This window comes from Ahaetulla prasina, chromosome 1, assembly GCF_028640845.1.
Source record: "Ahaetulla prasina isolate Xishuangbanna chromosome 1, ASM2864084v1, whole genome shotgun sequence".
Classification (NCBI taxonomy): Eukaryota; Metazoa; Chordata; class Lepidosauria; order Squamata; family Colubridae; genus Ahaetulla; species Ahaetulla prasina.
In genome coordinates, this window is record NC_080539.1 from 350469305 (window position 1) to 350591200 (window position 121896).

Below are 121896 nucleotides of genomic sequence, written 5' to 3' on the forward strand. Positions count from 1 at the left end.
CAGCTGCAGCTTTGGAGGCAGTTTCAGAAGCAGCTGTGACAGTTTGCAGAGGTGGGTTTCAGCAGGCTCTGACCAGTTCTGGAGAACCAGTAGCGGAAATTTTGAGTAGTTCGGAGAACCAGTAAATACCACCTCTGACTGGTCCCACCCCCATCTATTCTCTGCCTCTCGAGTCCCAGCTGATCGAAAGAAAATGGGGATTTTGCAGTAACCTTCCCCTGCCATGCCCACCATGCCTCGCCCACAGAACTGGTAGTAAAAATTCCCACCACTGAGTTTGGAAAAATATATGGCTGCTTGGTGTGTTCCTACGCATCACAAAGTCCTTCTTTCAAAGCCCATGAATAGACTTGTGAGTTACATTTTAGCTCATAAGGTCATAAGAATGTCTAACCCATTAGTGAAAGAGTCATAACTTATTAAAAGAAGAAGTATCTTGGGTGCAGAATGATCTACTTTTGGTTGTTGACATCTCCAGGTAGGAATGGCAAATGCTGTTAGCTGAACTGTTGAAAAGGTACATGGACAAGTACATAGACTCAATATTGAGGAGTTTCCTATACTCTTTCACAGAATAAATAGGGTCATAGAAAAAGGATTAGAAGTCCAATCAGAGGTGGGACTGGTGTGTGTGTGTGTGTGTACATATATTGTATGCAGGTACTGTATATGTGAGTATATATGTATATATACACCCACATACCTATGAAAGTGCCTTCTTTGTTACGACCTTGGTTAGTTATAGTTAATTTGTTGAAAAAGTTGGGAAGAAAATGTGGAAATTATTTCTATTTAAGCAGAAGTACAATCTAGAAGGGGAAAAACTGTGAAAGCTGAACTGCTATTTTTTTTAAATTTGTATTTATATCCCACCCTTCTCCGAAGACTCAGGGCGGCTTACACTGTGTTAAGCAATAGTCTTCATCCATTTGTATATTATATACAAAGTCAACTTATTGCCCCCAACAATCTGGGTCCTCATTTTACCTACCTTATAAAGGATGGAAGGCTGAGTCAACCTTGGGCCTGGTGGGATTCAGTCTGTTATCCAGATATATATATTCTTTTCTGCCATGGGTGGGCAATTCCAAGCTGGCCTCCTTCCATCTCTCTTTGTAGGTCTTATAATAATGATTTGGACCTTGAAAGAAAAAGATTGGTCGGTCTTCAGATAGGGCATCTGGGGGTAGAAGGACAAAAAAATAATAATCAATAAATGATGTTTACAATGCTTGTATAAAACATGTATATTAAGGGTGGGCTACGTTCACATGTTCAAGAGCACCGTTTTGACTTTTTGAATTCCTGTACAAATGCTCCTAATACAGGACTTTAAAGCTGCCACTTCCACTGTATGATATTTTCAAATTCTGAAAGTCATTTCTGCCACATGGGAAATGAGCTTTGTTTCAGCAAGAAGTTTAGATATCTAGAATCACATCTGTGCTATCCCACAGAGAAGGCACAGCTCTGAATTGGGACAATTTTCAACATAGAATAGAATAGAATATTTTATTGGCCAAGTGTGATTGGACACACAAGGAATTTGTCTTGGTGCATACGGTCTCAGAGTACATAAAAGAAAAGATACATTCATCAAGAATTCTAAGGTACAACACTTAATGATAGTCATAGGGTACAAATAAGCAATCAGGAAACAATATCAACATCAATATAAATTGTAAGGATACAAGCAACAAAGTTACAGTCATACAGTCATAAGTGGAAGGAGATGGGTGATAGGAACGATGACAAGATTAATAGTAGTGCAGACTTAATCAATAGTTTGACAGTGTTGAGGGAATTAGTTGTTTAGCAGAGTGATGGCATTCTGGAAGAAACTGTTCTTGTGTCTAGTTGTTCTGCTGTACAGTGCTCTATAGCGTCGTTTTGAGGGTAGGAGTTGAAACAGTTTATGTCCAGTATGTGAGGGGTCTGTAGATATTTTCACAGCCCTCTTTTTGACTTGTGCAGTATACAGGTCCTCAACGGAAGGCAGGTTGGTAGCAATTGTTTTCTCTGCAGTTCTAATTATTCTCTGAAGTCTACCTTAACCTCTACATCAAACTGGCTCTTAATATAATGCAAATATCTGCCTGCCTGCATGCATGTTCTCTCTCTCTCTCTCTCTCTCTCTCTCTCTCTCCCTCCCTCCCTCCTTCTCTCTCTCTCTCTCTGTCATCTATCATCTCTCTCTCTATATCCATCTATCTATATGTCATCTATCATCTATCTCTACCCCCCACCCTCTCTATTTCTTTTATCATCGATGTCTATTTAACCTTAAATACATATATATTTTGCTTGGAAAAATGACTTCTCAGAGAAAAGGATTCTGTCCTTTCTCCCTGACAAACTAGATGGTGTGTGTGAAGGATTTTTTCACCTATACATATTCTGCATTTTTAAGTCCTACCTCAAGTTAGAAATAATATGCACACACAGAGAAACATTCTAATTGCACCCGTGTTTCTCCACAGATATTTATTTATTTATTACATTGATTTGCTGTCCATCCCACTGTCACATATTCAATATGTCAGAATTCAATCCCCATTAAACGTAGCAAGGGGATATTACTCAAGCACCCCTGGCCAACTAATTTTCAGAAGATCTGAGTAGGATGTGCAACCTGGAGGTCACATGTGGTTTTAGTTCCTCATGTTACATCCAGACTCCAAATACTGGCCAAACAAAGGACTAGACTGGACCAGTTCCAAATTTCATCAAAATTAAATTGATCAAGTTCGGTTAATATTAATCCACCTGACCTTAATAATTTCTCCCTTCTGTGATATTAAATAATACAAATCAGGGGCAGCTGTTAACAAGTCCAAGCTGGCCCACATTCGTTTTAGTGGATTAAATTGTACATCCCTACTTTAGATGGTGGGCTGATAGCTGTTCCTAGGGGTAGCTATGTGTGCTTGTATGTATAGTTTGTGAAGCGTTAAAAGAAAATATTAAGCACTGGGGAGATATAAAAACACCAGCCACACAATGGCACACAGGACGAAAGACCTCACGTTCTTGGGTGTCTCTTCTCTGTCTGAGAGCCTGATGAGATTATAACATCAGCAAGCTGAGAATGCCATGACAGTTCCATTCGCTGTCCAGAGAACACAAATCCAGAGTCAATTAGGTCTTCCATTCTCTCACTGCCCACCTCCATGTTTCCCCTCCTCTTCCCACCCCCAATTAAATGAAAATCCCTGTAATCCAACAGAAAAAGGGTCATTACGCCATGGCGGGCAGCCACGGGAGGAGGGAGGAGGCATTGTGAATCCTCTCGGCTTTTGTCTCTCTCTGAAGGGCTATTAAGTGACCTGGGGTGGCTGTAGAGAGATACCTGCAAACAAAAGGATCAAGGAGAGGGAGCACAAAAGCAGTCGCCCCCCCCCCCCACCCAGCACATACACGGCTCCTGCAGGTGCAGGAGACATAGACCAGGTGGCTGAAAAGCTCCTTTTGTCTGAAGCTGTCAGGGAGGAGAAACCGATTCATCTCCTGCCCGATTCCTAGCCTCTCTTTCAGTTGTATCAAGACATCTCTCACTCTTCATCCCCCCCCATACCACCCACCCCCAAATGGCCCAATCAGGAAGTTGGCAATGGCACGCCTGTATACTAAGCTCCATTAATGTGGCCCAAGGTTTAAACACTTCACGTTGAAAGTGGATAATTGCTGTTGGTGAGGTTTAAAGGCTGACACAGGTGCCTTTGAGAAAAGGTCAGAAGTCAAGTGTCTTTCCCCCCACCCTCCACGGAGAGACTCTTTCTGGTTTGGTATCCTCCCACCCCCAGCCTTCATCCCCCTCCCACCTCCTCCTTTTTTAAAAAAAGAGAGCAGCTTTCTTTTTATCATCAAGAGGCCCCCGCGGGGCTTGTAAAAACTGTTATTCATTTGGACGTGCATGTTCTGAATAAAAGAGAAAACTGATACCACATGTACACCCGGTCCCTTGAAAGAACACCCCTTCTCCGGTGAACTTGCACCACAGTGGTACAGATTGTCACCCCAGAGCTCTGCAGGCCCTGCTAATTAAGTCATCCACTTTTCAGCCAAAGCAAAGATGGGAAGAGAGTTCATTTCAGGGTAAAAGGGCTCCCCAAAGCAGGGGGTGGAGAAGCAGCACTTTGAAAACCTCTGATGTTTTCTGGCAAGAATAGACCCAAACCAGCAGCTGGTCGATTAATGTTTGCAACAGGTTGCATCACCCGATGTCTGGTCTTTTATACCCCATGCTTAGATATCATGCCAAATTCGTTGAATTCTAGAATTCAGAGTTTGAAGGAGTTGCACAGGATATCAAGGGAAAGGATTTTGCTGGAGGCAAGAATCTACAACAAGGATATGTAAGCAGGTGCCTTCTAGACCTTTAGGAATACATTTCCCATGATCCTTTGCCTTTTTTTTTATCCGGACCCGATGGGCGATGCCAACAAAACAATTAGAGAGTTGTTTAGCCCTGTCTTAGTGTCTCTGGGAGATAGCTATCCAACCTGTTAACTGTTTCCAGCAAAGAACTTCCAAGATAGTCTGTTCTATTTTCAAGCAATTCAAAGAATAAGTTCTCAACAGTGTCCAGACTTAGATTTTAATCTTTCCCTGTGATGCAGTATGAAAGATGTTCTGTGTGACTGCCTTTAAGCTATCTGAAGTCTGATATAAAATCCTTCTCCTTAATCCTTGGCCAAATCCTTTTTACTTGGAATGCAGTCCCAGGCATGGGATAGAAACAGCATTAGTTGCTCTAATTCAGGGGTCTCCACCTTGGCAACTTGAAGACTTGTGGACTTCAACTCCCAAGTCTTCAAGTTGCCAAGGTTGGAGACCTCTGCTCTAGTTCACCATATCCCAACCCTGGGTAAATTACCCAACATTGGGTAAAAGTGGTTTTTCTTTAGGAAATGACATATGTATCCATTAATCAACACAATGGAGACATTTAAATTGACTTAAAGATTGCCATGTGTGCTAAAATATATTCAAACTCTCAAAGTATTCCTACTAAGGTGAGAATTACCAATGGAAATTTGTTAAAATGCTACAAAGATCATTCAATGATACTGGGTTTTTTAAAATAATTCAGGTAGTCCTCAAGTTATGACCAATCAATCAGTGACCGTTCAAAGTTACAATGATGCTGAAGGAAAGGACTTATAACTTGTCCTCAAAGTTCAATAAGACTTTCTGATAAGTGATTTTGGTAATGAAGGAAAAAGTTTGGCAAGCACTGCTAGTTAAGGTACCATTATCTGAATAAGGTCTGAAGGGAAGAGTTTGTCCCTCTCCATAGGGTTCTAGTGGAGCAATCATTGGTGTTCAATACTGTTTACCCTGGGATTCATCTGGACCACCTCTGGGATAGGGGACTTTAGCCCTTGAGTGGGTGGTTCTAATTGGTAGTTATAGAGGAAGGTCTATGGAGATTCTTCATAGAGAATCTCTATAGACTTCCATAGAATAGAATAGAATAGAATAGAATAGAATAGAATAGAATAGAATAGAATAGAATAGAATAGAATAGAATAGAATAGAATAGAATTTTGTATTGGCCAAGTGTGATTGGACACATAAGGAATTTGTCTTGATGCATACGCTCTCGGTGTACATAAAAGAAAAGATAGGTTCATAATGATAGGAAACAATCAATATCAATAGAGCTCCACAGACCTCCATATAAAGGAAGGGTAACTGAGTTCTCTTCCCGATACTATATAATATCTATTCTGTGAAAGGTCATCTGTCAATTCAGAATGAAGTATCATCAGTATGGCAACAATATTCAATTGTCTCACCCATCCCATGTCATGTTAGAGTTGCTTGAGCTAATGATGAGAGACTGTTAGAAAACAGATGGGAAAAACAAGTTCAGAATAAATCTGAGTAAGAGAGAGTTGCTGGAAAATCCATTTCTAGGACCTCAGCTTCAGCATTAGGTCTAGACTCAATTACACATCGCTAAAAGAAGCCCTCCTGCCCTCCTGCCTATTGCTAAAAGAAAAAGTGGAGGCAATGCACAGTTATGTTCCTTTACAGAACCAGGGGAATTTGGCAACAAATGACTTACCTTTATCTCTAAATGTCTGGATTACTGCAACTTGCTGTACTTGGAGCTGCTCTTGAAGACAATTCAGAAGCTGCCACTAACGCAGAATGTAGAGGTGAAGCTGTTTGATGGTTGAACCTGTTACTGCAGAATGTCATCTATTTGTAGTTTCTACACTGGTTCCAGTGGGCTTTTAAGCTTAATTCATGGCACTGCTTATTATTTATACATGGCATGCTGCCAGGTTACATTAGGGACTGACTTGTTCAAAATCATTTTTTCTCTCTTCCCACGATGGAGAAGCTTTGAGCTAGAGTAGATCTGCTCAAAGCTTCGCCATCATGGGAAGCAAGAAGCATGTGGGCTGGAAAGGAAAGAGTTCCCAATGATTGCTTCAACACTATGCAATATGCTGTTCCAGAGATACAGTTTGCACCTTCGCTCTTGGCATTTAGGAAAGCAGTCAACACTATTCATTAAAGCAGGTCTTTGATGTCAAGGCCCAGCTGAAAATATTAAGAAGCTTCTTGTTTATATTAACTAAAAGGGTGGAAATAGGTGTCTTGGAAGGGTTGTTTTTATATTTTATCTGCTATCCAGAATCCTGCGAGGTATAAAAAAATCTTGCTAATAAATACATTGATATTTGTTTATTGGCATGTTTTCCTCCATTTCCTTATAATACTTGTATTTCTGATTCTTCACCCTATTTTATAAAAGCCTGGTTTCCCCTAGCAGTCTATTTGCGAGGAGGATTAGATTTTTGTTGTAAAGGCATTGCTTTGGTTAACACTTTTTTGCCCTCAGAATTTTGGAGGCAATAGAAGAAGAAGGAACACTTTGATCCTGAAATGGACCCACTTCAAATGCTCTAGAACTAGATCGACAAACAATTTTAGGGTTGGTCCACATACAGAACATTTGGAAAGCCTGTTTCAAGATTGAAATCACATTTCCATGATAGAACATTATGCATCCTTCTAGAAAAAGGTGCCAGTTTTTTTAAAAAATCTAATAGTTTTTTTTAATGTATCGGCAAAGAATCCATGTTTTATATGAGATATTGAAAAGCTACTAGCACTTTTGAAGAACGTGCTACCTTGTAAACTTTGATCTCTATAACTAAAGGTTAATTGAAAACTATGAAAATTGCATGGACAAAAAATGGGAAGCCTTCTCAGATGTAGAGATTGTTCTTGCTTTCATTGGCTTGGCCATCCCTACTTCTACATGTACAACACATTTGTTTAGGACTTTGCATTTACCTCCTATTAACTTTGAAATATTAAGCTGGTACTCCTTAATGTAGAAAGCAGAACCTGTGCTTGACATACTTATTGTGGGAGACATTCCAAGCAACACTGCCAAAGTTAAGGGTGGCTAGTTGATTTTGTGTGGTGGAAATGTATAAGGAAGGTGATAGATTGCGAAACGTCAGCTTCTGAAGAGACTTTGACAAAAAAGATCCATGGACACCTCTTCCCTCATCACATGGATTTGTGGCTATTCCAGGAAGGATCATGAAGAAGTCTCTACTCTATAAAGACTTGAGAGCTACTCAGATGCTGAACTTCCTAAAAGTCTGGAGTGGGAAAGATAGAAGAGAGCCATTTTGCACATTTTAAAAGCTAAATGAAAGCTTTGCTCAATGGTCTTTACATATTTTTTTTCCCAGGGGAACTATAAATACCAGCTGGACTTTCAACTCACCATGATTCTATAGGTGTAAGGAATTGGGATTCACCTCTTCGCAGGATCCCTGCTGAAATTCTGTTTAATTGTTCCTGGGAAAATCTGAGCGTGGAATCAATTAGCTGTGGCTTCTTTTGCCTCCTAAGACTTCTCATTGATTAGATGTCACATTCCTCCTAGTATTTTCCTTAAAAGAGTTTGTCTCTTTGCTTGTTATTTACAGTGAAACAGGAACTTAAGTTCTGGAAGAGCAAAAGGTTGCCCTGGGGCTTCTCTACTTGCTGTTCGTCCTGCCCCATGACTGACCATGCAGGATCCTGAATAACTTGATGGGCCACAACTTGCCAGACATCTAAACTGCAGTCCTATGTTTGTGTGGTACTGAGTTTGTCTGACCCCTTAAATTAGCGCCACCTGGATGAACATCAAATGTAAGCATTTGGCAGCATGTCAGAGAAACTCTCCTGTTGTTTATGGTCCCTCTCTTCTAAATGGGAAGATAAAGTTTTCTGAGTGTAAAGTGTCAAGTTCTGCCTTTAAGAAAGAAAGAAAGAAAAAAAAGAAGGCTTTCTTTGACAGATAAGGCTCCCTCTCCAGGTTTCAAAAACATTTGACCATGTTTTCTGCCAGCACCTCATCTGTCTCATCCTTTTATCCATTATCTCACTTGTCTGCTTGCTCATCAGCTCTACTTGTTTGAACAGTCAGGCCTCCGAAAAGCTCTTTGGGTCAGAGATTCATGAGAGCTGCCGTGATAGAAAGTGGAAAACGTCTGCCACCTGAAACAGTCAATTAAAGTAGACAAATTGTACTGTGGTGATTATATGGTAGTTTCTATGATACAGAGTCCTGATATTTTGTGTCCTGGATCTTTAGGCCACACATAGTCCTCCTTAAACTCCCTAGGACTGTCCACAGGTTTCAACAAAATTATAATATTAAGTAGCATGGAAGAGGATAACTATTAAGCCCCAAGGGAGTTTTTATTTAATGAGTAGATGTATATTCCATGTTCTATTCAGAAGCTCAACAGAGTCTAGACCAGGGGTCTCCAACCTTGGCAACTTTAAGACTTGTGGACTTCAACTCCCTGAGTTCCTCAGCCAGCTGGCTGAGGAACTCTGGGAGTTGAAGTCCACAAGTCTTAAAGTTGCCAAGGTTGGAGACCCCTGGTCTAGACCAAAGGTCTCCAACTCCTGGGCCACAAACTAGTACCAGTCCATGACCAATTAGGAACTGGACTACACAGCTGGAGGTGAGTGGTGGGCAAGCAAAACTGAAGCTATTCCCTCTCTCCATCCCCGGTCCATGGAAAAATTATCTTCCACAAAACCGGTCCCTGATGCCCAAAAGATTGGGGATTGCTGGTGTATATTACTTAGTAATTCCTCTTCCCATTTTTCCCTACAAGAATCCTATCAAGTACAGTAGGTTGGACTGAGAAAGAATGATTTGCCCAACGTCATTCATTGTGCTTATGTGGTTGAAAGTGGAAGAGATACTGAGCCATCCTACTTCTTCTCCAACACCTTAACCACTGTATCGTACTGGTTGTCCCATTCCTTGGGAAATCATGTTAACTATATTTAATGAATTTAATTTTAATTTTTAACTTAATTGAAGTTGGGTTTGTTTGTTTTTTGTCCTGGATCAGGTTTGGAAAGATGATTCGGAATGCAAGCTTTATTTGAGTTAAAGGCCAAATGTGCATTAAAATGGCTTTGCACTTCTAGATGTAGATGTCTACGATGATTCTCAATTATCCAGATCATGGTTGTCCAAAAGGTGCTTTTTAAAAAGGCAACTGGACTTTCTTGGGTTTTTTTTTTCCTTGAAAACATTTCACTTCTCATCCAAGAAGCTTCTTCAGTTCACTTCGGAAGAAGCTTCTTGGATGAGAAGGGAAACGTTTTCAAGATAACAACCAAGAAAATCTAGTCACCTTTTGGAACCCCACCCCATATCCTGAAATCCTGTCTTCCCCTCTACTGAGGGAATTTCCAACATTAATTCTGCTTGTAGTGTTTGCTATCATTAGTAACTCCTTCACTATTCATAATTTCTCCCTATTCCATACTAATGTGTTGTTGTAAAGGATGTGCGCTGACGAGATTCCACGTAAGAAGGTATTTGGATGAAATAGGAATGGCCAAAGATTGTTTCAGCAGATACATTTCCGGGGGGGGGGGGGGGGAGGGGGTTTAACCTATTCTCCAAAGCACTGAACTGAAGGCAGGACAAGAAGCAATGGATGGAAACTAATCCAAGAGAGAAGCAACCTAGAAATAAGAAGAAATTGACGTAACAATTGATCAGTAAGCAAGATCACATCAAATACCTGTACAATTAACACAGGGGCCCCCCAAGGCTGTGTGCTCTCCCCACTTCTCTTCTCTCTGTATACCAATGACTGCATCTCCAATGATCCATCTGTTAAGCTACTGAAGTTCGCAGATGACACAACAGTGATTGGTCTCATTCGAGACAATGACGAATCCGCATATAGACAAGAGGTCGAACAACTAGCCTTGTGGTGCAACCAAAACAATCTGGAACTGAACACACTCAAAACCGTAGAAATGGTGGTAGACTTTAGGAGAAACCCTTCCATACTTCCACCTCTCACAATACTTGACAACACAGTATCAACAGTAGAAACCTTCAAATTTCTGGGTTCTATCATATCGCAAGATCTCAAATGGACAGCTAACATCAAAAACATCATTAAAAAAGGACAACAAAGAATGTTCTTTCTGCGCCAACTCAGTAAGCTCAAACTGCCCAAGGAGCTGCTGATCCAGTTCTACAGAGGAATTATTGAGTCTGTCATTTGCACCTCTATAACTGTCTGGTTCGGTTCTGCAACCCAACAAGAAAAACACAGACTTCAGAGGATAATTAGAACTGCAGAAAAAATAATTGCTACCAACCTGCCTTCCATTGAGGACCTGTATACTGCACGAATCAAGAAGAGGGCCATGAAAATATTTGCAGATCCCTCGCATCCTGGACATAAACTGTTTCAACTCCTACCCTCAAACGATGCTATAGAGCACTGCACACCAGAACAAGTAGACACAAGAACAGTTTTTTCCCGAAGGCCATCACTCTGCTAAACAAATAATTCCCTCAACACTGTCAGACTATTTACTCAATCTGCACTACTATTAATCATTTCATAGTTCCCATCACCAATCTCCTTCCACTTATGACTGTATGACTATAACTTGTTGCTGGCAATCCTTATGATTTATATTGATATATTGACCATCAATTGTGTTGTAAATGTTGTACCTTGATGAACGTATCTTTTCTTTTATGTACACTGAGAGCATATGCACCAAGACAAATTCCTTGTGTGTCCAATCACACTTGGCCAATAAAATTCTAAATTCTATTCTATCAGTGGAATGACTTACCTTCAGAAGTTGTGGGTGCTCCAACACTGGAGGTTTTTACAGAAAAGATTGGACAACCACTTGCCTGAAATGATATAGATTCTCCTGCTTGATAGGGGGTTGGACTAGAAGATCTCCATGGTATCTTCTGACTCTGTTATACTATTCTGATTTTTCCACAGTAGAAAAACATCACACCAAAAGAATCTTAAGGTACTCCCTTATATGCAAGTGCACAAAACATTTAGCAAAGCAAGGTTCTGTAATAAACCTATAGGGCATTCAATCTTAATTCTAAGGAGAGAAGAAAAGTAAAACAGTGATGGAATGATCAGCATTTGTCTTGGAGGCCCAGTTGCACCTGCAGAAATCAGCTTCTAGTGGCTTCTGGAAATAGTGAAAGGAAAGAAAAAGTCTGAAGTATGTTAAATCACGGGATCCATCATTCATTCCCTGGCATGGCTCTGGATCCTCTAAGCTTTTCTCCTCCTGTTGGAACCAATAGAATTTGAAAAAAAATTAGGTGGAGTTGAGGGTGGGAAAAATAAATTCCACTCCTTTCCAGCTCCTGCTTTGGCAGAATAAACTGGGTTGAACTTTGGACGTATTTATTGGATGCTACTATTGTTGTTCAACGTACTTCAGATTTGGCTACCCATACAGAGAAAAGAGTACAATAGAGTGTCGTGGTGTGGCATAGAACAGAACAGAACAGAATAAATATTTTATTTGGCCAAGTGTGATTAAACATAAGGAATTTGTCTTTGGTACATAAGCTCTCAGATGTGTATTAAATGAAAATTGTGCTCTTTAAAAAAAAATTTCCAACTAAAAGAAGCTTCTCTCTTTCTACTTTATCTTGAAATACTTGAGAATTTCTTGCTAATTTCTCTAATGGGATTTATTTTTTAATGTTGGGGGGGTGAAGGGTAGTACTGCTGATTTGATTGACTTCACCAACTCGCAACTGAGCACAAGAGCGTCAAGTTCAACTCAAAATTCTCCCCCAAATATCCTTTTTATTTATTTATTTATAAATTTATTTATTTATCATTAAATTTAGTAAAGTTTCAAAATATTAAATTAACATTTCTTTTTTAAAAGTTATCATTTCTGCTTTTGTACATAAAATACATAGCAATATAGTACAGTAATCCTCACATAATGACAATTGGAATAGGCAACTCCATCACTAAGTGACATGGTCATTAAGGGAAATATCACCTGACCTTGCCTGACTTACCTCAGTTCCACTGCAGTTATTTAGAAACCATGCACAATTGTTAAGCGCAATATCACATGATTGTGACTTGCAACAAGCTGCTGGCTTGTCCATTAACTTTGCTTGTTGGAAGTGTTGGAATACATGTTAGAATGCATTTTGTATTGCAACAACCACAGAATTATTCAGCCAGTAGATGCAAGGTTTAGTTTGCATCTATGGTTATAATCTATGGTTCCTTTTACGTTCTGAGGAGTTTCCTGTGACAGTTGAAACTGTTAAGCAGCAAGGCCCATGGTGACTATGTACACTGTACACTTTATGTGATCCTCTGCTACCAATCTGTATGGCTATATAATAATCTTCTGCTACCATTTCTATAAAATAAAACAGGATTTTTAACAAAGAGCCAGCTGTGAAGCTTGCAAACAGCAATCATGTGAAAGTGGGAAATTGTCACTTTCATAAATGTGTGCAGGTTATAAAATCCTCAAATGGTTATTACATGATAGCAAGAGACATAAATTTGAGCACTAATGGTAAAGCTACTTTTTTAATGCAATCGTAAGTTTGAATAGTTGCTAGATAGGGCAGTGGTTAACTGAGGATTACCTGTATAATATGTAATAAAACTAACTTTTAAAAAGAAACTTAACTGGTTACTAAGAGAAAAAAGAGTGTGGACAGAAAAGCAATTAAAGAAGAAACCATATAGTAAGAATCTCAGTGTATAGAAATGTTGACTAGATGACCATGGAAACACTGGCTTCCTCAGCTAAGAAATAGAGATGAGTTGGATACAACTGGATAGAGAAAACCTTCACATTTACTTTTTAGTAAGAATAAGCAGTAGGTATATTACAGATCAGCATTTAATAATGCAACCATGAAGATCGTGGAAAAGATATTAAATTTTATTATGTGCTGTATAGGATTATACAGACCACAGGACTCCCTGTAAAAGCAAACGATGGACTTTGAAAAAGCAGGGTAGGAAAACTATTCATGGTTTTAAACTTTGGTGTTGAAGAAGACTCCTGAAAATGTCGTGCAAAACCAACCAACCAAACCAATGGACCATTAAACAAATCTCATTCAAGGCACAAGTGACCAGGCTCAAATTTTTCTACTTTAGATACATCATGTTGAAAACCCAACTCTGGAAAAGGCTTATACATTGTAAGCCGCCCTGAGTCTTCGGAGAAGGGCGGGGTATAAATGTAAACAAAAAAAAAAAAAAGTAGGAAAGATGAAAGGTGGAAGGAAGGAAAAAGGATGACCAGCGGCAAGGTCAATGGATTCAGTTGCAACGGTGATGAGCATACCATTCAAGGATCTGAAAGGACAAAAAGTTAAGATTCATTGATTAACTGTTTTTATGTATAGACACCCTGCACATACATGCATGACCCAGGTGTATGACGCCCCCCCCCCCATATGTACGTCAGGGGTGGATTCCACTTACCTTTACTACTGGTTCGCAATGGGATTGCTCACGCACACACGCAGATCACCCATGATGACAGCATGGTGGGTGGGCGGAGCCTCCCACCAGATTTACTACTGGTTCCATAGAACCAGACCGAACCAGGAGCAACCCACCACTGATGCACGCGCAACTCCTGTGCATGCACACACAACACCCCGTGCATGCGTGGCAGAGACTTGAAAATGATCCGACCAGCGGGAGGTGCATGTGTGGTGGAGCTGAGCTGGGGCGACGGCTTGCATGCCTGCAGAGAGGGCTCTGTGTGCCACCTGTGGCACACTTGCCATAGGTTCACCATCACGGGTCTATGACAATTCACTGTGGCCAATTTGCCGCAGCCAACTCATCACAACTATCTTGTGGTGAGTTGTCTCACAGTGAGTTGGCTGCGGTAAGTTGTCCCATTTCACTTTCAGAATGCCGGGAGCTGGAAGAAGTTGGTTCCATGCCTACTTAAAAAATAATCAGTTACAGCAGTTCACATTGTGACAGGTGTTACACTCTTTCTTTTTAGCAAAAACCTGTCAGGCTCTTTGGATTGTCAAGCTCACTTTTTTGTTTGGCTTTCAGATTGGCTGGATAATTAGTCTGCTGTTTTATTCTAACTTTATTCTAGATGGATGGATTTTTTTAACAAAAAAGCTGTTTGTTTTAGTTTTTATTTATTGCCTTATGGAAAGACAGCTGGGAAATTATTATAAATTATTCTAATGCATAAATAAATTGCAATTTCCAGCATGCAATCATGCACAAAAATGGGAGAGTGGTTACTTCGCTTAAAACAGATTTCCTTCCCTCCTTCCATCATGTTCACATAGCAATAGAGGTCACGTGGCCATAAAGAATGAGTTCATTAAATGTAAACAAATGTAGACTTTTTTCATGAAACCATCTTGGATCCTTTGCTTCCTTTACTATAGGTATGATAAAATATTTGCTTTTCTCCAAACTTTTCCTGCTTTCCTTGCATAATAACTTCAGCAGCTGTTCAAGAATTTGATGCAAAACCTGGATGAATTCAAATGCAGATATTTGAGATGAAAGATGAGAAGTTAAGTTGTGTTAGAGAAATCAACTTATATTTGGGCTCAATTCTAGCATATCTTTCTCTGTCTTTCCAAGTTATTAAGTCCGCAAAAAAACAGCTTTTTTAATATGCAGATCAAAGCTGGATGGCATTTCCTACACCCTCAGGTTTCTCCTACCTTGTCTGTTTTATTTATATTCAGGCTATCCCATCTCCTTTTCCACCATCTCCTCCCAAAATTGGTTTAACAGAAATGACTGTTTCTTTTGGAGATGATGTAACCTGAATTTCTTGTGTCAAGCTAAAATTTTGGCTGGATTAATAGTAACAGACCACACACACACACACACACACACACACACACACACACTCAACATGCAGTGGACACAGGGGTGAAATCCAGCAGGTTCTGACAGATTCTGGAGAACTGGTAGCGGAAATTTTGAGCAGTTCGGAGAACCGGCAAATACCACCTCTGGCTGGCCCCAGAGTGGGGTGGGAATGGAGATTCTGCAATATCCTTTCCCCAGGAGTGGAGGTTTTGCAGTATTCTTTCCCTGCCATGTCTACCAAGCCGCGCCCACCAAGCCACGCCCACAGAATCGGTAGTAAAAAAAATTGAATTTCACCACTGAGTGGACAGGAAGAGGAAAGATACTAATGTGTCCTCCAACTTATACTCATAAACTTGGATTATGCCTTTTTCTATATAACGCAATATGGGGAAATGATTCAGGGAGAACTCCAAAGTTTAGAGTGGGAACACTTTATTCCTTCCCAGTTTCACCTCCCCAACTCTGGTCAGTTTATTGGTTCCAGAAAAAGGCCCTTTCAGCTCTAATAGCCTGGGTAGCATCTACTGGAAACTTCAGGTCCATGACTTGGCAATTACCTTCTCCCATTATCCTTATTTACCCAAGTGTAATTTCCATTGAATGCCTCAGTGGAAATTATTTCTGAGCACAAGACGTAGCAGTGCTCTTCAAAAGTCATAAAATAATCTGAATTCTGGTAATTGGGGCCCATTTGTACTTTCTCAGTGTTGGGGAAAAAACCCAACATCAACAACAACCACCAAAAGCAGAAGACTAGCAAATAGTGTAAGAAACGTTTTTAAAGAAATTTTGGAGGGCCCAGGAGAAACTGGAAGGTAAATACATTAGTATAATACTAGATTGTGGAAAGGAACAATCCAAAATATGGAAGACAGTTGTGAGAGGTAATTTAATTGATTGGTTAGGATTTGACAGATAAATGGTTAAAATCAGAGGTGAAGTCCAGCAGGTTCTGACAGGTTCTGGAGAACCGGTAATGGAAATTTTCAGTAGTTCAGAGCACCGGTAGTGGGAATTTTGAGTAGTTCACAGAACCGGCAATTACCACCTCTGGTTGGCCCCAGGAGTGGGGAGGGAATGGGGATTTTGCAGTATCCTTCCCCTGCCATGCCCACCAAGCCACGCCCACCAAGCACCAGAGGGCAGGACAAGAAACAATGATTGGAAACTAATCAAAGAGAGAAGCAACGTGGAATTAAGTAGAAACTTCCTAACAGTGAGGACAATTAACCAGTGGAACAGCTTGCCTACAGAAATTGTGGACGCTCCATCACTGGATGTTTTTAAGAAGAGTCTAGACAGTCACTTATCTGAAATAGTATAGGTTCTCCTGCTTGAAGCTGGGCTAGAAGCCCTCCAAGGTCCCTTCCCTTCCCTTCCCTTCCCTTCCATTCCATTCCAACCATTCCATTCCAACCACATCTATACAATGAAGTTCTCAAGGATTATTCAAAAGAGAGAGAAAATAAAATTAATGAAGATTTCTATATGGGATGGCTAGTCTTTCACTCATTAGCAGCAATATAGGACTGGGGAGTATGAAGACTGAAGTCCAACATAGTTGGAGTGCACCCACTTGGGAAAGTTTAAGATGTTAAAGAGGCTCAATTTTGGGCAGAAACCTGGAAAAATTGAGATTATTCAGAGGCATGATTTTGGGCTTTAATTTAGCTTCCATGAATAACAATGTAGAGATCTTAATCTGGATCCAGTGTTATTGCTAGTAATTATACAGATGGCCCATTTTACCATAAGCAGTATAGTCACACGGGTAACTGATATTGCAGCTATATATGGGTTTACCTTAGAGGCAGCCCTAAGATAGCTTCAGCTATTCACCTTTGTCCCAGGGTTCTCTCCAGAATCTGAAGTTTCACTTAAAGCAGTAGAGAAGCTGCAGAACTTTCTGGGCTCTCTCTCCAAAGAGTCAGAGTCCACCTGGGTATATTGTTACACATCTGCTTATCTATTTTGTTTGTCAGAACGGCATATTTTCCCTTGATCTGCCATGGGAAACTCATTTAGACTAAGCAGGAAGGAAGCTGCATTGCAGGCAAGTGATGAAGGACTTGGCCCAAGACCTCTTCCTACTCTTCCAGAGCTTTAACCAGAATTGCGCCACCGTTGTGAATAATGAAATCCTTTTAGTGGTGAGGTCACCAGCCGCATCCACTGGAGGGCTGGATTATCCATTGGTTACAATGAGCACACTGCCTAAGGTCAATGAAGCCCCCAAGAGTCTAATAAAAAGTTTTAGACGCACACCAATTTTTAAATTATAAATTACAGAGCCAGTACAGTCTCTCAAATGCAAATATTTATCTATGGATCTTTCCTGGAGGCTGATCTAAATGAATGACCTGAGGCCTGTAAATAATTTAATCTAGCCATCACCACATGAGTGTCAATCTTACTTCACATCCTTTCTCTGTGATATATTTTTCTGAGAGCAGACTTTACTTCCGATTTGGGGCATATAAGGCATATTTAATTGCTAAAGTGATACCTAATCTACAGCAGGATCTGAAGAAGTCTCTCCAGACAGATATAATCTTTTGTTTGTTTGCCAGGTAACTGGTAGACTAATACTCTTTCAGTCCAATGAAACATTCTTTCTCTTCCATGAAGTTACAAGTTGGGAGAAAATCAAAATGGACACCTTTTGGTGACTCAATCCCCCCCTCACAGCATTTGTGATAAACTATATGGCTTTGGGGGACTCAGTGCCTCAATGGCTAAGATGCTGAGTTTGTCAATTTGAAGGTCAGCAGTTCAGCAGTTCGAATCCCTAGCTCCGTGTAATGGAGTGAGCTCCTGTTACTTGCCCCAGTTTCTGCCAACCTAGTAGTTCAAAAGCTCAGAAAAAATGCAAGTAGAAAAATAGGGACCACTTTGGTGGGAAGGTAACAGCGCTCTGTGCGCCTTTAGTGTTTAGTCATGCCAGCCACATGACCACGGAGACGTCTTTGGACAGTGCTGGCTCTTCGGCTTTGAAACAGAGATGAGCACTGCCCCTAGAGCCGGAAATGACTAGCACACGTGTGGGGAAACCTTTACCTTTATATGGCTTAGAGATTGTTGAACTACAGCACCAATCAATTCCACTCAGGGCTAAATGGTAAAGGATACTGGAAATTGTGGTTTTGCAGCCAGGTGCCATCACACTACATTGAACTTTGACTCTCACCAATAGTAGTCAGCAGAGTCACTGGCAGAGAATTCTGAAAATGTACTCAAAATATCTGGAAGATACTACCAATTGCTCTTATGCATTACATTGCAAGACTTTTAAAGACATCATTTTTCTGCTTGATTTCCTGAAACAGGTTTCAGGTCATCATAGTCTAGGTCATCTGTTTTTCTCTCATTCGCACAGATGTTTGTTTCCTAATCAGTGGGTTCAAAACACAGCTGATGCCGGAAGCCATATTCTGAGCCATGTTCTTTTTTGAAAGATGCCTCATGTGGTCTGTGTATTTCTAGACTTTGGATTTTTCAAGTGTGACATCTTTTATCCAATTCTTTCCTCTGGCAGAGGGGAAAACATGTGGCTTCCAGATTCATTTTCCACCCGAGGACAAAGCTGTGTTTTAATGGTCTACTTCCAGTTAAAGCCTATACTTTAAACATTCCCCCCACCCCAGATGCTGTGGGATCTGACAGGAGAAATAAATTTAAACAGCAGAGGTAAGCATTGAAAGACCTTATAAATATGTTTGCTTCCTATCAAACGGTTGCAATGTTGGGTTAGGGAGATCCTTAGTGGAGTTGAATTGGGATCAAATTCAAATCTCACTCTGCTTACAAGGTGGCATCTATAGATAATGAGAGAGGTGACCTTTGGGACAAGGACTATTTTGTAAGCAGAGAGAGTTATATAAGAGGGAGGAAAAAGTAAAGCACAATCAGACTTGCAACATTTTACTATTATAGTCTATCTCAATAAAGATGGCACAGAGAGGAAGGTAGATGACCTTGAACGAAATATGCAAGAACCATTACCTTGGTCAAAGGGGCTGATGCCCTTTTAAGTCTAGAGAAATGAATTAACATTTGGAAAAGGCTGAGGCAGACACCACCTTGATTTACTGGAATATAAGAAGGGGGTGGAACACATTCAGACGGCAAGATTCTGTTGTCATAGCCAATCTCTAATTTTAGCCTTCCAATGATTCCTTGATCTGGTCTATCTATTGGGTTGAGAGCATAGTTCAATTCTTCCAGTGAAATCTGTGTCCTGCTCTGCCTATCCAAAAGGCCGACATCAATCAATCTGAACGTAGCCCTTCAACTGTGGAAACTTAGGCCACATCTGTACAGTTGCTTTTCTATGCTTCCTGCTTACCCCAAAGCTGTCAAGAAATTAGGCTGCCCCACTAGAATACCCTTATTATATACCTGGAACCACAACTTTAACATGTCCCATTTTAAAGCTCATGACTCATGGTTCCTTTTGCTGAAAGTTCACCATCATCTAACAGAAACCAATGCAGATAAAGTCTTCTCTGGTTGGCATTGCACAATGCTGTGATTACCCATTCCACTGGGGTTTTTTTCTTTTTTCTTTTCCATTGTATCACACACCTATTGAGCTTCAAAAAACAACCCTGGACTATATTGCCTACTGAGCAGAGCAAAGAAGTTTCTCATAGAATAATAGGACTAGAAGAGATGTTGGAGATCCCTCAGTTGAAGCCTCGATCTAGATGAGGAATCCTCTGATTATCCCAGGCAAACAGCTACCCAACCTTTGCTTGAAAATCTCCAGTGATGGAGCACAATCAGGACATTCCTCCTTAATTTGAGTTTGGGTTCTATCTGTCAAATCTCTCATTCTTGTCCTAACCTTGGATTCTTTGGAGGATCCACACCCCTGTGACAGCCCTTCAAGTATTAGAAGACTGCTACCATGTTTCTCTGGGCCTTTCCTTCTAGACCAGCGGTTCTCAACCTGTGGGTCGGGACCCCATTGGAGGTCGAATGACGATTTGCCAGGGGTCACCTAAGACCATCAGAAATATGGGAAGTATGAAGAATTGTGCTCCAATGGTTGACTTCACAAGCCAGCTGCAGGCTCTTCAAATCTCTAGCTGAATTCGGCTTCAGGCATGATCAATTAAAAAAGAGAGAAATCTTTGATCTGATGTCTCCCTCTCAAGCCAGCTGCAATCACTCCCAATCGCTAGCCTAATCTGGCTTCAGGAGTGATAAACTTAATAGGGGAGGAGTCTCCACTTTAATGCCTCCGTCCTCAAGGCAATTGCAAGCAGTTCAAATCGCTAGCCAATATGGCTTCAGGCGCGATAAATTCAAAACAAAAATAATTTTACGGTTGGGGGTCACCACGTCGTGGGGAATTGTATTAAAGGGGTCGCCACATCATGGGGAATTGTATTAAAGGGGTCGCAGCACTATAAAGGTTGAGAACCACTGTTCTAGACAGATGTTCTTCTGCATATTTGGCTGCCATCTAGAGACATCCACATTTGTGCAGACTCTGGTTATTGCTGCTGAACATCTGGAATTTCAGAAAGGGGTTTAGTTATGGGGTTTGGTATAGAATTTATTTTATTTTTATTTATTTAATTCATCAAGCATGTATTTTAGGACAGATACAAGTGTAAACATAATTATAAATGCATGTAAATGATATGAATAAAAGAAAACATTAGGACAGGGATGGTAGGCATGCTGGTGCGCTTATGCATGCCCCTTACAAACCTCTTAGGAATGGGGTGAGGTCTACAGTAGACAGTCTAAGGTTAAAGTTTTGGGGATTTGGGGAAGAAATCACAGAGAGAGGTAGTGCATTCCAGGCATTGACAACTCTGTTACTGAAGTTGTATTTTATGCAGTCTAGTTTGGATCGATTTACCATGAGTTTGTATTATTGTGTGCTCTTGTATTGTTTTGGTTGAAGCTGAAGTATTCATTGGCTGGTAGGACATTGTAGCAGACGACCGAAGACAGCGAAATTCTAAGTTGTCTAAGCCCAAAATTTCGAGTCTGGTGGCATAAGGCATTTTGTTACAAGCTGTAAACTACTCTAATATCAGGTCAGGAAACAGTAAGGAATGCTACTTTATTGTGGTAGGGAAAAATGTTGAAAGTCTGCCCAGTTTCTCTCTGCCAACCTATTCCCCATAGCAAACAGATTCATACCAGGCTTATTTTGTGCTTCTTTCTCACAAGTTCTCCTTTCCCAGGACACAATTATCTAATTGCATCATTTGTGTGTTGATATTGCAATGTTTACATTGTCATATTGGTACCATTGCAGCTTGCAATAGGATGTCTGAGCACCTATTAAACATTTTTTCATTTAAACTAGTCCAGATAAGCATTGCAGAACCATTTCTTTGAGAGTCTAAGAAAGCCATAAATATAGAAACAAGCAGAAAGCAGAGAATGAGAGGCTGAGATCAATCAATCAATCAATCAGAATAGAGCTGGAAGGGACCTTCGAGGTCTTCTAGTCCAAACCCCTGCTCAAGCGGCAAACCCTATATCATTTCAGACAAGTAACTGTCCCAGTGGTGGGATTCAAGTAATTTAACAACCGGTTCTCTGCCCTAATGATTTATTCCAACAACCAGTTTGTCAAACTGCTCAGAAAGTTAACAACCGGTTCTCTGCCCTAATGATTTATTCCAACAACCAGTTTGTCAAACTGCTCAGAAAGTTAACAACCGGTTCTCCCGAAGTGGTGCGAACTGGCTGAATCCCACCACTAAACTGTCCACTCTCTTCTTAAAATCAGATCAATTAATTCATCCATCAATTAATTATTTAATCAGATTAAGATCACATTGGGAAATAGCCCTCACTCAGTTGCATGGAGCAGTTAATCTAAACTTGGTGGAAAGAGAAAATCTAAATATGGGTGAAAGCAGATCTGTCACAAGAAAAGGGGAAAGACGCATGTGAGAGTCTTGTGTGTATATATAAGCATCTATGTTTGTGCACACTTACTCCATTGTATAAATACCTTAATACCCTTTGCAGTTCAGAGATTATGATAGTGATCAGCGTACATATAGAAACCAAGCCTGACATGATTGAGTACGGGTGATGTGAATTTGGTTATCTTTTCTAGCTAAGGCAGGGGTGAAATCTAAAAATCTACCGGTTCTGTGGGCGTGGCTTAATTTGTGGGCATGGCTTGGTGGTCAGGTGACTGAATGGGCATGGACAATAATAATAAATAATAAAAATAATAAAGTATACAAAACTTGGGAGCACACCGATCTATCTTCTTTAAAAATAGAGGCACTGGTCTACTAGCCACCTACAGCGCTGATCAGCTGTAGTGCAGCCCTTTGAAGCGCTGTGGAAGTCATTTAAGGCCGTTTGCAGCTATATCACCACCGACAGCTTCAGGGACAGAGAAGAGGAACAGTGAGGCGTGGGCGGTGGGGGTGCAGGGATTTTTGCTACCAGTTTTCTGAACTACCCGCCCCCATCGCTACCGGATCGCGCGATCCGGTCCGAACCAGGAGCATTTTACCTCTGATCTAAGGCTAAGAAATGGGAAATAGCACCTCAGCACACAAGTATGATGTGACACCTGACTTTCATCATAATGCCACCTGCTTTCCTGACTGTGACCAGAAGCAAGCAGTGTTAGGGTGGAAGCTTCCGGGTTTCAGAAGAAGAAGAAGATGGTTTATGAAATGAAGAATCAGTTATACTCCTAGAAACTTCACCCAGTGGAAGTTATATCTTATATCTGGTGCTCATACTGAGAAAAAAAAAGGCATATTTTACATTTGATACCCATACTGAGAGAGGACTACATATACAAGGCATATAGTCTAGAGTTTAATTGCCTTAATTTTAACATCTCTAAAAAGATGTACAATATTTATTTATACAATTATATAAATTAATTTATATTATTTATAATCATATCTACAATATTAAATATGAGGTTGATTTAAGTCTCTTTAAACAGAGTATGTCTATTAGCTCAGTATTTGTCTGTGAGAATAAGAGAGAGGCAGGGAATTAGTTTAAATTTTTAAAGCAAACACATTTTTAAAATCTGCAGGTGGCCATCTGAACAACTCTAAAAATGCCTGCTTAGACTAAGAATAGGGCCTCTGGTGGCTCAGACTGCTAAGATAGTCTGTTATTAACACAGCTGCTTGCAATTATTGCAGGTTCAAGTCCCACCAGGCCCAAGGTTGACTCAGCCTTCCATCCTTTATAAGGTAGGTAAAATGAGGACCCAGATTGTTGGGGGCAATAAGTTGACTTTGTATATAATATACAAATGGATGAAGACTATTGCTTGACATAGTGTAAGCCACCCTGAGTCTTCGGAGAAGGGCGGGATATAAATGCAAATAAATAAATAAATAAATAAATAAATAGGTGGCTTATTTACTCATTCCCCCAAACTAAAAAAGTGTACTTCCAGTAAAATAAAAATATAAAGGATGCATGTGTGCATACACACAGACACGCACGCACGCACACGCAGTCTTACCAGCGGTGGTTTTCACGTTATGTTGCTACCTTGCATTCACCCTGCGTGCACACGTTCGCTTCATATGTGGTGAGCCCAGTTTGCATGTGTGCCTGCCTTCTATGCATGCACCCGGTCTTCCGCGCATGCATCCAGCCTCAAAAACGTGCCTAAATAGGACGGCATAGAGCCGAGATGAGTGGGCGGACTGCGATTTCCACTACCGTTTCATGTGAACTGGTCAGAACCGGCTGAATACCACCTCTGAGTCTTACACTTACTATATAATTATTCATGAAAATTATCTCACCAAAGCTGAGAAGATAGCAGCAATCCACCTGGGCCAGGACAGCTTCCCCATGAAAGGGCCACTTAAAGCAGGGATCTCCAACCTTGGCAACTTTATCTAGAAGCAACCTAGAACTAAGGAGAAATTTCCTGACAGTTAGAACAATTAATCAGTGGAACGACTTGCCTGCAGAAGTTGTAAATGCTCCAACACTGGAAATTTTTAAGAAAATGTTGGATAGCCATTTGTCTGAAGGGTTGGTGTAGGGTTTCCTGCCTGGGCAGGGGGTTGGACTAGAAGACCTCCAAGGTCCCTTCCAACTCTGATATATTATTATTATTATTATTATTATTATGATTATGATTATTATTATTATTATTATTATTATTACTTGTGGACTTCAACTCCCAGAATTCCTCTTTGCTGGCTGAGGACACAAATGACACAGGAGCACAAGTCAAAGGTTCAGTAGGATTGTGACATGGCCCATAGGATTGCGGCAAAGCTTTCCTGTCTCCATTGGGACATAGCTTACCTGTCTCAGATAAAACCTAGGAGGGTTTATTTGGGACAGCACCAGACCTGTGAAATGGCCTCTCCGCCGGCCAACGATGTCTTCAACTCTGAATTTTTTTAGGTATCTTTCACAAACACTTAATTTTTTTAATTGAACATATGTTAACATCTACTAATATTTGATTTTTAAAAAAAACACATTTTATTTTTTTAAAAATTGCTAGATAACAAAGTCAATAAAAAGTGCAATGCGATTTTATAATTATTACAAACTGATTTGGAGCTTTTTAATGTGAGAAGTTTTAGTAGGCGTGGATATGAATATGTAAATATGCAGGCCTTCATCCAAATCCACAGCCCAAAGCAGCCTTTTAGACTCACTGTCAAATTTAAAGTAACTGTTGTAGTTTTCTCCTCACTTCACGCTTCACCCTTTTCTTACCTGTAATTGATGTCCAGTATTCTCAGGGACCATCTTTGCATTTCAGTAAAGTTCTCCTTTAAGAGAGGGTGATACTGTATAAGGCAGTACTAATACTTCACATCATCTTGGTTCTATCCCTCTGTTATTGCAACCTAGGACTGTATTGGTTTTTGTGGCTGCTGCACACTGCTGGCTCATATTTAAGTGATTGTCCACTAGGACTCTTAAGATCCCTGCTATTGAGCCAGGTTTCACCTCATCTGTACCTGTACATTTGGTTTCTTGCCTAAGTGTAAAAACTTACTTCTCTCTACATTGAATATCCTTTTTTTAAGATAAGGCCAGTGTTTAAGTATGTTGAGATCCATCTGGATCTTGAGCCTATCTTCTGTGATATTGGCTATTCCTGCCAGTTTAGTGTCACCTCCAAATTTGGTGAGCAAGTGGCAGTGATGGAAGGGAAGGTAGTCCTCCACTTACAACCATTTATTTAATGACCGAATATCATTAAATGAAGTTTACAATGGCATATAATGAATTTTGACAGGTCCTCATGCTTACAACCGGGGTGGGATTCAGCTGGTTCAGACTGGTTTGGGCAAATCGGATGCTAATTTTACATCTGGTTCACCGAACCGGTAGTTGCAAGGACTGGCTGGTCCCACCCATCCCACCTCGCCCCGCCCAGGAGTCTCCACACGGCCTGTTTTGGATGCTAGGTAAGTACAGGGCCCATGTGGAGGCTCTGGGAGGGTGAGAAACGGGCCTCCCAGAAGTTCCAGAAGTCCAGAAATGGGCCCGTTTCCAGCCTCGGGAGGGCCACCAGAGCCCAGGGGAGGCTGTTTTCGCCCTCCCAGAGGCTCGAGGAAAACTTCCAGAGCTTGTGGAGGGTGAATACGGCCCCCCCCTGCTGTGGTGCAGGAGGCCAAGTAGGCCATGCCCTCCATGGCCACACACCCCAGCAACCTGGCAGAGAACTGTTAAGTCTGGGCAATGATGAGACAGGAGACCACGTGAATGACAACAGCTCTTTGGTTTATTGTGAGAACCCAGCAAAAACACCAGGCAAACCTCTCTCTTTATATAGTATTTTGGCTGAGGCACCAGCCAATCAGGAACGTGTATTTTCCGCCCAAATTTCCCTCCAAATATTCAAATACATTACACTCCTCCCCTCCCAGAAAACACTTAGTCCCCTTTTTACATAATATTTGCATGTTATTTGCACACGTAGTCACGCAGGTAGACAGGGAGTCTCCTAACTCTTTCTGACCTGCGCAAATCATTCACTGGAGGGGAGTCGAGCTGGTCGGAGGGACTATCTGTTTCTCCCAGCTCCTCCCTTTGGCCCTCCGGCCCTGGATTATTGGCAGAGTCACACCTGCTGTTTTCTGGAGGAATCGTGTGGCGTCACTGGACTTCTTCATTCTCAGATAAGTCCTCCGATTGCCTCGGGTCTGAGCTAGCTGTTGGTTCAAATGTTTGGTAGTCAGGGTCTGGTTGTTTGGTTTCTAGATTTGTTTGCATTCTTTTTCGTAATTGATCTATATGGCGTTTCCAAACTCTGCCATCCCCCATGTCCACTAAGTATGATTTGGGGCCTGTCACCCCTACAATCTTACCCCTAACCATGAGGGACCCTCACTGTAGTTGTGTGCCCACACAAGGTCGCCTGAGACCATTTGTCTGGTTTTGTCCCTTGTGGCTTGGTACCCATCAGGAGAGTATGTCGGATTAAGTCTGTCTAAGGGGCACCGGAGCCTCCTACCCATTAATAGCTCCGCTGGGGTGCGGCCTGTGGCTACACAAGGTGTCCCATGTTGCGCTGCCAGGAAGGTGTCAGTTTTGGTTTGCCAATCCCCTGGGCTAATTCTTGACAGTGCCTCCTTGGCATTGCGTACAAAACGCTCTGCAAGGCCATTCGTAGCCGGGTGGAAAGGCACCGAGAGGGCATGGTGGATGCCCACTTCGGCCAAGTACCCCTCGAATTGAATGGCCGTGAATTGCGGTCCATTATCTGACACTAGGGTGTCTGGCAGCCCGTGTGTCACAAAGAGTCGCCGTAATACTCTAATTATGGCTTCTGCTGTTGTGATTTTCATTAAAATTATCTCCAACCACTTCGAGTAGGCATCTACAACAATCAAGAATGTTTGTCCGTGAAAAGGTCCTGCAAAATCTATGTGGATTCTTGAGCAAGGTCCCTGGGGCTTTTCCCACTCCCTTACTGGGGCTGTAGGGGGTAACGGTCTCGATTCCTGGCAGGCTTGGCATTTCCCTACCTGGTTGCTAATGTTTTTGTCCATCTGTGGCCACCAGACATAGCTCCTTGCTAGACTTTTCATTCTGACAATTCCGGGATGTCCCACATGTAACAATTCTAAAACATGCCCACGTAACTGCAACGGAATAACCACTCTATCCCCCCATAACAAACAACCCCCTTGTACAGACAGTTCCAAACACTTTTTTGTAAACTCTTTAAACTTTTCTCCCGGTGCAACGGGCCAAGCCCTCTGCACCCAGCCGATTACTGTACGGACAATAATATCTCTATAAGATGCCTTAGCCACTTCGGCAGAAGTTACAGGGCCAGAGTCCAGAGAGTCAATTAATAAAATTGGTATTCCCGGGGTTGGGTCTTCAATTGTATCTGGCAAAGGACATCTACTTAAAGCGTCCGCATGTCCCAAGTCTTTGCCCGGTCGGTGAGACAGCTGGTACGAGTATGCTGCCAGGAAGATAGTCCAACAGGTCAGTCTGGGAGACAATGCAACTGGTGTCGGACGGTCCCCCGCCAAGAGTCCCAATAGTGGTCTATGGTCCGTGATGATTTCAAACTGCCTCCCAAACAAATATTCGTGAAATTTTTTCACGCCCGAGACTATGGCTAATGCTTCCCTATCTAATTGACTATAATTTCTTTCTGTTGTTGATAACGTGCAGGAAAAATAAGCAATTGGGACTTCAGTTCCGTTCAGTAACTTGTGGCTGAGGACTGCCCCTACTCCATAGGATGACGCGTCGCATACCAATACTAGGGGCAAGGTTCCATTATACTGAATTAGAATGCTGTCGCTAGACAATAGCTTCTTAACCGCTTCAAATGCTTTTGCCTCATTCCTGCCCCAAGTCCACACAGAGTTTTTTGCTAGTAGCTTGTGAAGTGGTTCAACCACAGTTGCCTTATTTTTTTAAAAAACCACATAGAAGTTTAACAGTCCCAAAAATGCTTGTAACTCTGCTTTGTTTTTTGGGGGTGGAGCCTTCCTTATTACTCACACCTTGCTTTCAGTAGGATGGATGCCTTCCTTATCTATTCAATATCCCAAAAATTCTACAGATTCTATTCCAATTTGGCATTTGTTAAGTTTCACCTTAAGTCCTGCAGTTTTAAAAATTTCCAGAACCCTTCGCAATTTGTCTCTTAGTTCCCCTAAGTCTTTGGCTGATACCAATACATCGTCAAAATAGGGGACTACTCCAGGTAGACCTTGCAAGAGCTGCTCCATTAGGTTTTGAAATAAGCCAGGTGCTACACTAACTCTGAATTGTAGTCGGGTACATTTAAAAGCGCCTCTATGTGTGACAATTGTTTGTGCTTCGGCTGTTTCGCTGTCAACAGGTAGCTGTTGATAAGCCTGTGCTAAATCAAGTTTGGCAAAAACTCGTCCCAGTCCTAGCGAGTGCAGCAGATGTTGCACGATGGGGACTGGGTAAGCACTCTTTTGCAGTGCTTTGTTAAGCATAGCCTTATAATCAGCACAGATACGGACAGATCCGTCTGGCTTGACTGGGGTCACTATTGGTGTTTCCCACTTTGCGTGGTCAACGGGAACCAATATGCCCTGGTTTACTAGCTTGTCTAGCTCTTTATCAATTTTGGGCTTTAGGGCAAACGGGACCCTCCTCGCCTTCAGTCTGATCGGGGCTACCTGGGGGTCTAAATTAAACGAGATGGGAGACCCCACATACTTGCCCAGGCTGTCCTGGAAAACGTCCTCAAACTCTTGCAACAGCTCCTCCTTTAGGTCACCGATGACGCCGTGAACTCCGGTGAGGCCCATTCCCAGGGCCCGGAACCAATCGAGACCCAGTAAGCTGGGCAGGTTTCCATTGACTATGGTGATCGGTAGGGATTTGTTGAACCGTCCATATCTCACTCGAACCGTTGTGGTGCCTCGAACAGGGATCGGTTTCCCTGGTAGTCCTGTACTCTCAGTTTCTGTGGCTGCAGTTGGCGCTCTGCGACTTTTGGTAGATTTTTGGTAATCGTGTCCCAGGACATGATCGTAATTGACGATCCGGTGTCCACCTCCATTTTACACGATACTCCTTCTATGTAGGTTCTGGTAAATATCTTCTTCTCCAGTCGTGTTGATGCGTGGCCCACTCGTACAGTTGTGTGGTTTGACTTCGCGCCTTTTTTGAATTGCCCAATCACTGGCCATCTCACGGAACTGGAGCTTTGCTGATTGGCCAGTTTGAATTCAGTCCTGAATTTTTGGCGGCATGGTTGGGTGGCTCGGCAAACTTGAGCTAGGTGTCCTTTCTTTTCACACCTTCGGCAAATGGCATCTTTAAAACAGCAGTTCTGTCGTTTGTGTTTGCCCCTGCAACTCACGCATTCATCACGGTCGCTTCTCTCCGGTCTCCCGGTTTGGAATACTTCTTCCTCGTCTTCGCCTTCCCATTCTGTCTGGATCTCCTCGCTGTGGACTGGTGTCGCTTTCACTGCGGAGTTCAGCGTGTTCGGCTTTTGCAAAGTCTCCGCCACTTTGGTGGACATCTCGTGTGCCCTGGCCTCATCGAGGGCTATCGTGAGGGTCAGGTTGCTCTTTGAGAGTAGCTGCCTCTGCAGTCGTATGTCCCTGACCCCACAAATGAGTTGTTCGAGTAGGGTGTCCTCCAAGTCCCTGTACTCACAGTGGGTCGCCGCTTTCCTCAAGTCGGCCATATACACGCTGATCGATTCGCCCTCGCGTTGAACTCTTTCCCTCAGTTCAAACCTTTGCACGAACTTTGATGGTACCGGGGTGCAGTGCGCTCGGAGCGTTGTCTGGAGCACGGGCCACGGTACCGACTGGACCAGCATTGGTTCCGACAGCGATTCGGCGGTATCGAAGACTTCTGGTCCGCAGTGGCTCAGGAAGTATGCACGCTTTCGATTATCCGACACTCCTTGCAGTTCGTTTGCCTCGAGAAAACATTCGAAGCGAGCCATGTATGACCCCCATTTCTCTTTGGCTGGGTCGAATGGCGCTGGCGGGGTATAGCTAGACATCGCTACGTGGCCGCCCTCAACAACTGGCTGGGTTTGAAACTAAGTTTTGTTCCTTCAGCTCTTTCCAGGTCTCACTGTCCTCAATATCCCATCCTCGTCGCCAATGTTAAGTCTGGGCAATGATGAGACAGGAGACCACGTGAATGACAACAGCTCTTTGGTTTATTGTGAGAACCCAGCAAAAACACCAGGCAAACCTCTCTCTTTATATGGTATTTTGGCTGAGGCACCAGCCAATCAGGAACGTGTATTTTGCTGCCCAAATTTCCCTCCAAATATTCAAATACATTACAAGAACCAGTTGCTAAAATTTTTGAATCCCATCCTTGCTTACAAACATTGCATCATCATGCGATCAAATTCAGGCACTTGGCAACCAGCATGCATTCAACATGATTGTGGCATCTTGGGGGTCATACGATTACCATTTCCCGGAAAGCTTCTGAAAAGCAAAGTCAACAGGAGAAGTCAAATCTGCTTAACAATCATGGCAAAAAGGTTGCAAAATCAGGCATGGCTCACTTAACAACCTCAATATTTAGCAATGTTTGTTGCAGTCCCAATTGTAGTCATAAGTTGAGGACTACCTGTACAAGATAATGTTGGTAGAATCCAAGCTCACTACATATGCAAGAGATTCTACAATGTGATTGTCATTACTAAGGCTCTTGTTTTGATAGCCAAGGATTCAGGGTTCTAGTTAGAGAATAGAATTCAGGGTTCTAGTTAGAGAATAGATTCTAAAGAGGGTAGAATCAAGATCATGTGAAGTATTAGTACCACTTTATATTGCCCTGTCTTAAAGGAGAAATGCCTCCAAAATTTCCTCTAATTTCCAGGCTAGTAATTTTTCAATACTCATAGTCCATGCTTCTCCATACTGCAAAAATTAATCAACTATTGTGCACCATCCAACAAAAGTAAATATATCAGCAAATTAGCATGGCTGATATCATTATACTTCCTTAACTTTGGTCCTGAATTTAGCAGACTAGTTCATGATAACCAATGGATGAAGAAGATAAATGAGATTTGGGTGGGACTCACTTTAAAGGTTTGCCAGGGACAAACCTGTCTTGCAAGAGTACTTGATTTTGTTTTTCATTTAACAGGTATTTGCAGTTATTTTGTGTTATTCTTTGCAACTGTTTTTTTCTCAAAATTAAATTTTTGTACTACTTGATCATTTTTTCAAAGCAACTTTTCGGTGGAATATAAATCAAATAACTAGAGAAAGAAGGAAGACCATTTTTAAAATAAAAAATTCAAGCAAGACTTTGTTCTGGAAATAATAATTTGCTCCCAAAGAACTCAGAGGCCAGGAAAGGACCAGCAGTCATACAGCAAAATGTTTTTTTCTCTATGTAACTTTCAGGGAAATGCCAGTAGGTTGTCCTGCCTCTTGTGAGGAGAAGGTGCAGGTGGAAGAAAGACAGTCCATTTCTGTATGTATATATTTTTGGTAGCCAAAGACCCTCCAAGCTAGTATTTAGTTCAAAGACCACCACAGTAGACAGTGGTAGCCCCAGGTACCAGTCAGAGGAAACCCAGATGTTCCTGGCTGGAAAAAATAACTAATGGATCTGGCATCTGAACTCAGCAGCTGCCAATAGGCAACTTGTCCGCAGCTGCAGATGTTACTGTTGTAGCTGGCACGCTCTGGGGAAAGCAAGGAGTGTAGAACAAACCTGACACCCTAAGAGGATGTGTTTTCGGCTTAGCACAGCACATGTTTTATATGCCCTCCCAAATACTGGGGCTTCTTAGAAGAATCCCAGATGTTTCTCAGTCCCTTAAACAAGGGCTTGCTGAAAGAATTCGCTTTGTAGTGGGTTTAAAATCTGTGGCTCTTACCATGAAGCTCAGTTTACTTTACTTTCTACTTTCTGCTAATTCCTTTTGTCTTTCGGATTTGACTTCCAGGCCTGGATAGTAATGGCACATTTGCTGTGACAACTTAGTATTAATTCACCTGAGCATTGACATACTTCGTTCCCCTGCTGATATCCAAACCAGTTGGCATAATATTAAACCGACAGGCAGGCAAGAAGGAATATTAGCAATCTTGACAATTGCACAAAAGCGACAATAAACTAGGAAAGCCTAAAGCCAGCAAAGCGAAAAAGGACAATGGAAAAATATTAAAAGCTTGCTACATTTCATCATGCATATCATTTTTGATAATAAGGGGGGACTTGGGAAGGGAGGAAACAACTTAATAGCCAGCCATCAACACTCTAATTAACAATTAAAAGCCACATACAACCAGGCATCATATAAATGCAACACAGAACAGCTCAATGCACATTCTGGAGAAAGAAAAGTTTCCTGAGGATGGGCTCCAGCACAAGCCTGAAAGCTTGGAAGAATACGGCTTTGGTTCCTGTGACTGACAAGCCAGGTTGGATCCTGCAACCTTATCCTGGGACACATAGATTTGCCTTCATTTCAGGGAGGTCATAGTTCAAAATCCTCTGGATGGCACCAAAATAGGGAATACTCACTAGCCCAATCCTATGTATATTTTCTCTATAATGCGATTTCATCCTTGAACTTGCAGATCTTCAGCCTAGGAGCATCACAGCATTCATCTAAATTAATGTTTCTCAACTTTGGCAGTTTTAAGGTGTGGAGCTCCACTCACAAAATTCCCCAGTCAGCAGGAGTTCTGGGAGCTGAAGTCCACGCAACTTAAAATTGCCAAGATTGAGAAACACTGGTCTAAACCAGAGGTCTCTAACCTTGGCAACTTTAAGCCAGGAGGACTTCAACTCTCAGAATTTCCCAGCCAGCTTTGAAGTCCTCCTGGCTTAAAGTTGCCAAGGTTGGAGACCTCTGGTCTAAACGTTAGTGGAAGTGTCACCGAACTAGGCTGGGATCTAACTGAATGAGTTACCAGAGGAGCTATTTGAAACACAGCGTAAGCCAGATCAGTCTCCATGCGGGCAAGCCACATGTGGACTTGAGATGGGTAAGAGTTTCATCTGGTTCATTTTTTTAAAAAAAAGTACTTGCTCAAACTTACAAAATTCTTCCCAAACAGGGTAGGAAAAAGACAAGAGGGAAAAAAAGGCAAGGAGGAGGAGGGAGGAGAATAGAAACACATGCAAGAGAGAACAAAACTGACCGATGTGTCCATCCAGGCAAACTGTCAGAGTTCTTAACCTTTGCAAATGTAGGTGTGATTCCCAAAATATTTTGATGTGATTGCCCCCTCCCCCGTTGATTTACAGTTACTACTCCCTATCTGCATTCCAAGATCAAGCCCCATAACTTTTATCAGCTACACACAATTCACCAAAACACAGTATCACACATACACATTCACATATATTGCGGCATGCATCAATACATTCAAAGATCTTTTTTTTTCTTGGGTCATCCCAAAACCAAATCTAAATTGAGGGTTTAAATTAAATTAAATTAAAATCCAACACCTCCCCCTGCTGGGTTCTTTTAACCATGACAACTGTGAGACCTCTGAGCTCAATCTGTTCTGTAGATTCAGAAATTGAGGAACAAATGACCTCATTTATTTATTTATTTATTTATTTAATTATATTTTTATACAGCCCTATCTCCCAAGGGACTCAGGGCGGTTTACAGCCAAGTAAAACATAAATATAAATACAAGTTAAAACCCCAATTTAAAAAACTTATTAAATACGGCCGAATATTAAAACCACAATAAAATAGTAAAACCCCAATTAAAACCAAATTTAAAATTTAAAATTCTAGTCCAGTCCTGCGCAGATAAATAGATGTGTCTTAAGCTCGCGGCGAAAGATTCAAAGGTCAGGAAGTTGGCGAAGTCCTGGGGGAAGTTCGTTCCAGAGGGTGGGAGCCCCCACAGAAAAGGCCCTTCCCCTGGGCGTCGCCAGCCAGCACTGCCTGGCTGACGGCACCCTGAGGAGTCCCTCCCTGTGAGAGCGTACGGGTCGGTGGGAGGCAATCGGTGGCAGTAGACGGTCCTGTAAGTATCCCGGCCCAATGCCATGGAGCGCTTTGAAGATAGTTACCAAAACCTTGAAGCGCACCTGAAAGGCCACAGGTAGCCAGTGCAGTCTGCACAGGAGAGGTGTCACATGGGAGCCACGAGGGGCTCCCTCTATCACCCGCGCAGCCGCATTCTGGACCAACTGGAGCCTCCGGGTGCTCTTCAAGGGGAGCCCCATGTAGAGAGCATTGCAGTAATCCAGACGAGATGTCACGAGAGCATTAATGATGATCAGGAGAAAAAAAGGATTGTGTAAAAAGGATTGTGTAAAAAGCATCTCCAAAAGTGAGCTCCAGGTACTAGCTACACCAGCAGTTCCTTTGGGGAAAACATTAACTGTTTCGGTAAACCCAAATCTTGGTCATGTTCAGGATATATTTTCCCATGTTAGGACAGTTACATTTTCATCATCCCTTTTTCATCATATTTTCATCATCCAGGTTGCAGCTGGGAAATAGAAAGCCTTGGTAAAATGCCTGATCTAGGAAGTTCTGCTTTAAACGAAAGCAAAAGACACTTTGAGTTAAAGAGTGTAGGTTGACAGTGCAGCCTTTCCCCAACTGTGCTGTTACAAGACTTAAATTCATTGGCTTAATGGAAAAATCAAGGCAAAAATCTATCTGATGTTGGAAATCTTCTATTTTGTTTCCTGTGACATTTACATTTGTTTTTTTTTTCCCCCTACCACCTAGGAATGGATTTACTTAAAAATTATGGATGTGGAATTTTGACACATTTTCATATATGGAAACATTCATACACATGTTTGCCTGCCTTTATTTCTTACATAAATGTCTTCCTCGTGTAGGCCTTATTTCCAATGAATTTTTTCCCATAAACTTAAAATGACATTTCCCCTAAATTTAGGAATCTTTTTTATATTTGGTACTATATTGCAAAATATGGAAAAGTGTGAAGGTTGGAGAATTTGCATTCCATTGCAGGAAAGCTGCATTTAGTAGGGTTTCCATGAGGTGCAGACTATGCAGAAAGGCCTCGGAGGCTATCCAACACATAATGCATGGTGTAAGATGCAGTCAGGAACAGCATACACTGAATGGCACAAACAAGTAACTGGCATTGTGTATAGGAACATCTGTATGGTGTATGAACTAGATACTCCCAAGTCCAGCTGGGAGATCCCACAGAAAGTCATGGAGAATAAGCAATCTGAAATCCTGTGGGACTTCCAGATTCAGATAGACATACAGGTACAAGCCAACCAACCAGGCATCATCGTAGTAGACAAGGACTAGAATATAGCAGCAGTTATAGCTGTAGCAGTGCCAAGTGACAGCTACTTCAGGAAGAAGAAGCATGGGAAATTGGAGAAGTACCAGGGCCTGAAGGAAGAGCTGGAGAAGATGTAGAAAGTAAAGGCCAGAGTGGTCCCAGTGTGGTAAGAGTACTTGAGATTGTGACTCCTAAACTGGGAGAATGGCTCCAACAGTTCCTGAGAACAACATCAGAGCAATTTGTCCAGAAAAGTGCAGTGCTAGGAAGAGCAGGGATGTGGTGGCTCAGGGGCTAAGATGCTCAGCTTGTCGATCGAAAGGTCGGCCATTCAACGGTTCGAATCTCTAGTGCCGCGTAATGGGGTGAGTTTCCATTACTTGTTGCAGCTTCTGCCAACCTAGTAGGTTGAAAGCACATAAAAATGCAAATAGAAAAATAGGGACCACCTTTGGTGGGAAGGTAACAGCATTCTGTGCACCTTTGGCATTTAGTCATGCTGGCCACATGACCACGGAGACATCTTTAGACAGCGCTGGCTCTTCAACTTTGAAACGGAGATGAGCACCACTACCAACAGGCGGGAATGACTAGCACATATGTGCGAGGGGAACCTTTACCTTTAGAAAGAGCTAAGATAGCTGTACAGAAGTGTCAAACTCCTGGGCCTCTGGTAGAGGACTAGAGATGGAGGGACACATAGGGGCGAGAAGGTAATTTTATAAACTTAATGTCTTCCAACAATTCCAATCTTTTATATATATAAAAATTATTATTAATATGTATTTATATTACAAGCCAACTTCCTGACCATACAGGAAGTAGATTTTTTTTTATGTGTTAGGGATAACTGTGGATGAAACCATTTATTCACATGTTCTTTCTTCACAAGCACATGGCAAAGGCAAGCACACCTAAGTGATGTAAGGTTCACGGACCAACATGCTTTTTTCTAAAGGCAGAGAAGATGGCTGTGTCTAAACATGGAGCTCTAAATGATGACATCTGGAGAGCAGGCTAGTTCTCTGTTCAGAAGATCCACATCAAAGAATCTCAAATAACTTACAAATAACATCCCGGAGGGGACCCTGGCCTTGCAATTCACGTGCCAGGAGACTCGTGATTCAAATGAAAGATAATGCAGTCACCATCTGTCTGTGAGAATGACAAGAAGGGCCTTTGGAGAACATTAATAGAGAATGAATGAATGAACATAAATGCAAAATGAAGCATTTGTAGTGGATCAATATATCAGTCTGGGCAGTTACAATCCAAGTGGGGCTGTGCATGGATCAACTTCTGGAAGACTTTGTGTGGGATGGGTTAGGGGTGTGTATACACAGAGAGAGAGAGAGAGAGAGAGGCTTCAGTTCCCCTATTAGAGGTTACACAGTGATTAGTAGCCTCTTTCTGGCACTTAAAACTCACTATCATACCGCTTTCTGTCCCTACAGGCAAGATTGCATGCTTGACTTTCCATACTCTTGGATACAGATGGACAACCCATGAGCACGTGGGTTGCCAATCTTATTCCTGCAGCTTTCAGCATGCAGTTGGAATGCACCAGCAAATAGGCAGCTATTTCCAAAATAGAAAAGTTATACCAGTATCCATGGTACATTTGGAATCTTAATTCAGCTACTTTTGTAGGTATCATTTACACATAAATGATACCTGCAAAGGTAGGTATCTTTTGTACATGATGTAGTCTATTTGAACCTGCCTAAATGTTATAAATCCCAGTGACATTACTACCAAATATAGGTTAGCTATAGCATAATAATGTGTACTCTGCCATATCATCTCTGCCTTTGAGCCTTCAAAAAGTGATTACTAGTGTTTTATAACATTGAAATTAGCAGATTTGACAGTTTTTTTGTGGGGTAATTTATGCATGAGTGACCCTTACTGGGCACCACATAATACTATATCAGTACACCTGCATTCCAAATTCAATATATTGACTGTGTGGATTTTTTGATCCTCTACTTGAAATCTATTTTTCATTCATTATATAATCGGTGTGTGTGTGTGTGTGTGTCAGTGTCACAAGATGACAGACAGGAAGTGAATTATGATAATTTATGTAGGGAGTAATCTATGAATTAATAAATTTATATATCTTTAATATATCACAAGAATCGTTGTTTACACAATAATTCTGTACAGTATAACTTTCCTATCTTTGTGGCACTGTATATTAAAAGTTAAGGAGTTGAAACCAATGTTAGTCGTAATGGATGTGATAAAATCTGTAGACTTAAGTTCCTCTCCTTTCAATATTCAATGTTTCTACTCATCAGGCAACCAAATATAGAGCCATCACATACATATGAAATAGTTCTTAGACCATAATTCAGCTGTGTGAAATCTGGGCCATATGCCACAGGTTGGCATATGGGCCAATTTCTTTAATATCTTTGGGTGTAACCGAAACTCTCTGAAGACCTACTTTGCTTAGGTTTCAGGGCACTATGGCAGCTTGAGATGAAGGAACCTGAAAGAAGGAATAATTAAAAGGCTACATTTTACAAACAGGTTTATTAGAACCTGTCCTAACAATTCAGTGACATATTTTTCCACATTTATATAATTTGTACAAAAGAAACATTTTAATATCAAGGATTAATTCCTATGAATGAAATAGTCCAAGGACAATTTCACTCAATAAATGCTCATAAAATGAAATGGCATGATGTCACCAAACAATAAACAAGATGATGTCACAGGAGACCACACAATGACTTAGCAGTTAAGACTCTGAGCTTGTTGGTTGGAAAGGCAATGCCCCAGGTTTGAGACCCAAGTGTTGCAAGATGGGTGAGTGCTTGTCCTGGCCCTAGCTCCTGCTAACCTAGCAGTTTGAAAGCAAATGCAAGTAGATAAATAGATACCACTTTGGTGGGAATTTGACAGCGCTGCGCAATGTCATGCTGGCAACATGACCTTCAGTGTCTTCAGACAGCGCTTGCTCAATGGCCTTGAAACAGAGATGAGCACCTCCCTCTACAGTTGTCAACAACCATACAAGGAATTCCGATGCCACAGGAGGTCAATAAATAACATAATTTGGATCAGTGGTGGGTTTCAAATTTTTTTACTACTGATTCTGTGGCTGTGGCTTGGTGGGCGTGGCAGGGGAAGGATACTGTAAAATCTCCATTCCCACCTTACTCCAGGGGAAGGTTACTGCAAAATACCCCTTTCCTCCCAATCAGCTGGGATTTGGAAGGCAGAGAATAGATGGGGGTGGGGCCAGTCAGAATTTTTACTACCAGTTCTCTAAACTACTCAAAATTTCCGCTACCAGTTCTCCAGAACTGGTCAGAACCTGCTGAAACCCACCTCTGATTTAGGTCAACAATCAATTTAGGTATGGAATGCCTTCATTGAATGCAAAGGATGCAAAAGCGAAACTTATTTGTAAGAAATCTCAAAAAAATCATACACCCAAAGTGGGGAAGACTTTTAAGAGCCTTGCTAAAAATGCTCACAAAAATGATTAATTTTAGCTAAATAAATAAATAAATAATAAATAATAATATTAATAAAATAAATAAATAAATAATAAATAAATAAATAATATTCAATAGTAATACATTAAAAAATGTACATTAAACCTTCCCCTTCTTCAAAATCAGATGGTAGAGTGGCTTCTGTACTTTGTTAGCTCCTTCCCATCTGCTTTATTTCACTTTGTGTTTAAGCACACAAAGTACAACAACCCCCATATATGCCTCCTAAAATGTAGCACTGAGCTGATGTCTTCTTTTTTGCATCTCACTTCCAATTTTCATATTATTAAAGACATGTCATAACTTCAATGTGCATCACAAAGGGGAAGAAGAAAAAACCACTCGGGTTGAGTATAACTGAGAGAGCTGGAGAATTGAGGCAAAGGGAAGGACAAGGAGAAGATTTTGATTTCTTAATAAGCGTAATCCACAACTTTTGGTGTGTGGTAGAAATAACTTTATGACCATAGTACTAGGAATCTGGGGTGGGGAGAGGGACTTTTATAAGCTTTGGAGAACATGACTTCATTTTTTAGGATTCAGAGAGTATCAGAACATGGATGTTATTAAATTTACAATCCTTGGCTTCTAAAAGGTCTTATTATTTATTCATTGACCAGTGACCAGAAATGACAAAAATTTCATAGTGTTTAAATTAGATCATGTTGGCCTTTGCCAATTAAAACAGCAACGTGATGTTGAAATGTAATAATTTAATTTGAACAGTGATAGTGGAAGGCAGATGAAAAGACCCCTATAAAAATTCTTCAGTCAGAACTGGCGGGCACTTAAATCATTTGGCTGATCCATTTTCATCATCATCATCATCATTCTCAGCTCAAGCATTTGCCACCAGAGAAGAATCCAGAAGTTTTCTGTTTATTTAGGCAAGCATTCAAGATAATGATGATGAAGAAGATGATGATTGGAACTGCCTATATTCTCAAATGCTACCTTAATAATTCTTGGGTCCTTGGTTGGAACTTTACTGATCTTAGGCTCTGAATCTAATAATACTGGGTATCACAAGAACAACAACAAAATCTTGTATGCTTGAGCTGAGAATGGGTTCCAAGATCTAAAATTTAATTTGGGCTGTTTTACAATCTGAGTCAAACCTGTGAATGTTTGGATAAGTGAGAAACATGTATTTTGAAAAATGAAGTGGGTGATATGGAGAAAGACTACAGTAAAAATTCAAAGCAAACTTTGTTCAATCACAAGTATTGAAGGTGTAATTTTCCAATCGTGTGTATAATATACCTTGAGGGATTAGATGACATTCAATGCTTTCCAGGTTTCTATCTCTGATAGTGGTTAGTGAGATGCTTTTGTAGGAGTGGTCAAGCAGAATAAGATATTGTCATTGGAAGGAAAGTATACATATTGTTTGGTTTCTTGTTGTAAGCTGCCCAGAGTCATTTGGAGTCAGGCAGCCTATAAATAAAAATAAATAAAACAAGCAAACAAGCAAGCTACAGTCTAGCTCCAGGATAGCGTCCTCTCTAAAGGCACGGGAGCCATTGCCCCAGTTCATCCCTACTGCACATGTGCTTGCACCTCCCACAGGCCAGCTGGTCTTCGGGTCTCTGCCGTGCATGTGGTAGGGGCAGGGTGTGTGCAGGGGGAGCACACCACATGCATGGGGGGGAAGGGCACGTGTGGGGGACATGTGCACATGTGCAGGGGTGGGGTGCATGTACAGGATCCATGGCACACATTGCATTTTGGGGGTTTGGCCGCATGCATGCACATTAGCATGCAAGCGAGCTTTGGGCACTCGGTCCAGAAAAGGTTAGCCATCACTGGTCTAGCTCATGTGAAGGGCATCAGGTTAGGATCACTCTTCCTTGACACTGTCAACAATCCCAAACTGGCTGAAGTCTGCTCATTGGCCAGTGTAAGGAGCTTTAATAAAGGATGACACCATCACCCACATCACAATAAGACAACTGCTGGATTGTTTTTTTAAAAAAAACTTAAGCTGAAATCTTGGGTATATTTACTTTGGAGTAAGCCCCACTGAGCTCAGCAACATTTACTTTCAAGGAGCAATGCACAGGAGTGGTTTATTAAAGCTACTAGAGAGACAGTCCACTTCTAATTAATTTAACAGCACTTCAGACCAGTGAAATGAGCAGGTTTATTGGCAATGCTCATAATCGATCCACCTTTCGATTTAAAGATAAGGAAAGGTAAGTGGGACAAAGAAATGACAGGACTTTTTTAGTGGGAGACATAGAACAGGGGTCTTAAACTTTGGGAACTTTAAGACTTGTGGACTTCAACTCCCAGAATTTCTTAGCCAGCTTTGCTGGCTGAGGAATTCTGGGGGTTGAAGTCCACAAGTCTTAAAGTTGCCAAGGTTGAAGACCCCTGACATAGAATAAAACAAAACCTCATTTTTCCAGGACCACAGAAATTAGCTGTTAAATACTCAAGGATGAGGTATCTCCTTTCAGCTCATGTTGAAGAACCATATTAATATAAAACTATTATAGGACACTTCAGACAAATATGTTTTCCTTTAAAAATACTGTATTCAACTCCTTCCAAAATAAGGACTTTTAATTATTATAAAGGTGTCGCCCGGGAATCCTTCAATCCCCAGTCAGTACCTAACCTGGTATTGCAAATATTTTTAAGACATAAAAACTCAACGTTCTAAAGAAACGAAAGGAGAAAAGGAATAATTTTCAAAGACACTGTAAACAAGGGAGAAAATAACTGATGTTTTGCTGAATCAGATCAGATATCTATTGAGTTTATCTTAGGGGATTTGAATCGATGTGTGGTTAATGGAAAGTATGTGTCATATTGTGATGGAATATACAAAGTCTGCACCAAATCTGTTTGTTTTGCACACATACCCATGCCCCGTCTTGGGTGTAGGAGGCCTTCCTGCACTTACCTGGGAGCCAAAATGGGGTGAGTGGAGACTCCTGGAAGGGGCAGGGAGGGGCAGGGCAGAGCTAGGCAGCAATTTAACTAACAGTTCGCCTAAACTGGCCTGAACCGGCTTGAACCGGCTGAATCCCACCACTGATTTTATCATATAATAAAAAGGAAAGAAAACGCCAATCTAGCCTTACTGGGAACTAAGCAGAGAATCCTAAATAATTTATATTTGTAAGCTTCTTTGTGAACCCAACATTAAAACTAGAAGGTAAGAATTGCATTCTAAGGATAAGTCAGTATGTGCCTCCCCTCTGGTGGGTTGTGGGTAAAGAGTATGGTAGCTTCCAAATTCTAACTTTCTAACAGAAAACTAACTCATGTCTATGTCTTTCAGATACATATATTTTACGCGGGAGAAAACCCGAATAACCAAAGACCTACATACAAACACCCGCGAAAACCTCAGAAAACATATATAGGCATACATATATATATAAACATATAGGCATACATATATATATAAACATATAGGCATACATATATATATATATACACACACTCTTGAATTGCCATTCTTCTGTCTCCATATTTTGACAAGCCCTAAACTGGTCATTTACTTTTTTAAAAATGTAATTTACCTTGTATAATTTTAATACTTTTTTCTAAACTTCAGTCTATTTTAGAAGTGGGTTTCAGCAGGTTCTGACCAGTTCTGGAGAACTGGTAGTGGAAATTTTGAGTAGTTCAGAGAACCAGTAGTAAAAATTCTGACTAGCCCGATCCCCATCTATTCTCTGCCTTTCAAGTCCCAGCTGATTGGGAGGAAATGGGGATTTTACAGTATCCTTCCCCTGCCATGCCCACCAAGCCACACCCACCAAGCCATGCCACACTCACCAAGCCACACTCACAGAACCGGTAGTAAAAAATGTTGAAACCCACCACTGGCCTATTTGTGTGGAGATTACTCCATTCCAATCTCCCATCATACACCAATGTTGATTTAAGTTCACTAGTCTCTCCATAAGCCCCTTATAAACAATATTTTGTCTTCATTGGGGACATAAAATCCCAATAAATAGCCAATATAAGATGCTTAGACCCATGCAAATTAATTTCCACGCCAACAAATTTACCACCAATCAATAAAAGGTCTGGTTTTAGTTGATGGTTTATGAAATGGCAAAATGTTCACTGTGTGACATCACAGTGCAGGCTTACTTGAAATGTAAAAAATATTTCAAGGCAAGTACACAATGGGAGGAGTTTTCATGGCAATGTTACAACCAGTAATTGGGTTACAGATTACAGATTAACAGAGTTGGAAGGGGCCTTGTCAGCAAAGCTGGCTGAGGAACTCTGGGAGTTGAAGTCCACAAGTCTTAAAGTGGCCAAGGTTGGAGACCTCTGATCTAGTCCAACCCCTCTGCCCAAGCAGGAGACCCTACACCATTTCTGACAAATGGTAGTCCAATCTCTTCTTGAAAGTTTCAAGTGATGAAGCTCCCACAACTTCCGAAGGCAAAGCTGTTCCATTGGTTGATTGCTCTCACTGTCAGAAAATTTCTCTTTATTTCCAGGTTAAATCTCTCCTTGTTCAGTTTCCATCCATTATTCCTTGTCTGGCCTACAGGTGCTTTGGAAAATAGCTTGACCCCCTTCCTCTCTGTGGCAGCCCCTCAAATATGGGAACACTGCTGTCATGTCTCCCCTGGTCCTTCTCTTCACTAGACTAGCCATACCAGTTCCTGTAACCGTTCTTCATAAATTTTAGTGACCAGTCCTCTAATCATCCTGGTTGCTCTTCTCTGCACTTTTTCTAGAGCCTCAACATCTTTTTTATAGTGTGGTGACCAAAACTGGATGCAGTACTCTAGGTGTGGTCTTACTAAGGCTTTATAGAGTGTATTACTTGATCTTGATTGTATTCAATCGTGATCTGTTAATGCAACATATTGTATTCAATCTTGACTTGATCTTGATGTGTTAATGCAATTTAGGATTGCATTGGCTTTTTTGCTGCTGCTGCACACTCTGGCTCATATTTAGCTGGTTGCCCACTAAAACTCCAAGATCCCTCTCACAGTTACTGCTATTAAGCCTGGTTTCACCCAGTCTGTATGTGTACTTTTGGTTCTTCTTGCCTAAATTTCCTTTTGTTAGATAGGGCCCAGTGTTCAAGTCTGTCAAGATCCATCTGGATCTTGACCCTATCTTCCAGGGTGTTAGTTAGTCCTGCCAGCTTAGTATCATCTGCAAATTTGGTAAATTCCCCTTCTATTCCCTCCTCTAAGTCGTTTAATGCAATACAAATAGAATCTTGGGATATGTGGGTTCTTCCAATATAAACTTTACAGTAAAAGGCAAAAATATCAATGTTTTAAATCAACCTTCCTCAATATGAAACTTTTTGGATATGTTGACCTGAAGGCCAGTTTAAATATTCCAGAAGGCTATGAAAATGTATCAAGATGCCAAGTTAGAAAAAGAAGGCTTAGTGAAGAAATATTGGCTCCAGTGAACTTACAGAAACATCATATTATAAATTGCATCTCTGTGTCAGTTCAACATGTTCTGAAGTGAATCATAATTCTAATAATATAAATTGTCTAACAGCTTTAATAGTAACACTGTTATTATGGATCTTTGTTATGGGCAAATCAGACCCTCTTCAAGGGTGACACTCCAAAGTCTTTGTTACCTTTCAGAGATTTATGATTACATCTACTCCTATTTGGAATGCCTGCAGAATGCTGAGCAAGCCGCTCAAGACATCAGCAAGATGGCTGGGAAACTTAATGTCAAGTTGGCCATCAATATTTTGGCCCAGGAGATGGTAAATGAGGTAGGGCCTGTTGCATAAAACCAACACCATGGTGAGTCAAAGGCCTTATAGCACACTTTATCTGGAAAACTGTTTTCAGCACTCTTGGACTGACCTCGTTGCTAAAAATGTCCATGCTGTGCAAGAAGCTTCCTCTTAGACCATAGAAAGGGTAAGAGATTGCCATTGAAAATGGCAGTTCTATGTTTAGCTTCTTCTTTTCTTCCAACCAGCGGTAAAATCTGAACCGGTTTACTACCGGTTCGCTGGCTGTGCATGCACAGTGCACCACGCACCAAATGCAAGGTGCGTGTGTGCACGCGCACCCAGTGCACACCAAAAGGAGGCATGGGGTAAGTAGAACAGCGTGCGGGAGGTAGGTGGGTGATCAGCTGTGGCACGCGATCTTTTTTTTACTTTTAAAAGCATATTTTTACAAGCTATTCGGTGAAATAGGTTTTTAAAAAATGCTTTTAAAAGTAAAAACAAAGGCTCTGACGATCGCGCACTCAGCTGTGATCATCCAAGCCTCTTTTTTTACCTTTTAAAAGCATTTTTAAAAAGAAGTGGCAAGCAGGGAACTGGGCGACTGGGCATTGGGTGGGCATGGGCTGGGAGTGGGGGCAGGGATTTTTGCTACCAGTTCTCTGAACCACCCATCGCCATCGTTACTGGATCCAGTCCAAATCGGGAGCATTTCACCTCTGCTTCCAATTAATAGAATTCAGGTAATCCTTGACTCACGACCATAATTGGGCCAAAAATTTCTGTTGCTAAATGAGACATTTGTTAATTGAGTTTTGCCCCATTTTACGAACTTCTTTGCCAATGTTGTTAAGTGAATCACTGAAGTAGTAAAGGAAGTAATATAGTTGTAATATTATAAATATGATCAGTTGCCAAGCATCTGAATTTGGGTCATGTGACCATGGTAATCTTATAACAGTCATAAGTATGAAAAATGGTGATTAGTCACTTTTTTCCATGCTGTTGTATCTTCAAATGGTCACGAAATGAACTGCCAGAAGTCAAGGACTACTTGTAACAGAATAACAAAGTTGGAAGGGACCTTGGAGGTCATCTACTCCAACTTCCTGCTCAAGCAGGAGACCCTATACCATTTTAGATAAAAGGTTGTCCATTCTCTTCTTAAAAGCCTCCAGTGTTAGAACACAATTCTATCTAGTTCATGTTAAAATATCCCCTCCTTATTTATTGAGAGCTAACCTCATTTTAATGGTCTCAAAGAGCTAAGTGGCTGACAGTAATTACTATTTTTCCCCCCTGCCTTTGTAGGAAGTGCCTCTGAAAATCAGTGCCCAAGCCAGCATGATCCTTCTAGCTCTGGCCAACTCTCATTTCAATGATGTCATGTATGAGCTTCAAAGGAATATGAAGACTGGGATGCTCCCACACCACATGGTACTGACCACTCTGGGAAACCTGGCATCTCACTATGGTATAGCATTCTCTGGCAGTTCTTCCTTCACTGTTGGGTGTTTTGTTTCAAGCAGGAACTGAGCCTTTCTCTGTAAGACTGGAGAATTAGTGATCTAATATGCTTTGCAAACTGGTCCCAAGGAATGATCTGAACCAAATCCTACGAGGTACAACCTAAGAATGAGCCACATTTCAATAAAACATTGAAATTTCACCTAAACCTTCCCCCCAAAAAGAGACTTTGGTAAATTTAGAATGATATAAAACAGATGGTTGCTCCACATTTAGGCCAGTGGTTCTCAACCTTTTCTTCACCCCAGGCCCCTTTTAAATTCTTTTGTGGACATGTACCTCCAAGTCTTAACTCAAGATTTAAATCAAAACATTTCTTTAAGCCTTCGCGGACTCCCTGTCATGACATTGTGGCTCCCCGACAGTCCGTGGACCACAGGGTTGAGAAACACTGATTTAGGCAATAAGAGAATTGAAGTTAAAATTATTTTGACTAAATAGTATCTACATGTATATAGACAAACATTGACATTCAATATACAATGTAGAGAGATTCTTCCAGTGATCTTTGTCATTCAAGACCAGTGATGGCTAACCTTTTTGCTGTCACGTGCCAAAGTGGGGGGAGCGCGTTGTGTGTGTGTCTCATGCGTGTGTGCCCACATCCATAATTCAATGCCCCCCGCGCCCCACACATGCACATGCAACCCCCCCATGGTCCCCCCACTTTTGGCATGCAACTGCAAAAAGGTTACCGGTGTGCCCAGAAGGCCTGTTTTTTGCTTTCTCCAGGCTCCAGAGGCTTTCTTGGAGCCTGGGGAGGGCAAAAATGGCCTTCCCCACCCCACTGGAGGCCCTCTGGAGGCAGGAAATGATCCATTTCTTGACTTCCGGTGGGCCTGGAAGGCCCAAAAATTAGCTGACCAGCACACACATGCTCGCTGGAGCCGAGTTAAGGCAGCACTCGTGTGCCCACAGATATGGCTCCACATGCCACCTGTGGCACGCATGCCAGAGGCTTGTCATCATGGTTCTACACTCTGTTTAATTTTTAGATGGTTTTTCTAATTTCTCTGTAGTCTTTTATTATTTCCTCTAGCCTTTTTTCTTACAATCATTATTTTAAAAGCATGGATTCCCAATATTTCCAAGTAATTAGTTAATTTTTTTTAAAAAGGGATGCTAGGTAGCAACATTTGAGGGCATCAAGGGCATCATCAGGTGTGATGATGGGCTCTAGGCAATGTGACATTGAGCCTTTCAGCTCCTTTCTTCTATTTCAAACTGGCAAGATTGCTGCTGCTGCTGCTGCTGCTCCTCTCCCTGTCACCTGCGTAGTTTCTTTTCCAAAAACACCACACTATTAACCAGAGCATATAAAACATTTGCTAGACCAATTCTAGAATACAGCTCGCCTGTTTGGAACCCTCACCACATCTCTGACATCAATACAATTGAACGTGTCCAGAAATATTTTACAAGAAGAGTTCTCCATTCCTCTGAAAACAATAGAATACCCCATCCCACCAGACTTGAAATCCTAGGCTTAGAAAACTTGGAAATCCGTCGCCTTCGACAAGACCTAAGCTTAACTCACAGAATCATCTATTGTAATGTCCTTCCAGTTAAAGACTACTTCAGCTTTAATTGCAATATTACTAGAGCAACTAATAGATTTAAACTTAATGTCAACCGCTTTAATCTAGATTGCAGAAAATATGACTTCTGTAACAGAATCATCAGTGCTTGGAACACTTTACCTGACTCTGTGGTCTCTTCCCATAATCCTAAAAGCTTTATCCAAAAACTTTCTACTATTGACCTCACCCCATTCCTAAGAGGACCATAAGGGGCGTGCATAAGCGCACAAACGTGCCTACCGTTCCTGTCCTATTGTTTTTCTTTTCTTCTTCCTATATATATGCTTATACCTCCTTATATTTACCCATATATGTTTATATACTATATAATCTTTTGTATGATTCCTACATATATTGTTGTGACAAAATAAATAAATAAATAAAAAGCCATGGAACGATATAGCAGTTTAAAATATATTGTATTTATGTGGCCTCGTAGTTGGTTGAATCAATTAGCAAATGCCTTTGAATGGGCAACTAGTTGGATATAGTTAACTGGAACAAGGAGAGGCCTGCCTCACATTTTTCATGGTTGCTTCACTCTTTATTATCTAACAGACATATGTATGCTTTTTTTTTATTCCTGCAGCACTTAAGTGTATCCCATTTTTGTCTTTAACTTTTGTGTATATAAGAATGATTCTAAGGATGCCCATGATAAGCCATATGAAGGAATCAGTGTGTTATGGTAAGTCAGAAAATGTTCTCCTTTTTTCATTTAGTCAAGATAATCCATTCTTTCCTAAAGGTTAAGGTCAATATCCTATCAGCTTTGGAGTCCACCATTAGTGTTAATTCTCCACATTAATCTATTCACTCCAACAGGTAATAGTTAATAAAAAATAATTAACCCGACTTTCCATCCAGGAACTCTTTCACACTTTTGAGTAGCAGAAGTAGAATCTGCAGAACCTAAGGAAAATAATCTAGAAGAGAGTCTGTTAGGAGCCAAGATTTATGCAGGCATATTAAAAAAACCAAAAACCAAAAATGCACATATAAATTGGGTGAAACCAGGCTTAATAGCAGTGACTGTGAGAGGGATCTTGGAGTCTTAGTGGACAATCACCTAAATATGAACCAGCAGTGTGCAGCGGCAGCTAAAAAAGCCAAGGCAATCCTAAATTGCATTAACAGAGGGATACAATCAAGATCAAGTGAGGTACTAATACCACTCTATAAAGCCTTAGTAAGACCACACCTAGAGTACTGCATCCAGTTTTGGTCACCACACTATAAAAAAGATGTTGAGACACTAGAAAAAGTGCAACCAGGATGATTAGGAGACTGGAGACTAAAACATATGAAGAACGGTTACAGGAACTGGGCATGGCTAGTCTAGTGAAGGGAAGGACCAGGGGAGACATGATAGCAGTGATCCAATATTTGAGGGGCTGCCACAGAGACGAGTGGGTCAAGCTGTTTTCCAAAGCACCTGAAGGGCAGACAAGGAATAATAGATGAAAACTGACCAAGGAGAGATTCAACCTAGAAATGAGGAGGAACTTTCTGACAGTAAAAGCAATCAACCAATGAAACAGAAGTTGCCTTCGGAAGCCATGGGAGCTTCATCACTGGAGACTTGCAAGAAAAGATTGGACTGCCATTTGTCAGAAATGGTGTAGGGTCTCCTGCTTGAGCGGGGGGTTGGACTAGATGACCTATAATGTCCCTTCCAACTCGGGAATCTGTTACCCCTCTCACTTAACTCCTGGTAAATGTATGGAAAAATGCCTTCCATCTGGACTTGCCCTCCAGTGTCAATCTGGCTCTCTTTTAAAGACATTTCAGTTATATCCCGGATCTCATCCATCTATCCAGCTGTTAGCTTCCTGTTCTTTTTCTGCCCTCAACCTTGACAAGCATAGACATTTGTTCTAGTCTTTCATCAGCTTGTACCACGTATCCAAAGTGTGTGAATTTCTGCTTGATAATCTAGTCTCTATTAATTTAAGATTTTATTAGTTTCAACAAAAACATTCAATCGGGTAGATTTTCAGACTGATTCGGGTCTAAACAACCATTCCTTTTTCTCCTGGTTTGCACAATCTCGTGCTGGTCTGGGGGCATTATTTTATTATTTTTATTTTTATTTTACAAAGTAAAAATAAATGCCAGCATTGAAGAGGTCCTCTGCTATTTTAGGTGCATGCCAGCAGGTTGCCTCTCAGCCCAACCACTTATAAGAAAAACAAAACAAAACATTTAATTTCTGTACATGGAAATCAAAGTGACAAAGATCAAAAGATAAGATGCAAATCAGAATAAAGAAACTGGAGAAAAAGAATCTTGCTGCAAGAGAATGCAAATAGTGAATAATTTAGCAGAGACATTTAATATAACTAGGTTGGAAATATTGGGAATTATAACTAATATAATGATTTTGTTGCCTTACTGGTGAGAGGGGCAGTATATACATTTAATGAATTAATGAATAAATAAATGCATTTCCCTGGTTATCCTACTATGAATGAACAACACAAGTAGATTATTCCAGGAAAATCACCTCTCAGGCATTTTGCTTCTTTCTGTTTCATTCACAGTTATGGAAAGTTTCTGCACTGCCATAAACTTTTACTATAAAAATTGGAAAATGTGCTCATTCCCCAGAGAGGCTGAGGCCCAACTCTGTGCTCCTGTCATTCCCATCTATCAGTGTCTGGTTAGTGATTGGATGAACGATGAGGAAACAAAAGTAAGGATCTGGCTAATTTATCTTTAGTTCTTTTTTTTTTAATGAGGGTAATCCTATCAATTATAGATCAATTGGTCTGTTATCAGTCTTGGGATAACTTTATGCAAGATATTTAAATGAAATATTATCCTCTGTCCTTGAGATGACATAAGCTAAGTGTTGCACTTTTTATCTATATTACTATAATATTAAAAAAAAATGGTGGGAAGAAGAAAACAGGGAGAGGAAAAAACAAAACCCAGAAAAGCAAGCAGAGGGAAAAATGAGAACCAGAAAAATACATTTTTACCTAGACCGGTGTTTCTCAATCTTGGCCCCCTGAAGATGCTCACTGGGGAATTCTGGGAGTTGAAGTCCACACATCTTCAAGGGGCCAAGGTTGAGAAACACTGACATAAGCAATTATTTACCCTAACTTCTAAATGCGTCCTTAAATTGTTAAGACTGGGTCATCATACTGGATTATAGCAAAAGGGACTCATGGTTACAAAAAGGAAACATGAATTTGAGGCATCAAAAGGAAGAGGAAAATATTCTTCCACCCCATACATTGTTGTTTTTTTCATGCCTGTTCATTATTAGCATTTGTAACTCCAGGGAGCACCTGATTTTTTGGGGTCTGAATCTGGGATGCTTGCCAATCAGAGAGCAGGTTGTGACTATCAAGACCATTGATAAGGGGCGTGCATAAGCGCACAAATGTGCCTACCGTTCCCGTCCTATTGTTTTTCTTTTCTTCTTCCTATATATATATATGCTTATACCTCCTTATATTTACTCATATATGTTTATATACTATATAATCTTTTTGTATGATACCTACATATATTGTTGTGACAAAATAAATAAATAAATAAATAAATAAACCATCAGGGTAGCCAAGTCACAAATGAGTGCATGGCAATATCACAATCAAAAATTGAAAATAAAGGGAGATCGTATTTCTGTTGTTCTGAACACATGCAAGGAAGAGGATGGACTGGGAACATTTCTGACCCTTTTTTTTTTGCAGACTCAGCTTCCTCTCCATGGATAGGCTGTAAAAACCACAACGGGTATTTTAGCATAATCTGAAATGTGTATAAAGTGGCAGCCTGATTGTGAGCTAAATGTCTGTGGAGATTCCCAGTCCTCCAGATCAGGGGTCTCCAACCTTGGCAACTTTAAGACTTGTGGACTTCAACTCCCAGAATTCCTCAGCCAGCAAATTCTGGGAGTTTTATTTATTTATTTATTTATTTATTTATTTAATTGTCAATCATATATAAGATAACAGGTAAAAGTATAAACGTAATTTGGATACATGAAAAGAGTAAGTAAAAAAGGAATATTAGGACAAGGACGGTAGGCACGCGGGTGCACTTATGCACGCCCCTTACAACAGTAGACAGTTTAAGCAAAGAAAGTCCAGTTGCCTCTTGAAAAACCAGCCTGACTGTGCTTTCCCAGATCTTAAAGCAACAGCTCTCACTGTGAAGTTCTTCTTAAGATTCATGATGAGGGCATCTGTTTGCTTTTCTGCAGGTGAAGGAGGCATCCGTGAAAGCCCAATGGCCAATGCTAGGGGTGCTGGTTCGTCGTATAGAGCAGCAAGATGAAATTATACGGAACATTCCCAAAGTCCTCATGGACAGCAGAGTTCTTGACTCTTTCTACATAGCCAAAGTAAGCACTTCCAGCTGTGAGGTGACCAGGGTATGAGTAACTCTCTGAAGGGCCCCCCATCTAGGAAAGAGCACAGCTGGTGCACCAGATGATGCTATTAATTTTACTTTAATGGTGAAGCTATGCATGATTGCTCCAATGTACCTTGCCTAATAGATATGGCTTCCTGTTTTTAGAGGCTTAACCTTTTTTTGGATGTCTGTGAAGAGTGTAAACCCCCCATACCGAAGAAGATATTCCAGGCCCTTTGTGACTTTGTATTCAAGCAGGTAAGAAAAGAACAAGAACATTTTAAGGGGGGGAATAAGGAGATACCGATTGTAATGCCCCGCCAACAGAGATCCAAGCCATGTGGCTGACCTTTCATGCAGCAAATTATGATCTCAACATCAAAAAAAGCCAAACCAAATAGCTGGTGTTCCATGTAAAGTGGCTCCTGTGTGATTGAATGAATTTTCCATGAGCCTTTCAGAAATGTTCAGCTAAATGGCAAGCTAGCTTTTCATCGAGTGGATACCTCCAAGCCCTCTTAGTTCAGTTTTGATATTGAAATGATTTAATCAAGAATTCTAAGACCCTAAAGTGAATAGAGGGCCCACAACAGAAAATATATAACAACAATAATGTTTTTTCTATTCATATGTCTTGCTCTGTTCTAGGTTCTACCACTCGATAGTCCACTACAAAAGAAACCCCAGATGTTTTCACGACAGGATTGGAAACCCAGTATCCAAATGACCACTATGGGAAGGCAGGATTCAGAAGGGGAATCCGCTATGTGTGATCTGGTGAGTAGTATGTTGTTTGGTGATGTGTTGAAATCAGACCGCTAGCCTGATTAGAACATTTCACCTATGCAGCCACCCCCAATGGAAAATACAATACATTGCTTATTTAAGTGTGATATTTGATTTTTAAGCAATGGATGGAGAGAAAAATATGCCTTTACTCTCCTAGGCTTCCAAAAGGCAGTGAAGTCTTGACTTTCTCCCCAAAGCCCCGGATAAGATGAAGTGATGGCTTGGCAGAAGTTTGACTTGGTGCCAGGCTTTTTTTTAATATTTATGATTTTAATAGTTTTAGTTATTACACTTATATGCTACTCATCTCACCATCAAGTGACATTAGGTGTCTTACAATAAGATAAAAACTATATAAAGTATTAAAATGATAAATATTAACTTTAAAATAAAAAAGGTAACCAAAGAAGGAACAGATCTACAACGTGGTGGAGGTGCAGTTTTCTTTTAACCCATTAACCACCTGTAGTATGGGACGTCCTCATTGGGACCCCAGGTCAATTGGCAGAATCAGGTTTTAAGGCCAAGAGGGTGGGAACCAATCTCACCTGCAGAGGCACAATGTAATATGTTTTTTATGTTGTTTTAATTCTTGATGCCCAGAGTTTGGTATAAGATGAGTGGCTATATAAATGTTTTAGATCAAATAAATAAATTTAATTTAAATAAATAACTTCTTTCCAAGTGCGTGAATGTTTTGCACAACTTTACTACTGCAGAGAGGGAGGGAGGGAGGGAGGGAGGGGGAGAGAGAGAGAGAGAGAACCAAGAAATGGATTTGATTTCAAGCTCTACCAGTTACATAAATCTTCAGGACCCCAATAAATCAGATTATAAATTGAATTCTGAACGTTGTCCAAACTAATATAGTATTTGGGAACCAAATTAAAAAAGTAAAGACTTCTTTGTCCTTTTTTTAATAGTCTTGTTATGAACATCAAGAGATCTGCAAGGATCATCGCTCTATGCTTATGGATGCTTTTGGTCACCTTGGTAAGGATCAAAACTATAGAAATAATTTCTACAACTATTTTTTTTTCTTGGTTTTCATCAAAGTGCCATACTTCACCTAGCTACACAGACAGTAAGGAATCGATTTCGTGTGTAGGACATACCCATCAAGATGTTATAGTTTATGTTGTGGCATAGAATGCTCTTGTTCAAGGTTTCTGTCAGCCATGCCCTGTTCCAGGATATGCCACTCCTTAGAATAACTTTATTGCCACTTTGAATGTATCCTAACCTGCATACATTAAAATGAATTTTCATTGCATACAGCTCACCACCTTCAATATACACTACATAAACATGACCAAAAAATAGATTTTAAAAAATTGTGCATATACCCACATACCCACATACATTATATGACACAGAGAAACAACAAAATCATTTCTCCCATTCAATTATTAGTTAGTTTTCACCAAGAGCCCCAGTGGTTCCACAGTTATAGAGTATATTCTGTCTTCATTGTGCTACTTCAAGCATTTATTTTCTTCACCTCCCCTCCTTTCCCCTCCTCTCTCCTCCCTCCACCACCAATAATTTAGAGACTTTTTTTGTTCTCCTGATGCCTGGATAATGCAATTTTGACTACAATTTGTTCAAAAGACTGATTTGAAGAATTGTGTGTGTATATGCATCTGTCTCTGTCTATCATGTGTCTGTCTCCCTGCCTACCTGCCTGCCTATCATCTATCTATCTATCTATCTATCTATCTATCTATCTATCTATCTATCTATCTATCTATCTATCTATCTATCTATCTATCTATCCATCCATCCATCTATATCTATCAATCGATCGATCGATCTACTATCTACCTACCTACCTATCTCATCTATTATCTATTTATCATCTGTCATCTTTCACTTATGAATTCAAGAACAGAAAAATTTGCATTCCTTAAATATCTTTCTCTTTCTTTTCTCTTTCTCATTTTTATCTCTATCCCTCTTTCTCATTTTTCAGTCTCCTGCTGTCCTGTTGATGCACAAGACTTCTTGCAGAGTCAGATGAAAGATGCTGCAGAAGATATTCGTGTTGGATTCTTAAATAATTTAAAAATGATTGTGAGCCATGATGTGAGTAAGTAGCAAGTACTACTCTCCAAAGAAGCTCTTAGATACCAAAAAGAGAATGCATCACATTTACGCCCTTTACTTTATGCACAATCACTGGCCCTGCAATTACTGCTATATTGTTCCCAGGAGCTCCTGCCAATGTAAACAATGAGGAGGGATGCTGTGAACTATATAATTCAGTTACATCTTAAAGGCCAACTCCCCAATTCAAAAAGAGTGGATGGATATGAGAATTTAGTTATTTTGTTATTAAACCATCACCATACCGAGATCAGGGGTGAAATCTAACAGGTTCTGACAGGTTCTTGAGAACCGATAGTGAAAATTTTGAGCAGTTCACAGAACGGGTAGCAGAAATTTTGAGTAGTTCAGAGAACCGGCAAATACCACCTCTGGCTGGCCCCTGGAGTCGGGAGGGAATGGGGATTTTGCAGTATCCTTCCCCTGCCATGCCCACCAAGCCACGCCCTCCAAGCCACACCACGCCCACCAAGCCATGGCCACAGAACCGGTAGTAAAAAAAATTGGATTTCACACTGACCGAGATTCACCAAGGAATGCAATCAATAACTCAGATGTTACAGAACAAAATATCTCTGCACATTATACTTTAACCAGGAAGTAACCAAACTAAACATAAGCACCTTCAAGCTTCCTTTGTTTCCAAACAATTAAATGTTTGTGTGTTGAGAGCCTTTTGTTGCCACTGTGATTTACACAACTGGAAGTCAAATTGTTCCTGGTAAAATCCCATTTAAATTCATGGTGAATCTTTGGTTATTTTCAGTATACGAAGCAAGAAACAGAAAACGTCCAGTTGTGGAAGCTGTGAAATGCCTTTTGGATGACCATAGTGAAATGGTAAAATAGTAGAAACCAATGAAAAACCAAACAAGTTCAGACCAAAACCTATAGAAAATTGCACCAATTCATGGCAGGGTAATTCAGAAAATTTTCTTTAGATGGTATTCTTTCTGGAAGAAAATCCCAGAATTTACTATGTACTTTGTGAAGTAGCACCTGCTTGGTGATTGGTAGTCCTTGTTTAGTGATTGTCTCATTTAGCAACCATGTGCATTTCAGACAATGGGTGAGAAAGTAACTTTGCAACTAGTACTCTCATTTTACAATCTTTGCAGGTCTGTAAAGTAAAAGAAAGCGAAAATAAGATTATAAATTCATGATTTAGCTTTGCTAAATGACTGAATTACCAGTCCCAATCAGGATTGCTAAAAAAGCATTGCCTGTATTGATAAAGACTAAATAGATTACATTAGGAATAAATAGATTACATTAGGAATGCTGCATTAAGTTTACACATAGTCTTGTTTAATTGTGCATGGGATTTTTTTATTGCATTTAGATTTTTGTCAATTTTCTAGTTTGTATTTTGAATACAAAATAAACACACATTCTCTGTGTGTATGTGTGCACGTGTAAAATTTATCCTACCTGCCCAAGTACCCACTATGCCCCCAGAATTTTTTGAATTCTTCAAACTTTTAGCTGTAATTCTAACTTTTGTTGCCAAATTAGAGTTTATTTATTTCTACATCAAATTTAAAGACAGGCAACCCCACTCTCAGAACATTAAAATGTTCAGGTCCTACTGATTTCTTTTGTCTAAGTTCTGCCTCCTTTTCTAAGTGTGGACCATCAAAAAAAGTATGTCCCCTTGCTCCGAAAGAGGCATTCTAGCAGTCTTCTGAGCTAAAAAAGGTAAAGGTAAAGGTTCCCCTCGCACATATGTACTAGTAGTTCCTGACTCTAGGGGGCGGTGCTCATCTCCATTTCAAAGCTGAAGAGCCAGTGCTGTCCAAAGATGTCTCCATGGTCATGTGGCTGGCATGACTAAACGGCAAAGGGGCATGGAATGCTGTTGCCTTCCCACAAAAGGTGGTCCCTATTTTTCTACTTGCATTTTTTACGTGCTTTCAAACTGCTAGGTTGACAGAAGCTGGGACAAGGAATGGAAGCTCACCTGGTTACACAGCATTAGGGATTCAAACTGCTGAACTGCCAACATCTTAGCCATTGAGCCACTGCGTCCCTGTATTCTGAGCTAGTGTCCTATTATTTCTCCAGGGGAGGGGAATTACTTTGCAGAAGTATTCAGCCCTAACTATCTTGATTTGCATTGTGAGCTGGTTCAACGCAAATAATGCACCTTTCTCAAAAGACTGCTGCCATTATCTTCTCTAGCATGGCTAATAAACTCATCATTTGGCAAAAATTTACAAAGACTACTTATGGGGTCCTATAAAGATTCTGCAGCATTCAAATGTAATCATTACCATCCTCATCTACCTCATCATTTTCTTTCATTCTTTGACAGGTGAGGAAAGCTGTTCTGTGCTTTATTAAAGAACTTCTTCGCTCTCAGAGTGTTGAAGGCTGTGCGGTGTGGGATATGGTTGACTACATCTTCAAGCAGTTTACCGTGTCAATCAGCCTGTCAGTGAGTTGAGCGCTAGCACTAGAACTTACATACCACTTCACAGTGGTATTGTAGGTTTATGGAGGTTTACAGAGTTAGCATATTGCCCCCCAACAATCTGGGTCCTCATTTTACCCACCTCGGAAAGATGGAAGGCTGAGTCAACCTTGAGCCTGGTGAGACTCGAACTGCTGGCAGCTAGTAGTCAGCAGAAGTAGCCTGCAGTACTGCTTTCTAACCACTATGCCACCACTGCTCTAGATACTTATCTAGACACCACACCACTAGATAGCTAAAATATTTTTAATCTGGTAGCTATAAAGTATGAGGGTGGAGGCTGTTTCTTCAGGTCTATGCTGAACTATCTATGGTCTATTTATGGAGCTGCAAATGTAGACTTGAATACTCCTTGGTTGACAGGAATGGCCCAGTCCAGCAAGAACAACAATCAGCCCACACATGACAGCAAAGGATACATAGCTTTTCATCTGAAAAACTCTTAAGATACCTGAGATATTTTCACAATAGTCACAGCAGTCGATTACTGGGTTATTGGCTCATCCATTTCAAACATTTCAGGGTTATCCATTTTCCCAAATTCCGTTTGCTACCTTCAAGAAGTTGAATCAAACACTTCTATCACAGTATTCCACTTTGATCCCTTTTGGTGGTGTATATCAGTATCAACTTGTTTTACAGATAGTCCTTGACTTACAACAGTTCATTTATCGTGATCGTTCAAAGTTACAATGTCACTGAAAAAAGGGAGTTATGACCATTTTTCACACTTATGACCATCGCAGCATCCCTACGGTCACGTGATCAAAATTCAGATGCTTGGCAACTGACTCATATTTATGATGGTTGCAATGTCTGGGGGTCATGTGATCCCCTTTTGTGACCTTCTGAAACTGACAAACAGTTAGTGGAGAAGCTGGATTCACTTAACCATGTTACTAATTTACCAACTGCAGTGATTCACTTAACAATTGTGGCAAGAAAAGCCATAAAATAAGGCAGAATTCACTTCACAAATGTTTCACTTAGCAACATAAATTTTGGGCTCAATTGTGGACGTAAATTGAGGACTACCTGTATTCTAACACAGGAGTCTCCAACCTTGGCAACTTTAAACCTGGCGGACTTCAACTCCCAGAATTCCCCAGCCAGTTGGGGAATTCTGGGAATTCTGGCTGGGGAATTCTGGGAGTTGAAGTCCGCCAGGCTTAAAGTTGCCAAGGTTGGAGACCCCTGCTCTAACACATGCTTTGAAATCCTTGGAGGAAGCAGGACTTTTGGCTTTTTCCTTGGAATCCTTTTTTTGTCAGCCAAATGTAGTGTTGAAGCCAAGACATTTGCTTCCTCAAGAGAAGGGCAAGATGGCATCTCCCAAGTTCTCAATTCCATGTGTAAAAGCTGACTAGCCTGGTAATTGCATCTGAGTGTAATACTGTCACCTGCACTGTTACCAACTGCAGTCTTGTCGTTGTTGCTTTCTCTTGCCCATTTTGTCCATTGCAGTACAATGGTGCTAATGTTGCACCATTTAAGCAAGGAACATAGTACATGCTGGAGTGTGTGGTTCGAGTTGGCTGCTTCCTTGGCTGCCTGTTCATTCAGAGGGCCTTCCTAGTAACAATGGGAATCATTTCTGCTGTCCCTGGAATCCATGATCTGAGCTGGCCACCTCATTTTGCCTAATGGAAGGGTCTAAAATCTAAAATTGCTAGCCTTGCAAGGTAATCCAAACCAGAAGCACAACCATTGGACTAGCTGTATCTTTGTTGTAAGGTTACTTGCAAGTCTGAAAGTATCCCTACCATCCCTCACTTCTGCTCTCCCAAAAACTAGGGAGGGTCCCTTCTGTGAGACTTTCACCACCCTTCCTCCTTCACTCAAATTATATTGATTACATTTTTGTCTGGACTCTTCCTCCTATCTTCCAAGATCATTCCCACCAGTGGTGGGATTCAAATAATTTAACAACTGGTTTTCTGCCCTAATGACTGGCTGGGTGGGCGTGGCCATGGTGGACGTGGCCAGGGGGTGTGACAGGCAGCACTCGGCCTTCTGCATTGCCCTGGGAGCAAAAACGGGCTGCAGGGGGAATGTGCCATTCCCCATGCCCCATTTTGGGCCTAGTAGGCCTCCCTGCAGCCTCCTGGTAGTGAAAACAGGCTATGCGGGTGGGGGGAGGCTGCACCACACCTCCAGGCCCAATTTTTGTCCTAGGAGGCCTCTCTGCACTTAGCTGGGAGCCAAAATGGCGCACATGGGGACTCTTGAAAGAGGTGGGGCAGGGAGGGATGGGGCCAGCCAGAAAGTTAACTATCGGTTCACCTGAACTGACCCGAATCCACTGAATCCTACCACTGATTCCCACATACCGTTATAATAAACCAGTACCTCCAGTGTAATATATCCTCGGTCAGATCCATTTGCATATTTCTTTAAAGCAATTGAAATTAATATTCAGGTTGCCTTACTTTTTTTTTTTTTTTTTTTATTCAAAAAGTTTTACAAAAATTTTTTTCCCCCTTTCCCCCCAACCCCTTTCCCTTCACAAACCCCCTCCCCCTCCCCCCCTGGCTTCCCGGAACAAACACAAGGTATAGTTAAAAATAAAACAAACATATGCTAAAAAAAAATTTTTTTTCACCAAAACTATTATACCAATTCTCCCTCTCTAGCTCTGACTTCCTCCTTACATAACCAAATCCTTCAAAAAATTAACAATAAACAATAATAAAATATATAAATCAGTAGAACAAATTAATCCTAAAATATTTAAAACCAGCTAAAACGTAAAAATCCAATCCAATTCAGAGAATATCTCCCTTATAGCTTCTATAACCATATAACCATATAATTCTTTCGGTCCCTTTCGGGGACACAAATATTTTTGTCTATTAATATTTTAAAAAAACCTTGTTTCAAAAATAATACTATTGTCTCTTGCCATTTTTTTTGGTGCATTAATCTCTGTCTTTCCTTCGTTGCTCCTTTTAAAAAGTCAATCACAATATTTCCTAGTAATTCCTTATGTCCAGAAATCCAAAAATTACTGCCGTATATTCCATCAGTCCAAAAAGAGAACTCTTGGGAAACATTAAGCTTGTGAATCTTTTCCATTTGAGGGACAATCTCCTGTAGCACAAATTCAGGCAGCTCATCCAAACTATTTAAAGAAAACTTCTTTAGATCACCTTGTTTCTTCACGATCAAATCTTCATATTTATCCACTTTTATTTGTATATCCTCCATTCCATTTTCCGAATAATTGCACTGGTTAATTTGCTCCAAACTCTCATCCAAAACGTCCCCATTTTTTATCAATTTGTATTTTTGAATAATTAAATACATTCTTTCTGTGTAGTCCTGTATAACGTCCCGAACCCATTCTTCTGAAAGAACCTCCATAACAAAATTCCTGCTGAGAATCCCCTTGTAACGTACTTAAACAGCGTAATATAATCCAACAGTCCACAGTCAAACACAATAAGATAAAATCTCCATTCAGTTTCGATTCAACAGCAAAGCTCCCTTTGATGTATCGCTCTGCTTTCAGTTTCTCTAAAACGAAACTGAAGGGGGGGAGGAAGTCAGAAAATCAAAAATACTTGCAAACCAATAATTGCTCCTCACATTCGTTCCGCCTGCTTTTCGTATCCACAAAAAAAATCAATTGCTAGCAGAAGTGGACATCTTCCTCTTTTCCTGCTTTTTCAGGAGCGCAGAGAATACTGGAGGTGGGGGAGGGGTAAATAAGGGGATTCACCGTTCAGGACTTTGTATTACAAAAACAAAGCCCCTAGGGGAATCTACCCAATTCCTCCCCCTTGCTCTGTCTCTCTCTTTCAACCAGAGAGAGAAATGAAGCCGGGATCAGTTGTTAAATCCGGCTTTTACGGTATTCAATGCGGAGTGCCATAAATTGGCACCCAGCGAGAAAGATGGCGCCACCCAGAAGCCTCAGGTTGCCTTACTTGAATATAACCTTACAATGCATCTTCTTTGTCAAATTATTCTCTCATGCATGTTGCTATCACAGGGGAAAGACCCTGTTGCGATTCAAAAGGAAAAGTTCAAAGAGGAGCATATTCAAGATATGTGCATTGACGTCTTGGAACACGTGAACGCTTCTGCAGAAGGAATGAGTAAGGTGAGTAAAGAGTAAACAAGAAGCAATGGGTGGAAACTAATCAAGGAGAGACGCAACCTAAAACTAAGGAAAAATTTCCTGACAGTTAGAACAATTAATCAGTGGAACGACTTGCCTGCAGAAGTTGTAAATGCTCCAACACTGGAAATTTTTAAGAAAATGTTGGAAAACCATTTGTCTGAAATGGTGTAGGGTTTCCTGCCTGGGCGGGGGTTGGACTAGAAGACCTCCAAGGTCCCTTCCAACTCTGTTGTTGTTGTTGTTGTTGTTGTTGTTGTTATTATTATTATTATCCAGCGGGACTGGCATAATAGTTTTAATTTTAAATTGGGTTTTTTATTGTTCTGGGTTTTTTAAAATTTTTTATAATTTTAAATTTAAACTTTTAATTATCAGCCTTTTTGTAATCTGCTAGGTTTTAATTGTTGGTTTTAATTGTTTATGTATTGTGTTTTATCTTTATCTGAGTCCTTTGGGAGAAGGGCGGTATAAAAATTTAATAAATAAATAAATAAATAAATAAATAAATAAATAAATAAATAAAATATTATTATTATTATTATTATTATTATTATTATTATTATTATTATTATTATTATTATTATTAAGTATCTTATATGTAGAGGTTTTTTTAAAGAACAAATGTTCCAACTTAGTTCATCCGTCATGCTCCCTTAATCAAATTATCTGAAAAATGTAGAAAAAGCAACATTTCCCTCCTGTTCTATTTTTGAATGTGTCTGTACCTTCGTGATACTTTTGTATTCCAGTCAAAGCACTGGGTAATTAAAATAGGATGTTAACAAAAGAAAAATACCACATGTGGTGTTATTAAATTAGTGAAGTTTTTAATAGTATAAATGGATTGAATAGAATAAAAAACATTCTATACACTTATTCTGGTAGCAGTAAAAGATGCTTGCAGTTACCTATTTAGAGATGGACCTGATGGATTTATAGTAAAACCTTATATATTTCTTCTTGAATCATTTTTTTTTTATTTTTTTATTTATTTATTTTTTTATTTTGTCACAACAATATATGTAACTATCATACAGAAAGGTTATATAGTATATAAAGGTATAGAAGAAAAGAAAAACAATAGGACAGGAATGGTAGGCACGTTTGTGCGCTTATGCACGCCCCTTATGGTCCTCTTAGGAATGGGGTGAGGTCAATAGTAGAAAGTTTTTGGTTAAAGCTTTTAGGATTATGAGAAGAGACCACAGAGTCAGGTAAAGTATTCCAAGCACTGATGATTCTGTTACAGAAGTCATATTTTCTGCAATCTAGATTAAAGCGGTTGACATTAAGTTTAAATCTATTGGTTGCTCTTGTATTATTGCAATTAAAGCTGAAGTAGTCTTTGACAGGAAGGACATTACAATAGATGATTCTATGAGTTAAACTTAGGTCTTGTCGAAGGCGACGGAGTTCCAAGTTTTCCAAGCCCAGGATTTCAAGTCTAGTGGGATAAGGTATTTTGTTGTTTACAGAGGAATGGAGAACTCTTCTTGTAAAATATTTCTGGACACGTTCAATTGTGTTGATGTCAGAGATGTGGTGAGGGTTCCAAACAGGGGAGCTGTATTCTAGAATTGGTCTAGCAAATGTTTTATATGCTCTGGTTAGTAGTGTAGTGTTTTTGGAAAAGAAGCTATGCAAGATTAGGTTTACAACTCTTAGAGTCTTTTTTGCTATGTATTTGCAGTGGGCTTTGGCACTTAGATCATTTGACATGAAAACTCCAAGGTCTTTAATGGGATGGGGGACATCTGTAAGGTAATGTCCATCAAGCAAGTACTTAGTGTTTGGGTTCTTTTTTCCTATATGTAAGACTGAGCATTTGCTGGTTGAGATTTGGAGTTGCCAAGTTTTAGACCAAGCGGTTAGATGATCAAGGTCTTTTTGAATGATAGATGTATTATCAGTGGTGTTAAATAGTTTGACATCATCAGCAAAGAGAACACAATTACTTGAGATATGGTCACAAAGATCATTAATGTATAGTATGAAGAGTGTTGGTCCAAGGACGCTGCCTTGAGGAACGTGTATTTAGGAGATGAATGCTGAGCCTCTAAAAGGGATTTTGTTTTTACACAGTAGTGCCATAGCTTTTGATTCTTCTTAAATAGCTGCCTTAAATTTCGTAAGGTTTCAGTGTTAAGTACAGCTCTTGCTATTGTTGCATGATAAATAAATAATTCTGCCAGATGTTGGGCTTCATGGTTAACTCTACAATCTGTTAATATTAAACATGCATAACAGCAGAATGAAGTCAGAATTACTGACTTTATTGAAAGTCAGGCCAGGTTTTGCTGTCTGGTGATGTTAAGAAAACCAGATCAAAATGAAGGCGATATTTCCTCCCCTCGACCTCAGCCATCAAAGGAAAAATGGGCAAAGTAGCATTTAACAAAGTGTTGCTTATTCTTCCCACTTTTGTGGAAGAAATTTTTGCTTTCAAATACAGGTAATCCTTGACTTAGAACCATAATGGAGCCTGCCTATAATGGTTGTAAGTTAGGACGCTCATAAAGTGGATCTGCCTTGTGACTGACCTGCTTTTGCAACCTTTTTTTGTGATGGTCAATAAGCAAACACAGTGGTTGTTAAGTAAACATGGCAGCTGTTTTGTGAACTCACTGTTTGCCCTGGGGTGATTGTGCCGACAACTGGAATTAAATGCTGGATTTTGCAAAAACATAGTAAATCACAGGCACATGATTAAGGGATGCTGCAAATGGATATAAATGCGGGTTGATTGCCAAGTGTCCAAAATGCAGTCACGTGACTGTGAGAAGGGCCCCAGCCATTGGAACTTCAGAACTGGGTCGTAAATACCTTTTAGGAGGCAGCGGTCCATCATAACTTCCAACAGTCATTAAGCAAGTAGTCATAAGTCAGAATTCAGATAATAAACCAGAATTCAGTTCAATCCTAGAAGTCTGGTAAAAGAAAATGGATTGTGAACAGAATAAATATTGACTCTCCTCTACCTTCTTTCTGCAGGCTCTATGGCCCAAACTCTTAGTCTTTGTGGTGCCAGCTCCTTATACTCGCACTCTGATTCCCCTCTGCAGATGTTTGAAAGAGCTGGCCATCCTTCGGCCAGACGAATCGACTCTTTTCCTGGGCTCATGTAAAGGAGGTTGGTGGATGACAGATAATATTGTGTAGGCTTAAACTAAGATGGTGCTTCTGTGCAGAGCAATGCGAAATCTGCACCTTCCCCATTAGAAGGCTGCATCGGCAGATGTTAGGGTGGGAAGACCTGCCTGCAGTCTCTTGTGTGGTGGGGTAAGGATGTGACACTCAAGGTGTAGAGCAGGGCTGTCAAACTTGCGGGCCGTGAGACAGATGTGTCACACGCTGGCCACGCCCCAGCCCGGTTTAGCAAAGGGGGAAAAAGTCATCATACATCATGTGATGACACCGTGATGATGTGAGTTTAGAGGAAGCCACCAGGTAAAGAGGAAAAATTATTCAGTAAACATCATTGGATCTGCCCACAGGAACAAATACAAGCATGGAGATCCTAAAAATAGTTACATACATGCATTGGTCTATGTATCCATATCTCATTAGTTTATTGTATGCTTTTGCCTAAACTTTAACCAAGACAAAACATACAATAAACCAAAGAAATGGATACATTGTGCTATGCATGTTAGTAACTTAAAAAGTTATAACTTGAAAAGTTAAAACTGTTTTTTATTTGCATGTACAGAGGGAAATTGGTTCAATATATTGTATTTTAAGATGCTAACTGGACACTTCTGCCTCCTGCCATGCATGTTAATTTACTACTTGGCTTCCCTACATTCAATGTGTCCATTTAGAAATAATGGAGAAGGAGCCTTATTTCTTCCTATCCTTACAACTCTAAATAAGTACCTAGATGTCCCTGTTAGAAAGATGCTTATAGATGAGGAGCTTTTTACCCAACCTCTTGGAAGAACCTTCTTCATATAAATCAGAAGAGATATGGGTAAAAAGAGATATGGATTGGCTTGCCTTCTCAGTGAGAATTAGCCTTTTGGATATCACTACCTTAAATTTTAATGCTATTAAATATTTGAGATCTTCCGTAACTTAGTCACGGTCAAAATCAAATGGAGACCATTGACATTTGTCTTCGCCGATCGGACTGCCATATGCTAAAATATTATATCCAAAAAAGGAAACAGCCTTGGAAAGGCTTATGTTTGAAAGAACTCCCATTTTAAAAATCACGACTATATGACCAGAGAGAATAATAATGAATCACGTTTGGCAGCAGAGTTCTAAGTGGGAAAGAATGACTGGACCAGCTGTTTGCTGAGCTTTATATGTTGAAAATGGGTCTTGATCACAAGTGGTGTGTCTTGACAGCTGCTTAGTTGTTCACTGTGTATGATTGAACGATTGGTTCCTGCTGAGAAAACAGAGATTGCCTCAGGCAATTTAGAGAGTATATACCAGTGTTTCTCAACCTTGCCAACTTTATAACGTGCTGACTTCAACTCCCAGAATTCCCCAACCAGAGTAGCTGGCTGGGGAATTCTGGGAGTTGAAGTCCACACATTGTAAGGTCTCCAAGGTTGAGAAACATTGGCATATAAAATTTGGATATGCATCAAGTGCAGATCACTGCATGTCTAACAAAAAAGTAGGAGGACTGGAGCAGCAAGTCCTGCTTGGGAAATACTGATATAGACTCATAAGGGAGGATATATAAATTATTGTTCAGAATGGCGAGGGACTACAGCAAAAATGAACAAAGGAATACTTCTTGGCAAGCAAGAAAGGTAAATGGAACAGTAAGCATCATGAATAGGACTGATTGTAGCAGAAAGGAAATATGAAAGATATTCTGCAGAAGCTCTGAGGACTTTGCAGAGGAAACTGGCATAAAAAGAAAGTTTGCTGAATAAGAAGCAAAAAAACTGGCCCTGAAGAGTAGATGGAATATAAGACTTTTCTCAACTTCATTACAGGTAGTCCTTGCAACTGAAATGCCATTATGGTTGTAAGTCACTATGGTCATAAAATGGTTCACCCATGTGAGCAACCCAATTTTATGATATATTTTTTATACAGTAGTCATTAAGTGAATGCTGTGATCATTAAGCAAAATCATTGTTTGCTATGTGGCATTTTTGCCAAAAACAGAAGTAACTGCCAGTTTTTGGGCAAAACATTGGAAATCACAATCACATGAATGTAAGATACCGCAAATGATTGTAAATGCAGGCTGGTTGCCTAGTGCCTGAAATGCAGTCACATGACCATTGGTGGTAGGCCGGTCATCAAAACTTCAGAACTGGGTCATGAGTACCTTTTGTGGGTATCCAGTCTTAGTCAGGGATTATCTGTATTTTGTAATTCCTTTCAACAAGGATCATATATAAAGCATGCCAGTGAATCTAGTAGCTCACCAAGAATGGACTTTCTAAGGGGCATTGATTAGTGATTTGATAGGAAAAGCATTTTGACCAATTTTTTCCAAAGTTGACAGAGATTCATGGGCTTCAACTCTCAAAATTCTGCAGTTGAAAGCCACACATTTTAAAGTTGTCCAGTTTGAGAAAGTGACCACTATCTAGAATAGTGATCCCTTCCTATTTATCCATATAGGTACAAATTTCTGTATCCTTTCAGATTTTGAAGCAATTGGGAGAAAATTCATCCTTCTTGAAAGTAACCTGGAGAGCAAATTTGGGGATTATATGAAATGAATAGCAAAACATTACTGCATTCTTTCGAATCTTCTATAACATATATTTGTTGCTGTTCTCTTTTTAGTAAATCTTCCAAGTGCCCAAGGATTAGTAGCAAGGCTTCTGGTGAGCAATGCTTAAAATAAAATATTTTCCTTTTCAAAGTTAAGTATAAATAATTGTAATATGCTCAATATATTAGATTAGATAGACAATGTATCACTTAATATAGTAACTTCAAAAGAAGTTTGTTACTGTGTATTATTTCTTGTGTCCGACCAGACATGAATTTTGGAAATTGGATATTTTATTTATTTATTTTATTTATATGTCAAGAATATATTAGGTAATAAATATAAGCATGGATTGGATACATAAAATAGATACAAACAGAAGAAACATTAGGACAGGGATTATAGGCATAGTGATGTTCTTATGCACACCCCTTACAGACCTCTTGGGAATGGGGTGAGGTCAACAGTAGACAGTCTTAGGTTAAAATTTTGGGGGTTTTGGGATGAAACCACAGAATCAGGTAGTGCATTCCAGGCATTGACGACTCTGTTGCTGAAGTCACATTTTCTGCTATCGAGTTTGGAGCGGTTCACTTTAAGTTTGTATCTATTGTTTGCTTGTGTATTGTTGTGATTGAAGCTGAAGTAGTCATTGACAGGTAGGACATTGTAGCAGATAATTTTATGAGCTACACATAGGTATGTGTAGCTATGTTCTAAGTTTGGGGGCTGGAGTCACAACAGTTTTCTAAGCCCAGAATTTCAAGTCTGGTGGCATAAGGTATTTTGTTGCAAGCAGAGGAGTGGAGGACTGTTCTTGTGAAATATTTCTGGACACATTCAATTGTATTAATGTCTGATATGTAGTGCAGGTTCCAGACAGATGAGCTGTATTCGAAAATTGGTCTAGCAAATGTTTTGTATGCTCTGGTTAGTAGTGTGATATTACTGGAGAAAAAGCTACCCAAGATTAGGTTTACAACTCTTAATGCCTTTTTGGCGATGTTGTTACAGTGGGCTTTGGCATTTAGATATGAGTACTCCAAGGTCCTTGACAGAGTAAGAGTCATCTACAAAGTCGTGTCCACTCAGCTTGTATTTTGTGTTCTGGTTCTTTTTGCCAATGTGTAAGACAGAGCATTTGTTGGTTGAGATTTGGAGTTGCTAATTGTTTGACCATTCCGACACAAAGTTAAGGTCTTTTTCAAGGGTAGCAGCATTGTTGGTGGTGTTAAACATTTTTACATCATCGGCGAAGAGAATGCAGTTACTTATAATATGATCGCAAAGGTTATTTATGTAGTGTTGGTCCTAGAACGCCGCCTTGGGGGACACCGCTATTAACAGGTGCAGGATTTGATAGGGCGCTCCCTATTTTGACCATTTGTTGTCTGTTTGACAGGAACGCAGCCATCCAATTATGTAGGGGTCTGGAGATGCCATAGGATTTTAGTTTTAGAAGTAGTTTTTCATATACCACTGAATCAAAGGCTTTACAGAACTCTATGTAAATTGCTATGTAAATCTATTGCTATGCCCTGATTGAAATTTGTAGTTCATATGTTCTTGCAGTGTAGAAATTGTAGATTACAGATAATTTTTTTTCTGAAACCAAATTGTTTATTAGAGAGTAGGCTTTTTGTTTCATCGCAAAAGTAAAGGAATCTATAGCAAACCAAGAATTAACTGATATAGAAAATTTCTGTCCCCAGCAATCAAAAACTAAAAGGGTTATCAGTGCATGTAACATAGATGTCTGTATGGGTAAGACTATCAACCATGCTATCAAGCAAAACCAAGCATTTAACAGTGAGTGCCGTACCATGTGCACTAAACCAACAGGTGGCAAGAAAGTAGGGGCAGTCAACACAGGTTATGTAGACAGTAAACACAAGATCAATCCAAATGGACTCAAATGTCTATACACCAATGCACAGAGTATGAGGAATAAACAGGGTGAATTAGAAATCCAAGTAAATGAGGGTAGATATGATATTGTTGCCATTACGGAAACTTGGTGGGATGAAACTGACAAATGGAACATACAGCTAGAGGGATATAAATTATTTAAAAGAAATAGACCAAATAAAAGAGGAGGTGGAGTTGCACTATATATAAGAAATAACTACATCTCTACAGAAATAGAGCACAACAATGATGAAAATCATCTTGAATGTATTTGGGTCAATATAAAAGGGATGAAAAACGATATTGCCATAGGTCTATACTATAGGCCACCCAACCAAACAGAGGAAGTAGATGAACTTTTTGCTAGTCAGCTAACTAAGGTATGTAGGAAGCACAACACAGTAGTAATGGGGGATTTTAACTACCCTGACATCAACTGGGAAACAAACTCTGCACCAAGTGGAAGATCCAACAGGTTCCTAACAAACCTAGCAGACAACTTTGTTTCCCAAAAAATAGAGAAGGCGACAAGGGGATCAGCCATATTGGACTTAATTCTCACTAACAGAGATGAAATGATAGAAGGTGTTGAAGCTACAGGAACCTTGGGGGCAAGTGACCATGCAATATTGGAATTCCACATTAAGCAAATACAAGTAGTAGAACAAAGTCAAACTAGAGTCTTGGACTTTAAGAGAGCTAATTTCAATAAACTTAGAGAGAGCTTGAGAAGGATTCAATGGATGAGAATCCTCAGGGGGAAAACAACTCAAGAAGCTTGGGAAATTTTGAAAAGTGAGATTATAAAAGCACAGTCTAACACAATACCAATGAAGAAGAAAATAGTAGATCTCAAAAGAAACCAGCATGGATGCATAAAGAACTATCTGACAAATTGAAAGACAAAAAGGACAAATATAAAAAGTGGAAAGAGGGGCAAATAACTAAGGCAGAATATCAGCAAATAGCCCGAGCCTGTAAAGATGAAGTGAGGAAAGCTAAGGCTCACAATGAACAAAGGCTAGCGACAAAAGTAAAAAATAACAAAAAGCTTCTTCCAACATGTTAAAAACAAGAAAAAGTCAAGGAAACAATTGGCCCATTGCTGGGAGAAAGTGGCAAGAAGATGACAAGCAACAGGAGAAAGCAGATCTACTTAACTCATATTTTGCATCTGTCTTTACACAAAAGGAAAAACAATCCAACCTATCAAAACAGCACTACAAAAACAGATTAGAAACACAAGTTAAAATAGGGAAGAAAATGGTAAGTGAACACCTGTCTACCCTAGACGAGTTCAAATCACCAGGACCGGATGGATTACACCCCAAGGTTCTGAAGGAACTGGCAGACGTGATCTCAGAACCACTGAACTATATCTTTCAAAGATCCTGGAGCACAGGGGAGCTGCCAGAGGACTGGAAAAGAGCTGATGTAGTTCCCATCTTCAAAAAGGAAAAAACAGATCCAGGAAACTACAGACCTATCAGTCTGACCTCAATACCGGGAAGATTCTAGAAAAGATAATCAAGCAACGAATCACCGAACACCTAGAAGCAAACAAAGTAATAACCAAAAGCCAACATGGGTTTGTCAGAAACAGATCATGCCAGACTAATCTTATTGCATTCTTTGACAAAATGACAAAATTAGTAGACCAGAGGAATGCTGTCGATATAATTTACTTGGACTTCAGTAAAGCATTTGATAAAGTAGACCATAACCTACTACTAGATAAAGTAGGAAAATGTGGGTAAGACAGCACCACCACCAGATGGTTTCGTAACTGGCTGACCAACCGCACTCAACGTGTAGTCCTCAATGGAACTACAGCTACATGGAGGGAAGTATGCAGTGGAGTATCCCAAGGCTCTGTTTTAGGCCCAGTACTCTTCAACATCTTCATCAATGACTTGGACCAGGGGATAGATGGGGAACTCATCAAATTTGCAGATGACACCAAGCTGGCAGGAATATCCAACACTCCAGAAGATAGGCTCAAGTTACAGAAAGATCTTGACAGACTTGGACATTGGGCACTATCTAACAAAATGAAATTCAACAGTGGAAAAAGTAAGGTTCTACATTTAGGCCAAAAAACAAAATGCACCAGTACCGTATATGTGGTACCTTGCTCAATAGTAGTACCTGTGAGAGGGATCTTGGAGTCCTAGTGGACAACCATTTAGATATGAGCCAGCAGTGTGCAGCAGCTGCGAAAAAAGCCAACACAGTTCTGGGCTGCATAAACAGAGGGATAGAATCAAGATCACGTGAAGTGTTAGTACCACTTTATAATGCCTTGGTAAGGCCACACTTGGAATATTGCATCCAGTTTTGGTCGCCACGATGTAAAAAAGATGTTGAGACTCTAGAAAGAGTGCAGAGAAGAGCAACAAAGATGATTAGGGGACTGGAAGCTAAAACATATGAAGAACGGTTGCAGGAACTGGGTATGTCTAGTTTAACAAAAAGAAGGACTAGGGGAGACATGATAGCAGTGTTCCAATATCTCAGGGGCTGCCACAAAGAAGAGGGAGTCGGGCTGTTCTCTAAAGCACCTGAGGGTAGAACAAGAAGCAATGGGTGGAAACTGATCAAAGAAAGAAGCAACTTAGAACTAAGGAGAAATTTCCTGACAGTTAGAACAATTAATAAGTGGAACGACTTGCCTTCAGAAGTTGTGAATGCTCCAACACTGGAAATTTTTAAGAAAATGTTGGATAACCATCTGACTGAGATGGTGTAGGGTTTCCTGCCTGGGCAGGGGGTTGGACTAGAAGGCCTCCAAGGTCCCTTCCAACTCTGATGTTATGTTATGTTATGTTATGTTATGTTAAGATCAAACTGCTTCCTTTTACAAAGACTGTAGATTTGTATTCTGAAGCCATTTTGAAGTGATACAGACCCTGTTTTGATGACTATTGTTTTGCCACAGGTAAGGCTAAATGACTAAAATCACTAGAATAAATCAACAGCATAGAAATAATTGAAACCTGTTTGTGAAAGTATGATTTTTGTATTTTCTTTTACATTCATTATATTCTGGGAAGTCTTAGCCCATAGCAATAAAATGGCATTCTGAAAGCAAACATTCTAGAGCAGTGTTTTTCAAATTTGTCCATTTGAAGATGTGTGGACTTCAACTTCCAGAATTCCCCAGCCAGCATGCTGGCTGCAGAATTCTGGGAGTTGAGTTCCATCTTAAAATTGCCAAAATGCTCTTTTAAAGTGACATTGTATGATTATATTGTCAAACATCAGATACAAGAAAACAGTGATGGCCTTTGTATGATGACATTATTGTTGTATGTCATCATTTTGGGGGCCATCATGGTTTGTTGCAGACCCATTGCCTGCTTTTATATTTCAGAAACTGGGGACAAGAGAGTCAGATTTGATTGCTGCTGTCCCAATACTTAATCCTGCTACCTGTAATTTTTATATCACCACTAGGTTCTTCGGATAGTATGAAGCGCTACTGTCATGGCACCTTCAGTTAACTGGAGATTATGCATGAATCACTGCTTAGCCTTAATAAGGCTTTAGTCCCAGCCCCTGGTTAAAATTTCAGTCTTCATAACCCATGCATTTATGTTTTATATTTAAAAATAACTCTGAGACTCTAACTCTTTGTTCCATTTCCCACCAACAGGTCTTGGCCTCAAATCCTAACCAAAGAGGCGGCTGGGCCCTTCAACTTTTACACATCCTCCATACCAACATCCACCCAGCAGTCAGAAAACTGTGGTCAAAACAAATCCCCTTTCTTTGGGAATCCTTCCAAGGTTAGTAGATGATGAAAATAAAATAATAAAATAAAATTAATTGATTGATCCATTCTGACTGTTACCCATCCTAATCTTACTTGTTCTACTAAAGTTCTTTGTCTGTATGGCCAGGGACCCAAACGGCATGACTTAAGGTCACATTTAGGTCATCAATGGTCTTCAGAATCAAAGGGCATGCAACTAAACATTTAGACCTTCTTGGTTTGGGAAGTGGGGGGATGCATAGTGATGCCTTAAGATTTTCAGGTGCATAAGATATTCCTAAAGGAACATGGTGGCTCAGTGGCTAAGATGCCGAGCTTGTCGATCAGAAGCTCAGCAGTTCAGCAGTTCGAATCCCTACTGCAGCGTAAAGGAGTGAGATCCCGTTACTTGTCCCAGCTTCTGCCAAACTAGTAGTTCAAAAGCATGTAAAAAAATGCAAGTAGAAAAATAGGGACCAGTTTGGTGGAAAGGCAACAGCATTCCGTGTGCCTTTGCCATTTAGTCATGCCAGCCATATGTCCATGGAGACAGCGCTGAGTCTTCGGCTTTGAAACGGAGATGAGCATCACCCCCTAGAGTTGGAAACTACTAGCATGCATGTGCGAGGGAACCTTTACCTTTACCTTTTTAAAGACATTGAAATCCTGTCATTGAAAATTCTTGAAATGTAGCAGAAAAAAGATACTGAGAAGGTGGGGTGTGGGGTAGACCAGGCAGCAGTCAGTCAGCACTATTAATGACTGCTATGAAAATAATAATAATAGTAGCAAAAATAGGTAGATTCACATAAATCTATGAGGATTCTAAATCATCCAGGTCATGGTTGTCCCAAAGGTGCTTTTCCAAAAGGCAGCTGGGTTTTCTTGTGGTTTTTTTTTCCCCCTTGAAAACATTTTGCTTCTAATCCAAGACGTTCTTCAGTTCAGAATGTTTTCAAGTCTCATTCAAGGCCTTTTTGTATTTCATTTAAAGGCAGCCAAGGAAGAGGCAGTTCAACATCCCCAATGTCTATTAACTTCAGGGTTACCACCACCAACTCAACAATGAAAACCAGTAACTCAGGCAGCAATTTTGTGCGTCATGGAGGGAGGTTCAGCAGCAAAAACCTCTGTTCCTTAGATTGCAGTCACAAGGTCTCACATTATGTAGGAATATTGTAAACAAACAAATAATTTGTATCTTCAAGTAATTCTTGATTCCTGGTGATTGCCTGGAAAGTTCCTACAGCTTTCTTGGCAAGTTTCCAAAAGTGGTTTGCCATTGCCTGCTTCTTTGAGTTGAGATAGAATGACTGGCCCAAAGTCAGCCAGTTGGCTTTTGCCTAAGGTGGAACTAGAATCCACAGTCTCTTGATACTAGCTTGGTGCCTTACATTACACCAAACAGGCTTTCATAAATAAGTAATAATTTACTCTATATTATAAGTAAAGTACAGGGACTATCATGGTTAAAAGGAGATAATGGATACATATCAAAATCCAATGAAACATTTGTTTTTATCATTTTATCATCAGGAAGAATAGAGACTAGCAGAGAACAATGGGAGCAGAAGTTGCTGCAGGTAAAATACTGTTAATTTTTCAGTGGACACAGGCTTGATTACTAGCCCTGTTACTCCTTGAAGAGCTGTGATATACTCTCCACCTTAAATGAGGAAGAGAAAGGAGATGATGATGAAGAAGATGATGATGGAGATAGAGAAGTAAGAAGAGAAGGAGAAACTATATAAAATCCCACAGGTCTGGTTTGAGTAAAAATTTAGGAGGAGTGCTGTAGGTTGCCTTGAACCTAACCCTAATTCTAACCATTGGTCACTGGCTATTTGTAGAGAATATCCAGGTCATTCCTGGATATTCTAATATTTTAATTTTAATTTTAAATTTTAATTACAAGGGAATTTTTGATGCATGGACTGCAATGGCTAAAGTTTTGTAAGCTTAGGAGTTTTTGCATTAAGACTTCTGTGCTTTGGAGCCATTGGTTTGGGACATATGTTTTCTGCTTTGAGTGAGTGAAAGGAGAAAGTAATGCTATAATTTGAGAAAAAGAAAGGTCCACCAAACGCTATTTTTTCTTTTCTTTTCTTTTCGTTTTGTTTCAATTCCTCTTTCTTTTCTTTTTTTCCTGGTAGACGGTTTATCTTTAAATAATAATATAATGGAGATACTGGCATTCAAATCAGAAATTTTAAAAGCCCTTTAAAACTCATTCACAGAAACTCATTTTGTTAAAAATAACTTTTTCATAATCAACGATATACTGAGCAATAACTATATAACTTTACAACTTCTTTGACTACTTTCGGATATTGTCTATATTCTCAGTCCAGGCCATGGTTGTCCCAAAGATGCTTTTTCCAAAAGGCAACTGGACTTTCTTGGTTTTTTTCTTTGAAAACATTTTGCTTCTCATCCAAGAAACTTCTTTAATTTTGAAAACTGAAGAAACTTATTGGATGAGAAGAAAAACATTTTTTAAAAAAAGTCCAGTTACTTTTTGGAAAAAAAGGACCTTTGGGATACTTTTGATATATCATCTTTGTATTATTTCTTTCTCTTTCATTCGTCTGATCTTTTTTTTTTTTTAATGATTCATTAAAAAACAAAATTGGTAAAGAAGCATTCCTTCACTGCACTTTTTATTGCCAATTGATTTTTGTATTATTTTTAGTTTCTGTTTTTAACATTTCAGGTTCTGTTTCTGTTTTTTTAAATTCTCTTAGCCCCTTGAGTACTCTATAGAGTAGAAAAGTGTGGTATAAACCTAACTGCTTGTGTGATTCATGATAATACTAGAGCACAGGGTTGCTTGGTCAATCAATAACAGCGATAATCCAAGACACTTGATTGTTTTTGTTCATAGTTTCTGAGAAGATCTCTGGAAACCATTGATGATAGCACATGGACTCAGAATTTGAGTAGAGAATTAGAAAGTCAGATGACCAGTTATGCCGATGAGTCAACTGAAAAGGTTTGTTTATTTGTTTATCAGTTCCTCTCTGAATGCAGCATTTCTAATTAATTTGTTCAGAATTTACATATGACTTGAAGCTTTGGGTCTCATATATGAACCAATCTCTTTTACCAGCTATTTAGAACACCAACATAAAGGGTTTTGTTAGAAGTAGACATTTCTACTACATTGCTGTTGTTGTTGGGGTGTGTGTGTGTGTGACTGCAGCATTTGTAAAATGGGGGAATTATCATGCTCATGTATTTAATTAAATAATGCTAATTTCAATTTTACATGCAAATTAATTTTAATGATGTGCAACTGTTACACTTCTTTTTCACTTGTTTTTTTTTCAGAGTTTCCTCTGTAAATGTTGGGGAATTTCTCTGACAAGTTGTGAGGATTTAACTTTTGTTCAGAGTACAATACAAAACTTGATAGAAAATGCTGATTATATGAAAGCATCTGAGAGAGATGTAAGCTGCCTGTTTGAATCTTTACTTCTTTGCTATTGTTGAAATTATGTTTCTTTATTTTACCTGGTGATTGAACATCTGCTTTTCAGCCAAGAAAGGAAATTTTGTGGTTTGTAGTTAATTAAGGCCTGGAGCCCACCAACTTCTACAACTAGAATTTTAAAAAGCCACACAGCTTTTTAAAACTGATTGACATGATTGTGCAAGAACAATATCTAAGAGGAATGGTGAGCTGAAGATGGCCCTATGAAAACACAGTTGACAACCACAATAATGACCAAGGAACCAGTGAATAGACCAATTATTTGGAATCTCTCTGGATAAGGAGAGTATGGGAGATTGCCCACATGTGCTCCAGATGGCTGTTCGTCGTGAGAAGACTATAGGATAACAATTTTCTGCAGATTTCAACAAGAGAGACAAGATTAGCCATAGTGGACACTTAGTTTGCAAAGCTCAGTTTCTAATCCCCTTCAGAAATTGCTCATTAATTATTTCAGAGCAATTACGGTAGACCTTAAGAATGACAAGTTTGAAAGTGCTGGGTTAGTCTGCCTTCAATCCTTTTTTTTTTTTTATATATAAAAAGTTTTTATTGGTCAAAAAAAATTTATGCAAATACATATCAGGTATGGTAAATTTTCATTTTTCTTATACATGATAAGAATTTTTACTCCAAATTTTAAACACATACAACAGCCATATGGCAAGCAGGTGAAACGAAGTAGCTAAATTTCAATCTTACATACACAATGAGGAAGGGTCAAGAATAATCAGAATATCATACGAAAGAGAATAAGAAAAACCAACACAATACCAAATATCTTTATCACTTCCTAGTTTTGGATCTCAGAACTCTGGGTTCAGCCTGACCCAACTCTAGGGCCGCAACAGCGGCAGCCGCCTCCGCCCCATGGTCTATAACCTCCCCTTCTTCAACTCCTGGGTCATCTAAATCCAAGAGGGCTTTGTGTTCCTCCACGTAGGCCGCAGCCTCCGCAATTGTACTAATTTTTTTCGTAATGCCCTCCCGGAAAATCATCAATCCCTCTGGCATCAGCCATCTGAAGCCCACTCCCTTCTGGTACAATTTGCTTGATAAAAAGTAATATTTCTTTCTCATTTCACGTACCTGTCTGGGAATCTGCCTCAGAATGGCTATCTCCTGCCCCTATAAGTCAGTGCCCCACTCCTATGTTTTCTAAGAATTTCATCTCGTCTCTTTTCACAAATTTGACATGAACCTCTCTAGGAACTGCATGCGTGCATATTGTGAATTAACTCTATAAACTCGATCCACATCCCAATTCATAAAATCAACACCTCTCCCAAGAAATTCTCCCAACAGTTTAGTCACAACATCTCTCAAGTCTTCTTGGTCCACTTCTTCCAAATTTTGAAACCTAAGGAAATAAGACATTTTATCCATCTGTAGTCCAAGCACAGCATTGCTTGTCATCTCCCCTCTTTTCTGCACCGCCTGCATCTCACCCTCCAGACCTTCCACTTTCTGCTTATTTTCTGCTGAGACTTGTTGAGTATCCTTTAAATCCTTTTGGATAGTCACAATTTCTGCTCTTATTTCATCCAGTTTCTTGTCCATATTAGATAACTTTTCCAGAATTCTCTCCATTTCTCCAGCAGTTGGTCTCTGACCTTTTGCCATTTAAAAAAAAAATTTTCAAAATCCTCAGGCAGGCACAGTATCCTTATAATTTCCTCCGGATCCACCAGGGGGCACTCACAGGAGCAACGCCTTCAATCCTTTTTTTTTTTTGAACAAGTTTTTATTGGTTTTTTAATTTCACACATACACACATACATAATTTATGGCCATATCATGTCTTATACAATTCAGTATATTCAGATACATTTTACTTAGTTACAATTTTTGCCAAAATATTCTTTCTTATAGTTTTCATTCATATCCTAAGATTTCCTTGCTCATTTCACAAAGTCTCATCTTCTTTCGTCCTCAAATTCTAATTTCTCCATTTTTATTGGAATGCATTCTCTTTTTATCCTTCTTTTTTAACTGTTTCAATTTTTATCCTAATATATTCTCTGCCTTCAATCCTGAATGGAAAAAAATTCTAATCATAAGCTTAAGAATTTAAAGAATCTAAAATTTTTTAAAAAATCTAAATAAGATTTAGATTTTGGAAAGTTATAAATGGATTGTGAGTCAGATAAAATTGGAATATTGAAAATTTCATTGAAAACTCCATCTCCAATCCCAATTCCAAGCATTGAAACTAAAACTTTCAAATTTCCCAACATATGAACTTTCCAGGAAAGCTGCAGGACTCATCATTCTGGACTATATGTTTTTTTTCTCCCTTTACAGAAAGTCATCCAGATTCTGTCCTTTTCTGCCATGGGTCATTTGGATTTAACATTGGCCATACTTCATGAATTTGGAGCTGGGGTACACTTGACAATCAAGATGTCTATGATTATCAATCGCTATAAGGTAAATGAGCTGGTAGTTCAGCTCTAATACATGCCTATTCAATAGTACATCACATTGAGTTTAATCTGTACTGTTCTACTTCCACTTTACAATTTATAAACAACATTCTTCTTTCAGCCAAATCCTTTTTTATTTCCATCAGAATTTAAGACCCTTGGAGGGAAAGTGATGATTCACAAATTGTTTTCAGTGATGTGTACTGCTTTTGTCACTAGAATTCATTAGTTGAAGTCTTACTTTATATTAAGCCATGATTGTTTTACCATGGTTTACTGAATAAATGGTTGGATTTTCACATGCTCTAGGTTCACCCAGTATATTCAGCCAATGCCAAATAAACTGCATTATGGTTTATGTGCAAGTCCAGGCAAGGAGCCTGAGGTTCATCAAGAACAGGAAACTAAACTTGCCAATTGGAGATTTTGTTAGAAAGAAGAAATTAGTAGGGCTGTGCAATGCTTTTCAAGAGCCTGAAACAGACATAGCTGCTTTTAAAAAGTCACCAACTGTTACTGCATTTGCACTCTTATATACTCTAAAGACCATTCTTAGAACTAAGTCAAAACATTGCCTGAGATATTCACCCTCATGATTTCCACTAACATATTAATGTAAAAAAATTGATTATTAGGAAGCTATTAAGACTCTGTCCGAGATGAAACAGCAGTTTTTAAAAAAAAGTTGAAGTACAAGGAGAAAATTACAAATTAAAATGAAATATAGTTGTACAGTAACTCTGTAAGCTAAAAGAGTGCTTTGCCAATTCACATTGATAATTGCCTGGGGCCACAATAGCAATAGCACTTAGACTTATATACTGCTTCACAGTGCTTTACAGCCCTCTCTAAGCAGTTTACAGAGTCAGCATGTTGCTGGGTCCTCATTTTACTCCTCTGGGTCCTCATTTTACTAACCTCGGAAGAATGGAAACTTGAGTCAACCTTGAGCCTGGTGAGATTCGAACTGCCAAATTGCAAGCAGCTGGCAGTCAGCAGAAGTAACCTGCAGTACTGCACTCTAACCACTGTGCTACCATGGCTTTTAGACAATAATTTTATATAGAAAAAAATCTACATATTTTCTACAGAAAACCAGAAGAAGGCCAACAAAGAAAATACTAAAGGGGTATGGGCAATAGTTGGCTGAAATCTATGCAAAAAGGGGGAAAAAAGATGATCAGTTTAGATTAAAATTAAAATATGAGGTAAAGAAGCAGCCAAGCTGGGGAAAAACCCACTCCGCCTCTTAATTTTTTATGTTGCTCAGGACTACTACCGAGGTAGACGAAGCTACACCCATCAAACTTTGATGCTTACCTATGGCAAAGTGGCTCTGCGAGCACCGAAAGAGCTCCTGCTGTTAAGGGTGGAGGAGAGCATCATGAAAAAAGTCCTCTACCATTACCGGAGTAGCTGTCAGGCAAGTTCAAGACCTTTGACTCTACAGCTGAGAAACAGACATTTCATGTCTTTTTCGCAACCTTCTTTTCTTTCCTGCAAACTTTGTGGTCTTTATGCTTGGCTAAAAGGGAGGGCTTGTGGGTGAGTGACTAAACCTGGACAAGTCATCTAGAGTAGAGCAGAGTTTTACTGATAAGATAGATTTGTTGATGTAGAAATGGCTAGTTTATGCTATTATGTAAAAGTTAAAAGTTGAGGTTTGATCAGTGGTGGGATTCAAATAATTTAACAACCGGTTCTCTGCCCTAATGACTGGCTGGGTGGGCGTGGCCATGGTGGGCATAGCCAGGGGGCGTGACAGGCAGCATTGGCCTCCTGCACCTCCTGGGGGCAAAAATGGGCTGAAGGGGAGCCACACCACACATCCCCGCATCCCGTTTTGGACCTAGTAAGCCTCCCTACACTTACCTGGGAGCCAAAACGGGGCATGTGGGGACTCCTGGAAGGGGCAGGGAGGGGAGGGGCCAGCAATTTAACTACCGGTTCACCTGAACTGGCTTGAACCGGCTGAATCCCAACACTGGGTTTGATGTTACTACCTTATTTTACTGTACCAAAGGGAGTTGGAAGTCAATGCCTTTTCTTTCTTTTCCCCTTCTTCTCTACACTCTTCCCTTCCCTTTTTCCTCCCCTATGTTTCCTATTATTTGTTTTTGTATTTTATATTATAAACTAATAAAAAGAACAATTTGGCAAGAAAAAAAATAGAGCATCCTGGGCTGGTTCGACTCAGGTGTCAGTCAACTTCCTATATCCCTATACCACTGCAAATGCTTGACATGAACTATCTTCGAGATGGAGCTAGAAATATCACAATCTTCTTGATTTGGGGCTGGAGGTGATGGTGGGATGATCGAGACTCATCTACTTACAGAATCAAATCTCTGCTGATCTTTGGTAATTGCAACAGCATGCAAAACAAATACATTGTTTAATGGTCTGTTGCTCTTCAAGGCCACCACTACTCACAGTCAAGGAATGGCACTACAACTTGACAGAATTCAAGACTCATAAACAAATTGCATAGCAATAGAACTTCACCTGCCGCATAACAGGGTGAGCTCCCGTTACTTGTCCCAGCTTCTACCAACCTAGCAGTTCGAAAGCATGTAAAAAATGCAAGTAGAAAAATAGGGACCACCTTTCGTGGGAAGGTAACAGCGCTCCGTGCCTTTGGCGTTTAGTCATGCCGGCTACATGACCATGGAGACATCTTCGGACAGTGGCTTCTTTGGCTTTGAAACGGAGATGAGCAATGCCCCCTAGAGCCGGGAATGACTAGCACATATGTGTGAGGGAAACCTTTACCTTTACCTAGAACCTCACCTGCATATTATTAACTATAGCAAGTTGAACAGGGGAAGCAGGGAAAAATATAACATAACATAACATAACATAACATAACATAACATCAGAGTTGGAAGGGACCTTGGAGGCCTTCTAGTCCAACCCCCTGCCCAGGCAGGAAACCCTACACCATCTCAGTCAGATGGTTATCCAACATTTTCTTAAAAATTTCCAGTGTTGGAGCATTCACAACTTCTGAAGGCAAGTCGTTCCACTTATTAATTGTTCTAACTGTCAGGAAATTTCTCCTTAGTTCTAAGTTGCTTCTTTCCTTGATCAGTTTCCACCCATTGCTTCTTGTTCTACCCTCAGGTGCTCTGGAGAACAGCCCAACTCCCACTTCTCTGTGGCAGCCCCTGAGATATTGGAACACTGCTATCATGTCTCCCCTAGTCCTTCTTTTTGTTAAACTAGACATACCCAGTTCCTGCAACCGTTCTTCATATGTTTTATCCTCCAGTCCCCTAATCATCTTTGTTGCTCTTCTCTGCACTCTTTCTAGAGTCACAACATCTTTTTTACATCGTGGCGACCAAAACTGGATGCAATATTCCAAGTGTGGCCTTACCAAGGCATTATAAAGTGGTACTAGCACTTCACGTGATCTTGATTCTATCCTCTGTTTATGCAGCCCAGAACTGTGTTGGCTTTTTAACAGCTGCTGCACACTGCTGGCTCATATCTAGATGGCTATCCACTAGGACTCCAAGATCCCTCTCACAGGTACTACTATTGAGCAAGGTACCACATATACGGTACTGGTGCATTTTGTTTTTTGGCCTAAATGTAGAACCTTACTTTTTCACTGTTGAATTTCATTTTGTTAGATAGCGCCCAATGTTCAAGTCTGTCAAGATCTTTCTGTAACTTGAGCCTATCTTCTGGAGTGTTGGCTATTCCTGCCAGCTTGGTGTCATCTGCAAATTTGATGAGTTCCCCATCTATCCCTCGTCCAAGTCATTGATGAAGATGTTGAAGAGTACTGGGCCTAAAACAGAGCCTTGGGGTACTCCACTGCATACTTCCTCCATGTGGATGTAGTTCCGTTGAGGACTACACGTTGAGTGCGGTTGGTCAGCCAGTTACGAATCCATCTGGTGGTGGTGCTGTCTAACCCACATTTTTCTACTTTATCTAGTAGTAGGTTATGGTCTACTTTATCAAATGCTTTACTGAAGTCCAAGTAAATTATATCAACAGCATTCCTCTGGTCTACTAATTTTGTCATTTTGTCAAAGAATGCGATAAGATTAGTCTGGCATGATCTGTTTTGACAAACCCATGTTGGCTTTTGGTTATTACTTTGTTTGCTTCTAGGTGTTCGTGATTCGTTGCTTGATTATCTTTTCCAGAATCTTCCCGGTATTGAGGTCAGACTGATAGGTCTGTAGTTTCCTGGATCTGTTTTTTTCCTTTTTGAAGATGGGAACTACATCAGCTCTTTTCCAGTCCTCTGGCAGCTCCCTGTGCTCCAGGATCTTTGAAAGATATAGTTCAGTGGTTCTGAGATCACGTCTGCCAGTTCCTTCAGAACCTTGGGGTGTAATCCATCCGGTCCTGGTGATTTGAACTCGTCTAGGTAGACAGGTGTTCACTTACCATTTTCTTCCCTATTTTAACTTGTGTTTCTAATCTGTTTTTGTAGTGCTGTTTTGATAGGTTGGATTGTTTTTCCTTTTGTGTAAAGACAGATGCAAAATATGAGTTAAGTAGATCTGCTTTCTCCTGTTGCTTGTCATCTTCTTGCCACTTTCTCCCAGCAATGGGCCAATTGTTTCCTTGACTTTTTCTTGTTTTTAACATGTTGGAAGAAGCTTTTTTATTATTTTTACTTTTGTCGCTAGCCTTTGTTCATTGTGAGCCTTAGCTTTCCTCACTTCATCTTTACAGGCTCGGCTATTTGCTGATATTCTGCCTTAGTTATTTGCCCTCTTTCCACTTTTTATATTTGTCCTTTTGTCTTTCAATTTGTCAGATAGTTCTTTATGCATCCATGCTGGTTTCTTTTGTGATCTACTATTTTCTTCTTCATTGGTATTGTGTTAGACTGTGCTTTTATAATCTCACTTTTCAAAATTTCCCAAGCTTCTTGAGTTGTTTTCCCCTGAGGATTCTCATCCATTGAATCCTTCTCAAGATCTCTCTAAGTTTATTGAAATTAGCTCTCTTAAAGTCCAAGACTCTAGTTTGACTTTGTTCTACTACTTGTATTTGCTTAATGTTGAATTCCAATATTGCGTGGTCACTTGCCCCAAGGTTCCTGTAGCTTCAACACCTTCTATCATTTCATCTCTGTTAGTGAGAATTAAGTCCAATATGGCTGATCCCTTGTCGCCTTCTCTATTTTTGGGAAACAAAGTTGTCTGCTAGGTTTGTTAGGAACCTGTTGGATCTTCCACTTGGTGCAGAGTTTGTTTCCCAGTTGATGTCAGGGTAGTTAAAATCCCCATTACTACTGTGATGTGCTTCCTACATACCTTAGTTAGCTGACTAGCAAAAGTTCATCTACTTCCTCTGTTTGGTTGGGTGGCCTATAGTATAGACCTATGGCAATATCGTTTTCACCCTTTTATATTGACCCAAATACATTCAAGATGATTTTCATCATTGTTGTGCTCTATTTCTGTAGAGATGTAGTTATTTCTTATATATAGTGCAACTCCACCTCCTCTTTTATTTGGTCTATTTCTTTTAAATAATTTATATCCTCTAGCTGTATGTTCCATTTGTCAGTTTCATCCCACCAAGTTTCCGTAATGGCAACAATATCATATCTACCCTCATTTACTTGGATTTCTAATTCACCCTGTTTATTCCTCATACTCTGTGCATTGGTGTATAGACATTTGAGTCCATTTGGATTGATCTTGTGTTTACTGTCTACATAACCTGTGTTGACTGCCCCTACTTTCATGCCACCTGTTGGTTTAGTGCACATGGTATGGCACTCACTGTTAAATGCTTGGTTTTGCTTGATAGCATGGTTGATAGTCTTACCCATACAGACATCTATGTTACATGCACTGATAACCCTTTTAGTTTTCGATTGCTGGGGACAGAAATTTTCTATATCAGTTAATTCTCTGTCCCCACTGTTCAGTTTAAATGTTTATCCAGAAAATCTGTGAATGTATTGCTAAGTAACTCAGTCCCTTTCTTTGATGGATGCAATCCATCTCTTTTGTACAATTTTTCATTGGACCAGTTGCAGACATCATGACTAATAAAACCAAAGCCTTCCCTTTTACACCACTCCTTTAGCCACACATTAAACTCCACTACACGCTGGCCTTTACCTTTTTGTTCCTTATGTACTGGTAAAACCTCTGAAAAGTTAAGCCTACAACCTATGCTATTAAGTTCATACCCTAAGCTCTGGAAATCATTCTGCACAGAAAGCACATCCTTTTGGGACAGATCATTTGTGCCAAGGTGTATAATAGCATCAACATCAGAATCCTTACTGGCATTCTTGACTATCTTAAGAATACGCCTCTTGTCTCTGCTGGCAGTAGCACCAGGTAGACACCTGACGTCTTTCAAAACCTCCATATCCTTTCCTAAATTTACATCCCTTACAATTGAATCACCAATCAGAAGGTGGTTTCTCTTTTTGGATACCTTGCTCTTCTTGTGTGACCGATCTGTAATACTTGATACACACTTTTCCAAAGTAGGTTCACACTTTTCCAAAGTAAGTTCTTCATCTTGAACCATAATCCCTTGATTGTTTGAGTTATCAGTATCACAACTACCTTGATCTGTCACTTTAGTGTTCCTATTTAGGTCAGCAAGGGCACTATATCTGTTATACTGGGACACTGTAAAAGCTTTGTGTTTATGGTTCACAGCTCTCACCCTGCCAGATCCCACGGTTGTCCATACTGCCCTTTTCCTGCAGGATCTTTGTGGTAGAGGGGGCTGATGGCTCAGCAGCTGGAATGGCTGAATTGGGTACCTAATTTCTGCTTGGAGAGCATAGATTAGAGATTCTAGATATGTAATCTGTCCACGTAGACTGCTAATTTGTTTACAAAGAGGACAGTACCCAAATTTGAAAAGGTATCATGAAAGACAGCTGCAAAACAAGTATTGCACTGAACTAAGCCAGTCATTTTGAATAGAATAAAATCACAATCTCAAGTGGACCAACCCTGAATATATTATTGCTATATTTTATTTATAGTGATTAGATTAGATTGTGAAAATGAGAAAGAAATGCAGAAATTTTCCACCCCCACTCCACCCCAAAGCAGCAGCTCAAACTCACGTGTTTTTCTGAAGCAAATCAGAAAGAAATGCAGAAATTTTCCACCCCCACTCCACCCCAAAGCAGCAGCTCAAACTCACGTGTTTTCTGAAGCAAATCAGAAAGAAATGCAGAAATTTTCCACCCCACTCCACCCCAAAGCAGCAGCTCAAACTCACGTGTTTTCTGAAGCAAATCAGAAAGAAATGCAGAAATTTTCCACCCCACTCCACCCCAAAGCAGCAGCTCAAACTCACGTGTTTTCTGAAGCAAATCAGAAAGAAATGCAGAAATTTTCCACCCCACTCCACCCCAAAGCAGCAGCTCAAACTCACGTGTTTTTCTGAAGCAAATCAGAAAGAAATGCAGAAATTTTCCACCCCCACTCCACCCCAAAGCAGCAGCTCAAACTCACGTGTTTTTCTGAAGCAAATCAGAAAGAAATGCAGAAATTTTCCACCCCCACTCCACCCCAAAGCAGCAGCTCAAACTCACGTGTTTTTCTGAAGCAAATCAGAAAGAAATATGAAATACTTTCTTTTACAGTGCATTACTTGTCTTACTTAATTTGTTATTGGGCAAGTTATCTCATTCTCCTTGGATTCTTGTTTCACTTTCAGGTGCTGGGCCTCAGTATTGAAAACAAGGTAAGTCATAATGGATCTAACTTTTGCTGACACAGCAGATCAAGGTCTGTTATGTCCTTATTCTCTTCAAGAAAAAAGGGGGATGGGAAGAGTATTAGTGCCTGTCAGTCCAAAATATAAACCAGACTAAGAAACCAATGCATGTATGTTGGAAGTAACATTATTGTAAATTATACAATATTATACCATGGCTTAGGGCCCGGGTACTTACGGGACCGCCTGCTGTTACCTTATGCCTCCCACCGACCCGTACGCTCACACAGAGAGGGTCTTCTTAGGGTGCCGTCCGCCAAGCAATGTCGGCTGGCGGCCCCCAGGGGAAGGGCCTTCTCTGTTGGAGCACCTACCCTCTGGAATGAACTTCCCCCTGGTTTGCGTCAATTACCTGACCTTCGGACCTTTCGCCGTGAATTGAAAACGTACTTGTTTATCCAAGCGGGACTGGCTTAATTTTTTAAATTTTTAAAAATTTTCGAATTTTAATAATTTTAATTGGGGTATTTTATTTATGGGTCAAATTTGACGGTTTTAATTTTCAGCCATTTATAGAATAGGTTATTTTAACTGTGGTTTTAATTTGTATATTGTACTGTTTTAATCTGGCTGTACACCGCCCTGAGTCCTTCGGGAGAAGGGCGGTATAAAAATCTAAATAATAAATAAATAAATATGTTTAAATGCTGCCCGATTCCTAGCAGCAGAAATCAGAATGTGGTTCCTTCCTCCTCATATTGCCTTTTTGTGATCTAGGAAGGTGCCTGTCTGAGACTTTTTCTAACTAGATTCTCCATTATCTGAACACTGCCTTGGTTGCAACTTTTCTTCCTTTCAAAACCATTCCATATGCCCTCTTTGGTATCAGACAAAGAAATTATCATGACATTTTTTTCAACCAATCCTTGCTCAATCCTATGGAAGAAAATTTAATTCCTGAAAAAAACTATCCTGTGTGGAATAAAATTTTCATTTAATGATAAGGTGACTATTGGCTATGTATGAATATCCTGTTGGTGCTTCCCTCTATATTACAAAGTAGCTGCATATGAATGTTCTCTCTTTCATTGTGCAACCATCTCTCTAGTGGTCCTGAAGTGCTGGGCTTCCCATATATTACAGTAATTCAATTCAGAGGAAAGGCATCAGAGGATAGAATGTGATGGACTGGATTCCCAGGAGGGAGGGGGTGCATTCCAGAGGAGTAAGAGGCAGGTCAGTTTAGATAGTTTGAGAAAATGAGGGTGAAGACAGCCCCTCACTAACAGTTCCCAGACTAATAGTTCCCATACTTGCAGACTGTAGGGTGCGTCACTTGGCAAGATTCTGTCTATGTGTTATAATAAAGAAAACTATTTGGAAGAATCGCACCTGTCTTTCCTGAGTTTTGAAATCTGATAAGAACTCTGCCTATCTGCTTTGACTTTGTGTATGTGTGCATGACTGGGTTTGTGTGTTCCAGTATGTGTTGCTGTCACTACAAACATAACGTTCCCCTTTCTCTGCAGAAATTCAGACAAATCGTTTAATTTCTTTGCCCATAAATGTATTGAAGAAGTTTGAAAGATCTCTTGTGTCTGATAGTAGTATTGCTAATCAGTAAGTGAGTGATAAGTGATTGCTCTGTTTCCATGTAATATCTAGTTTCCTGATGAACCTTATTGACTAAATTTACAGTCGTCTTTCTTCTGAGGAGGAAAGAAATCAGACAGCTCACCTTACTGTTATCTTCACAGTGAATCTGTTTGGGTTTGTATGAGGCAGGTTCACAGCCACTTATACAACTTTACGAGTGAGGATTTGAACCTCAATTCCTAGTCTAAAACACTAACCACACTATCACGCTGGTTCTTCTGCTAATGTAGGACATGAATCTCAAACTAGCCCTTGTTCAGAGCACAACTGATATCTGCCAAGCAATCCATGAGACTCGGAGCTTTCAGAATTTCATCTTAAGTTGTAAGAAAGAACTTCTTGGTATTTTGTTGGTGAGTAAAGTTAATGCTAGAGATATATAGATGTCCTTCCTAGACCACCCCCCTTTTTTTAAAAAAAATAAAACATTAGTTTCAGTAAATGCCATTTTTAAGGCTATATATCTCCAAAGCTGTCCTTTAAATACTTCTCTAAATCACATTATGGAAATCCACATCCCTTAAAACTGACTTCTTTCCTATAACTGAGGCAGTACTGATGTTCTGCTCTCAACTTCAGTAGACCATTACTCAGGGAAAAAGGAGGAGGAGGAGAGGAGGAGAAGAGGAGGAAGAAGGAGGGTTCTACACACTTTATATGCTTTCAGCATTTGATCACTTTTGATGTGTAGACCCTTAGATCTATGAAGACATGCCTAATATAAATTCAATCCCAGGGGAAATTTGTCAAATAGGTCATGATACCAATTTCTTCCCAGCTTTGCAAGCCAATTCTAGACTTGATTTGCAATAATACTCTGCTTTTACTCCTTCTGCAAGCTTTATGTAAATCTACACATTATTTTTTTGTATCTGTTCTTCCATTGCCTTAATATTTTTTTTAAAAAACACAAACCCTAGTACAAAGATTATAAAAGGATTTTCTTTTTAAAATCATAGGACATTATGAGCAGAACCAGATTTTATTCAAACTGGCAGAATTGTGCTCTTGCTCCAGAATTGGTCTTTATGATATATTTAGACAAATGCAGTTAAGCTCTCTTCTAAGAAACTTGTTGCTCCAAAAAATCACATATATCGTCTTCATCCTTGCCTAGATGATTATAGTTTTCAAAGTCACCCACTGGCTAGCTTTATGTTCCCAGAATTTTCTAACATCACTGCTGCAGCACTCTGCCCAAAGGCTATTCAACTGTAGGAATGCTGCCATAATTCATAGGGTTGTTTTTATTTTTTTGCAAATCCCTTTGCCCATGGTGTACTTTTCATTCTTTTTGTCTTATGCATGCTCTTATATGCTCAGGATTTCATTAGAGAAGAACCACTGGATTCTTTGGCAACACCCCTTCGTCCCAAAGCCATCATTGCCATGGCATTCTTGAGGTAGATATTTCTAGTCCTTGGAAGGTCTATATGGTTATATAGTAAATATTTTATTTCATACCAGGCTTTGTGACGTATGAGATTTTATACCAAAAATCATGGATCAGCCTTGCCTAACATTGGGCATCCCCTAAACACATTGGGATTGCAACTCTTAGAATTCCCAGCTGACAAATGGGTGGGAATTCAGGAGTTATGGTTACAACTCATCTGAGGAAGGGTAGTCTAGTGTTTGATTAATGAAATGTTTTGTGACAGGGAGTCCATAGAAAGATCAAGGGGATAATAAGGGAATTAAGGGGACAAAACCTTGATTAATCTCATACAATCCACAATACAGGCTGTCCTTGATTTACAACTACAACTGAGTCCAAAATTTCTGTTGCTAAGTAAGACATTTGTTAAGTGACTTTTATCATAAATATGAATCAGTTGCCAAGCACCTGAACTTTGATCACATGATCACAAGGATGCTTCAACAGTCATAAATATGAAAAAGCAGGCATAAATCACTTTTTTCAGTACCATTGTAACTTGGAACAGTCACTAAATGAACTCTTGTAAGTCAAGGACTACCTGTATTTTATTGTTCACCCCTTAAGCAATCACTTGGAAATCTACAATTATCTCTGAGAAGCTGCTCCCTTTCCAGTGTCCAGAAAATCCCTAAAATATTAATTTATTTTCATACAATGCCCTCCCAAGTTCTATCACTAACCTTTATTTTCTCTTGGATCATGTAAGGTAATAATATAGTTCTCCTGTCTTTCAAGAAAATATTTTTATTATCTCAACAAATCAATGCATATCAGAGCATAGGGGGGAAAAAAACAAAAGGAAAAGGACATGGAATTCCTGCATGATGTGCCCTGCAAATTCCCAAGTTTTGTCTTATTCATTGTTCAGATGACAGTTCAAGATACCATTCTATTAAGGGCTGATTTTTAGCCTTCAGCTTTAATATATGACCCCTCCGCCCATCTTTCTACTGGTAGCAAATTGAAGCCATCCTTGAACATGGAGGACATTCGTAATCTCCTTGATCAAAGCATCAAAAGTTTGTTTCCCCTCCGTCCCCTGGAGCAGCTGAAAGAAAAGGGAGAGACAGAAAGGGATGCTTTATATATTCAGGTAATTGGAGGGAGTTTTTTCTCTAGAAACTTTTCTTTTTCTAGTCTGCTAATGGGTTTTGTGGGGAAAAAAATTTCTAGCTCGCCACTGCCTAATATAGGATGCTGGTTTAATTAAACCCTCTGCTTTGAGGTTGAATAAAACTATCTGAGTCACAATTTTGATTCACAAGAAGAGTCCTCCACTCCTCTGCTCGCAATAAAATACCTTATGCCGCCAGACTCCAAATTTTGGGCTTAGACAACTTAGAACTACACCGACTTCTGTCTGACCTAAGCATAGTACATAAAATTATCTACCACATCCTACCTGTCAGTGACTACTTCAGCTTCAACCACAACAATACACGAGCAAATAATAGATACAAACTCAAGGTAAACCGCTCCAAACTCAATTGCAGAAAATGTGACTTCAGTAACAGGCTTAAAGTGACCAAGGTTGGAGACCCCTGCTCTGATGGATCTCCTAATGTTGTATCTAATTTGGCTCCTAGATCTCACCATTTGCATTGTGTTTTTAGTCGCTCTACACTGATTCAATGGATGCTTTTGGGAAACTTCTGAAGAGCATGGTTGAGGAATACCCAACATCTGAGCTAATGGATGAAATGTTCCAGGTAAGTAATGTCTTTTTGCTGGCTTTAGGTAATCTGGAAATTGCAGCCAGTTTAGTTGCTCAGCCATTGCATACTTCCTGATTTGTTGATTTCCAGTTAGGATTTCATCACATTCTGTATACAAAAGGTTGATCCTATTCAGGGGTGAAATGTAAAATTTGTTACTACTGGTTCTGTGGGCGGGGCTTGGTGGGGGCGGTAATGTGACTGGGTGGGAGTAGCCAACTTTTTTTAAGCATTTTTTCTACAGCCTTTTTGGCAGAAGAGGTTGTAAAAAAATGCTTTTAAAAGCCTCTGATGATCAGACAACTCAGCTGGGATCGCCAGAGGAGCCTTTTAAAAGCACTTTTTTTTTGGCCAAAGAGGTTGTAGAAAAAATGCTTTGAAAAGGTTCTGACAATCCCAGCTGAGCCGCACGATCATCAGAGGCTTTTTTTTACTTTTAAAAGCATTTTTTCGGCCAAAGAAAAAATGCTTTTAAAAGTAAAAAAAACCTCTGATGATCGTGTGGCTCAGCTGGGCAGGCGAGGGGAAGGGGGGAGGGATTTTTGCTACCAGTTCTCTGAACCACCCGCTGCCATCGCTACCAGATTGGGCGATCCAGTCCAAACTGGGAGCATTTCACCCCTGATCCTATTGCAGCTGGCCATTGAATCCAACTCATGTAATAGCATGATAAAAGGGATAAAATAATTTGGGCAAGACAACATCAATGAAAAGCTAGCTGTCAGAACACCACACGATAGGTGATTTGAAGACCGATTTATTCATTATAATTTTGTTTCCCTCTGATTTAAATACTTCCTAGCAGGAAAGCAAGGTATAAATATTTGAAATAAAAGTAAGAAACTATTCCTGCATTACTCAATCTATTAGGGCCATCACAGTGACTAGTATCCATTCAACTACAAGACACAAATAGTATAAAAATAGCAATCTGATATTATCCCAATAAGCACATTTTTCAATTAAACCAACATTTTTATATGTGCAGACAAATGTTAGTTCTGAAGCATGACATTTCATGAAATGCAATCATACTGCATTTGAAAGACTATTTCTTCATCCAAACCCTGTCAGACAATTGTTCTAAAAACTTGAAAAGCTACATGTGCGTTATCATTATATATTACCATATTTTTCAGAGTATAAGACGCACCTTTTTCCCCCCAAAAAAGAGGGTGAAAATCTGGGTGCGTTTTATACTCTGAATGTAGCCCTGCCCAGCCTCCCACACGGAGATTTCAGAGGCTGAAAAAAGCCTCAGAAACGAAGCTTCAGAAAAAAAGCCTCTGAAAGAAGCTTCAGAAAAAAAGCCTCTGAAACAGAGCTTCAGAGGCTTTTTTTCTAAATCTCTATTTCAGAGGCAGGAAGAAAGGTTTTTTCTGAAACAGAGTTTCAAAAGTTTCAGAGGCTGAAACAAAAAGCAAGGCGCAAGCTCACAACCAACGAACCTGTTGCTAAAATTCTCCTCTGGGAACAGCTGATTGGGGGTATTCTGGGAGGCCAATCCACCTGCTAATCAGCTTTTTTCTTATTTTCCTCCCCAAAAACTAAGGTTTGTCTTATACTCCGGTGCATCTTATACTCCGAAATATACCAATGCAAATAGTTTTGTCCAAATACCAGTGCTTTTAGGTTTTTTTAAAGCCTCATAGAAAATACTAGATTTATTATTATTTATTATTATGTTATCCCCCATAATCTACTCAGACCTATATCCCTAACATCTATACCTTGATTCTCTCCCCCATCAAGAAAAAACATGCTCCCATAGCCAAGATGGGAGAAAAATTAAAAAGCTTGGGGGAAACATGCTATTGTCTCCAGTTGGAAGTTTTCTACATCTCATATCATGCAGGGTATCTAACAGAAGCAAAGGGTGGTGTGTTTTTTTTCTTTATTCGCTATACATGACCTTTCATCCCAAAAGGTCTGCCTCTCTAGATATGGGGAAAACGTGATTTTAAAAATGGAATGAAATAATTAATAAAATTACTGGAAAAAAGACTATGACAGATTCTGATATCTTCCTTCTTGTCTCCTTGCTTATTCAACAGCTCATAGACCCTTGGTTCAATGAAACAGAATGGAGCAGAGAGCGGGCATTGCAAGCTATTTTCCATGCCCTTGTTGCATTTCAGGAAAAGGTTCATCTCCCTGTGAGTTATCTACTCTTCTGGCAATTGCTGGCAATCTGTGAGGGGCTAAGAGGATAAATGTGGAGGGAATGGAATACTTGGCAAGTGAGTAGAATGAAATAAAGGGGAAGACAAGAAAGCATGATTCTATGGAACTAAAAAAGAGCAGTAAGAAGTTTAAAGAATAAAAGGCAATGCATGAAGCAGCATATGGATGTGGTACAGTGGTGGGTTGCTATCAGTTCGGTCCAGTTCTTGCGAACTTGTAGTAACGGTGGCAGGAAGCTCCGCCCACCTGCCCGGATGTCATCATGGACGATCTGCGCATGTGCAAAAGCTTCTGTGCATGCGCAGAAGTGCACGAGTAAAGCAAGCACATTCATATGCGCGCTGTCATTGCGAACCAGTAGTGAAGGTAAGTGGAACCCACCCCTGATGTGGTAGAAGCAAGATCCTTCTCAAGGATCAAAGGATATGGAGAAATATAGCAGTTGGTGTTTTAGTCACAGTTTATCTCATGCCTTATTGTTTATGAATGTAGGTTATTTTGGAGAAGGGCAATTTTTCAAATATTTTGATTTCTCCCACTTTATTGTAAAACAATTTTTCTTATTTCCTTATCTTTTTTCTCCTCCTCCTTTGGCAGGAGGGAGAAAATTTTCAACAATTTGGATCCCGAGTTGCATTCCTAGCTCCATACACCTGTGACAATTCTATCCAATGCCGGCAGTGGGCCGCCCAATGCATCACCTGCCTCATTCATATACAAGGTAAGGGCATGAAATGAGTAAAGGGTCCCCAACCTTTCTTTGCTCTCCTTTGCAAGAATCAAAGACCTAAGGACCAGTGAACCAAAGGCATACAGTTGACCACCTACCTCATCAGCACAACTCTAATGGCAGTAGGATCAGGACTGCTAGCTGAGAAGATAATAATAATAATAATAATAATAACAGAGTTGGAAGGGACTTTGGAGGTCTTTTAGTCCAACCCCCTGCCCAGGCAGGAAACCCTACACCATACATACAGATATGGGAGGCTTAGAACATTTAAATTTGCTTAATTTATATTTATTTATTTATTTATTAAATTTATCCAATCACCTATTCACAATGACTCTAGGTAGCTTACAAACAATAAAAACATAAGCATAGAAAATTAAAATAAATGATACATAAAATAAAAAACAATAACCCACCAATAACACAAAGTCAAACAAGCCATTTAATGTCTCCCTCACACTCTGGAATCCCCAGGCCCACTGACAAAACCAAGCTTTCAAATGCCCTGAGGAACCCAAAGTGTGAGGAAGACATCAAATATCTTGTTTGACTTTGTGTTGTTGCTGGGGTGGGTGGGTGGTTATTGTTTTTATTTTTTAAATAAATTTAATTTTCATTTTTTTCTGTATTGTGTTTTCATTTATAAATAAATAAATAAATATGAAAGTTCTAAGCCTCCCATATCTTCTCAGCCAACAATCCTGAACCTGTTGCCTTTAGAGTTGCATTGACAAGGAAAGTGATCAACTCAGGGGTGAAATCCAGCAGATTCTGACAGGTTCTGGAGAACCGGTAGTGGAAATTTTGAGTAGTTCGGAGAACCGGTAGCAGAAATGTTGAGTAGTTCAGAGAACTGGCAAATGCCACCTCCGGCTGGCCCCAGAGTGGGGTGGGAATGGAGATTTTGCAATATCCTTTCCCCCAGGAGTGGGGTGGGAATGGAGATTTTGCAGTATCCTTTCCCTGTAGTGGGGTGGGAATGGAGATTTTATTGCAATGCTCTCTACATGGGGCTGCCCTTGAAGTGCACCCAGAGGCTGCAGCTAGTCCAGAACGCAGCTGCGCGGGTAATAGTGGGAGCAACTCGTTGCTCTCATGTAACACCAATCCTGCGTGGCTTGCACTGGCTTCCTGTGGTCTTTCGGGTGCGCTTTAAGATTTTGGTTACCACCTTTAAAGCGCTCCATGGCTTAGGGCCCAGGTACTTACGGGACCGCCTGCTGTTACCTCATGCCTCCCACCGACCCGTACGCTCACATAGAGAGGGTCTTCTCAGGGTGCCGTCCGCCAAACAATGTCGGCTGGCGGCCCCCAGGGGCAGGGCCTTCTCTGTGGGAGCTCCTACGCTCTGGAACGAACTTCCCCCTGGATTACGCCAAGTGCCTGATCTTCGGACCTTTCGCCGTGAGTTGAAAACACACTTATTTATTCAAGCGGGACTGGCTTAATAGTTTTATTAAATTTTAATTGGGGTTTTAGTACTTTGGGGTTTTGAATTTTAAATTTTAAATTTTTTAAGGTTGGCCATTTTTCTAATATGCTCTGTTTTTAGTTTGGTGTTTTAATTGTATATTTATCATGCTTTTTATCTTCTGGCTGTACACCTTCGGGAGAAGGGCAGTATAAAAATTTAATAAAATAAAATAAAAAAATAAATTTTGCAATATCCTTCCCCTGCCACGCCCACCAAGCCACACCATGCCCACCAAGCCACGCCCACAGAACTGGTAGTAGAAAAAATTTGATTTCACCACTGGATCAACTGTATGCCTTTAAGCAAATATATATATGCAAATGAAAACATGGAAGTCAAGAGACCTACAAACAAACTGGTCACATCAGATCTTCAGTGATGGAGACTTTGCTTCCCTTAAGTCTCCTTTTTTATAGTTAAGTGTCACTTGTGTCTCTCTCAATGTGAGTCTTTAGATAAAATGGTTTTGACACAAATTCCTCCTTCCATCTGGGAGGCTGGCTCATTCTAACAGATCTCTGCTGGAGATCTCATTCTAATAAAATAGCACCAGGGACTCCTGAAGGAATGTTAATTGATGATTCTGCCTAACGTAATAATCACTCAAAACCAAAACAATATTTAGTCTTATATTTAATAAAGTATACCTAGCAGGACCTGAACTAGTCAGAAAACGATTCAATCATTCTTCTCTTCCTTCTCTCAGCTAGGTCACAAGCTACATATGTGGAAGATAAAGAAATGGAATCTGCTTATGCTAATCTACAGACAGTGGTTTTTGGGGACCTTCTCAGGGCATCTTCCAAAATGGCCAAGGTGATTGCGGTTTGGGCTGCCAGGATTTCTCTTTTTGGGGGCAGGGGGGCCAGGATACTGAGTAAAATGGTATCTGGTTCTCACACACATACCTAGGTATTTCCCTTCTACCATCTATCTCTCACTCTCTTCCTCCCTCCTTCCCTTTCAAGATTTTGGGTAGATCAAAGCAGTACTTAAAGCTGGAAACTGTGTTCATTTTGGGTAGGGAATGATGAGAATCAGGAAAGGCCTACCAAGCTATACTTTCTTAACATAACCTATTTGATTATTTTGGGAAAAACTCTCTTTGATCCCTACTTTAGGGAAGTAAAGGAAACGGAGGCTAGAAGCTGGTTCTCAGTAGCTCTTACTCTGCAGATCATATTAGTTCGCTACCTGGTTGCATTCAGGAAGATGCTGAAGACTGTTCAGGAAAACATTCTCAGGAATTAAACTTCACAATCTTGTTCTTTTTATTGATTAATTAGATGGGGGTCCATTTTGCTTAATTGGCTTAATTGTTATTTTCATTTATATCTTGGGCGTGCAATTTTGGATATATCACATACACATTTCCAACTGCAACAAGATGTAAATTATATAAACAAGCAAATAAAGCATGAACCAATTGATGAGCTACAGATTTCTTATGATCTCATCTATTTCTGTTATGTTGACAGGTGGTCAGTGCTTATTTTCCACCAGATCAAGGTCTTCATTTTGTCGAGAGCATCCTAGAAGTTTTAGTATCTGGAAACAAAATGTGTGCCATTGCTGCTGGTCACTGGCTCCTAACCATCCTTCAAGATTGTGGAAATGCAATCGAAGGACAGGTGATTCTTTGTCACAAGATGGACCTTTTAAAACATTGCTTCAGATAAAGTAGGGTGGACGTTTTTTAGTGGCCAGGAATTAGTTCTAACACATTATAGGAGGTCAAATGTCCAGTGGGTAGAGGTGGATTTTCGTCCCTTCCCAGATGTGGGATGGAGATTTGGCAGGCAGATTCTGACATATCTATTTATGTGTCACTATTTCCTATTAAGGATGGTTAAGACGAGATACTCTTATATTTATATAAACTTTCTAAGAATTGCAGTTAAGTTAGAGCTGTACACAATTTTCTGACTGCTTTAGAAATTCCTGCAGAAGAGATTAAACATCAGGCAAGAGCCACTTGCTAAATTTAAGGGAATGACCAAGTCCCTTATGTGCAATTATTATTTGATGTGCTTAACAAATGGGAGTGCAGGTATCTATGTTGCTCCTTCTAGATCTCAGCAGTCCTAGATGTATTCTACAGTCACTTGCCTATTATCAAGCAGGATGACTTGAGACAGTTTCTCATGGATGCCTTAACCATTGTGGCCCATTTTCATTTGGATGCTGTGTTTAGCAGCCTATTGTGCCGGCGCCTTCCAATGGATAGGTATGTGATCAAATTTAAATCAAGATCTATAGTTGTTTGAGAAGGTGATTTCTTTATGTCTCTATGAATCCAGTGAACCTTTGGATTTATGTTAGTGGAGTTTAAGGAGATGAGTAATCAACCTTTGACCTTATATATCTCTTTGTACCTAGATCCCCAGGGGAGAGAAAAAACTGGGAAAATGTAATCACTATTTTTGAATATTTAGATTGTATTAACTTATCTGGAAATGCCACTCTTGTACCTCAACATCTGATTGACCGTTACTTTTTCTAACTAAAGGGAGGGTGGGGAGGAATCTATTTGTTGCATATATGTCACAATTCATGTGCTTAAGACTGAGATGTGTATTTTGTGTCAGGCGTAGCTATCAATCTTGTGAATATTCATTGGCATCAAAACTGAAATGCGAAATAAGCAAATAAGTGGCACCATACATTCTGCCTTAAATTACCATGGCACCCCATATACTGTAGGTGTTGACAATGCATATTGTATTTATTGTATTTATTTATTTATTTTTATTTATTTTGCATTTTTTTATATAGAATAGAATAGAATTTTTTATTGGCCAAGTGTGATTGGACACACAAGGAATTTGTCTTGGTGCATATGCTCTCAGTGTACATAAAAGAAAAGATACGTTCATCAAGGTACAACATTTACAACACAATTGATGATCAATATATCAATATAAATCATAAGGATTGCCAGCAACAAGTTATAGTCATACAGTCATAAGTGGAAAGAGATTGGTGATGGGAACTATGAAACGATTAATAGTAGTGCTTATCCCGCCCGTCTCCGAAGACTCAGGGCGGCTTACACTATGTCAAGCAATAGTCTTCATCCATTTGTATATTGATGCAAAGCTTATCAGAAGATGCTTTCCTTTTTGCCTTGCTGAATTTTAGTGAGACAGGTGAACTTTGGAGATCACTGGGCAGAGATGCATCCCTGGCCTTGCTCATCCTTCCAAAGCTAGCAAGCAGAATAACAAAGCCCACAGACTCAGGAACAATTTTCCACTTCACAAATGAAGATATCGTGGAATTTGCAGAAGAAGAGCCTCTCAAAGTAAGTGAGGAAGAAGAAAACTTAGGGTTTTTTTCTGTGAATCTTTTCAAGAAGACCTTAGGGACATGAGAGTTTCTTTTATTGTGTGATTCCTAGAAAAATGGAGATAAACAATGTGACTGCTGAAGGATGTTGAATCATCACAGCTGAGCATTAGCTCCCATCTAGGTAGTCAGTTTACTAACACTCTCACGCTCCAACGAACAGTGTTAAAACAAAAATACTTTTGTTGGTTAATTACCATCAATCAATGCTACCAAATGTTCTCAGGTAAGCATATGGGAAGAAATAATAATACAAGACACAAGATACAATAATAATGCAATAATAAAAGAGCAAACAATAGATTCAAACTTAATATTAACCGCTTCAATCTTGACTGCAGAAAATATGATTTTTGTAACAGAGTTGTTAACGCTTGCAACACACTGCCTGACTCTGTGGTCTCTTCTCAAACTCCCCAAAGCTTCAACCAAAAACTGTCTACCATTGACCTCACCCCATTCCTATAAGAGGCGTGCATAAGAGCACAAAAGTGCCTACCATTCCTGTCTTAATGTTTCCTTTCATTATATCAAATTAATACAATTATTACATACTTTGGCTCATATATATGCTTATATGATATTTTGCTGATTTATAGAATAGAATAGAATAGAATTTTTATTCGCCAAGTGTGATTGGACACACAAGGAATTTGTCTTGGTGCATATGCTCTCAGTGTACATAAAAGAAAAGATACGTTCATCAAGGTACAACATTTACAACACAATTGATGATCAATATATCAATATAAATCATAAGGATTGCCAGCAACAAGTTATAGTCATACAGTCATAAGTGGAAAGAGATTGGTGATGGGAACTATGAAACGATTAATAGTAGTGCTTATCCCGCCCATCTCCGAAGACTCAGGGCGGCTTACACTATGTCAAGCAATAGTCTTCATCCATTTGTATATTGATGCAAAGCTTATCAGAAGATGCTTTCCTTTTTGCCTTGCTGAATTTTAGTGAGACAGGTGAACTTTGGAGATCACTGGGCAGAGATGCATCCCTGGCCTTGCTCATCCTTCCAAAGCTAGCAAGCAGAATAACAAAGCCCACAGACTCAGGAACAATTTTCCACTTCACAAATGAAGATATCGTGGAATTTGCAGAAGAAGAGCCTCTCAAAGTAAGTGAGGAAGAAGAAAACTTAGGTTTTTTTTCTGTGAATCTTTTCAAGAAGACCTTAGGGACATGAGAGTTTCTTTTATTGTGTGATTCCTAGAAAAATGGAGATAAACAATGTGACTGCTGAAGGATGTTGAATCATCACAGCTGAGCATTAGCTCCCATCTAGGTAGTCAGTTTACTAACACTCTCACGCTCCAACGAACAGTGTTAAAACAAAAATACTTTTGTTGGTTAATTACCATCAATCAATGCTACCAAATGTTCTCAGGTAAGCATATGGGAAGAAATAATAATACAAGATACAAGATACAATAATAATGCAATAATACAAGAGCAAACAATAGATTCAAACTTAATATTAACCGCTTCAATCTTGACTGCAGAAAATATGATTTTTGTAACAGAGTTGTTAACGCTTGCAACACACTGCCTGACTCTGTGGTCTCTTCTCAAACTCCCCAAAGCTTCAACCAAAAACTGTCTACCATTGACCTCACCCCATTCCTATAAGAGGCATGCATAAGAGCACAAAAGTGCCTACCATTCCTGTCTTAATGTTTCCTTTCATTATATCAAATTAATACAATTATTACATACTTTGGCTCATATATATGCTTATATGATATTTTGCTGATTTATAGAATAGAATAGAATAGAATAGAATAGAATTTTTATTCGCCAAGTGTGATTGGACACACAAGGAATTTGTCTTGGTGCATATGCTCTCAGTGTACATAAAAAGAAAAGATACGTTCATCAAGGTACAACATTTACAACACAATTGATGGTCAATATATCAATATAAATCATAAGGATTGCCAGCAACAAAGTTACAGTCATACAGTCATAAGTGGAAAGAGATTGGTGATAGGAACTATGAGAAGATTAATAGTAGTGCAGATTTAGTAAATAGTTTGACAGTGTTGAGGGAATGTTGATTATGTTGATGCTTGTGTATACTGTTGTGACAAAATAAAAAAAAGGTACAGAAAACAATAAAAGCTGATTGAAAGAGGGGCAGCTGTATAAATGTAATAAATAAATAAATAGGAGAAGTCTATTTCTGTAAATAACACCAGTTTTTAAAAAAGGTCTAATGTGGTACTATAAAGAGAAATGGCACATGTCCTAACTCTTAATTTTAAAATTCCAAAGTGTCCACAACTCTTAGCAGAAATATTGAAACTGCATCCTGCCTTTTCCCTAATCATTCTCCTTCTGTTCAATAATTAACATTTAATGTTTTATTTCTATAAATATGAGATACGTTTGGCAGAGTCATGAATTATGTGGGACTCTCTTCTCCCAAGAAGTGTGGCTCACACAGCTTTTGTGACATTTTGTCACTAGGCTCATCATCTTGTTTTACTGGTGATCTATCATGATAAATATTGCTTCTGCTTTTCTGTGATTTGTTTGTACCTTTGTTCTTCATTAAAGTTTTATTTTTGTTTGTTATTTTTACCAGCCCTTAATTATTATTTTTTTAGTGAACGGATGGGAGGGATATAAATAGAATAAATACATGAATAAATCCAAGTGTTTTTAAAAATTTAAAGTGTCCCAAGAATGGAGAGAGACCACCACACATGGTTCCAGTGTTACTGGGTCTGATCACACTGTAATACTTTGGGGACAAAAAGCTGACCTTTAACTACCAATCCTGTGGCTTGTCTGTGAATCTGTGGACTGAAAATAAAGGGTGCAGTTAAGGCATAGCCCCTGCAGTTCACAAATGTCCCTCCTAATAGCACTGGAAACAAAAATTGTCCACCTTATATTGCCTAGAGCAACTTTTGATAAAACCACAATTTAATATAATATAATAACAGAGTTGGAAGGGACCTTGGAGGTCTTCTAGTCCAACCCCCCGCCCAGGCAGGAAACCCTACACCATTTCAGACAAATGGCTATCCAACATTTTCTTAAAAATTTCCAGTGTTGGAGCATTCACAACTTCTGCAGGCAAGTTGTTCCACTTATTGATTGTTCTAACTGTCAGGAAATTTCTCCTTAGTTCTAAGTTGCTTCTCTACTTGATTAGTTTCCACCCATTGTTTCTTGTTCTACCCTCAGGTGCTTTGGAGAATAGTTTGACTCTCTCTTCTTTGTGGCAACCCCTGAGATATTGGAACACTGCTATCATGTCTCCTCTAGTCCTTTTTTTCATTAAACTAGACATACTGAGTTCCTGCAACCGTTCTTCATATGTTTTAGCCTCCAGTCCCCTAATCATCTTTGTTGCTCTTCTCTGCACTCTTTCTAGAGTCTCAACATCTTTTTTACATCGTGACGACCAAAACTTGAATGCAATATTCCAATTGTGGCCTTACCAAGGCATTATAAAGTGTTATTAATACTGCATGTGATCTTGATTCTATCCCTCTGTTTATGCAGCCCAGAACTGTGTTGGCTTTTTTGGCAGCTGATGCACACTGCTGGCTCAATCTAAATGGTTGTCCACTAGGACTCCAAGATCCCTCTCACAGTTACTACTATTGAGCAAGGTACCACATATCCGGTACCTGTGCACTTTGGATTTTTTGCCTAAATGTAGAACCTTACTTTTTTCACTGTTGTATTTCATTTTGTTATTTAGCGCCCAATGTTCAAGTTAATTTAATGAACTATATGGTTCATTAATTTAATGATTAATTAATGATCAATTTAATGAACTATATGGTTGGGGGACACAGTGGCTCAGTGGCTAAGATGCTGAGCTTGTCGATCAGAAAGGTTGGAGGTTTGGCAGTTCAAATCTCTAGTGCCACGTAACCGAGTGAGCTCCCGTTACTTGTCCCAGCTTCTGCCAACCTAGCAGCTTGAAAGCCGATAAAAATTGCAAGTAGAAAAATAGGGACCAATTAGGTGGGAAGGTAACAGAGCTCCGTGCGCCTTCGGGTTTAGTCATGCTTCAAGGTTTTGGTTACCACCTTTAAAGCGCTCCGTGGCTTAGGGCCCGGGTACTTACGAGACCACCTGCTGTTACCACATGCCTCCCACCGACCCGTGCGCTCTCACAGAGAGGGTCTCCTCAGGGTGCCATCCGCCAAACAGTGTCGACTGGCGGCCCCCAGGGGAAGGGCCTTCTCTGTGGGAGCACCTACTCTCTGGAACGAACTTCCCCCCGGTTTACGCCAATTGCCCGACCTTTGGACCTTTCGCCGGGAACTGAAAACTTATTTATTTATCCAAGCGGGACTGGCCTGATTTTTTAAAATTTAAAATTTTAAATTTTTAAATTTTAAATTTTATTGGGTATTTTATATGGTCAATTGGACGGTTTTAATTTCGGCCTTTATTGAATAAGTTTTTTTATTGTTATTTTAGTGTGTATATTAATTGTTTTAGTGTAGGCTGTATACCGCCCTGAGTCCTTCGGGAGAAGGGCAGTATAAAAGTTTAATTAATTAAATAAATAAATAAATAAATGCCAGCCACATGACCATGGAATTGTCATCAGACAGTGCTGGCTCTTCAGCTTAGAAATGGAGATAAACACTGCCCCCTAGAGTCAGCAATGACTAGCACATATTTGCGAGGGGAACCTTTATCTTTATGGTTGGGGGAAGGGTCCTCACGAATCCTAAATGTCCGTTACATTAAGCTTTATATTTCACTATTAGTTTTGCTCCAGATTTCAATCTCTTCTTTCTTTTCTCAGGCCACCTGTGCCATCTACGAAATCCTTTCTGTTCTGCAAGTGAAAAAAGTCCTCCAACAGGTGTTCCCAGAGGTCTTTTGTGCTCTGCTATGGCAGGTCAGCAAAACCTTGGGGCAAAAGATGCCTTTATCCGAAGGCCGACGGAAGCTGTTTCTAAGAGATCAACAACTGTCTGAAGGCAACCCATGCAGGTAAACGTTCCTCTCTCAACAGCTTGTCTTTTCTTTTAATAGTGGAAAGAGAACTTCCTATAAAGTAAATTTGCTTCTATCAAAGATTTTCTACGTAGCATGACAGACATAAACTGCTATTGTTAAAGGTCACTCTTAACACACAAGCAGAATGGGCTGGAGGTTTTGATATTCTAGGCTGATGTTCTTTTTCTTGGATAGACTTTCTGTGTCAAGCCTGAAGGCTCTAGTATTAAAGCTTACCTGTGACCCATCGTTGGCAGAAATCAGAGAAGTGAGTATCTGGGCATTACTCAGAGATCCTAAAACCCATCAGGAAGGTGTCTGTCTGCTAATACGGTAAGAGAATTGTCAGTGATTACCTAATGGCTTTAAGTACAGGGACAATATAGCTCTTTGTACCAGTTTTGAAAAACACAGTTGAAAGAGTGAGTTAGTTCATTTGTGTGCTTCTTCTGGACATCGGCAAACTGGTGCTGAATTATATAAGTCTTGCTCTGACTCAATGGCATAACTTTTCTTACATTTTTAAGCTTTCTGTAAGGCCTGCACTCACCATTTCTCCAATATTTAAAGGAAAACATTATCTACATCAAAAATCTTTAAATAAAAATCTTGAGTTATTTTAACTATGACCCTACTATTAGATATGGATGGATGGATGGATGGATGGATGGATGGATGGATGGATGATAGGTAGGTGTAGAGATAAAAATAGATGATATACTGTAGATATATATGATATAAATAGATGATAGATATAGAGGTAGATGGATGGAGATGAGGGAGAGAGAGAGAGAAAGAGAGAGAGAGAGAGAGATACCTAGAAAAAACCACTAGATCCAAAATAAAAGCCTCCCCCATCAGCGAAGAAATCCAACAAAGAATCATTCCCAGAAAGAAATCATCCAGATGCCCTAAGCTCTATGGTCTCTCCAAGATACACAAAGAAGGAACCCCATTCAGACCCATAGTCAGTTCCATAGGCTCACCTCTACAAAACCTAGCCAAATTTCTCGCCAAACAACTACAGCCCTATGCAGAATCCATCGCCTCACATGTAAAAAACTCATTCCAGTTCATAGAGATCATAAAGAAACAAAACTTACAGCCCAGCGACCTACTCGTGAGCTTTGATGTCATATCCCTCTTCACCCAAGTGCCAATCAAAGAAGCCTTGACAGCTATCCAAAACAAATATAACCCCCCCAAGCACATCCTAGATCTGACCAACCACTGCCTATCCAACACATACTTCATCTATAACGGACAAAAATACAAACAAATAGAAGGAGCACCCATGGGATCACCCCTCTCACCTGTCATTGCCAACCTCTACATGGAACACTTTGAAACCCAAGCTCTAGAAAAATCTGACCACAAACCAAAACTCTGGCTCAGATACATAGATGACACCTTCATAATCTGGCCACACGGGAAAGAAAAACTTGACAACTTCCTCACACACCTCAATAGCCTACACCCCAAAATACAGTTCACCATGGAAACAGACGTTAACAACCAACTTCCTTTCCTAGATGTCTTAGTCTACAGGAAACCCAATGGCTCCCTAGGACACACTATCTACCAGAAGAAAACACACACAAACCGCTATCTGCACGCACTCTCACACCACCACCCAGCACAGATCAACTCCATAGCCAAGACACTCATCTCCAGAACAAAACGCTTAGCTGACGAACAACACCTAAAAACCGAACTACACACTCTCACTAACGTACTAACATCCAATGGATTCCAGAGAAATAAGATTACCAAACTAATCCAAAAAGAACCCCCCACTAAAATCCAAGACAGAGAACAAGAAAACGGCACAGCCCTCCTCCCATATATAAAAGGCACCACAGACAGAATCAGCAAGATCCTCCACAAACACAACATCAAGACAGCATTCTGCACAAACCGAAAAATATCCACCATCCTAAGAAACCCCAAAGACAAAATTGAGTTAGAAAATCAAGGAGTATATGAAATCCCATGCACCGCCTGCCCCACCACATACATTGGACAAACCAACAGAAGAATAAGTGCACGATTGAAGAACACAAGAACTCATTCAAAAAGAGGAACCAACTTCTTCCCTGGTCCAACACTTTAAAGTCACAGGACACGATATTGACTTTAAAAAGACCAGAACTATCGCCAAAACTGAACACTTTAACAACAGAATAATCAGAGAAGCCATCGAGATAGAAAAACGCCCACACAGCATGAACAAACGAGATGATACCTCCCGCCTACCAGCCATTTGGAAACCCGCTCTTATTGACAAACGAGTCCCTAACACAAGGAATGACACCAGACCCACACTCACGAGGTCCATACAGGATGTCACCACCACACATCCACCCAGAAAGCAGACCCAAACCCACACTGATCAGGAAGCACGACCAAGGACCAGAAGCCAGACCGCAGCTGCAACATTAGCCATTTCAAACCCCTCCAATCCATACATTCAGCAGACTGACACCCACTATGAAGATGTAGCACGACCACGAACGCGAAGCCAAATAACAGCAATGCAGCTCACCAGCTCAAATCCCCCTGCAACTCAGACTAATCTGAGCACAACCAAGCCCCCACCCAAACAGGACACACCCCCAGCCAATCAGAGCACAAAAAAACCCCATCCAATCAGAGCACAGCCAAGCTCCCACCCAATCAGTTCAAACCCCCACTAGCAGTTAAAAAGGAAGAAACAGCTGCAATCACACATTGTTCCCAGAAGCACGAAGCTGAAGCCTGAAGATGACGAATGAGACTTCGTTGAAACGTCGCCAAGACACTTCCAATTTTACGTGGGAGAAAATCCGAATAATCAAAGACCTACATAGATAGATAGATAGATACTTTTTTACCCTGAAAATAAGACCCAACTGGAAAATAAGTCCTGGCAGGATTTTTCAGGATGTTCGTAATATAAGCCCTACTCTCAAAATAAGCCCCAGTTAAGACTGTCAGCCAGATGGATGCATGTAGCACCATATTATTATATACGACCCGGTTTTATTTTCAGGGAAACACAATGGATGGATGGATGGATGGATGGATGGATGGATGGATGGATGGATGGATGGATGGATGGATGGATGGATGGATGGATGGATGGATGGATGGATGGATGGATGGATGGATGGATGGATGGATGGATGGATAGATAGATAGATAGATAGATAGATAGATAGATAGATAGATAGACAGACAGACAGACAGACAGACAGACAGACAGACAGACAGAGACACAGAGAGAGATACATACATACATTGGTGCTCTCTAACCGTGGTTGTTTCCTTACAGAAACATCTTCTTTCCCAACCACTGTGATCTCCTTCCTTCCATTACAATGAAAGAAAAGTAAAGAGGGTAGCCACGTCATCATCCGATTCTTTTTTCCCCTCTTTTCTCAAATTGGTCTTCATTCTGTCCCTGTATTAGCAAATATAAAAGGAATACAACACATGCATACCATTTGCATATCCTTGGAAACTCCAGAACACCTTCCGAAACTAAACAACACTCATACCAATGGAGAAGGAGAACATAGTGGTGGCTCTACAGTTGAGTTGCAAATAGTAAATAAGTTTCACAGAAAGGAAGGGAAGCTGCAAGGCAAGGGAGAGGCAGCAAATTAACAAGGAGTAGTAATCCAATTTTTACAGTGGGAGGTCTTATCATATATGGACTAAATGAGTTCCGTTTTTGAACTTGGCCCATATCACTTAATCAGTCTGTCTTTACTTTTCAGTTGTTTGTTTCAGAGTAGACTTCTTCACTACAAAACTATTCAGAATATCTTACCATGGATAAATTCAGACTCCCAAAAGCTCCGACTAACAGGAACTGCCTTCTTGACAGAAGTAAGGCTTAGGACCTAGAATGCTGAGCGCCTTAAAGGGTTGGAGACAAATTAGCATGAGAGAGGCCCTTTAATGTTTGTTTGTTTGTTTGTTTTAATTAGTTAGTTTGTTAGTTAGTTAGTTAATCAAATTTATGTAGCCACCCATCTCACATGAAGTGATTCTGGGCAGCATGCAACATTAAAATAAAACAACAATATAAAACAGTCATTATAAAAACAATTATCATAAAAACAACCATTATACAAAAATAGACAAATCATTTTTTAAAAAAAATAAAATATTATTTGTAATTTATACAAGTCATAAATGGAGGCCAAACAATAAATCACCTACATATTTTCTCCACAGCTTTGAAGGCCCACAAAAAAGGGTGAGACCATTTTTTCCTCACCATTTTAAACATGGATATTAGAGCAGGAAGTCTCTAATTATCTATGTAATATTTTTTAATTTATTATTTTTTACTGTTTTTATTTTATCATTTGTTATATTTTATTTATGGTCACCATGATACAAAAAAGATGCTGAGACCCTAGAAAGTGTGCAGAGAAGAGCAACAAAGATGATAAAGGAGTCTGGAGGGTAAATTGCACAATAACTAGTTAAAAGAACTAGGTATGTCTAGCCTAATGAAGAGAAGGATTAAGGGGTGACATGATAGTCGTCTTCCAGTATCTGAGGGGCTGTCACAGAGAAGACAAGATTGATTTATTTTCCAAAGCACCAAAAGGCATGACAAAAAGCAATGGGTGAAAGCTTATCAAAGAGAAATCCAATCTAGAACTAAGGAGAAATTTCATGACAATGAGAACAATTTTTCGGAGTATAAGACACACCTTTTTCCCCAAGAAAGAGGGTGAAAATCTGGATGCATCTTATACTCCAAATGTAACCCCACCCAGCTTCTCAAACGGAGATTTTAGAGGCTGAAAAAAGCATCAGAAACAAAGCTTCAGAAAAGAAGCCCCCAGAAAAGAAGCCCCCAAACAGAGCTTCCGAGGCTTTTTTTTCTGAAGCTCTGTTTCAGAGGCTTTCAGAGGCAGAAATAAAAGTTTTTTCTGAAATGGAGTTTCAGAAATTTCAAAGGCAGAAAAAAAAGCAAGGCACAGAGCTCACAACCAATGAACCTGTTGCTAAAATTCACCTCTGGGAAAAGCTGATTGGGGGGTAATCCGGGAGGCCAATCCACCAGCCAATCAGCTTTGTTCTTATTTTCCTCCCCAAAAACTAAGGTGCATCTTATACGCTGAAAAATACGGTAATCAATGGATTACCGTATTTTTTACCTTACCTCCTGGAGTTGCGCATGCTCCATCACTGGAGGTTTTCAAGAATGGACTAGACAACCATTTGTCCAGAATGGTATAGGATCCCCTGCCTTGAGTAGGAAGTTAGACTAGAAGACCTTCAAGTCCATTCCAGCCCTATGATCCTATGTCCTCAACTCTTCCAAACTTTAGCAAGAAACTGACCAAAATTCAGCACGAAATTTGGTGGCGTGTATTAGGCTTGATTTGTGCTCTGCCCCTATATATTTTGTTTTTTGATAAAGAGTTCCTCTTCAACAAAATCTAAAATTGCACTATTAATATTATTAGAGCAGTGGGTTTTATCAGTTTTGACTTATTTATATTTTATCCTAGCCTGTTAGCTACTTTCATTGCCCCGTGGATAGATGAATTGGGGGGGGGGGGAATGAAATTACCTAATGTTGGAGTATGATATGAAACACATTGATTTACTGTAGGTGATTCAAGATCCCATCTTGATAGAAAAACTGCAGATAAAATCTCTCCTTCCAACCATGATGCTAAGAGCTGGAGACTGGGATCCTGGCATCCGTCAGATGGCAATCCGCAGTCTTGGGAACCTTCTCCTTGTGGCTCCTGAGAAGGTCAGCTGTTGCCTGTTGAGGTTGTGTAAAATGTATGAAGTATGTTGAAGACAGTCACACGCTCTTGCCCCTTCAGTAAAGTAGATCTAGAATCAGACACTGGACTGTTGACTAGGAAAAATGGGCACGGAAGGTGCTATTGCCTGCACATGGACAGGGTTCACACTATGTAGATTGCACAACTAATAACTTAAGCATGTGATTTAAATCCAACCATTGTGATTTGGAAATCACAGTTTGGAACAGTGAACTCAAACAACTATAGTTACTCAACAAACTAAACAAATCATGGTTTCGTATGATATACAGTATCAGCCTGATTATGGTGTCTGCCTTGATAGTTCCCACATATGTGCTATAAAAACGTTTTCTACGGGTATACTCACAATTATCTTCTTACCTGTATCCTTACAGGTGAAAGGACAGAAGAGGACCATTGTAGCGGTCCTCATTGGAGCTTTGTATGATGAAAAATTGGTTCTGGAGAGTCTCAGGTTGCTTGCTCTGATTTTTCCACGCCTGAAGGGGAAAGATGTGGGTTTCCTATTTAAGGACATTTCTCTGAAGACCACATCATACTTGGCAGATGTAAGCATAGGATAGAGCTCCTGTTTAGGAACTGCTGAGGGCCAAGACCTATACTCAGTATATAGGCATGGTCCTAAGGAGGTTGTTTGTTCAGTCTTAACAAATAACAGGCTTAAAAGATACTGAAAATTGTTTCTCACAAATTGCTCAGCATACATAGGATAATGTCCAAGCAGCTGTGCCATCTGAGTAAGATTTGGGAGTAAATATCCAAGGCCCTACTTAACTTAATTAATGTTCCATACCTCAACACAACAAATTGTTTCCCTACACATTGATGTACACAAAAGAAAGTTCATTATCATTAAAGGGGAGAGGCTATTAGGACTGCTAAATTCAAAGTGAAATTTCATAATTGCGCAATTGATAGTTTTACCCTTCATGAATGGATCTAATTCCCATTTGAAGCCACCTGTTGTCAACTGTTACTATGGTAACTAATGCCACAATTTAAGATTTTTCAGGGTTGATATGTGAACCCCCATGTGGTTTTCAGACTGAGCCCAACGTATTTTCTGCAGCAATATTACAAACCAGGAAGTCTAAGCTTATGGAAAAAATTGTCTTTTTTTTTCTGGCTACAGGACAATGCTGACCTGCGTGAGGCTGCACTATGTCTCTTTGGCATCCTGGCTGCTTGGACAAAATTTAGATACAAAAGATTTTTTACTATCCATGCCAGAAGGAATTTGGTGTCCCTTCTAATACACCAGCGTGATCCCAGTCCCAGAGTATCTGAGGTAAGTTCCAGAGTAAATTTTTTATTTGATAATCCTTGAACATGAAAAGAACTAAAAAGTTTGTTATATCTCATTGAAGACTGCATAGACTTTGACTGTAACTCTCACCTCAGTGTGGCTGAGTTCCAATCCTGATTTTTACCCCTGTCAATCATAGCAATACCCTGCTAATTCAGGCCAGGGCTCATTTTAGCCTTGCATTTTGATTGTATTATACTCAACCACCAGCTCCCACATGGCACATAAGCAGCATGTGGAGATATAACCCCATCTCATTATTACTCCCCTACAACTGGTATTTTATGGCAGACCTTGTTGTGCAATTCAGCTTTAGTTTAAGCAAATTATGGTTTGTTTAGCTGTATGAACACAATAATTAAACTGCTATTCTTGAAGTTTCATAAAAATTTGGAAAAAGGAAAAACAAAAAGACCCACACAGAAGAAATGTTAGCTAAAATATTAATTTGCATGGAAATGGACAGACTGACCTTGGAACTTAAAGATAAAGAATGAATCAGAGCATTATGAAATCTGGAACAAATTTTATTATTGGCTGGAAAGGAGGAGAAATGCTGGGATATAGGACCATTGACGAGTAAAATGCTTGGAAGTTTTTATGCTAATTTGTTATGATAGATACGATTGAATATATGATTGAAATAACCTATATGGATGAAAAAATATATGTATTCGAAATGTGATAATTAGTGTAAATATATATAGAGATAAGTGTATCAATTATATGACAAAATTTGATGAAAATGTTTAAACCGGAGATGTCACGCTATGTCCTCTGTTTTTAATTTGTATTATAAATAAAAAACTTTTTAAAACATATTTGGAAATATTTGGGCTAAAAAGAAGGTAGTCCTGGAATTTTGCAGGGGCCTTTTCCCCCCACAAAAGCCAGCACCACTCAGTCTTCCCCGACTTTGGAGAACATATTCTGAAACTGTTGGGCTAGACTAAGGAGAAGTAGTGAGTTGGATAAAGATAAGAGTCACTCTGAGAGATGGGTTGTATCTAAGTTTGTCAAATGAATAAATAACAAGTTATTCATAATTTAAAATGCTAAAATTACACATGATTTGTATAAGAATACCGCTATCTTTTTTAGGCATGCAGGACGGCTTTTCTGCAGTGCGTGACATTTTTAGTGAGAAGGAAAGTAAGAATCTACATTGAAGAACTTTACCATACCACTAATTTAACTCTTCCAAATCTACATGCTCATGTATGCAGGCAGATGGTAAGAGAGAGATATCCTTGAATTAGCATACTCTAAAAACAGGATAATTTTTGAAGTTGGCACTATGGTCCTTCAGCAAATCTGTACTGAAAACAGTTTCTTTGCTTCCATATGCTTGCCACCTTTTTTAAGGAATTACAAAATAATGTCTCACTTTATCCACTTAGAAGCAAAAGAAACATTTACTAGTACTGTACAGCAAGGGTGGGCCAACCCAAACAGGGTTTCATTTAGTCTCTTTCAGCATCTCCATAGTGACTTTGGAAATCTGGTTTTTTGATGAGAGGATTGGGAAACTAGAAGCAGACAAATATATTACATCTTTCCCATAGGTTTAACATATCTTTTTATTGATTACATAATTATATCAAATTTGGAAATGATGCAATGGGTGGAGGATAACAAACACCATAGAATCTCATTGATAAGATTCAGTAGATCTTAACCCACAGGAACAATGGGAAGAATCTAGTACCTGTAAAATGAACTTAACAGGGCAAATGCTATTTTTTCCATTTGGTAGGAAAAAAATCAACAGCATGAGTAGAGAAGGAGGGGGATCATATTGGTTACCAATAAATGAATCACAATCTGATCATGAACCAAGAATGTGCCGTACAATTGCTACAAATTCAATCCCAGATTGCATCAACAGACATGTCCGTTGGAGGCAGGGGTGGGCTGCTGGAGGTTCGCAGGGGTTCGGGAGAACCTCTAGCTAAGATTCTGTGCAGTTTGGAGAACCCACAAATCCCACTCCTGTCTGGCCCCGTTCACCCCACCCCTCCCCTCCCAAGAGTCTCCACTCGACCCGTTTTGGATGCAGGTAAGTGCAGGGCACATGTGGAGGCTTGGAGAGGGCAAAAAACAGGCCTACCGGAAGTTCGGGAAGGCTGGAAACGGGCCTGTTTCCGGCCTCCAGAGGGCCTCTGGAGCCTTGGGGGGCATTTTTGCCCTCCTGGAGGCTCAAAGAAAGCCTCTGGAGCTGGGGAGGGAAAAAATGCTCCCCCACCATGGTGCAGGAGGCTGACTAGGCCACACCCATCATGACCACGCCCACCCAGCAACCAGGCAGAAAACTCTTCGCTAAAATTTTTGAAGCCCACCCCTGGTTGGAGGTTATTGGCTATCTTGAACCAGAAACAGAGAAGACTTAATGGAAATGTAATAGCTGTCTTTGAATATCTGAAGGGCTGTTAATTTGATTTTCAAAATTGACTGGAGCAAAAAAAATGCTTATAAAAGCATTTAAAATGATCAAGTGGATTAATTTTGCATCTAATTTGGAGAGTCATTCAATCAGACCGTGCTCAGATCAAATCTCCAAAATAAATAAATATTTGCATAATTATTATCTGTACTTTTTGAGATGATATTTTTATTTTAACCCTACTGCCACATAGAGCAATATAATTTTCCTTGAAGTAGATTGGCCAGAACTGCAAATACAGTAATCTGGTATGAGACAATCTGTTCCATGGTAAGGTATAAATCACCCCAAGCTTTTAAATAAGAAAATAGGAATAGTCTGATTATTATTATCTGAAAAATGAAGAGTCCTGGAGAATACAGCAGTTAGAGTTAGACTGTTCTATATCAAATCCTATCAATCAATGTAAGTATCTATATTATATTATTTTAAACCACCTAGAATAGAATAACTTAGGTGAGGTGGGCAGTGTAGAAATGTGATAGATAAATAAACAATTTATAATATAATATATATAATTTTAAAGAGATAGATATTTAGTAGTGGAAAATCTTTTTAAAAAATATGTTTTATAAAATATGGTTACAAAAAGTTACAGAAATCATGTTCAGGAATAATAATGTACAGGAATAATACAGGAAAAATATGGTAACACCATAGTGGGATGTGTTTAACCATGGCTTCAGTGAAGAAAGACTTCATGTTTCAGCTTTATGTTGGCCTTTGTTGCTGCAATAAATAAAATGCAATTTTATTCTTGGTAAAATTTAGGTTGAAAATACCAACCCAGAAATGAGGAAAGAACTGTTGAAAAAGACAATGATCTATTTCCAAAGCAACTGGGAGGAGATCCAGATTAGAGCTCTTGAATTAACAGGTAAGAGACAAGGCCTGGTAAGATCTAGGGTGCTTCAGCAAAGTTCATAAAATCAGTAGAAGGAGAAATTGAAATAAAAATGAGATGTGCCACAGTGTGAGAATTTTTAGGGGACCACATTTTTAAAAATATATGCTATTGGTTTATTTTAACAATTCTTCCATGCAGGTTTATGGTTAAGTTGCTAAAGGGGGGGGGGTCCCAGAGATTGGTGGCATTATTGTTCTTACCGCAGTACTTCTTAAATGTTTTAAAAGATTGAAATATATTTAAAATTTCTTTACCTTCCCTTTTTCTTTCCCTTCAGAAATCATTCTGGAAAGCATGCAGCTAGCAGACCTGGATGAACCAATTAAGCAAGTTCTGCTGACTTGTAAGCAATATGGATGGATGGATGGATGGATGGATGGATGGATGGATGGATGGATGGATGGATGAATATATATACACACCTGAGTTTATCGTTTCCAAGGAGATCAGCATTAGATGTATTCAAGAAGGTTAATAGAATAACAGAATAACAGACTTGGAAGGGACCTTGGAGGTCTTCTAGTCCAATCCCCTGCTTAAGCAGAAGACCCTGTATCATTTCAGACAAATGATTATCCAATCTCTTCTTAAAAGCCTCCGGTGTTGGAGCACCCACAACTTCTGGAGGCAAAGTGTTCCACTGGTTAATTATTTTAACTGTCAGGAAATTGCTCCTTAGTTCTAGGTTGCTTCTCTCCTTGACTAGTTTCCATCCATTGCTTCTTGTCCTGCCTTCAGGTCCTTGGAGAATAGGGTGACCCTCTCTTCTTTGTGGCAGCCCCTTAGATATTGGAATACTGCTATCATATCACCTTTAGTCCTTCTTTTCATCAAAGTAGACATTTTTTATTGGCAGTTATAATTATAGAAATAGAGAGTTGCCTTGATGTTTGGCATTGACCTGAATCTTTTGAGATCTTCACACAAGTGGTTCTTAAAGCATGTATGCTTTTTCTGAGACATGGACAGTGATTATCGGCATCAATGCAATGCTCATAACTCAGAGTCACTGGGAGTTGGGCAATATGCAAATTCAAGAAACCCAATGCTGGTTTCTTTTGAGATCTATTATTTTTCTTCTTCATTGGTATTATAAAAGTGCAGTCTAGCACAATACCAATGAAGAAGAAAAATAATAGATCTCAAAAGAAACCAGCATGGATGCATAAAGAACTATCTGACAAATTGAAAGACAAAAAGGACAAATATAAAAAGTGGAAAGAGGGGCAAATAACTAAGGCAGAATATCAGCAAATAGCCCGAGCCTGTAAAGATGAAGTGAGGAAAGCTAAGGCTCACAATGAACAAAGGCTAGCGACAAAAGTAAAAAATAACAAAAAAAGCTTCTTCCAACATGTTAAAAACAAGAAAAAAGTCAAGGAAACAATTGGCCCATTGCTGGGAGAAAGTGGCAAGAAGATGACAAGCAACAGGGAGAAAGCAGATCTACTTAACTCATATTTTGCATCTGTCTTTACACAAAAGGAAAAAACAATCCAACCTATCAAAAACAGCACTACAAAAAACAGATTAGAAACACAAGTTAAAATAGGGAAGAAAATGGTAAGTGAACACCTGTCTACCCTAGACGAGTTCAAATCACCAGGACCGGATGGATTACACCCCAAGGTTCTGAAGGAACTGGCAGACGTGATCTCAGAACCACTGAACTATATCTTTCAAAGATCCTGGAGCACAGGGGAGCTGCCAGAGGACTGGAAAAGAGCTGATGTAGTTCCCATCTTCAAAAAAGGGAAAAAAACAGATCCAGGAAACTACAGACCTATCAGCCTGACCTCAATACCGGGGAAGATAATCAAGCAATGAATCACCAAACACCTAGAAGCAAACAAAATAATAACCAAAAGCCAACATGGGTTTGTCAAAAACAGATCATGCCAGACTAATCTTATTACATTCTTTGACAAAATGACAAGATTAGTAGACCAGAGGAATGCTGTCGATATAATTTACTTGGACTTCAGTAAAGCATTTGATAAAGTAGACCATAACCTACTACTAGATAAAGTAGAAAAATGTGGGTTAGACAGCACCACCACCAGATGGATTCGTAACTGGCTGACCAACCGCACTCAACGTGTAGTCCTCAACGGAACTACATCCACATGGAGGAAAGTATGCAGTGGAGTACCCCAAGGCTCTGTTTTAGGCCCAGTACTCTTCAACATCTTCATCAATGACTTGGACGAGGGGATAGATGGGGAACTCATCAAATTTGCAGATGACACCAAGCTGGCAGGAATAGCCAACACTCCAGAAGATAGGCTCAAGTTACAGAAAGATCTTGACAGACTTGAACATTGGGCGCTATCTAACAAAATGAAATTCAACAGTGAAAAAAGTAAGGTTCTACATTTAGGCCAAAAAAACAAAATGCACCAGTACCATATATGTGGTACCTTGCTCAATAGTAGTACCTGTGAGAGGGATCTTGGAGTCCTAGTGGATAACCATTTAGATATGAGCCAGCAGTGTGCAGCAGCTGCTAAAAAAGCCAACACAGTTCTGGGCTGCATAAACAGAGGGATAGAATCAAGATCACGTGAAGTGTTAGTGCCACTTTATAATGCCTTGGTAAGGCCACACTTGGAATATTGCATCCAGTTTTGGTCGCCACGATGTAAAAAAGATGTTGAGACTCTAGAAAGAGTGCAGAGAAGAGCAACAAAGATGATTAGGGGACTGGAGGCTAAAACATATGAAGAACGGTTGCAGGAACTGGGTATGTCTAGTTTAATAAAAAGAAGGACTAGGGGAGACATGATAGCAGTGTTCCAATATCTCAGGGGTTGCCACAAAGAAGAGGGAGTCGGGCTGTTCTCCAAAGCACCTGAGGGTAGAACAAGAAGCAATGGGTGGAAACTGATCAAGGAAAGAAGCAACTTAGAACTAAGGAGAAATTTCCTGACAGTTAGAACAATTAATAAGTGGAACGACTTGCCTGCAGAAGTTGTGAATCCTCCAACATTGGAAATTTTTAAGAAAATGTTGGATAACCATCTGACTGAGATGGTGTAGGGTTTTCTGCCTGGGCAGGTGGTTGGACTAGAAGGCCTCCAAGGTACCTTCCAACTCTGTTGTTATATTAATTCAATTCAATAACATTCAATAAATCAAAATCTCATTATTTTGAGCCAGATCCATTTTTTTAAAAAAAAATTTTTTGGTGATGTAGACATGGCAAAAGCAAATCTGGAACCTCACAGGCAAAGGACAGAATCCAGATAGATTTGCATATAACGTTGGCCCAGGTCCATTCAGAATTAAACCGTGATCTTTGGCCAAGTGTTTGGCATGGCAAAATGGTACAATAAATATTTTAAAACGAGTCACTGTCATTTTGTGGTGTTCTCACACAAAGAATGAGGGAAAGGTGAGGTTTTTTTAAAAAAAGAAAGAAATACATGAAAAGCTGAAGGACATTCTCACCCATTTTTGGCTCTCTGCTGCCCATTTAGGTTTAGTCATAACCAATATTCATACTTCCTAGAAAATTTGATTCAGATTGCATAGGCTGGGGTCATTTGTTATCTCTTACGTTAATTCTTGAGTCCTTGAGTGGCGCAGGCTGCTAAACAGCCTGTTATTAACAACAGCTGCCTGCAATTATTGCAGGTTCAAGTCCCACCAGGCCCAAGGTTGACTCAGCCTTCCATCCTTTATAAGGTAGGTAAAATGAGGACCCAGATTGCTGGGGGCAATAAGTTGACTTTGTATATAATATACAAATAGGATGAAGACTATTGCTTAACATAGTGTAAGCCGCCCTGAGTCTTCGGAGAAGGGCGGGGTATAAATGTAAATAATAATAAAAAATTCATTTCATTGATGTTTAGAGCTGTGTGATGCAGTGGTTAGAGTGCAGTACTGCAAGCTACGTCTGCTGATCACTGGCTGCCTGCAATTTGGCAGATCGAATCTCATCAGGCTCAAGGTTGACTCAGCCTTCCGAGGTCGGTAAAATGACGACCCAGATTGTTGGGAGCAATATGCTAACTCTGTAAACCGCTTAGAGAGGGCTTTAAAAGCACTGTGAAGCGGTATATATAAGTCTAAGTGCTATTGCTAAGTTGCACAATAAAGGGAGGATAAGACCACATATGAATAACCCTTTGCTCTCCTCAGTCAGAGATTTCAAAAGACATACTATAAATAATGTGGTTGCTCTTTTAAGCCTGAGCAAATATTTTCCGGGTCCCCTTCTCATGAGTGATATAAGTGATAAACTTTTGCCTGATTGCCTAAATGAGTCTCAATGTATATAAGAGCTATGGTGGTACAGTGGTTAGAATGCAGTATTGTGGGCTAACTCTGCCCGCTGCCAGGAGCTCGACCCTGATCAGCTCAACGTTGACTCAGTCTTCCATCCTTTCAAGGTAAAACGAGGACCCAGATTATTGGGGGCAACTTGCTCACTCTGTAAATCACTTACAATGTGCTGTAAAGCACTAAGAAGTGGTATATAAGTTTAAGTGCTACTGCTAAGTGCTATGTGTGTAAATGTCTGTGTAAATAAAATAAATGTCTAGGTTTTCATGAAGCCAACAGGAGGCTCCTGCTCACAAAATCTTTCAGCTTTAGACATTCAGTGCTTATTTTCAAGATCACAATGAAAGAGTTGACATGTCATCTTAAGATAGAACAAATATTTGCCATATTTCTCACATGGTTGAAGATCTGTTCCATTGATACCATTCACCTGTTCCTTCTTTCAGCTCTTGTCAGGCTTCAGAAAAACACTAGCTATGGTTTCAATGAACATTTAGATGTGCTCCAGGCGAGTGCCGTTGTGAAAGCTTATATTATCCAAAAGTGGGGAGAAGATCTGTCTAGAACAGAATCCTTCATCAGTGGAAGCAATGGAATCCAAAAATCTAATCTGTCTTCTGTAAGTCAACTTGGAGCAACTTTAGATACCGTACCAGTCTAGGACTTGTATGAGTAATTTTTCTCCTGTGAGTATGGCTGTCGCATTAAGATGAATAAATTACTCCCTTTTGCTTGGTTAATTGGCAAATACTAAGCACTTTCCCTCTCTGTTTTCAACTCATTGTCCCTCTCAGATTCTTGTAATAAATACAATAAAAGAAGCCATGTCACAAAAGCTGGTTTTTGCTTTGACTTCACTCCCTAAAACTGTTTTAGGGTGAGTTTTTTTTACTTGTTTTCCATACATTTTTTAAGACTCTGCAGGAAAAGCTGGTACCAGTCATTGAGTTGTCAAAAGAAAAAAGAAACAGAAGGTTGAGATTTACAACAGCTAAAATAGAATAGTTAAAGCAATCACACAATACATTGGCATGAAAGACAGGACCAAAATGCCTGATAGAAGGCAAATTGTGATCATATATGTATGAAGGTAAAGGGAGTAACATCAGACTTTCCTACAGAAATGTAGTAAATAAATCAGTGGTGAGGACAGTAAGAAAATGATGTGACATCTTAAAACAGGGGTGTCCAACCTTGGCAACTTGGTTGCCAAGGTTGCCTTGGTTATTAAACTGACTTCAACTCCCAGAATTTCTTTGTCAGTCATGCTGGTGTGGGAATTCTGGGAGTTGAAATCCACAAATGTTAAGGTTGCCAAGGTTGGACACACCTGTCCTAAAGCTCTGAAAGGGAGATTCTCTCAGAAGAAATGTATAATAGATTCTTGGCCTATCAGGGCTCAGTCGACCAATGGGTTTTCTTCTTTTTTCAGCTCCCTTTCTTCACCCAACACTGCCCTACAGAGATCAATAAAGTATTAAGAATCAGTAAAGGATGATAAAAATCAAGCAACAATTTAATATTGGTTTGGGAAGTTTTCTAAGAACTGGCTCACATCCCTGCTTGCTTTTCTCTCCTTTTCTGTTCCCTATCTTAGATTAGCATGCTGAATTTTATAAATGTGTGCCAGTCTGAGAGCCAGTTTTTGTGTAGTGGCTAAGGAATCAAGCTAGAAAGCTAGAGACTGCAAGTTATAATCCCAATTTAGGCACAGAGCCAGCAGGGTGAAATTAGGCCAGTTCTTCTTTCTCAGCCCTAGAAAAGAGGCAATGGCAAACCACTTCTGAAATCTTGCCAAGAAAATGGCAGAAACCTGTCTAGGCATTTGCCAGGAGATAAATGAGCAGGAAACTGGTGGTGCTCATTCCACAGGCAAGAGATTATCAGTTCCTTAGTAATAGTGATCAATCCAACAGGCATGAAATTGATGGTCTCCAATCAAAGGGCAGAAGATCATCAGTCCCTCTTTGATAAGAATTACGCTAGACAACATGACTCTGATGTAGGACAAAGGACTTTCCCTTAGGAAATGGCATCTGTGAAGACTGATAAACATTCAGCAGAACACTTGCTTGTTTGAAGTGGGTTCATGACTTCTGGGCTACATGCAGTTATATCTATTGCCTAACTAATCTTCATTTGCCCATATTTTTTTTGTCTTTTAATGACCCTGTAATCCCTTGCATTGGGGTGGAACTGGGGCAACTGAATGGAGATTAGTGTTTACTGGCTGGATGCCCTTCCTGTTGCCAATGCAGAGTTTGCAGCAGATAATTACTCATAGTGCCCAGAGAGAGAAATATCTGCTGCTACTTAGGATTGAACTCACAGCCTTCTGATTGTGAGGTGAGAGCTCCACCTCTAGACCACTGCACCATTCTAATCTTCATCTGCCCATGCCTAAATTAAATCCTAATTCCAATGGCTCCAAGATTCAAAACAAAGCTAATCCCTAATATCATTAATCATTGTAAAGTATGTAGAAGATTTTGCCATCTATTTTATTAGCGCCCAGTTATTCTTTACAGCAACACAAACATTAATATCAAATAAAGCTTAGAAACATTTATACTTCTCCAATAAAAAAGTTTAAATCCCTTGCATTTGAAAAGCTAATAAAATAGATGGACAAACCGGGAGTTTTAAACAAGATTTAAATTGGGCAAAGTTAATTTTAAAATCTTCATTTGGGATGTATACACAAATCTTTCACTTGTGAAAGAAAAGCAGGGTGATTTACATTTAAAATAAAAGGTATTTGGGGCAATTTAAATTTCTGGATGAGAGTCTCCAACTTTGATGCCAGTGGGTACAATTTGAAAATCTGAGAATGTATTCTGTAAACTCCATACAGTCCTATCGGGCTTTCAACATATAATGTTCACTCCTATATTAATAGTTCTCCTTATCATAGAACCTGAGGATTAGAAGAGATCTTGAAGACCTTCAATTTCAATCACCTGCCTTGAACAGGAATTCTCATATTTTCCCAAATGGTTTTCTAAGCTTCACTTGA

At 39.8% G+C, this 121896-nt stretch overlaps 1 protein-coding gene across 1 annotated transcript; it reads left to right on the top strand.

Moving 5' to 3' along the window:
• The first annotated feature begins 52009 nt into the window (after window positions 1-52009).
• Window positions 52010-120540, top strand: LOC131187944 (maestro heat-like repeat-containing protein family member 2B). Its single transcript, XM_058162779.1, has 38 exons — window positions 52010-52117; window positions 52294-52386; window positions 52777-52905; window positions 53841-53910; window positions 54890-55006; window positions 55790-55863; window positions 57338-57460; window positions 61491-61601; window positions 64614-64752; window positions 67389-67429; window positions 72881-73013; window positions 74516-74562; window positions 75864-75971; window positions 76310-76429; window positions 78777-78902; window positions 80169-80321; window positions 86579-86605; window positions 88465-88587; window positions 89558-89637; window positions 90633-90768; window positions 91289-91384; window positions 93445-93546; window positions 94172-94295; window positions 96488-96597; window positions 97260-97412; window positions 97854-98008; window positions 98923-99085; window positions 103928-104118; window positions 104320-104457; window positions 107886-107997; window positions 109748-109894; window positions 110309-110482; window positions 111067-111222; window positions 112342-112473; window positions 114455-114560; window positions 114868-114933; window positions 119327-119499; window positions 120478-120540. Exons 1-38 carry the CDS (start codon window positions 52010-52012, stop codon window positions 120538-120540), a joined length of 4419 nt encoding a protein of 1472 aa, XP_058018762.1.
• Window positions 120541-121896: the final 1356 nt, after the last annotated feature.

Excerpts from the sequence above, each read along its gene's own strand:
- LOC131187944 (XM_058162779.1), top strand. The coding sequence starts at position 52,010 with ATGCTAGGGGTGCTGGTTCGTCGTATAGAGCAGCAAGATGAAATTATA. Across the intron at positions 93,547-94,171 it reads AGGAAAAGGTTCATCTCCCT|GAGGGAGAAAATTTTCAACA; the intron begins GTGAGTTATCTA and ends CTCCTTTGGCAG. Across the intron at positions 96,598-97,259 it reads CATCTTCCAAAATGGCCAAG|GTGGTCAGTGCTTATTTTCC; the intron begins GTGATTGCGGTT and ends TTATGTTGACAG.